The sequence below is a fragment of the Vanacampus margaritifer genome, chromosome 4, assembly GCF_051991255.1.
Source record: "Vanacampus margaritifer isolate UIUO_Vmar chromosome 4, RoL_Vmar_1.0, whole genome shotgun sequence".
Classification (NCBI taxonomy): Eukaryota; Metazoa; Chordata; class Actinopteri; order Syngnathiformes; family Syngnathidae; genus Vanacampus; species Vanacampus margaritifer.
Genome location: NC_135435.1, coordinates 16,933,979 through 17,078,157, shown reverse-complemented (window position 1 = coordinate 17,078,157; position 144,179 = coordinate 16,933,979). Strand labels below are relative to the sequence as shown.

General features: G+C 38.8%; 5 protein-coding genes and 1 long non-coding RNA gene across 13 annotated transcripts in view; 3 read left to right on the top strand and 3 right to left on the bottom strand.

Annotated features, from left to right (window-relative positions):
- Positions 1–6,934, top strand: part of LOC144050807 (fibulin-7-like) — an 11,599-nt gene extending 4,665 nt beyond the window's left edge. For 2 of the 3 annotated variants that reach the window (XM_077564410.1, XM_077564408.1), the window contains exons 2-8: positions 707–866; positions 948–1,118; positions 2,264–2,389; positions 4,423–4,620; positions 4,700–4,837; positions 5,200–5,335; positions 6,047–6,934. In XM_077564410.1, the coding sequence (XP_077420536.1) occupies positions 728–866; positions 948–1,118; positions 2,264–2,389; positions 4,423–4,620; positions 4,700–4,837; positions 5,200–5,335; positions 6,047–6,410 (1,272 nt within the window). In that variant the 5' untranslated portion in view covers positions 707–727 and the 3' untranslated portion in view covers positions 6,411–6,934. The remainder of the gene's footprint in view (positions 1–706; positions 867–947; positions 1,119–2,263; positions 2,390–4,422; positions 4,621–4,699; positions 4,838–5,199; positions 5,336–6,046) is intronic. The other variant, XM_077564409.1, reaches the window with a different exon arrangement.
- Positions 6,935–9,179: 2,245 nt separating this feature from the next.
- kif7 (kinesin family member 7) lies at positions 9,180–21,356 on the top strand. Its single transcript, XM_077564751.1, has 20 exons — positions 9,180–9,319; positions 10,673–11,062; positions 11,175–11,372; positions 12,176–12,575; positions 12,661–13,008; positions 13,144–13,336; positions 14,495–14,650; positions 14,847–14,999; positions 15,336–15,448; positions 15,582–15,703; positions 16,045–16,182; positions 16,272–16,477; positions 16,553–16,750; positions 16,823–16,948; positions 17,045–17,221; positions 17,313–17,528; positions 17,802–18,008; positions 18,171–18,369; positions 19,658–19,819; positions 19,908–21,356. The coding sequence occupies exons 2-20, from the start codon at positions 10,732–10,734 to the stop codon at positions 20,273–20,275; spliced, it is 4,011 nt and encodes a 1,336-aa protein (XP_077420877.1). The 5' UTR covers positions 9,180–9,319; positions 10,673–10,731; the 3' UTR covers positions 20,276–21,356.
- Positions 21,357–22,077: 721 nt separating this feature from the next.
- On the top strand, positions 22,078–31,928 carry LOC144051014 (uncharacterized). The gene is made up of 3 exons (XR_013293982.1): positions 22,078–22,359; positions 23,055–23,252; positions 31,767–31,928. It is a non-coding gene; the product is annotated as an uncharacterized LOC144051014 (long non-coding RNA).
- A 9,708-nt stretch (positions 31,929–41,636) lies between these two features.
- Positions 41,637–47,455, bottom strand: rhcga (Rh family, C glycoprotein a). Its single transcript, XM_077563877.1, has 11 exons — positions 47,195–47,455; positions 46,318–46,510; positions 45,910–46,060; positions 44,607–44,754; positions 44,366–44,532; positions 44,161–44,298; positions 43,233–43,369; positions 42,947–43,071; positions 42,478–42,551; positions 42,279–42,352; positions 41,637–42,192 (listed from the first exon to the last, which is right to left on the bottom strand). Exons 1-11 carry the CDS (start codon positions 47,430–47,432, stop codon positions 42,159–42,161), a joined length of 1,479 nt encoding a protein of 492 aa, XP_077420003.1. The 5' UTR covers positions 47,433–47,455; the 3' UTR covers positions 41,637–42,158.
- Positions 47,456–57,948: 10,493 nt separating this feature from the next.
- fes (FES proto-oncogene, tyrosine kinase) lies at positions 57,949–80,930 on the bottom strand. 4 transcript variants are annotated; one of them, XM_077563772.1, is made up of 19 exons: positions 80,886–80,930; positions 79,889–80,166; positions 78,749–78,922; positions 76,772–76,868; positions 76,134–76,317; positions 74,647–74,784; positions 74,386–74,505; positions 74,116–74,238; positions 71,343–71,538; positions 70,538–70,609; positions 67,897–68,085; positions 67,670–67,792; positions 67,504–67,557; positions 66,210–66,328; positions 66,028–66,122; positions 65,439–65,562; positions 63,845–64,002; positions 60,209–60,331; positions 57,949–60,136 (listed from the first exon to the last, which is right to left on the bottom strand). In XM_077563772.1, the coding sequence occupies exons 2-19, from the start codon at positions 80,111–80,113 to the stop codon at positions 60,042–60,044; spliced, it is 2,409 nt and encodes an 802-aa protein (XP_077419898.1). In that variant the 5' UTR covers positions 80,114–80,166; positions 80,886–80,930; the 3' UTR covers positions 57,949–60,041. The 4 variants fall into 4 exon arrangements, 2 of the variants coding, with proteins under 2 accessions (XP_077419898.1, XP_077419897.1); XM_077563771.1 differs by having other exon boundaries at positions 57,949–60,114; XR_013293855.1 differs by having other exon boundaries at positions 59,977–60,114; positions 63,840–64,002.
- A 974-nt stretch (positions 80,931–81,904) lies between these two features.
- furina (furin (paired basic amino acid cleaving enzyme) a) lies at positions 81,905–142,678 on the bottom strand. Of its 3 annotated transcripts, none has more exons than XM_077562966.1 (16): positions 142,512–142,678; positions 135,645–135,971; positions 111,952–112,050; positions 106,612–106,707; positions 104,448–104,576; positions 104,244–104,320; positions 99,782–99,870; positions 95,548–95,720; positions 94,184–94,396; positions 92,314–92,414; positions 91,911–92,014; positions 91,578–91,695; positions 90,319–90,498; positions 90,112–90,236; positions 88,562–88,669; positions 81,905–85,730 (listed from the first exon to the last, which is right to left on the bottom strand). In XM_077562966.1, the coding sequence occupies exons 2-16, from the start codon at positions 135,936–135,938 to the stop codon at positions 85,123–85,125; spliced, it is 2,514 nt and encodes an 837-aa protein (XP_077419092.1). In that variant the 5' UTR covers positions 135,939–135,971; positions 142,512–142,678; the 3' UTR covers positions 81,905–85,122. The 3 variants fall into 3 exon arrangements, with proteins under 3 accessions (XP_077419092.1, XP_077419094.1, XP_077419093.1); XM_077562968.1 differs by lacking the exon at positions 142,512–142,678 and adding an exon at positions 142,071–142,220; XM_077562967.1 differs by lacking the exon at positions 142,512–142,678 and adding an exon at positions 138,576–138,840.
- Between the last annotated feature and the right edge of the window lie 1,501 nt (positions 142,679–144,179).

Here is a 144,179-nt window from a genome sequence, read left to right as displayed (position 1 = left end):
TTTGTTGGCCTATCAAAAATGTTTACACGACATTGTAGGCACAATCAAGTGCAATCATTCAGTAAATCAGGCTTGTAGTGTCTTGTAAATGATACTTTGTTTTTGTATCTCTTGATTGATGAAGCGTTGAGTGACCACGTAGCATAGCAGCCACGTAGCATAGCCTACTTTTCATAGGTTTTGCTGAGTCCTCTCATTTTCCCTACGACACAGTTACATAAGTTTCTCCTTGCCAACCAAACCCCCGACCACACCACATCTGAGAAGTAAACTGAGAACATTCAGTTTCAGACTTACAGTACATGATTGTGAGCGTAAGATGTTCCATCATGAAAATACTTAGATTGGACAAACATACTTTGATCCAAGTATGTTTACTTCAACATCAAACAGCAAAAGTCTGTATTGCACTTGCACTGACATTCAACAGACTCGAGTGGTTTGAAGGTTTCAGTCCCAACATTGATGCTGCATTTTTGGTCAGACCAATGCCTCTTAAGTCATATTTAAGAAATGTGCAGTAATATTTGTTTTTCCATTACTTGTATTTTGTATACTAGTACATAGCCATGGTTATAGATAAATAGAGATATTGGAATTAAAAATCATATATTTATGCATTATGTGATACGGACGAAATCTTTCTTTTTTCTTTTTTTTAATGAGTAAAAACCAACGAATGAAAGGTTTTACTTTTGGATTCCAGGACTGTTCAAGCAGACTGGAAATGCAAGGATCCCTGAAACAGATCCAGAAACTTCTCTCAGCTCACGAAGCCTCTTACTTGCAGAGCCTGCGCAACCTGAAGAAAAAAATCAACTTACTGCAGAGTAGCCCAGGAAAGCACTCCACGAGAACCATAAACAGTAAGTTCTAAATAGGGGAATTGTGTCAAATGAATGTAATAATAAGCCAAATATTCATGTTTGATTGATTATTTCTCCAAGGTACGTGCCCAAAACTGGATGTGCCAAACAATGGGAGGAAACTGGGCAAATCACACAGCGTGGGCCATGAGGTTCATTTTTTGTGCGACCCTGGCTATGAACTTGTGGGAAGTGAGAGCAGAATTTGTCAGGAAAGTCTGAGCTGGAGCGGCCAACAGTCGACATGCAGAGGTGAAAGTGACCAACATTCCCAATACAGTGTTACTTATGACCGAAGCTGCTTTTTATGTTCTGGTCATTTTTCAAACAGCTTACACGATTGCTCATAAAGTCATTATATGTCCAAATATTTGCCACACCACTACTTAGTAGGCCTATTATTGAAAGAAACGCACAATACACTCTAAAAACAATTGAGTCAAAAGTAACCCAATTGTGGAACAAAAATGGACCGATGCATTTTATGGGTGAATTTGACCCAACTTTCTGGGTTGTTTTATGCAAAATGACCCTTTTTTTTTACCCAAGTAAAGGATCTGACCAATATTTTTTAGTTGTTTTACGCTGAAAGACCCATTTCTTGACTCAAAGTTGGGTCAGATTCACCCAATCAGAGGATCGGTCCATTTTTGACAAAGAGTTGGGTTATTTTTGACCCAACTGTTTTTAGAGTGTATATGGGGAAAACTCAGCCAATCTCACATTGATGTTTTTATGATGTTTATTTTAAAGCAAAATTGCACTATATTTTTGCTTTTAGGAAGCAACAGCTAGTTGTTCCCGAGTCACTTTAGCAGTTAACTCATTCTCTACCAGCCATTTTCATTGAAGCAATCCCCTTCGCTCCCGGCTGTTTTACTGGATTTTGACTCATTTTGCAAAACCCACAGAATATTGTGTTCTATTAATCATGGAACCTACCAAAAGAAAGATTAGAGTCTCTTCTTTCATCGGGGAAAAAAAGGTATATTTCTATCTGTTTCCACATTAGAATATGGCTAAGTTTCATCATTATTCACAAATCAATTTAGAAATGTGGGTAAATCAGCTTGTTTTCAACATTGCCCTGGTTGATTTCTTCTACTCTGCAGCCACCTGCTGGCCGTTTTTGTAATAAATATCATTACTTCAACCATTTGTGCAATTGAGAGGCTACATCAAAGCCTTCTGTATGCTCTAATATCAAAAAAACTTTTTTTTTTTAAACGTATGAATATGTCTTTAGGACACTTAAAACATTTCAAATATAACGTATTTGTACATTTTTGGGAGCAAACAAGTTAAGTTAGATAGATATAAGATATCATACTGTCATGAAGTCAACCTTCCAATGCATTGTCTTCACACAAACCTCTTCTGTCTTTGTCTTCACTCAGAAGTCAACGAATGTGCATCCATCCCATGCCTGAATGGTGGAACGTGTTTTGATGAACTTAACCAGTTTTCCTGCATCTGTCCCAAAGGCTGGGCTGGAGAAACTTGCCAAAGCCCTGTGCCAACATGTATGTATTGTATAATATAGTAATGTGGGACTCCACTGCGTCATATGGAGAGATGGAAATGGAAGGAATATATACTGTATTTTTCTTACATTATTCAGCGATATGAGGATTTTTTTTTTTTTTACAACAATTATTACACTACAACTACAATATTAACTCTGGACTCACACTGGTACTGTTATTACTTCCCTTTATCTTGACTAAGGCTCCAGTTTAAGCAAAAGAAAAACATCCCCAAAGCATGTCACTGCCAGCAAATGTTATTTTTTATTTTTGGAAAAAGTTTTGAAATAATTAATTTTGGTCATTTTTTTGTCTATACAGTATATCACGAACATAAGAATATTGTATTTATTTGCATACTTTTTTATAAGCGCCGTACATACGGTATTGTTGATACAGCTCCTGTGTTGGATCTCATTAGATTGTCTCGGTGAACCTAATGAAGTGTCTGGTTAAAGTCTACGACAGATTTATGTAAATTCAGAGACAACATTTTTTTTAAGCCAGACATTCCCTGGTCTACTAAAGGAGATTACTCTGCTCAGTGGTTTGGTTTGCCAATACAAGCCAATGCTACAACCCACAAAGTAGGATTTATTGAATTTAAGCCTGAAATTCTGGACAGTTTCTGGTTGAGTGACTGTCTGCCCTGTGATGCACAGCTGTGGAATACAAAGAGACTTCATGTGTGAAGCCTAGTTTATTAAGCTTTTTATTTTATTTTATTTCGTTTCGCCTTCAAATTTAAGGTGTCATCAGTCAGTGGGTAGTGCGCACCCTGGACTTCCTGCGTGGGCTTTATCTGCTCCCTGTGGCTAGTTGGCTTACTCATGCTGCATGGTGCAAATAATAAACAATGACACCTTAACGTAAGAAAAAAAAACATTTGTTAGTTGTTTTCCTGTATATTCAAGCTTCTTGTGTTGTGACGTCATTTAATGATTGAGAGAATAGACCAATCACACACAACACCATTAAAAATGCCACACCCGAGTGTACACCTGCACAATCAAGCCAGAGTTTGCTCCCATTCGTTTGAACTTAACCGTCACGCTATGCTAAAATCAGAGCTTTCAAAGATTAAATATAATTTAAAAAATAATGAAATATATAATATTCTTTTCACAGCGGAATATACAAGATTTCCCTTCACGTTGGCATTTGGCATACAGGTTTTAATGTAAACAAACAACTGCCGTTTTCTAACGGTCACACACATGATTTTACAAAGACTATGATGTTTATTTATTAACGCATATGCTCCCAAAAACATACAAACACGTTGTATTTTAAATAGTCATAGTCCCAAAAAACGTATTTTTATGTGTTTTTTTATGCTAGAGTACACAGAAGGCTTTGATGCAGCCTGTGAACTGAAGATAATGATTGAAGCAATGGTAGTTATTACAAAAACGGCCAGCAGGTGGCAGCAGAGTATAAGAGATCAACCAGGGCCATGTTGCAACAAGCTCTTTTCCCCGGTGTTTTCAACAGATTTGTGAATCATGATGAAACTCAGCTGTAATCTAATGCTAATTACTACTAATTAGATACAAATATACTTTTTTTCCTGATGAAAGAAGAGACTCTAATCTTTCTTTTGATTGGTTCCATGTTTTTATAGCAATAGAACACAATATTCTGTGGGCTTTGCAAAATCTGTCCAAATCCAGCAAAACAGCCATAAGTAAAGGGGGTTGCTTCAGTGAAAATGGCTGGGAGTTAATGGGTTAATGGATAAGAATAAGCAGGATATAACTATATGGATAAATAGTTTTCAATGATGTAGTTACACTATGCCGATGTAGCTAAATGAGATGATCAAAATATTCTAAAGACCTCTCAGCATGTCTGCAGTGCACAATTACAATAATGCACACATTGTTAAATACTTTAAATACCTCTCTGACTAATCAGTCACAGGTTGCCATTGTTTTCCCTTGTGTCCCTAAACACTTGGCCATTGAGTTGATCCAGCTTGTCCAAATCTGACTACAACTTCCAATGACCTTGTCTGACTTCCTCCACAGTCTTTGCCACCATTACAAACACCTCCGCCGCCACATCGCCAGCCTCTGCCGCCGCCGCCGCCGCCGCCGCCACACTGGCAGCCGACACAGCTGGGTCCTTTGTGCGTCCATCACGCTGCAGCACCGTGCAGGGGACCACCCACTGCACTTGCGAGCCAGGATATACCATCTCCGGCAGAGATAGCACCACTTGCGCTGGTATGACTAATTGGTGATGTCGAAACTAAACCCTCAAGCGGCGTGGTTTCACACTGATTGTATGTGCTGTGCATTACAGATATAGATGAATGTGAGCTGTTTCATAATGGCCAGGCGGGGAGGCTCTGTTTGCACACATGCGTTAACACCGCTGGAGGTTATCGCTGCACCTGTCCTGCGGGATATAATGTGACCCGCGATGGCCGCAGCTGTAAAGGTGCATCTTTATTGTGAAGTTGTCTTGCAGTAAATAAAAATGAATAATGGCTAGCTTTGTTGTAGAAAGTGCATTTCCATTGTAGGGAATTTACCTTGTCAGTGATTTCCATTTTAGATCAATAAAGTATCAACAGCGTATTATACATGTATCCATCAAAAGCGCATGTCCGCGCCATTGAACTATTAAACCCATTAAACCCCTGGTCTATGGTGTAAGAGCTTCCTCTCCTCTGAGAAAATTGAGTCATGTCGAAGTTACCATCAAAGATTTCTCACAGTGCACCCCCTCAATTTCTTTACACATCTAAATGGATTTCTCAAGCAAAAAATATGATGAATGATCGTGATCATTTCTTACAGACGTTGACGAGTGTGCCAGCAGACAAAACAATTGCACCAGGGAGCAGACCTGCATCAACACATATGGAGGTTTTCAGTGCGTTCGTGTGGACTGTCCGAAAAACCCTCATGCCACTTACGTCAAAACATCACCAATGTAAGACTTATGCATACTCACTGTCCAAAACATTACAAAAGTATACTACGTCTTTAATTTTTAACTCATTCACTGCCATTGACGGCTATAGACGTCAAAAATTCATTTGAACTATTTCTAGTTTAACATTTTTTCCCACTTTTGTTAACAAAAGTAGGAAAACCTCGATTTTTTTTTGGTAGTAGAACAGATATAAAATGTGTGAGTTAACAAGTGAAGTCATGCAATTAGTTACGTTTAAAAATTGTAATTGCCCGCCGCCCCTAATTTTTTATAATTTTTTCTTTTAAAAAAAAAAGCAAAAAATTAAAAAATTAAAATTAAAAAATTAAGAAAAGGTTATTAAATCAGGCGATTAAAATTTGTAATCATAATTAATTGCATGAATTCACTAGTTAACTCATGATTAATCGCAAATTGTATATCTGTTCTAAATCTAGGTTTTCATACTCTTGTTAAAAAAATGGAAAAAAAATGTTAAACTAATAAAAATAGTTCAAATGAATTTTTGACGTCTTTAGCTGTCAATGGCAGTGAATGAGTTAATGAGACTGTCCAAATTGGTGAAGAATGTTGCGCCCCTCAGACCACAACAAATTTAATAATACCTCCCTGATAAAAAATAAATAAATAAATCATACAGCTCATGCATTGTATTGAAATAATTTGGACATTGTTATTCCACTTACTGTTGTTATCCTTTCTTTCAAGGCGCTGCGAGCGTAATCCCTGCCCTGTGGATAACAAGCAGTGTTCTCAGGCTCCAAATTCCTTCTCCTACCATTACCTGGCAGTCGTATCCAACCTGTCAGCTCCCCGTGTCATGTTCCGGGTTTCAGCCTTGCGTCCGATAGGTGACACGCTTCGCTTCTCTCTGCTGGGCGGAAGGCATGCTCGGCGCCACTTCACCGTCCAGCGTTCGGATCGTCTGACAGGTCAGCTGATGCTGAGCAGCCCGGTGCAGGGCCCTGCCACTCTGGAGGCGGAGGTGGAGATGAGCGAACTGGAGAAACGAGTCCAGCTCGGTCGCTACATAACAAAAGTCACTATGTTTGTTTCTCCATATGAGTTCTAAAACAAAAAGATGGGTAGGAGTCGAAGGTCAAAAACTGCAGCTTATTCAAAATAATGATCCAATTTTGTTGACTTTTTTTCTGTCCAAAAATTATTGAAACATTTAGTAATACATGTTTGTTTATCTATCTGTGCAAGCAACTTATAGTGACAGGCAGAACAATTAGATGGCAGAGGGAACAATAAACCTGTGTATCCACCGGTAGCCGGTCATACAAGAGGAAAATAGCTTTGTGTTCAATTTTCACACGTAGAATTTGTGAATACATTGAGACAAGATCGTCATTATTTCAGCGTATGTATACTTTTTGTGACATTTTGTTTGGTGTGCTGAGACATATTTCTAATGTAAAATGGCTGCCCAGACTCAATAAAAGCTGTTAGAGACATTATTGTCAAAGGTGTGAACTGAATAAAGCACTCGTCCTTCACATTCTTGAGTATGTTTGCTGCAGATGTAATATCACAAATCCTTTCCGATTATTAAAATGTGAACATTTGACATCTCCTTCGTAAAAAAATAAAATTTAAAATAAATGATGAGTCTTCTTTTTATTTGTTTATTTTATTTCTTGATATGGAAAAATGTTACCATGGCATGCAGGTCCACTCTTTGGCCTTTATGGAAATGAGAGGTGCATTTGAGTTGCTGCAACACTTTCTGTGTCCAAAGAGCCCACAGAGCAGGGCTGTTCTGCAAACAGAGCACCAAATACAGACTGCTCAAAGAGCTACTATGTTCTTACAGTGCATGAAGAACCTAACTGCTTAAATGTACCTAAATAACCTGCATGAGCACATTTGTGCAATTCAATGCATGTTTGTGTTTCTGACACATCTACTGTATGTATATACTCATAAATGGCTTCTAAATGTGTTCAATATTCCAATGAAAAAACTGCCAAGCATGAATATGTGTGAGTCATGAGGGAATGTTAGCACCAAACAGGATGTGTTCAGGTACAGATGGTGCTTCGCGCTGTGGCTGAAACTGACGCATGACAACACAGTCGGGCCCAGAGACCGAGCCATCAGTTCCCTCAGAGCAGTTGCATGCTGAGTGCAGAAAGGAATGATGCACAAGGAGGCAGGCAGAGAGTGATGGGGGAAAGGAGAAATCTAAATAGAAGGCCATTGGACAGTCATGTCCACATGAAAGATGCTGATTGAATTCAAGTGCTATCTTTATTGACATTGCAAAACAGTTCTTTCAATCTTCTACCCTGGTGTCTGTCTTTCAGGGATTAACAAATACATTACTTTTAATTCGATAAAAGCCAAATTTCTGCTGGCTGCTTCTTGTCAAGATAAGAGCCTCCCTGTAAGAGGTTGTGGTCTCAGGCCTGCTGTTTCCATTTTTTGGGGGGGGGGGGACGAATTCCCCCAATACATTTCAATGGGCCTCAATTACATGTAGATTTTCACTATTCCCGGTCCCTATCCTTGCGAATAGCGGGGATCCACTGTATAGTTGTAATATCACCATTCACCACCAGATGGTAGATATTGCTCAGCTGTACTTGCACTTGGTCTTACACTGCGCTATATTACAACGTAAGGCCTTATTTTAATTCATTTTATTTATTTATTTTGGGATTTAGAATTACATGTAGGACAGATACAGTATCCGAATAATGCTAGAAACACACACACACGCGTACATACGCGCGTGTGCACACGGGTTAGGGTTAGGGTCAAAAATTAGTTTTTGCTTTTAATGTTGGTTTACTGTTGAGCAGTTCTGTGCCGTCCTTGAATGACAAATTTTATGCTTGAGAGCCCTTTGCACTGGTAGGGGGTTGGGGGTATCACTGTGTGTGGTTGTTTTTTGATTGTTCAAAGCCTTTGTAGTTAAAGGCTGCATCTTTTATATTTGCAGTGACCTATGTATTATGAAAAATTAAATATATTAAGATACTGTGATGTACATTGGTTCGATGAAAGACAGACGTGCAAATTATTTTATCCACATTTTGGCATATATCGGGTTAGGAAGTGCATGATAAAAAAAATTTTTTATGGCTCGTATGATTTTGAATATGCCTGTCCTGTAGCTTACCCATATTTTACACCAGGCGAAATAGTGCAGTACTGTATATTTGTTTATCAAACTATTCCTGAAAACTGAACGTTTTTCAGTGCATGTTAAAACACGGACCTACACTGCCCCCTTTTGTTCACTTATAGTAATTGCACACACCCTCGCTGGTGAGTAAATGCAAGTTTTAATACACAAAATGACAAAAATACATATTTTTGTTTATTCAACAACTAGACTTAGTCGCAGCAAAGTGTTAACTCTTGGTATCTTGTATGTTTTAAAAAGGCCTCGAGTAAATGATTGTATTTTATATTAGTCGTGAAATAAACCAAAAAAATTATAGTGTTGTATGCTCTCTGACAAGCTGTTAAAATATTTCTTTAAAATAATATATAAATTATTTTATAAAATATAACATGTTCTACAAATCTAGACTGCCTTGAAGGGTAATTTACCAACAGTAAAACAGATTCTTTGTCGTTTTGTCGTTTGCAACAGTTGCAAATAGATGAAAAGGAAGGTGCATACTCAAGCGCTACTCAGAGAGAGAGAGAGAGAGAGAGAGAGAGAGAGCGAGAGAGAGAGAGAGAGGGAGAGGGAGAGGGAGAGAGAGGGGGAGAGAGAGAGAGAGAGCGGGAGAGAGAGAGGGAGAGAGAGAGAGAGGGAGAGAGGGAGAGAGAGAGGGAGAGAGAGAGAGAGAGGGAGAGAGAGAGAGAGAGAGAGAGAGAGAGAGAGAGAGAGAGAGAGAGGAAAAAAGAACAATCCCAAGCTTTTTTCCGGCTCCTCCCAACGACTTCCCCCACACTTCCATTTTCCCAACAATTTTTTTTTTTAATCCTTTAACCATTATTAACTTCAACAAAATCCAAGTAAGTAACATTAAAGGGGCCATTATAACTTAACCCAAATAGTCGCATGCTTTTTAACACTCCTTATTTTCCCAGTTGGACGTTGTAGAACTTTTAAGAAACTCTCTCGTTTCCCCCCTTGTTTTTGTTCTGACTGCTGCTAACTAGCTTGGAATGTTAGCCTAGCTTTTTAGTAAACACAAGTGCGTGAACTACTACAGACTCAGAGCATCTCGCCACTTAAGGGATAAAATGTCGACTTTTAGTGCTGTAGTCGACAGATGAATGTACTTCTTTATTGGTGTATCCTTAGCTACAGGCGCTTCTGTGGTATGTCAGTAGTTAGCCATGCATGGTCTTCCATGGAGTGCCTCGTGCGACGAAATTATTATATTTTGCAAACAAGTGTGGGTTTGTGTTTGACATGAACGCTCACGTAATAAGATTGCAAGGTCTAGTATTTTAGGGCAGCCGAGAGCCCAATAGTTAGAAAGGGTGGTAAGAAAAAATCTTAATAGTAAATAAGTTGCACGCACTATAATCCAATTTGTGATGTTTATCCCATTTTAATGTAAACTCTCCCAGTACAGTACATATTTTCACGTCTACCATTAGCTGCATTTTTACAGTTCGGAAGTAATATAACATTCCACATTCTTCTTCACAGCAAATGAATTGTATCCATGAATTGTAAAACACCATCAACAGAGAAGTGTAATTTTCATATCAAATTAAATTTATAGATGGACATTATTTCTCTTTTACATAACACAACTCACAAAAATGTAGATGCATTCATAAAATTGTAGGATGAACCTAAAATGCACCTTAACAGGGGAACCTAATCTGACTTCTAATCTTTTGAATTCGTATGTTCAGTGTGTCTACTTTTTGCACAACTTGTTTTCTAACAAGAAGCTAAATGTCAAAGTTCACGACAGGTCTATTTTATTTGTATTTTTCCGGTGACTAATTTTGCCTTTTCTGTGACTCTTACAGTCTCTCTGTCTTTTGCAACCTGCTCTGGCTAGTGTGCACATCCATCTGTAAACATCCCATTTGAATAATATATCACCTCAACAGTCTATAACAGTGGTGTCCAAACTCGGTCCTTAAAGGTCAGAATCCTACAGGTTTTGGATGTTTCCAATGAACAAGATCGTTACAGGCTCATGCAGAGCTTACTGATGAGCTTCAAGCGTGTTGAAGAAAGGAAAAATCTAAAACCTGCAGGACTGCGGCCCTCGAGGGCCGAGTTTTGACACCACTGGTTTATAATGGTAGTTGACTCTATAATTCATCTAATAACATCTTCACTTGCGTTTCAAGATGGGGGGTTTCCACACGTCAACTTCTTCTTCTTGTATCTTCCAGGCTGATGATTTGTGATTACCCCCACGATGACGCAGTCGTAGCTCTGACGTTCTAGCAAAATGTCTCCCAAAGTGCCAAGCGGCCAAGGCAAAGGGGAATATTCGGCAGTTCAAGTCGCAGTTCGAGTGCGTCCGCTGCTGCCTAAAGAGCTTCTCCGCTGTCATGAGAGCTGCATCACTGTGGACCCCGAACTACAGCGGGTCACATTGGGTCACGACAGACACTTTCTTTGCGACTTCCTATTTGAGGAAACCTGCTGCCAAGAGGAGGTTTATTCTTCATCAGTTCAGCCGCTTATTGATGCTTTCTTCCAAGGATTCAATGCAACAGTCTTTGCTTATGGTCAGACAGGCTCGGGCAAGACTTACACCATTGGAGAAGCTAATATATGTAAGTTGTTCCTGCATTTAATTTGTTGTTCAATGCTTGCTTGTTGTTTTGTTTGAACCGTTCTGTTTGCACTAAGCCATGCATTTTTTGTTTGTTTGACATCGATTGTTAGCCTCGTTTCGAGATGAGGAGCAGGGCATCATTCCCAGAGCGGTTGCAGATGTCTTCAAGCTGCTGGATGAAAACGACCTCACAGACTTCTCTGTCCGAGTGTCCTATTTGGAGGTCTACAAAGAGGAATTTAAGGACTTACTGGAGGTGGAAACTGCAAGCAAGGACATCCACATTCGGGAAGATAAGGGCAACATTGGTATGAAATTTCCTGTCTTTGATCTAATTTACGCTCTCCGGCTGTGGTATTAGGTCTACCTGCGATCCATTTTAAGAACTGTATCAAAAATTTCTGTTTTGATTGATACTCATACTTAAACCAATTAGTTTAGTGCAAAATCCTTGTACCGGGTATATACTCTGATTAACATTTGATTTTAATTGAGTAAGGGGTATGATTATGCAATCTGGCTTCAATTCACCACCTCACCAACTGTGTCGCTAAATTTCCATGTCTTCAAAATATGCATGCGCATGTGTTAAAATGTCCATTTATTGTGCACACATTTCCTTGTCAATTTTTTTTTTCATAGGTCACATACAGCTTATTGTGTATGTGAATGCAGTCCTTCCCAAATAGGCAGTCGTGTGTGATCTCAGGATTTATTTATTTTTTGCCAATATTAAGTGTAATTGCACATCCACTACAGTAGTTGGCAGTGGTGCTTTCATTGTCAGAGTGCACAAGGAGTATAAGCTCTTATGTAGAGAGGTTCTTACATATAGTCACTTAATTATTACAGTCAAAGCGCAGAATTTGGGGGTGGGCGCAAAATATTTTCTTCTTCCTTGGGGGGGTAACATAAAACAATTGAGAAAGAGCTGGTTTAATGCAACATTGATTTTTATCGTTACTTGGTTCATCAATGGAATAATTTGTATGATACGCATTCCTCATTGGATATTTTATACATGTATACCTGTGTTGTGGGCATCTTTTGTTGCTGTAATGTATATTAGAAATCTGCCTTGTATGACTTGTTCTCATGTTGATTTGTGCAGTCCTGTGTGGGGTCAAGGAGTGCGTAGTGGAGGGTCTGGATGAGGTCTTGAGTTTACTGGAATCGGGAAACACAGCCAGACACACCGGCGCAACCCAAATGAATCCAAACTCCAGCCGCTCGCACACCATTTTCACCTTGTACATGGATCAGCGGCGGGGAAGTTTGCGTCTCTACGGGAATGCCACAGGTGGAGGACCCCAAATGTTGTCTTCTAAGTTCCATTTTGTGGACTTGGCCGGTTCGGAGCGCATCCTGAGAACGGGAAATACTGGAGAACGACTGAAGGAGAGCATACAGATCAACAGTGGCCTTCTTGCTCTTGGAAATGTTATTGGTGCCCTCGGGGACCCGAAAAGGAAAGGCTCACATATTCCGTACAGAGATTCAAAAATTACAAGGTACATTACTATTAATTGCGCATATACAGTGTATTAAATCTACAGTTTGTGTTAATCTATTTTTTTTCATCACTGTTTGACCCAGGATCCTAAAAGACTCTTTGGGTGGTAATTCCAAAACGTTGATGATAGCCTGCATCAGCCCATCATCGTCAGACTTTGACGAAAGCCTCAATACACTTAACTACGCCACAAGAGCCCGCAAAATTCAGAATCGGGCTACAGTCAACTGCAAGCGGGAGCCGGATCGCGTGGAAGGCCTGGAGCAGCAAATCAAGGCCCTTCGCCGAGCCCTGGAAAACCGCCATCGTTCAGAGACCCGCATCATTTCTCACGCCGATCCCAACAGGAGGCCGCGACTTGGCGAAGGAGAGATCAGCAGACTGCAAGTGCAGGGGGCCCACTATCGAACCTGCACAGACACTGCTTACAGGTTATTACAAGATTCAGATATCATTGATATCGTTTGTAATGTATGTAGCCTCATGTACTCAATGTGAAATTTTCCCATCTTTGCCTATAGTGTACAACGTGTCTTTCTTATACATCATGCATGTAAATATGACAGATTGCTACGTGAGCTGCAAAGTGAAGGAGTGCTGACTGCGGAACAGAGTTTAAGGGTGAAGGAGTGGCTGTGCTCTGTGGAGGAGGAACGCAGTCGTCTGACGACCGCGTCTGGACCGGACAGCGGAATCGAGAACAGCTCTACTGAGGAAAATGTTGCTTTAAGAAGGGAAAGGCCTTCCGTCAACAACCAGGTGTGTCTCACTCAAACTTATGCAGTCGATTTGGAAATAATGCGATTGTTATCGATGGTTGAAGTTGACCAGACATTTTCTCATGCACTCCAATACTGAATGATTCATTTAGACCACATGAGTCACAAACAAAAATAAATAAAAACTCACTAGTGATGATATTGTGAATGTTTTCGAAGTGATAATTTGAGAAATCAAGTGCTGCTTATTGATATGTGTCTGTTTTAATAGTAATTATTATTATTATTATTATTATGACCAACATTTGGACAAATATGAAGCTCAATAATTATTAATAATATGATCAAAGGGCATTTGAGCTAAAAAGTACAGTAGCTCACTGTTTGTGACCCCTGATTGAGACAATAGTGCTTTGTCGCCATCTTGTGGCATCCTTCTGCCAAGGAAGTAGAGTATATTGTAAACAAATGTGTTTTTCTCCCACTTTCTAATTACTCATAGATGAAAATATTAAGTTAAGTTTGTCCAGGTATCTATGGAATAACTTGAAGGGGAAGTCAACCCTTAACATTTCTTGACAATAATATGTTATATTTGACCTCACTAGTCTAAACTTGACATTCTGATTAATATTTGTGGAATATGAGTTATGAAGCAAAATCCAGACGTGTTTATCCATCTCGGGGGCAGCCATTGTGACACTTGCTGTCGACTGAAGATGACATCACAGTTGCTCAGGCAACGACCAATCACAGCTCACCTGTTTTCTGAAGCTGAGCTGTGATTGGTTGTTGCCTGCGACATGAGCAACATTGATGTCATTTTCAGTCGACAGCAAGTGGCAAAATGGCCGCCCCTCGAGATGGATAAAAATGACTAGATTTTGCTGCTTAACTCATATTCCACTAACACAATATTAACCAGAATACCATATTTAGACCAGTGGGGCTGCATAGAATATATTATTGTCAAAAACATTTGTTTGGGTTGACTTCCCCTTTAAGTAATTTTGATTCTAACAATGTACTTGCTTAGTCTAATGTAAAGCTTGGTTTCTTTAACCTTTTAAAAAATGTCTTTAATTGACCAAACAAAATAAAATTTTTTAGCCAATGTTGAAATCCAAGCACTGCTTAAAACACACAAAATGTAAACATGTGCCACATAGTGATTTCTTTATCTGCAATGTGATCACAGGATTCCGATTCTCTGGAGGAGAGGTGGAGCTATGAGCGTGACAGTGTTAAGGATGAGACCGTAGTCAGGCTTCAAGCCCAGGTCCTGCGTCTGGAGAGCGAGAATACAGACTTCCTGGCAGCTCTGGAGGATGCTATGGAGCAGTACAAGCTGCAGGTCTGATGAAACAAAATTGTGGGGGGGGTTTTCCCCTCCATTAGTTGAGTGCTTGGCATAGATAGTTTGCTATTTGTTTTGTTTTTAATCGACCTTGTGACCTAAACAGACCCAGAGAAATTTGGTTAACCAGGATAGAAGCATAATAATGGTGCTGTTTGCTGCTTTTATTGATTGATTGTGTTTTCTCTATCAGAGTGATAAGCTACAGGAGCAGCAGGACCTGATTGCAGAGTTGCAGTGTCTGCTAGCCAGTCCCGACATGCGCGGCTTGGGCCTTAATTTGTGCTCACGGCCTCACACTGCCCCGATTGGCTCCATGCAACAAAACCACAATGGAAGCTCAGAGGTAACCAACCATTGCACTTTTTTAGTTTTCTTTTTTAGCTAATAAAATGAAACTTTTTAAAGCTATTTTGATTAAGCGTGTTGGTTTACTTTGGTTGTTTTTACGAATTTACAGACATATGTGTGATGCTGTGAATTTCTGAACACTACACTAATGTTCAATAAGTCAAGTGGCAATCAAAACTAAACAAATGACTGTATCTTGTTTTAAGTAAAAAATAATAATAATAATAATCAAGCACTTTTTTTAATTTTATTTTATTTTTTACAACATTGAAGGTGTACCTAACCAGATGTTCTGTACATAATCATCAAGTTTGTGTCTTTGCATTTACAGGGTGATGATCAGGATATTTCTCTGTGTGAGGAGCAGATGACCTCAAGGAGAGCAGAAATTTACGGAACCAATGAAGACAGCATGCAGTGTAACCTTCCCAGAGTTAGACAAAGGTGTGTCTTGAAAATCACAGTTTGCAACTCACATAATCAAGATACAAAGACAAACAGTTAATGTCACCACCTGCGTTCTTCATGTTTTTCATAATGTCAGCGTTAATGTCAAATCGAACATATTTAATAACAGGCCGGTGAACCAAACCTGGACCAAGAAGGACATGCTCTCGGGCGGACGAGCAGTTGGTGGTAGAGGGTTAACATCTCATCTACCCGAACCCGACCATCGTCCCAATGGAGGCAGAAAAGCTTGTAAGCTTGCATTGTAACAAAAAAAACGCATATTTTGCGCCTCATCATTGCAAAGTCTGACTGACCTGACACTCCACTCAGGTGGGCCAAAGCATTTAGTAGTCCTAAAACAAAGGTCATGCAGAACCTGTGTTCAGGTCAGATTTGGGTGCATCACTTCATACAGACTTTAATGACATCTTGTAAATAATTCCTAGCTTATTGTTAGTCAATATTTCTTCGTGTAAAACAAAATTCTCCAAGTTTGTGCTCAGTTAACGACTAATTGCTTTAACTCTAACTTTTCATCTCTATGCAAATGTAATTCATTTCTCATACTATTCTCTTCCATTCCTTCTCAGCCAATTCCAGTGTGGGTGAGACGAGGGGTTTTGACGGTGTTTCAGAGACGGGACTTCTACAGGCCCAGCAGAAGATCAGGGAGCTGTCAGTCACTATCCGCATGAAAGAAGAGCTCATCAAGGAGCTGGTCAAAACCGGTGCAGAATCTTCTTTAATAAGTTCAAATGTGCGCTCAAGTTTTGTGTGTCATCATTGACACTTCTACATGCTGGATGTGATTTACCAGGCAAGGATGCGCAGTCCCTCAACAGGCAGTACAGTCACAAGATCACGGCTCTGGAAAGCGAAGCCGTGCAGGCGAGACAGGAGCTGCACGAGGCGCAACGGCAACTTCAGGAGCTGGAGAGGCAGGAGAGAGAGATCAGCGCCACAGACAAGACCCGAGCTCAGGAGTGTCGGCGGAAAATTGCGGCCGCTCAGAGCAAAGTGCAGGTTTGTCTCTCGTTATTGTGAAAAGCATTTAAAGATGTCTCTTGACAATTGACGGCGCAAATGTTTTTGTTGAAGGTTCTCAGTCAACGTCAGAGGGATACGGCCCATCTGGCAAATCTGCCGGCACAAAGCGAGCGCCGGGTGCAGGAGCTGGAGCGCAGTGTTCAGTCGATGAGGCAACAGCAGGAGCTCCTGCAGAAGCGACTGCGGCAGGAAAGTCAGCAGAAACGACGTCTGGAGACGGAGATGCAGCGCCGGACTCACAGAGTCAAAGTAATTTTCGAGATTTTGATTGATCATCATCAGAAATTCCGTATTCAGATCCGCACACTTCTTCTTTATCAGGAGCTTGAGATAAAGAATGAGCAACAGCAAAAGATTCTGAAGATCAAGACTGAAGAGATTGCCGCCTTCCAGAGGCAGAGACGCAGCGGCAGCAACGGCTCCGTCATCTCACTGGAAGAGCAACAGGTTTAGTCACGATAATATTACAGAGGCAGGCTTCAACTCCGTTCTCTTGTGATGAAAGCCGACTGACGATGCCGTTTCCGTGCCCTGTGCGAGCAGAAGATAGAGGAGCAGAAACGCTGGCTGGATGAGGAAATGGAACGTGTACTGGAACAGAGACGAGGACTTGAAGATCTGGAAGGCGAGCTCACGAAACGAGAGGAAATCCTGGCCAAGAAAGAAGCCTTGCTGCTGGAGCGCAGCGATCTGGAGACCAAAAGGCTCCGTTCCAGTCAGGTATGCAAGCAGAAAAGCTACAAAGTTTTAGCAGCGTGGTTGATAAGGAAATTCGGATACGTTTTCACGGGGTTCACCTCTCTGTCTGCAGGCGTTGAGTAAAGATCTGGTGACTTTAACGGGGCGCATCGAGACCCTTGAGCACGAGCTGAGCGAGAGGAACGGTCTGCTTCGCAGCAGCAGTGCTCAGGACTCCCAACAGATTCGACAGGAAATCTCCAACCTGCGACAAGAGAAGGATTCCTTGCTTAAACAGAGAGTGGAGCTGGATGATAAGTTGCGCCAGGGAAACCTGCTCTCACCTGAGGTCAGACTCTGCACGCGAAACATTTTTGCATACGTTCACGGTGCTTTAACAATAAAAGGCCATTTAGTCAGTCAGAAGTCATAAGAAAGTCATTTTCTGGAAACGTCCAGTAGCTACCATTTAAGTTAATTCAGGATACTTTATGGGGAACATGTTTAGGCCCACCATCTCAATGGTTAATTATTCTGTTCTATGTTGTAAAAAAAAAAAATGAAATACTTAGGAGACCCAACGTTTTACAGTATGACCCTCAATTTTCTGTGTTCCAACCAGGAGGAGCGAACCCTCTTCCAGCTGGATGAGGCCATCGAAGCTCTGGATGCCGCCATCGAGTACAAGAACGAGGCCATCACCCAAAGGCAGAGGCAGCTCAGGGCGTCGGCCAGCATGCTGTCCCAGTGGGAGATGAATCTCATGGCCAAACTCAGCTACTTGTCTGCCTCCGAGACCCGAGCTCTGCTGTGCAAGTACTTCGACAAGGTTGGTGGGGCTAACCTGCACTCGGAAAAATTCTTCCCCGGGAGCTCATTTACCTGGCGGTTGAGTAGAAGCACCTGTGGCTAAAGCCAAACTGTGGCGGGGTTTTTTACTTTCTGGACCTGGATTTACCACCGCTGATGCTGACATGATTGTATTTTGCAGGTGGTGTCCCTTCGTGAGGAGGAACGTAAGTTGCAACTCGCGCTGGCTGAGCTGGAAATGCAGCTGGACGAACAGCAGCGGCTGGTGCAGTGGCTGGAAAACGCTCTGGATCGCACGCAGCTCGACACCGACCGTAGGCTCACTCAGCAGCAAAAAGAGCACGAGAGGAGCGTGCAGCTCTTGCTGCAGCAGTGTCGAGGTGTGTCCATTTTAATGCAAATGAAGATTCTGTAAATAGAATTACTTATGGATATAGATTCAGTTTTTTTTATTATTATGATACAGCACCTGCATTTGATATCTTTGAATTGCCCAAGTAGTTTTGTATGAATGCTGAAAGCAGTTTTGCCACAATTTCACATTTTTTCACCCAAAATAATCTCCATTCACTCTCAAATGATTAATTTATATAAATATTCATTATAGGAGAGTTACATCATTCCCTTTCAAAATTTGAATGATTTTTTTAACATTACAAAAAGTCCCACATACCAAATAAATTCCACTTTTTACCAACATATTATACATTTATCACCGATATAAGTCCACATCATTCAATATCAATCCACATCATTCCATATTTCAACCAATTTTATTTATTATTATTTATTTATTTTCACCAATAGCATTCCACATTATTGCATTTCATTCCATATCATGGGTCTGCAACCTGTGGCTCTTTAGTCCCTCTCCTGTGGCTCCCTATTGTATCTCTAAAAATAATAATAATAGAAATTAATATATTTTTACTTATTTATTTATTTTTAGCTAAAATATTAAGCAAATGACTTGATGATTAAATAAAAAAAGGAATAATTAAATATTTTAAAAATGTCACTCAGAAAAAGAGTGATGAAAGGTAGATAAAGTTTTAAAATGAATAAATAAATAAAAATGTCCAAAGAAGAAGAAAAGCATATAATTAGTATAAAATTGCCAAAAATGTCAGAATTGAATAAAAAAGACAGAAAAGAAAATGTTCAAAAAGTAATCATAAAATGTCCAAAAACAAAAGAAATCCCCCAAAGTACCATAAAATGGCCATAAAATTGCCAAAATTTTCAGAAAATTAATAGAAAAAAAGCCAGAAGCAAATGTCAGAAAAAGAGTCTAAAAATGTATGAAAAATGAAGCATGAAGAATTACAACAACAAAAAATCCAAAAGCAGAAGACAAAAGGTATGCCGCATATGTTCTGTTCTAATTAGCTCTTGGGCCACGGTACATTAGACTCACACTAACACACTGTTTCGTTTATCACAATTTTCAAATGATTTGCGGCTCCAGACAGATTTTTGACTATTTATTTGGCCTAAAATGGCTCTTTTGACAGTAAAGGTTGCTGACTCCTGTTCTATATCATTCCACATCATTCCTATTTTACATTCAACATTCCAACACTGACACACGATTGCTTAAAAAATGACCTTTTCTATTTTTTATCTAGCTGGTAGAATTTGTAAACTTGTGTCTGTGTATCCACGCAGAGCAAATGGACGAGGGCCTGGCAGGAAGACAGCGGCAGTATGAGGGATGGATCCACGGCCTCTGCAAGGAGCTTAACCACTACAAGGCGGCAAATCTTGAACTGAGCAACAAACTGAGGGAATTCTGCGGCTCTGCCAACCAGCCAAAAGAGCAGGGCAAAGGTAAGTTTTAAGTGTTATTTTCATCGAAAACAGGATCAGTCACAGTCTGCTTTTATTCTGATTATCCTATTGTTTTGCTATGCTTCAGTGGTGCTGTGTAATGGTAAACCACTAGGTGTCAGCATGGATAACCATGGTGGAAGAGGGACGCCAATAAGTGAAAAACCTCCAAAATCCAGAGAGGAAATGCGGGAGCTGGTTAATGCCCCTCTTCCATCCATATGGAGGCGCTCTTCTCTCCCCACCGAGGAGCCCGTCGTCATGGAGGAGCTGTGGCTTCAAACGGCCTCCGATGGGCCCATCAACCGTGTAGTCCAAACTGGGCTGAACTCATCGAGCCCTCCCACCTCCCTGCCCGCTATGAAATCCCGGAGGGAGTCCCGGCGCAGCAGCCTTAATGTCGGACCACTCATTTCAAACAATGCTTTCATAGACTTGAGGAAAAATCTTGCCTGAGAACACAGTGTTTTGTTTTATTATTATTGTAGAATAACTTTGATATTGTTACCTGAAGTTTCCCAAAAAAATGTCTGCAATTTTGTATTTTTATATATTTGTATTTAATTGTTTAATGGATGGATTTTTATACAAAGCACTTTGACCATGGTAGTTTCTATGTTATTAAGATGTATGAGGTTTGTCCTATAAAGTTCAAAAGTCAGTCATTGTTGTCAGGCATTGTTACAAAATAAGGTTATTTTATGGTCTTATCACTCAAACTATGTACAGGTCAAAAGACTCCAACGTGGATAGACCACTGCTTTTGCGACCTATTAAGTCGAAGTACAGATACTTGTGTCAAAAAAAGCTGATGAAAAGTACCGCATCTACTCAAGTAAAACATCTCAACCACGGTTGACTTCACCTGCTTGAGGATTTTTGATGAACATACTGTTTAAATAATAATAATAATAATAACAAGCCTGTTTTCTCCAAGTACAGGTATCTGTTTTAAAATTTAAATAAAAGTAAAAAATGTATTTAAAAAAAAAAAGTACTAGAAGCCTGAAAATCTACTTAAGTAGGCCGCAGTAACAAAGTTGACTTTACTGTTTTCTTTTTTGGGGGGGGAATGAACCTATTTGGACTGAAGTAAATACGTTTTCAAATGTCGTTACAAAAGTTAATATGCAAGGTACAACTTATATAAAAACTTTTGACCTATAAGTAAGTAATGAAGTATTCAGAGTACTGCACTCTAATACAAGCGTTTTTCATTTTAATATTTACTCTATTACTGCACTAGTTTAGGTTAGTAATGGTCTATGGCGCAATCCGCCTTATACGTTGGGGTTTCCCTTTGTAATGGCAGTACCCTGATCTGAACAGCAGAGGGAGTGTAACCTCGTTGCAACCAAGACGACGTGTGATGTAATGTTGCAACATCATTGAAACGGGGCAGTAAGCGTTTTTTGTTTTTGTTTTTTTTCAGTTGGAATCAAGTCATACCAAGTTGGCTCGCCTTTTAAGCTTACCACACGACTAGAAACAAGGCACCTTACAGAATATTAAACAAATAACATTGTTAAAATGTTAACTGCATTTAATTGTGTCTATGTGTGCAAACTTTGCAATGAAGTATGAGAGATTAGTAGGTGGGTGGCTAAACATCTTGAGGACTGAAATGGCCAAACAAGTAAGTCATGTGACTTGTATTTGCACCAAAGCGGGTTTAGTACTGGACCCTAAAATACCATAACTGATCATATGCATGCTGAAATACTATGGTTACAAAACCATAATTTGTCAATATGTTGCAAAACTACACATCCACAGGCCACGTTTGCTCCGAATTGCAAAAGTATTTCTGCATACTAACACTAGAGGGCAGCAAACGAATTTCCCCTTTCGAATCATCACCTTTAAAGACTCAAATGCTCATTCTATATAAAGTAAGATTTTACAGGTAAACTACTGCACTTTGCAGGCTTTCTGTTTTAATATGCCCATGTGCATATATTTAAACTATAATCATCTTCAAGTTGTGATGTCTAAATCTAATGTCACAACTCTCCAGTTATTTCTTCGGACAAGATCTTCAATGCTCAGATGAAGTTACTTATTTATTTATTTTTAAGTCCTCCACTGGGTGTCAAATAAAATAGTGTATAAAATAGAAGCGAATCATGTTTCTGATTGGCTAGTCTGTAACCTCCTAGGGTTACGTCATAGGGTCCAGGGGGAGGAGTTCGGAGGGGAAAGGAGAACAAGAGGAGGCGAGAGGCGGCATTGGAGGCTCCTTCATTAGGGAGGGAGAACGTACGCAGCCTCCGCACCCGGGAATGAGGGCGCCTTCTCGGCCACTGAACACACCCTCGTCGGTCCCCCCCTAGATGGATACAAAGATCGAGCGGGAGCAACGTGGAGCTTCTGTCCACCGTCGGGCCAGCAAGGGCATGTGGCCCCATGTATCGATCCGATCACCTGTTTGTCACACCTGGAACCGGAAGGATGCTGTATGTCCACGAGCACATGTGGTGGATGTGGGAGGAGGGGGGAGCTCCACGCATGCGGCAGATGGACATCTTGTACTGATGCGTGTAAGTTAAACCTCCTGTGGTCTTGTTTGTGTATCTAATCTGTTGTAGTTTTTCCATCGAAGCTGTCATCACATATCGCCATGACAGGCAGAAAAAACATATTTTTTAATATTTCATTTTAAGGCTTACCTGCGGTCTTGAAAATATACAGGATATTTTATTTTTTTATTTTTTACGTGTTGATAATATCCTTGATGCATGATGCGTTATTGGTTGAATGTGATTAATTGCATTTTAAAAATGTATTATTAACCCTTTATTAAGATAAATATATTGACATATAATCATATAATCAACGCAAATCCTTGTACACTTTTTAAGTGTGTTAAATATTTTTAAGACACTCAGTAATTCCTAATTAAAAATTAAGCATGCCTCAATTTGCTGAGATGATCAAAATGCATTTTTCCCCTTTGGGGCCTGTGAATGAGACCAAAACAAGTGTGCATAGTAGAACATAAACTCTCCTTTTGTCAGCCACCAATACACTGTAAATCAATGTTTGTACTAAATGTTCCAAAGAGGTCGCACTTCACTATTTTAAGATAATGAGTACATTTAGAACAACTTTGCAAAGTGCAATGCTGCAATATTACTATGGGAGTTTTTGGCTTGACAAATTTGCTAACAAACAAACTCATGCCTGTAATAAAATTCAGCTTAATACTTTTTTTTTGTGCCCTGTCCCCATGCAGGAAGCAGCACACACACACATGCACACACACACACACATGGCAAAGACCAGAGCCTGTTCCTGTCTTTGGTTATCTAGCTGTATGAGTGTTAAACATCCATCATAAAGCTAGATAACCGAAAGTAGGAATGACCTTCAAACCTTCATGAAACAAGAAAGCAGAAGAACACACAAGAGGATGTGCTGGCGGGCTCTTCAGGTAGGTTTGCTTTGTGTCTTACATTTTGCTCTTTGAAATGTGAAGATATTTCGAATCATTTGACAAAGGCTTCATGAAGACTCAATGCCTGATCATAACTTCATTCAACATCCAGCGTTCTTGTTGAATCATTTATATGATTCTTCTCAAAATTAGAAATGAAGACTTTTTGGTGTGAAAATTTAAAAGTAATATTCATATTCTTCCATATTTATACTTCAGTTAAGTTTCTGTCAACTGAAATTACTTGTTTAACTGACTATATGTGAAGTAAGACAAAAATACTACAAAAAATGTGTTGTTTATTTTACTAAAAGATTTCCCATCCGTCCATTCATTTAGTACAGTACGGGTATAAGTTATTAGTACAGTACTAAACACACACACACACACACAACAATTATTTTTTTTTAAATAAAATAAAATAAACACATTACAATAGACATTTAAACCTTTAAAACTGCTAGGTTAAAAAATAACACAAAATGGATTGTTTTTTTCAACCTGTATTGGATTTTTTTTCAACAGCTTTTTGAAGCTTGTAATATAAAGGCAGCTTTTAGCCTAACTACTAAACAAAGGACACTTCAACTAATATATTTTTTCCTCCTATAATGGGTGAAAAGTAGGCAATTTCTTTACAAATCCATCAACAAACGATCATGTCCTTACATATGAAAATGAATTCGTAAAGTGACCAGTCATCTGGAAAAGAAGACATAAGACAACAAGAAATAAGAACAATGATAACAAATCCCCATTAGTCTGCTTTAACAATGTTTTCATCATGACTTCAGTGATACAAAAAAATGACATAGTTATTTTTCACAGATCCTGCAGAATAAAACAAGTTTAGAGACGAGCTTATTTAAGGTGCAGACAAAGCAAGGCGGCACACAAGTAGGCCTCGTGGCCTGGTTGAGGCGATGCATGCATCCTCACTGCTAGCATGATGTTGTCAGCCATCTTGACATTCTCCCTGCATGCTTGTAGACATGCAAAAGCAGCAGCCTTAATTGCCACTATTCAGTTTTTGCGAGCCTAGTGTGTGTGTGTGTGTGATCTCGCTAAGTGGAGATTCATGACGAGGTCACCTTACTGAGGCCTCTCACAGGTCACACGCTCTCATTTCGCCCTTTATGAGGCAATGAAAGAGATTTGGTCACCTAAAGTTGGTTATGCACCTCATTAGAATGCAATTAGAAGAATTTAGGTTGCAAGAGTGAAGAAAATGATAATGCTGCACCTTGGCTAATAATGAAAAACTAGTATAGCATACTAACAAATGATAAATGATAAATACATGCTCAGGACAAAAATACTGAAAATATTTTCGATGATTAGAATGGTGATTTTCTGGAGTCCAAAGTCTTTTCTGAAGAGTTAACTTGTTAAGTCACATCAAAATCAAAATCTCATCAAACTCATGCATATTAGTACACATTACACAATAGTACAACCATGCATCCCATAATACTGTCACCATGACAGACAGCTGACTGTATAATGTGGTTGAAACTGACAACTTTATAAAATAATAAAAACTATAAAATAAATAAAACTGTACTGGTAGCACAAGTGCTTAATAATATTTCACAATTATCACTCGAATGATCCCTAAATAACTTTCATAAGCCAAATACTATTAATTTAATGTATGTTTATGTTCGGAATAAACTTCTCCAACTAGGCTATATCTTATTTTTCAATAATAATGTACAATAAGTCATATTTTTCTTTTCTTTTCTTTTTACCTTCAAACATAAACTTTTTTCGGTTATTGTCACAACTTTTTGTTCATGTTTCGTTTCACATAAAGGTAATTCCTCTTACTGTAAATGCCACTTGTCATATTACAGAAATAATGTGGCATTAATTATTATTATTATCATTGTTATTATTATTATTATATTGTCTTATTTTTAATGGGGAACTTAATGCATTTCAAATAATGTATTTCTCATTATCTGAACAAAGGTTTTGATGTAGCTTTTCATTTTTATGATTGCATAAATAATACATTTAAACGGAAAAGTGTGCCAAATAATGGGGCTGATATAAAAAAAAAAACGTGATCTGCAAATAAACGTCAAAGGCCTATCTGGTGTGTTTTAAAGGAAAACTAAATGTGAAGAGAAATGTGGAACGGAATTATATTGTATCTTACGGCGATATACTCCAAATTTGGACACACTTTAACAAAAAATAATGTTTAGTCTTACTGTCTGTTTTTTCACATTTGTAAATTACAGTGGACTGAAATTATTATTTATTATTATGATTATTATTGCAATGGAATGTTGATAGAACGCCAAACAACTCGACAAAAAGCACACGCTGTACACCCTTCAATGTGGGCGGGCGCCTCTGCGTTCATCTGTCAACATGGATTCTATTTTCAAAAAGCGCCTTTTACATCCTGATTCCTCATCGGTCTTTTGTGCGTCAAGCTAAATTAAATCGCAGGAATCATCTTTTGACTTTGCCCCCAACACACACACAAAAGAGAGAGAGAGAGAGAGAGAGAGACGTTGGAAGATGCAGCGCAAACAAGCCACGTGAAGCTCATTAACATAATTGCATAGAAACGAGGGAAGCTGACATCTTAAAGGCACAGCAACACTTATTTTCAACAACACCCACATACTGTACAAACAATAATAATGATCACTTGTGCAAATTCTGTTTATAGTTTGAACCGTACTGTTGCATGCGTATTGATTATTTTGATGACGTCATGAGCTGGCGCAGTGCAGTCCTACACTAGCAAAGGCACCATTTATTTTCTTATTTTCTTATTATTTTTTGGTGCACTACTTATCTAATTGAAACGAAGCTGTTTTTAAATAATGATGAAGCCCAAATGTCTCCTCAAATTCCACCAGTCATTTGGTGTATTGCCAATTAGTGCTGTCAAAATTTTGTTCATACTTCACCTGTTTTTTTTAAATATATATAAATTATATTTCAAATATCATATTTTTCCCCAAAATATCCCATCCTTTTCGCATTTTCTTTTGTGGTAGATAGATACAGACTGTTGCTCTAATTAATCTCATAGCATATGTGACCTTCATCAGGTCATAAAATGCCTTTCTAGCAGAGCTCACCAACAGGTAACCCCCAAGGACCACATGAGTAGCCTGCAGGCCTGTTTTAAAATTGCTCACCAGTGCTGGGACATTGTAAATTCCTAGGATTGTTGTAGCTGCAAACACTTACAGAGATTTATAGAACTAGTTACAGTGTATATATATTTTTAATCTGTTTCCAACCTTGTTAAATCATTATTAATTATTGTGAGAAATCATTAATCTGGTCAGTCTTCACAAGCAGTAGAATACATCAGTAGTAGTAAATGCAGTAAATGTGAATTTTTATTAATACTAACATAATGGATATTTCAGAATTCTCTATGAAACTGGTAAACCTTCGAATTAATCACTTTAAAAAGGTTGCTGAATTAGATAGCATATGTCACCCTCTTAAAATAGTTGCCTGTCATTTTTTTTGCAAAAGAAAAAAGCCTAAATCATCTCCTCGGGATGCAAATTGTTAATTTTGTCTGAAAAATCTGGTCAAAATGACTTAGGCGATTGTTTTAAGAAGGCGTTGATATGTGACCTTTACCTTGTCATAAACTACCGTAATCGTTGACCACCATAGAAGTCATCTCAAACCGGCCCTGGCCTCATTGAGGAGTCCTATTGGTAAACACGCGCCTCATCGTCCACATTATCATTCTGAGTGAGGCCTTGCTCCACAATGGCGGCTTTGTGGATGGGACGCTTGACAAAGGCCGGCCTGCATCGTGCATGTGTATGTGTAAGAGAACGAGAGAGAGAGAGAGAGAGAGAGAGAGAGAGGGCTGCAGGGAAGCCTGGGTAAAGAGGTGGGAACCGCCATCTAGACAGCAGCAGACGTATTCTGAAGTCGTCTTTTGTCTTTCTGCCTCTTTCTGTCTGCGGGACTCATTCTGATTGTGTGCATGTGTGTATGTGTGAGCGTCGTTGTGCACTGCATGCATCCTACATCATTTAAGCCAGTGATTATTAAAGTGTTGCATGTCGGCTTTCTACATTGAATTAAATACAACTAACAATGACAACATTTGAATAAGCTATTCAGCCTGTTTAAACTTTTTTTTTTAAATTCCAGTGTGGTCCCTTTTTTCACTTGTATTTGAAAGTACATGACCCTATGAGAAATTTGCATTGAATCACATAAGTACTTTATTCAACTTTATGTGCAACCACTGTCATTGATGAACATTGATGAAGTCCTCTATAGCACTGTATTTCAATGATGGGCATTATTGTGATACTTAGAGCGTAAAAAACGTTTTAGGTCGTAGGCCAACTTAGAGTAAAAAGTTCGACAACCACTGATTTAGTTAAATAACCTCTGCAGTTATGTTACCCCTAAACGTATCGAATACTACCTATATTTACATGTAAGAATTAAGAATTTATGGAAAATTACTATTTAGTCTCCAAAAGAAGACAACAATTTGTCATTTTAGCATATTTTGGTGAACAGTAACTTGTTTTAACCTTTGAAACCTTTGACCGCCAACATCAAATTAACCACTTGTAAAGTTCCACAATGTTTCCCAATAGACACCATTTTGATAGCTGGGCTTAGATAACAACCAATCACGGCTCAAATTCAGAAAACAGGTGAGACCGTGATTGGTCCTTACCTGAACACTGATGTCATTTTCAGTGACAAAATGGCCGCCCCCTGATATGGTTAAAAATGGGTGGATTTTGCTGCTTATCTCATATTCCTCAAATGTAATAGTAATCAGAAAGCTGCGTTTACATTAGTGGGGTGCATATAGAGCATTATATTGTCAAGAAATTTTGGGCGTTGAGTTCCCCTTTACGGCTTTTCCTCTCCATAGACACAAAAAGCTCAAATGTTGCTTCAAGCGACTGAATGCAGGAAATTCAATTTCAAATCGCCAGTGCCCCCCGTTGACAAAAAATGAAACTGCACCTACCCTTCTTCACGTACACAATGCACACATGACTTCACATCCGTGCAGAAATTATTATATTATATTATACTATTATACTATTGGCCAAAGGCTTGCAGGAGCACCCATTGTGAACAGCTAAGGTATTTTTCATAAACTGACAAATAAAGAAGACTATTGCGAAGATATTTTGGGCTGAATTATTACAGAGAGCAGCTTTAAGCTTTTATACAATATTTATTTTAGACTGCCAGAAAATACTTTTTACGACTGGTGGAGTTTTTGTTTCAAGCCTTTGACCAAAGTGAACAAGGAAATGTAATTTTTTATCCTATCATGAAAACTTAAACACAAAATATGAACATGTTGTGAACAAACTTTGACCTGTGATTTGTCACTCAAAATGGTTGCAAATGGTGGGAAAATGACTATGAAGTAACAAACAGTAATTTTATAAAAGAGACTAATTATATATAATAATAATATGGTAAACAAGCATTTTTAGGGCCTGAGTGAACACAATTAAGGTTTAGTTAAGTTTTTTTTTAAAGTTTTTTATCATGTGTAATAAGCATCACGGCTGCCTGGTAATAAATTTGAGGTACCTGAACAGCAACTGCTGGTCTCCACCCACCAGGACACGGCATCCGTCCTAATCCGAGGATAAACCTGATTATCCCACTTCGGCTTGTTCTTGTCTTTGTAACACTGACGGGGGACCTTTCACACCTCTTTTTCCCCCCATGGTCGAGTGGGTCGGAGTTGTTAAGACCCCCAATTGGGACGTGTGGTCGCCATTCATTGCTTTTAACTGCAGCATGTTGAATGTGGTCAATATTTTAATGAGAGGGCATATCATTTCTAATACATTTTTATTGATATTTGTCCGTTAGTGTTTTAATTAAAAGTCTGTTTTGACCACTAAGCATTTAAGAAAGTCTGATTTCATAATCACACGTATTCATTTAAAACTACAGTGGACCCCTACTCATTCGGAATCTGCATACTCACCTATTCGTGGATTTTTTCCCCACATATATTAGCCAACCTCCATTTTGGAAGATAATGCTTAATAGAGCTTTACCCTTTTTTTTCAAGATTTTTTTTATTAATTTTTTTCCAATGCATTATAATAGGCGTCATGTGTATGCAGATTTTCGCTATTCCCAGTCCCCTATCGAGGGTCCACTCTACAATAAGCAAATAAGCATCCGGGCATGCATTTCCATTCCTTCCCGCCAGTGACTCAGACTGCCAGTCAAGTTCAAGTTCACAGGATAGAAATGTCTGCACTCTTCATTCACTGTTTGTCCTCCCCCTTTTGAACCCCGCCCCCTCCCGGGCGTTAAGATGACAGAGGGGTCGTGGCGTTGTTATGGCAGCAGGCTGGACGTCCCGGCGATGTGTCGGTGAAAAGGACAGCCTGTCACAAACACGCATAGAGGGAGAGAGAGGGGAGACGTAGGGTCCCCCAACAGCTGTGCATAAATTCCCCCCCGTCGGCCCTCTCGCACCCTAAAAGCCTTCCAACAACCCGCCCAATCACTTGCCCCCTCCCACCTGTCAGGCCTTTCAAATAGCAGCGACCCTGGGAACACGCATCATCATCCTTGCATGGCTCTTTTCTTACCGCCCCTTTGGATCCTTCGTCACTATACGCACACACTCCACAAATTATGTCATGGTGACTAGCTTGGGTTCAAATGATTTTAAATTCAAAATCAAAAACAGAAATGACACAAGTCGGTGTGTGGGCTAGAGAGAGTTTTTTTGTTAAGGTTATATTCAAGTGGCACATGAAAAGTAGCTCATTTGCATAAACTGCATGCTGTCTGAGCGGTGGGGTGGGGTGGGGTGGGGTGGGGACGCTGCCCCTCTGAGAAGAAGGAGCATGATGCTGCATTGAGAAGTGGCGGCAAGAAAGCTGAATTGTCAATATCAAACATTAAAAAATTGGGAAAAAAGAGATAATATTGTTATCTGTATTATCTTCCAAATGCCCCCAAGCCTCATATTATACAATATTCATGAGTTAGAATTTTAATTAGACGTTGACTTAGTTTATTACAATATATTTTCCAATTCTGACCTTTTTTAACTGTCAAAAATTATATACATAAATAAATAAATAACTACATCAGTTGGTCCAAAAAATCAACATGCCAAATTCAGATTCAAAGTCAGATGACATACTGTTTTTTTTTAACAACAATTAATATCTAAAAAAAAAAAAAAAAAAAACTTATAAAAAAAATAAAATTTAGGATGCTGAATTGTTTTAGACTCATTTTTATGGTTAAAAAAAAAAACAACAACAACCACAATGTTAGAATGTAAACGATAAAATAAAAATCTAAATTTGTCAAAATTTTAACTCAGATGGCACAAAAATACCACAAAATCTAACAGTGATTTTTTTTTTTACCATAAGAAATTCATTGTAACAATATCACATTCTGGTGGCACAGATTTTATGCCAAGTTTAACTTAAATTCAAGATATTAATATCTGCCCACCCTATAATTTCTAACCATTACTTATTTTATTTTACTTACAATTAGTGTAAAAAAAAAAAGACCCAATAATTGCTCTGGATTGGCTGGCAATCAGTCCATCTGAAATAGACTTCAGCACCCCCGCTACCTTTGTGATTCCTCAGAAGCGGTTAAGAAAATGGATGGATGGATGGAGTGGCCCAATAATATCACAAGATTTTACACTGATTTTTTTGATGGTTTAAAAAAAAATGAGGATGTTTATTTTTCTTCTGATATTTATGTTTACCTTCATGGTCAAAATAAATCAGTGTTCGAAATTATACTGGGGGAAAAAATCTGAGTAAAAAGGGAAGGCTTTAAACTTAAATTCCATTTCAGATGGTTCCAAAATTCCACAATATCTCACACTGTTTGTTTTTTTAACCATAAACAAAATCAATGCAGAATTATTTTTTATAATTCTGAATTCACGTGGCACAGATACAGTATATATTTTGGTATTGTTGTGCCATCTGAGTTTAACATGGAATCTAAGACATTTTTACAACAACAACAAAAATAGCATCGGAAAATTTTAAATAAAACAAAAACAAATTCAACATCTTAAATTTTTATTCAAAGTCAGATGACACAAAATGATCACAAGATGTAGCACTGAAATGTATTGTTCACAATCAAAATTCAAATTTGAATTGATGAGGTCAAATGTAGAATTTAGTTTGATATTTAATTTTAAAAAAAATGAAACCTGGGTTAGAACTTCAAATTCTAACTTTTGTATGTTTTGATGCGGAGCTGTTGATTTGGCTTTCATGAACTTTGATTGATATTTGATAGTAAAACAAAAACAGAATCTGTGTTAAAAATTCAAATTTAGTCTTTCATTTAACTTTCATGAACTTTGTCCAGTTTCACACTTGACCTGCAAAAAAAAAAAATGGTGTCACTCTCAAATCACTTCTCTCGACTCTAAAAGTGTTATTGTTGAGTTGTGTGCAAAAGTCAGTCCTAACATTGCCTATTTTGTCTTTTCAGGAAAAGGAGCAACGGATGCCACCATGTGGCGGACCGTCATCTAAGCATCTATCACGAAAATGTAACTGTAACACGTTTCAACTGTCATGACTCGAAGCACACGTGACTGCAATGCTCATATTTTGCCTATAAAATAAATAAAACACCAATTTGGACCATGAATCATGTTTGAATGTTCATATTAATTTCATGTCAATGTATGAGAATATAATTCAATTAAAAACTCTTATATTTTGAATTATTGTATGGTTTTCATTCCTTATATCAGCTTTTATTGATAATAAAATGAATTGATATAAGAACACAAATAATTTCTGCAGTTTTATTGAAATGTATCCACACAATGTTCTTTCTGTTATGAATAAAGAAGTGTAACAATTTATAACAGAAGAAAGTTGTATTCCTTTTTTAATGGTGAATTCATACGTTGATGCAATAGATGTGATCTGTGTCTAAGTAGAGGTTCTAATTGAGTGACATTTTCATTCATATGTTCTCAAGTGGTCTTTTCAAAACATAAGCGTGACAATGCAAGACAACAGATGGACAAACGTCCACATGATGTCCGAAGTGAGTCGGACAGAAAAGTCGTGACCTTTGGCTCTTCCGGGACGCAGCTTGACCCCACAAGTCGCCACACACGTGCTGCTTCCTTACAGGGGTCCTCTTTTAGTTGGACCTCACCAAATTGATTCACCGAGGGAATTGAATGATCACTGGGTTATTAACTTTGCAAGTTCATCTGCTTTAAGCAGAAAATTGTTGCAATTTTTTCCCCATCAAACTAATATAATTACCTGCAGATCTATCAGACAGAATAATCACATCTTGTGTTATATGGACGATCAAATAAATGTTGCGTTCAATTCTTCTGTGAAAGAATGAATAGAATTCCCTCTAAATGTGACATGGTGTTCAGAAAGTGCATTTAAAAACTCACCAAAGAGACAGCCATTGCCTTCACATGGTTTAATTAGCGGGATTATGAGCGCTTTATTGGAAATTTTGAAAATTTTGTCTCCCTTTGATACATAAAAAGGATGAATAAATGATTGATAATTGCATGAAATTGCATTTGCATTACAGAATACTAGAAAACATCATTTCATTTATTACCCATAATAATAAATAATAGGTGTGAAGTTTCACCTATAGCAGCTTTCAAGGGAACCGAGGATGCTTAACATTAACACATAAGAGTAATTCAAATGTCTAGCTGGTTTTATTACATGAGGAGGCTCCATGTTAGTGGAAAAAGTAGCTAGCATTAGCCACCAGCTGATTGTCAGCAAACAAGAGCATGATTGAAGTTTCCCGTTGATGTTTCCTTTGGGTTTAACAGCAGAAAAAAACAGCAGGGTGTTAAACTTCTTAATATAAAGCAGAGAAAGGTCTAGATTGCTCGTAGCAGTGGTAAAATGTAATAGCTGATCAGCTAGGAACGGCTAGCTTCTCAAAATTATTTACTCAACTAAGGATACAACTTTGCCATAAAGTAGACCAAATATTATTCACGCTTCAGCATTCACCAGTTTATCAATTTGTCATTGATTTCTAGTGTCTCTTTAAGTGAGACAACAAACGGTTACTTTTGGCCGTAACGGCTACCACAAAAACTTCAAGCTAGCTTCCCGGACATTCACAGAAGATCCACCGACACACATTAGCTCATCCATTCACAAATCTAATAGTGGCCATGTTATGTCTTTTTGACTATCATCAGGAGCGAAATAGCTAACACGGGGGCACCCGTGTCTTCCCTGGCTCACGAAAGCTTCGCCAAACTAGGACTAAACAGGAACACAGCATCAAAACCACTGGAAAAGCGTAAGAACAACAGCTCAGCGGAAAATCACTGGACCAGCAGTTTTGTGTCAGTAAACACACTTGGTCGTAGTCGTTCCGATGTGGCCCCCTCCATCATTTAAGTTGTGCTACATTATTAATTATAGGTTCTTAGCACGACATCCTATTAGTCGGACTATGATACGATTATGCAAAGCAAGTATGTCATTTTCCATGTGGCAAACAATATTTTATGTTGTGTATCCAGATCCACCAGTATGTAACCAATATTGTACAGTTTGGGAAGTGACTGCGGTGGCAGTGTGTGCGTAAGGCTGCAGATCATTTATATCTTCCAACTCACTGAGCTTTTGCTCTTGTATTCTTCATTTGCATAAGAATGCCATCAGGTCCTGTGAACTTCCCCAACCTATTGACCCAGCTCCCCAGACATGAATAGCCGCGCTTTGACGCTCCCCAGCCTTTAAGTCCCAATCATGGTAATTTAATACATCTTAAGCCCCCGGCTGCTTGGCTAGATCCCCTCCACAGTTTGTTTTAGGCGTTCACTGATTCCCACCTCGGAGCTATTCCTTATTTGCCGAATTTAAGGGGCTACTTGGTAGGACAAAAAAAAAAAAAAACAACACCTTTCAGCAGCGTAATAAGCAACAATTGCATATAGTTGGGGGGGGGGGGGGGGGGTTACTTAATATTGTGCAGCTTTTTGATTGTGTGAGGAAAAAAAAATATTGCAAAACATCCCGTTGGAAAGGGTTTGTTTTGTTCACCAGAAAAATATCCTCTGTTCAGAGAATATATCTAAATGATGTTTTTTTTTTTTTTTCCTAAATCATGTTTATGATGCTTTTAGATATCAATAAAGTGTTTTTGGAAATCAATTCAACTCCCATGTTGCTCAACCTCTGTCCTCTGCTCTCCATGCAGACGTTCCAAGGGGCCGCTTCTCATGGGTGCTACAGCGCCCCCTGCAGGAGTTCGGACACATTGAACTCATTCATGCTTTCATATTTCAAACCTGCTTCACTGCTTCCTTTACTTTTCCTATCAAAGGCATCATTTCAACTTTGGCACCATCTGCTGGAAACAAAAGTCATATTTAACAATACTGTATGTGGCACTCATTGAAGTCATCCTAAATGAGTCTTTATCCCTCAAGTGGGAGGATGTAACCTTGCTAAAATCTCGCCACAAGCGAATACTGATATTTTCCCAAACAAAGTCCTATATTGAACGGAGTGCCTGATGACGAGCTGGCAAGATGAAGCATTCATGAATACTTCCCGAAGACAAACGTTTGAGAAACAAAAACCTTCCCTGCTGATGGGATAGAGAATCCCTGAAAGCAGATATTTGTTCAAGGAAACAAAGCACATGTTTGTTTCTCTGGGCTTCGCTTCCTAATCAAAGCTTCTAATTAACACAGTTTCTTTCCACTTAGTGGAGATCAAATACTCACAATTATCAGTGCAAACTTTGATGAGGTGGCATCCCATGCATTCATACATGGAACAATAATCTTCTTCTTGGGCCTGGTTCAGTGCACAAGCAGAGTTTAGTGAAGTCCGCGCTGTTGAATTGTCCCATTCGCTCTCAATTTAACAAGCAAGACACGTCCTTGATGGACTCTCAATCCAAACAAGAGACAAAGCTGAGCTCAATCGATCAATTCTTTGACTATTCTGTGACTCGTATAAATATAAAATCATTGCGGTTTTATTTACACTAGAAAGCATCTTTAATTGACTAATATAATCAAAATTGTCGCTCTAGTATAGGGAGGTCTAAACTTTTTCCACTGAATGCAACAAACAAAAAAGCAAATAAGAGGAGGCCATGTCCGTTTCAGTTCATGAAACATGCTAAAGCGGACTCAATATGCTGTTAGGGTTTTGGTAGTGAATGAGAGCTTTTCTGTAGTGTATGAGGATGTTTCAGTAGTAGAGCATTTTAATAGTGTGTATGAGAGCATGTTAGTGTTTCAGTAGTGAGTGAGAGCATTTCAGTCTTGTGTATGTGTTTCAGTTGTGCGTGAAAGCTTTTCAGTAGGCTGTGAGATTTCAATTTGCGTATGCAAGTGTGTGTGAGAGCATTTCAGTAATGTGGGAGTTTTTCAAGTAGTGTGTTTTAGATTATTTTTTTTTTGCTAGTATTTATGAGAGTGTTCCAATAGTGTTTATAAGAGCCTTTCGGTAGCATGTAAGATTTCAATCTTGTGTGTGCAAGTGTGTCAGTAGTGGGTGTGAGAGCATTTCAGTATTGCGTGAGAGCTTTTTAAAAGTGTGTGAGAGCGTTTTAGTAGTGTTTATGTGAGCATTTTTGTACTGTGGATGAGAGTGTCCCCAGTTGTGTGAATGTGAGCTTTTCAGTATAGTGTGGCAAATATTTAATTTGTGTATGAGAGCATTTCAAAATGTGTGAGAGTGTTTTAGTAGTGTTTATGTGAGCATTTTTGTACTGTGGATGAGAATGTCCCCAGTTGTGTGAATGTGAGCTTTTCAGTAGTGTGAGAATATTTAATTTGTGTCTGAGAGTGTTTCAGTAGTGTTTATGAGAGTGTTCCAATACTGTGTGAGAGTGTTTCATTAGTGTTTATGAGAGCATTTCATTTACTACTGTGTATGACAGCCTTCCCAGGTGAGGAGATGAGAGTTTTTCAGTCGTTTGAATGAGAGCATCGCCAGGCGTGTGTTTCAGTAGTGTTTGTGGGAGTGTTTCCATAGTGTGTGAGAGGTAACCCTGACGGCCTCTCACTCAACCAGGCAACGTGCACACATCATGATTTGTGAGGCTCTGACGAGACGTGACAGGCCAGCTCGCTCTCAGAGATGCACGAATTTGCTCCATTTTTGCTTCACTGGAGATTTCTTTATTTCATAAAGGACAATGGTGTCTTTCTTTTTCATTCCCTACGTTGCACCCTTCTCTCTCTCTCTCTCTCTCCCTCTCTCTCTCTCTCTCTGTCTTTCACACTCACATTCGCACACTCACATACACACGCACACAAAGCCTCGCTGGCAGACACACGCACACTTGCTTGCTGTCATGCTCATTTTGATGGTAATTAATGACATCACCCTGCGTGCGGTGCATGGTGGTGGTGTGTGCATGTGTGTGTGTGTGTATTGGGGATGGGGGGGGGACGGGGGGCTTGGGGTACATTTGTTTGTTGAGCAAACCGTGGGAACAGGGAGCTCTCCAGGGTGGCGAGTCAGGGCCTCCAACAATACATATGCTGTTGCTTTTCACCCAAACACCCCCAAGAGAATCATCAGGCCTTTTTTTTTTCTTTTTTTTTTTAACATTTCTTCCCTCCACATCTTGACAACGTTCGTTGGCCGTTGTGGCAATGCTGAATGAGAATTTAATGTCATCTCTCTGTCGCTGCGACTCATGTGCACTAGTTATGTTATGTTCATTATATGGAATGGACGACCAGACACACGGCTGTGACACCCTTGAGCAAGACACCAATACCCTGAACTGGGCACTTAAGCAACCCCATAGGCTACTCCAGTGTGTGTTTGCTCAAATGCAAAAGTCAAGTTTCTTGTAGATCAGAATCAGAATCAGAATTGGGTTTTATTGCCATGTAAGTGAATAAATTTCACATTACTAGGGATTTGTCTTGCATGGCAGTAAAAACGATTCTGATTCTGATATACAAAAAAACTTGACCTAGATGGATGTACATAACCTCCCAAAAAATTGTCAAGCAAAAAAACCCAAAAAGAAGCAGAAATTGCCCCCAAAAATGTTAAGAACAATTCTACAATTTCATAATTAATGTTTGGCTACCAATTAGTTCACCCATTCAATTTGTATTGCACATATTTAAGGCTGCTTGACATTTTTTGAAAGCATGCAGAGAACTGATGACCCGTACCAACCCATCAAAACCCTCTCCTGCTATTAATATTTATTTTTATGGTGCTCGGTCTGACAGAGGTCTTGACCCCTGAAACTTTCTACCCCACCCAATGGACGCTTGTCAGATGAATAAAAAATAATGTGTTGGAACTTGGTGATGTCTGTGGAGTGGAGGAGAAAAAATCTATCTATCTATCTATCTATCTATCTATCTATCTATCTATCTATCTATCTATCTATCTATCTATCTATCTATCTATCTATCTATCTATCTATCTATCTATCTATCTATCTATCTATCTATGTATCTATCTATCTATCTATCTATCTATCTATCTATCTATCTATCTATCTATCTATTGTTCGAGCTTGCTATGCTATGCTATGCTATGCTATGCTATGCTACGCTATGCTATGCTTTCATTTAATTTCATTTATTTGTTTATCTTTAAAAATGGCACAGAACATATTAATGAACATTTACAAAGGTAAATATGTATGGGATTATAGCCGTTTGACTAATTTGCGTCCCATCGGCAGGAAGGTGTCCAAAGTGAGGAGAGGAGAGAGTAAAAGCTAATTAAAAAGAGAGTAAAAAAGTAGTAGACAAAAAAATACATTAAAACTAGTGTTATTACCATAAACTGCTTAATTGTATTACATTTCTATAACAAAAGAGAGGATGACATTAGAGACAGCTGGAAAACTGCTTTCAGCCCATATTATGTTGACGAATCTGATTTGCAAGTAGCCGTGCTCTAAGATGCCTGGAAAATGATGCTACATTTAGCGTTTCCTGTATTTTGCTCTGTACGCGGTTCAATGTTTGTGATGAACGATAAGAGAAGGTAGATTGACTTCACTGTCAATGTGGCGTATTTTGCATATGAGTAGTTTTGTGCCAAACATACCTTTTGGCCCCAAAAAGTACAACCTTGTTTTCTATATAGGTGCGCCTATCTGTGCAACCACATTTCTTCTATTATTCATCATTTTTACTTTCCATCTCAAATTTTTTTAAATAATTTTTTAAAATTGAATTGTGGAGGTTAAATAACCTGGAATTTAGTTAGGGCTGTGAAGACTTTTTTTTTTATCCACTCACGGTACTATAGGCTGCCCTAAGTAAAAATGAGTTTTATGAGGTCCATGTTTTTTACAGAGAAAATCCGGGTGGAGCCCAGATGGAGGGCGCAGACCGCTCCAATCAGCTCACAAAGGTGATATAATTGCCGGGGCAGGGTGGGATGAAGCCACAGCTTTTGGAGTTCTCCACTCTCCTCCTTTCCCCTTCGCACCAATTCTCTCCAAGTCTATACGCGCTGATTATCCTCCCCTCCTTCATTGTTCCATTATCCCCTTGCAACAACAGGCCAATTTGTCCCTCCAGCTTGGCTCCCGCCTCCTCCCCCCTGCTGCGTTATTTAGCCCCTCTCCTGCACTTCAATGGCAGGTACCGGTCAGAGGACTTCCACGGCATCTCGGCTATTCCTCAACGTCCCTCCTCCCCTCGCCAGCAGCCTTTAATCTGATTACAGGGCTTCTGCAGTCTTTCAGAGGCCGCCGGTCCCAGGGGGACAATAGCGGAGCAAGTGGTTTCACAAACACTCTCGGCAGGCTAATATTATTCTCAAAAGGTCCTCTATGGGTAAAATCACTGAGGAGAAACATCTTTCACTTTTTTGCCTTGAAAACATGATGAAAAGGTTTGGTTCTATTATTTATTTATTTTTGTATTTTCTTTTAGATATACCTGTAAAATTGTATGACTTTAAAAGACCAGATCATCATTCATATCACGAAATATGGGTGAGATTCAGTTCATTCAATTAATTCAGTTGTGCATTGATGGTGGAATGTATTATGCTGGCTGTATTCTGTAAAAATTTTTAAAAAAGTAATTTTTTTGGGATGACTGAAAACAAAGTATCATCATCCGAGAGGGACTCAGCGTCGAGTCGCTGCTCCTCCACGTTGAGAGGAACCAGTTGAGGTGGCTCGGGCATCTGGTTCGGATGCCTCCTGGACGCCTCCCTGGGGAGGTGTCCTACCGGCAGGAGGCCCCGGGGACGACCCAGGACACGCTGGAGAGACTGTCTCTCGGCTGTCCTGGGAACGCCTTGGGGTCCCGTCGGATGAGCTGGCTGAAGTGGCTGGGGAGAGGGAAGTCTGGGCTTCCCTGCTAAAGCTGCTGCCCCCGCGACCCAACCCCGGATAAGCGGAAGAAGACGGACGGACGGACGGACGGATGAAAATAAAGTGTGTCATATATCAATAAAGAAACAAACCATCAGGAGAGTTATAAACCTCTCTGGTTGAGCGTTGTTATTGCTATAGGTGTGTATTTATTATTATTATTATTATTATTATTATTATTATTATTATTATTATTATTATTTTAATAAAACTAATATTTAAAAAAAATATTTTTTTTTATATGATACAATTAAATTTAATAAAAACACATTAAAATGATGCAAAATAATGTCTATTTTTAACCACCAAATACAAACAAGAAGTAAATACAGGTGGGTCAATAAAATGTTTGACCTCTGACCTTGAACAACAACATGATAGTTAACGTGTATGACCCCATCAGGACGTTTAGTGCGACATGCAGCATATGTCCTCGCTGTGCATTAGGAGTTCATTAAGTCACATTCCATTGGTCAGGAAATGACCCCACTGACTGACCCACGCGCACCTCGTTACCATCACAATCAGCAACAGACCACAAGCAATGACCTCAATGAGAGGTTCAAATAGGACTCCATGATAGTGCGCCTCCTAAAACATACAGTAATTATTAGTGCTGTCAAAGTTAAAGCGTTAACTAATTAATTAATCACAAAAATGTATTGCATTAATCATGTATTAACTCAGATTAATCGCAAAATTAATTTTGACCACAGATTATCCTTTATCTTGACAGTTACGTTAAAGGTAGCGCAGGTTGTGTTTGAGCAATACACATCACTACATGCATTAAAGTATTTAATAAATGTTTGCGTATGACATTCAAAATATTTGTTCATGTCAAACTATTTTTTTTCCATTTTAAATGATGCAAGTTAATAACTGATTAGAAAAAGAGGAGGATGGGCGTGTGGAAGGAATAAATAATTTTGAAGACGTCCTGATAACAATAAATGTAAAAATAAAAAAAAAACATAACAGGTACTCTTTAAATTTGGTGGACAAAAAATGTTGATTAAAAAAAGCCTTTTAAATTAAGCGATTAATCAAAATTGTAAAATGTGATTAATCTGATTTGAAAATGTAATCGTTTGACAGCTCTAGTAATTATACAATTCAATAGAAATTAAAGAATTAATTCATTTTTTGCCATCAATTTTTGTTTCAGTTTAATGGACATTGTGCTGCCTGGACATATGTTTTAGCCCATCGTTGGCGGTTTGAATTGCTTGTTAGCATTAAGCTAAATGGACTTTCCGAAGGTGAAGGTATGTGGTTGATCCGTAGTGGCTGGTATCAAAAACAATTGAAAGAAAATGCGTTGGTACTGTGTCGAATCCCAAAAGTGTGGTATCAGACAACCCTTGAGGTCATCGTAATTCTGGATTGTTAGAAAAGAGAGAGAGAGAAAAAAAAGAAGTAATTCTGGATTGTTACACTTAAGCAACACTTCGGTAATTTATTCAAAAATTGTTGTCTTGCTTGTTCTTCAACTTTTGCCACCTTACGTTGATTGTTCATCCTTACCCGTGACTCTTACATAATACTTTTGGAGTTTTGAGTTGAACTCTTGAGATTTTATCCACTTGCTAGTGTTGGTGACGCCAGTTTGACCATACTGATAAGATGGTGCTTATCTGTGTCCTTTTTGGAATGCTTTGTGTGACAGGAGAATTGACACACGCCAAGATGAGTGGATATTTTATTTCAGTTGACTTCATCATCGTGATGTACGTCTTCTGTCGTCAGATTTATCAACATGACTCATGTCCACCATTAACATGGAATTCATCTCTTCATGTATACAAGTTTTAGTATGGCCAAGTAACTGTCTGCATGTACTTTTGACAAGCTATTATTTTTTACGTCTTTTACATTATTTTCCCATTAAAGCATATTCATTTTAATGCCTGTTATGGTTTTGTATCAAAACAATTATTTACCACTTTAATCCCCGAAGATAAACACAATATCAATAAAGCAATAAAGTGCAATAAATAAAATAATAGGACATCTTTAATTTGCATTTACAAGTGATTGGACAATTTGGAACAGAAGAATAATGCATCAACGATACGGCAATTGAACACACACTGCGTCAAACATAATCACAAAAACTCGAGTTACCTAAACAAGTACGCGTGCTTTACAAGGAACAATTTGACTGTTATGTACACACTTCTTACAAACACCTTCATCTCAATTGAAAGAAACAAGAGTTACAATTTTCAAGTGCATGTATCGCAATGATCTCAACAAATACCTTTTGAAAGATGGATACACACGATGCAAAGATTTCAGACCTCTTCTCGTGTTCATAAAGGATAAGAGATGTGTTTGCGACACTTGGAAGTAAGTCATTCATTCACACTCGCACACACAAACTATTTCACACATCCAAATATCAAATATCACATTTCACAAGTTAAGCTTTCCATTGCCAGGTTTTCCTTAGTCTGAGGCCATTTTAAGTGTCTATCTTTTTAAACTATTTGTCAAGTTCTTTGTGATCATCCATGACTAGCTCTGCTCCACAGAGAAGTTGGACTCAGATCTGCAAAATAAAATATAATAAAATAATAAGACACATAATATAAGCAGGCTTCCTGTGAGGAAAGATATTACAAAGAGTGACTTTACAGCTCTTGGTGCTTGTTGATCATGTGGTTGTTGTACTCCAACACCGGAGGGATGCTCTCCTCTTCCTCCGGGACCTGCAAGCCCCCCAAGACACAATCAAGCTTGTCATCATCATCATGAGCTTTTACTCCAGAGCAGCGTCAACCCAGGCCCGCTCACGGAGCTAGAACGCCATCTGGCGGTTAGGAAGCGCACTCACCTCCCAGTACACTTCATCGTCGAAGCAGTTGTCGTCAGCAGGGTCGCCCCAGATTGGGATCCTGAGGATGATACCTGGAGAACCACAATGAAGCGTTTGATTTTTCAGCTTTCAAGAGATTCCAACTTTTACATGCTCCATGCCCCGATAAAACTTTTAAATCAGTGCTTTTCAACATTTCTTGAGCCCATATATTTTCAATGAGAAAAAAAGAATACACAAGTAAACTATGTACCAATATAAATACCTAGTACACAGGTGTCAAACTCAAGGCCTAGGGGCCAGATCTGGCCCACAACATCATGTTATGAGGACTATGTTTCTTGCTAATTGTTTTTGTGGATAACAACTCTAAGAAATTAGATATTTAAAAAAAAAATTGTATCAATTTCCCCTTTAAAATACATTAAAAAGTAGTTAAACAACCATTTTTTTTTAGTGCATTCTGATTCCAGACAGTGTGACTCACCAACAAGTGCTCCTCCCACGAGCCCAAAAGCGATAGCCACACACGTGCCAGCAGCCTGGAAGCCCCCCTGCGTGCCCACAGACCTGCCCGCAAACTTGCCTTCAAAGTCAAACGTGTCGATCAGTCTGGAGGAACACAAAGTGATGCTTAGCCTCGCAAAGCTTCCAATGGCTTCCATCACTCTTGGCTATTTTTGCCACATCGATACATAGTCTAGACAATATACTGTATGATGTGACTCACACATTAAATGGGTGACAGATGTGTGAGTGTGCAAGCTGCCTACCCCTGCTGACTGTAGACACTTTCAGTGGCGGCAGCAGCAACAATTGCGCCAGTAAAGCCACCAAGCATGCCCGGTACAGCGTGCAGGTTGTGGACACCACATGTGTCCTGCAATTTCAGGTATTTTTCCAAAAAGGGCTGAGAAGGGAGAAACATTATACAGAAAGTTTTATTATTACATGTAGACTGTAAACAATTGGACGTGGCCATTAATAACTCTTTAACTACCTGCTTCAGTAATCATTATATGATGTTACCCTCAACATAGTTCATTCTGCAATATTTCTAAGCATTAAAAAAAAAAATTAATCCGTAATCTCAATTAGCCATTTTTATGATTTTATGATTTTTTTTTTTTTTTATAATTATCAAGTGCCGGTTCGGTAGATATGGAAGCCTTTTTTTGTCAGAAAGAAAAATAAACACTAGAAAATATGAGCACTTTCCTCCCTTAGTTTTCTACAGAAAATAGTACAATTAATATTTTTTGGGGGGGTTAGTTTGCTAACAACTTAGAGACTTAGCAAGCCTAGCAAATGAAACGAAAGGACTCGGCCTTCAGTAGCAACAAGGAATTTTCATTCCACAGCTACGTTTATCACTTGTTTTTGATTTTCGAATGATTGTACATTCCAAAAAGCACAACTCTAATCTGATAAACCTCGTGTTATAGTAATACTTACATGGAAAAGGCACGCTACCATTGTAGCACACGTGGCTAAGCCTGGCTTGTTTACAGTGCTAATGCTAGCTTTGTATTGTTAGCGCTGACATTTTTTTGAAGCTGGATAACATTGTTTGTGATTAATTTGTGACTACACACTTTCATTATTAAATGGCATTATATAGCCATGATAATTGCTAGCCGTTTTAAAACTGAAAACTCCCTTTTTGAGCTAATGAATGTGGAGCGGAGGTGACGAGCTCACCGAGATAAAAAGATATCCGAAAGTTGAGATGATGCCAGTGAGGAAGCCCACAATGAGCGCTCCGTACGGCATGATCATGAACTCAGCCGCAGTTCCCATAGCGACGCCACCAGCCAAGGTGGCATTCTGGATATGTACCTGTCAGGTGAAAGGTCACGTTAGTCATGGCTTCCTCATGTGTTGTTTTGCAACTCCTGAAGCTTACCATGTCCAGTTTTCCTCTCTTCTGTGACAAGCTGGATATGGCGACAGTGGTGAGGACGGACGACGCCAGGGCGATGTAAGTGTTGATGGCTGTTCTGTGCTGACCGGCGCCGTGGTCTGTGATGGCCGAGTTGAAACTGGGCCAGAACATCCACAGGAACAATGTACCTGCGAGACGACACAAGTTGGACGTAAGCAGCTGAGACTTAGAAAAAGCGTCCGTGTGAGGAAAAGACTTGTACCGATCATGGCGAACACGTCCGAGTGGTACTCTGATCCATTCATCCGTTTGCTTAGGTTAAGTTTTGGTCGATACAGAACCCAGGAGATGGCCAGACCATAATATCCCCCGAAGGCGTGAATGACCATGGAGCCCCCAGCATCTCTGCACTGTTGAAAATATTCACATCAGCATTATAAATGGAATTTCTGTGGTGCCTTGACATACAATTTTATTCATTTCGAGACACAAAAACATTCTTCAAATCATCTTTTCCCATTGAAATGAATGGAAATTCCACTTATGTCTTCCAGCATACCCCCCCAAAAAAACAACAAAAATGTTGTACTCCGTGTCTCTATAAAAACATACAATAATGACATAATTAAGTGAAATGTGAAGAATTACACTGTTTTTGTTAGCGATGTTTGCTTCTATTCAATTGACATTGTGCTGTTCCGTCTGGTGTGTGCATCTTGGCCACTTGGGGGCAGTATAATACAGACATAGAGGCACACACAAAGAAGAGTTTCACAACTAGTAAAGCTGCAATAATATTAGTCTTTTTCACACGTTTGTTTTTTGTTTCTTGAAAAGTGAGGATTTTGGAGGTGCAAGTTTCGGCCGGCACGGTAGATTGTGTTCACCCACAATGTTTTCTGGATTTATTGCTGAGCCCTTTCTGTGATTTCCCTTACACTAAGCATTCCTTTTTGCGCTGCAGTGCCGTTTAAGGGCCCGAAGATCACGAGCATCCAGTATGATTTTTTGGCCTTGACCCTTACACACAGAGATTGTTCCAGATTTTCTGAATCTTTGGAGGATGTTATGCACTGTTGGTGATGATTACTTTTTTGCAATTTTTCGCTGGTAAACACCTTTCTGATATTTCTCCACTATCTTTCTGCGCAACATTGGAGGAATTGGTGATTGTCTACCCATCTTCGCTTTTGAGGGACACTGACACTCCGAGAAGCTCTTTTTATACTCCAATCAAGTTGCCAATGGACCTCATTAGTGGTAACTGGTCTTCCAGCTGTTTTTTTTTTTTTATACTGTAAGTGCAATTGACTTTTCCAGCCTCTAATCTGTCCCAACTTTTTTTAGATTTGCTGGCACCATGAAATTTACAATCAACATATTTTGCCCTTAAAATGAAACATTTTCTCAGTTTAAACTTTTGAGCTGTCATCTATTTTCTATTCTGAACAAAATATTGAAATTTGGCACTTCCACATAATTGCTTTCAGTTTTTATTCACAATTTGTATAGTTTCCCAACTTTTTGGGAATTGGCTTTGTACAATGATTGTCCACGAGACTCACGTGTAGCAGGTCGAGGATGATGTACTCCTCCACAGCGAAGAGCGTGACACCAAACAAAGTGAAAACCAATGTCTGGACTGGGCTGACTTTACCCAACAGGGCACCGTAAGCAATCAGAGAGCCGGCACAGCAGAAGTCAGCATTTATCAAGCTGGAAAAAACATTGTGAAAGCACGTTCAATGTTCTTTTTCCTTTCTTTTGTCTTTTTTTTGTTTTGTTTTTTTAACAATGCACCCAGTTGCCAAACTTGAAGGCCCAGATCTTAAAATGAGTCTTAACTAAAGATTCCTCCTTGGGCTATGAGCAGAAAGAGGCAGCAGGACATCACATGACAGAAGCACTTTAAAACAATTACCTTTAACAGAAACAACTAAAAGCCCCACCTCGGCTTACAACATTCCTCTTACCTCTCAACGCCGATGGTGATTTTTCCAGTGTTTGGGTCAAGTGCGTGGAACCAGCCCTGCATGAGAAGAGCCCACTGCAGGCCGAAGGCAGCGATCAGGAAGTTGAAGCCTACTCCCCCAAAGCTGTAACGCTTCAGAAACGTCATCAGGAAACCGAATCCAACAAAGATCATGACGTGGACATCCTGGAAACCTGAAAATGCAAAGTCCTTGTTGAGTTTTGGGACAGTGTGTTACATTTATTGTTTTTTTTCCTTCTTTTTTATTTTATTTTAATTTTGTATTGATATTTTGTTCCTTCTTTTTCTATTTAGTTTTTTTTGTTTTGGCAGAATAATAATAATAACAATAATAATAATACTAATAATATATTTTTTACTTCATTTTTTTTTTCAAAAACAGGCTTCCATAGATAGAGGTTCATAGGTTAGAGGTTCTTATTTGAAAAAAGTATATATATTTTTTTACATAACCACTTAAAAGGGGCGTTTGCAGTTTTTTATTTTATTTTATTTTTGCATAATCGTAATAATTTTAACTGTTAACTGTGGAAACTCATTATCATAATGATGTGCAAGAATTGTTTTTTTTCGAATACTGTAATGAATTACAGTATTGCCAATCATTTATAATAGATTTGATTGCAATTCATTCATTTGAATATATATTTTTTTATGATACATAAATATAAAATTTGTATTAGTATGTATTTATTATATTCTATAACTTAGAGTGAAGCAGGTGGAATCCATTTTTTTCCTTAATAATAAATAAAACAATTATTTTTTTAAACATTTAAAAAAATTTGTCAAGAGTCCAAACAAAACAAAAATTGACATTACAGCTGCAATAATAACTTTTTAAAACTTATACTCACTAGGATATCTAAAGTAGAAGTCGTTCTCGATATCGCTGGTGATGTTGTTGGCCTCTTTGTATTCCTCCCAGTGAGCGTCCGACTCGTCATCGTAGCGGATGAACACTCCAAAGAGGACGACCATAGCGATCTGCCACAGGAAGCAGACGACGGGCAGACTGACCCGCACGTTGGTGTTCTTGCGGACATTGCAGATGGCCTCGCAGCAGTTGCCCATGGTCTCGCAGCAGTTGCCCATGGTGACCCGAGCTGATGATACTCAGCTGGCACCGCAGGTGAATTTATATGGAGAGGCGAGGAGGGGGCGGGTCCCGCTTCTTGTCCTGCTTGGCTTGCGAGCACATGGATAGTTGCACACCTCACCTGAGATGCACGTACACCACTCCTTTACCTGCAAGTTCTGCGTTTGGATCAAGGTTGGCAACATTCCTAACAAAGAAAGAAGCTCAGCAGAAAGGGCCCAAACACAATTCACAGTCCATTCTTTTAATTTTGGACCATGTTGTTATGATATTGCGTCAGAGCCCGGATTTGAACCCACAACCTCTCAAGCTTTCCACCACTTATTACTCATACACACTTGTGATGATGTTTAAGCATAGAAATGCGTTCATCCTACAAATGTGCAATTACTGATGACCAATTCCATGTTAGATTGCTGTAAATGAAGCAAGCCAACATAAATTTTTGAGTGTAATTTAATGCTATGTTTGACATGATTCAGCATCTTGTTTTGATCATTTCATCAACTCGAATCAACTTCTTGTAGACATGATTTTGTATAAAACCCTCCTCCTCACATGTGTGGGAGTCCATTCACGTGTTTGCGTCGTACTACTACCAAAAAAAAAAAAAGGCACCGCGACAACACGATCATGAGATTACAGATGAAGCATTCGTCACATGGTCTTGTTTGTGACTTTAGGAACATTCCAGATCATATCAGTTTCCTATATGTGCTCATTATTCAATTTATTACCTAACACGTGTCGCTGAGAAGACTGCCCTCATATCAGGCGAGGGGCAGAACACCAGTTTAGTTACATTCGTTCAACTGTTGTGGCAGATGGAGGGAATGGATGGGCAGTAACATATTATCACCGTAAGGTGCCTTCAGTACTTTTCTATGTCCGAAAAGTAGTCAGCACAAACCTCATTTCCAATTTAGCTGGAACAATAATTTGCAAACCATTTTCAACCTACATTCAAATGAATGCCCTACAAAGACACGACATTTAATGTAAAAAGTGACGAACGTTATAGATTTTTTTATTTTTATTTTTGCATCATTTTTAATTTGATGCCTGCAACATGTTCAAAGAAATATGGGCAACAAAAGACTGGGAAAGCTGAGGCATGCAAAAAAAAAAAAATGGGTAGGTATAAAAGGCAGGGATGGGGTAAAATTCAATACTTTGTCAACAACTGCGTGAGGAGATAGTCCAACATTTGGAAAACAATGTTTCTCAATTTACAATTGCAAGGAATTTAGGGATTTCATCATCATTTACGCTCAATATCTAATATAAAATCTCTGCAAGGCCGAGTACCAACATTGAATGCCCATGATGACCTTTGATCCCTCAAGTAGCACTGTATTAAAAACCATCATCATTGTGTAAAGGATATTGTCACATGGGCTCGGGAACACTTTGTCAGTAAATATAATATCAACAATGCGCAATGCGCTTCGCTGGGCCTGACACAAAGTCTAAAAGTGTGGTCTGACGAGTCCACATTGTCTGAATGACACCAAAGAACGCTTATAGTGCACTCTAAAAACAGTTGGGTTGAAAATAACTCAACTATGGGTCAAAAATGGACCGATCCTCTACTTGGGTCGATTTGATCCAACTTTGAGTCAAGAAATGTGTTTTTTCAGCGTAAAACAACTCATAAATATTGGTCAGATCCTTTACTTGGCAAACAAAAAAAAAAGGGTCATTTTGTATAAAACAACCCAGAAAGTTGGGTCAAATTGACCCATAAAGTGGATCGGTCCATTTTGTATCCATAATTGGGTTACTTTTGACCCAACTCTTTTTAGAGCGTGATATTGACCTGGCTACAGATCCATCAAATTCTTAGCATGTATATACAAATCCCTCAGTTCAGTTTCAACCCTCTTGCAGTGACTTTCAAAGTGTCAACAAGTCCAGTCCAAATGACTGCAATATGTCACATGCTGAAAGGGGGAACAGCCACAAGGGAATACCATCACCAGCATACTCGGCTGTAAAATGTTTGTATGATTGCTCAATGTCGTTAAACACAACTTGAAGAATGAGCCTCCAATGTATTGCACACGTGGCAGACCGGGTTAAACATACACACAGTCGAGTTTCACCGGGTTCAAGTCAAGGCTCTCGAGTTCCTATGGAACAAGATCTTTCAAGCACACCTTGGCGGACTTTGCTTTGTGACCACTATTCAGTCTCTACTTCGGAGGTTCGCTCGGTCACACAAAACATTGCATTAAAAAAACATTTTATTAACAGTAACTATGATACGTTCACAATCTTTAACCACTGTGAACAGATTAGTGCTGGTAAAAATATGTCCTGCGTTATAAAATCACGTTTTACTTTGCAAACAGTTTGTAAAAGCATGACACAACTCTCAACAGTTATTTTTGAAGGACAAAAGGGAGGGACTCAGCAGGCATGAAAACTATTCAATAGATGTGGAAATGATAGAAAGTCACCTTCAAATATATCATCCGGGCTGGCGTCTTCGCGCATGTGACAGTGGGGCTGTATGGAGGTTTCAGATGTTATCTTAAGTTTGACATTCCTGCCTTGTTCTCCATCACATGGTGTGCTACGTTTTTTGCAGTGGTCGGGCTATGATGCCTCAAGAGATATTAGCAGGGTCTGTCAGTCAGCGAGGACGAAAGACACACATGAGTGAAATTGAGCAATTACCAAAACAAAGCAGGTCCGTTCCTTTCTTTCTCCCCGTGAGTGTTGGGTGTTGTCATGATAGAGAATGATGATCATCATCATGGGGCTGTCTGTAAGAAAGTGGCAAGTCGGCTGCGTTGGAAAAACTGGTCAACACTTTCTTCATGCATGTCTCACTGGTGTATATCATGTGACCTCACACAAATCTCTGAGACTTCCGATCTTTTTTTTTTTTTACCTTTATAGAGCAATGGCAAATATAAAACCCAAATATTGCCAATATTCGGGTTTTGAAAGGCCATGTAAACACGCGAAATAACCCTGATAAGCCGTTATTCGGGGTTTTAAAAAAAACTTTATTTCACAGCTAATCTGTCACCTGAAACATGACTGATGGTTCTGATGCACCGAAATGCAAAATGATCTTATAGGCGTAGTTAATGAGATGATTGCGTCGATTGAAATTAAAGCGGCACTCAAGTTATTATGAGAAGAGTGACTAAGCACGCTGAAATATGAAAAGGAAGATAGCAGCCAGATGCCAGAGAGACACGAGAGCGTCAGGCAGACGTCTGTGAGCTCACCCGGGGCGATGTGACATGGCGATAACCTCAGTCAGGATCGAAACAGGAGAGCACCGTTGTGTCACATGGTCTACCACTCAAACAAACACACACACACACACGCATGCCCTCATGTTTGTCAGGAACAAATACAAGTGACCCTCCCTCCTTTATTCTTATTCTTTTTCGCTTCTAAACTATTAGGAAAATGCCATTGTGGCACAGTTTTTTTTTTTTTTTTTTTTTTACATGTCTTGCATGTGAATGTAGGTTTTATACATGTGGAAATGGATGATAAAGGGTCAGTATCAGGAAAAATCTACTTTTTGGAGCTATGCTAATTCCTCACCAGAAACACCCCCAAAGTGGTGTTTTCCACCGTTCACCCATCTTTGAGCATCGTAGGTCATTCCTGCTCTCCAAGCACAAGCCCCTTCCAAACAGTCCTCACTTGGCTACGTTCACACTGAAGGCTAATGCGATCCAGATCGGATTTTTTGCCCAAATGCGACCTGTATGGGACTTTTTTATGTCAGTCTGAACGGCTCAATTCTGATTTTTTCATATCCGACCTGGGTCACTTTCATATGTGGTCCTTGATCGGATACGTATCCGAATTTTTGCCATGCGACCGCAATCTGAACGGCTAGGTCGCATATATCCGAACTCGACGTCTTCAAATTATTGACATGTGTGATAGAGAGGCCCCGCCTCCGCACCACCTCTGCGGACTAAACACACGCCCACTTGCTCTGAAACCTCCATAACATTTAACAATAATATTGTCTGAGTCAATAGTTAGTGACACTGATATTTATTTAACTATTTAACTAGTGGAAGGCATTTTCTCCCAAAAGTCACACCAAGAAATAAACTTGTACAAGATTTGACAGAACATGTTTGACATTTTTCCAACATGTTGGGCTTGTCTTTTAACTAGTGGACCATTGTATAGCACTAGTAAGTGACTGTACACAAGTAGTATTGTTATACTAGTTGTGCGCAGTCGTAGTTGTGCAGTTAGCTATTTGTTAATAGCTAACGTAGAGTGATCTTTGTTGCACTAGTTAATGTTTTTGGCATACTAGCTGGCATTTACATCATACTAGTTTAACAAAAATGCTTACTTAGTTGACGTGCACACAACTAGTGAACTTGTGAAGTGTTGTAACTGTCAAACATGTCTACTAGTGATAGTTTTTTTTTCACTACTTTTATGCACATACCACCCACTGTGCAATTTTGTGAAACATGCTCAGTCAAAGTCTGTACAAGTTTGGTCTTGTGGCCGACAGCTGAGACAAACTACCTTCCACTAGTTAACTAGTGATAAGAAAATTAGTGTCACTAGTTTACTAGTCACTCACTCTGTACCCAAGTAGTTTACTTGTAAGGGGGGAAAAAAACATGTTTCACTAGTTAACAAGTGGTGTCATAATGAGCCCAACTAGTGTAACTAGTGGATATCTCTACATTTACTAGTTAACTAGTGAACATTTTTGAGCCTCACTAACTAGCTTGTAAGGTCCAAATAGATGGTAAGTATTGCAGTCTGGCTTTCTGCATTCACTAGTTAACATGTAACCATAATAGGCAGCATCTTGTTAAGTAGCTGCAATTCCTCAGGACAATTTGTCAACTAGAGTAAAACATACAATTAAAGTGGGTGGAATAATGACAAAATCTGAATCCTGATTGGTTTATTTTAACCGCAGAGCAAATAGGAATCCTGGATGCATGTCTGGCCCACCTCCTCATAAAGTATTTTTGCATAACTAGTTGACTAGTGAGCATGTTGGCATCCACTAGTTCTACTAGTGAACATTTTGGACATCACTGGTTGAAGTAGTTGGGTCAAAATATCTCACTAGTGTAACTAGTGGATATTTGGGGCATCACTAGTTAACTAGTAATACCTTTGAGTGTCACTAGTTCGACATGAAGACTTCAAGAGGCTTTCACTACAGAACTTGTCAGTGTTTTGTCTTTCCCTAGTTAACTAGTGGGTGTTTCAGCTCTCACAACCTAACTAGTGCAAGGAAATCATAGGACACAAGTCACTAGTGAGGAGAATCCATGTTTGTCTAGTGTTGCTGAAAATGAGTGGCTAGTCAGAGCTTCTGTACAACTAGTATGACAAAGTGCATAACTAGTATGGCTGACAAAGACCCAACTAGTGAGAAACACTCATGTCTGATATCAAGGATGGAATAAATGCTCAAAGGGCCTGCCATAAATCACAGCGACCTAAGCCACCTTGCTGAGAAAACAGTCCCGCACACTCTGATGTGTGACACCACCTCCACCCTCTAAAACTCTGTCTGACATGTTCTGAAGGAACGTTGTGGCTTGCTACTGAAATAACATGAATGTTCTGCATTTTGTCCACTTGCACAGGTGTCGCACCCGAGGTTAATCCCTTTTGTATTTCAGTGATGAAGAGATTTAAATCATTGAATCATTTTTAATCCCAGAAAGAATGAAAACAATGAGAAACGTGAAAATAACTTTCTCTTATTAACTTTGACATGGTAATTCGTACCTACATAAACACCCGAGTAACTAAAATCACACTCGGTTGCTTTGTCAAGGTTGAAGTAATGACAAAAACAAATACAGTACATTCAATGAAAATAAATCATCAATGGCCACATAACTCCTGTTCCTAACATTTCATTTTGAATTGGAAGTTAGTTGACTTCATTTCACTGCTACTATACAGTGTTCATATTTAAAATGTGAAAAAATGGGATGATTGACAGCTGTTATCTTGAAAACCTCTTAAGTCTGGATGCTTGCATCTCGCGACACCCGTGTACACTCCAAAAATATATTCCTCTAAATATTACAATAAAGTAATAGTACTGTGTTCTTGCTTACAACGCCACAAAGTTCCAAGGATCTCAGCTGTGTCATTTTTGAGCACTCACACAAACAAACGGCATAGAAACAATTAAAACAAACTTCCCCAAGAGCTCATGGACATTGATTTATTTAATATTCATTCATGTTTGTATACTCCTGCCGAAGAACTGTAATGGAAGCATGACTAACCGGCTTGGCGAAGACGCCTCCTTCATGTAAACACTTAATGTAAAAATTTGGCGGTTTGTGGAGGGTGTTAACGCTTGTCACTGGTCCATCAACATGACTATCTGTCATGTTAATTATATTATTTTTTTTCAGCCTCCTGTCAAGTGGTTACACACGCCCTTTTTTTTTTTTGTAATTGACACCAGCTGCATCTGCTCACCTGTGGATTCTACGAACTCGGGTTCTGTTTATTTACCTCAACTGACTGTAAGTGTGCGCCTTAAGAGTGTATTAAGAAGTCACTGTAAATCGCTACTTATATGGATAAAATAAGCCATTTCATTAACAAAAAATATAGAGCCTCATGATGTGACTTGAACACAACTCATCTTTAATGTACAGTGCGTTTATGCTTGTTAGATCGATAAGAATGTTACAAAGTTTTCGGATGGCTAAATTTTGACTGATGATCTGAATTTGAATTCAACCTCACGTTAAAAGTGAGTTTGAAATTTGGGCAAATCTATACTGTATATGAGGGTTCAATCGCAGTTAGGAATTTACTATAAAGTGCATCATACAGCCTTGCAGATCAGTGTACTAGGACCAACTGTTGTATATGTTTGAAAAGTTGTGTCCGTATCTCTTGCATCAACACGCAAGCCTTTGAATCGCAACACGAGACCGTACGACTCACAGGACAGAATGAACTGAAGGAAACAAAAGCACTGTCATAACATCCATACTGAAAAGATGTTGATAACCGTGTTTATGAACAGCCTAGCGTGACATGTTCATCTTATAGGCACGCAGATGCACAGGTTGTCCCTTAACCAAAAAGAAGTTGATTTAAGTATGCTTGAAGTGTACTCAAAATGAGGAGAATATGCATCCAGTTTGCTTTTCTTGTACTTATTGGAAGTGAAGAGGGTCTTCTGCCCAGATTTAGTCATAACTGTTTTAATTTCCTTATTTCCTCAGTAGAACTTTTATCTGTGGATGTGTCTTTGTGAGTGTTGTCGCGATTTCTGCCAGCATGTCTGGGGGGCCTCCTCTATTTCCACAACAATAGACCATTTGTCTGTGGTTGAAGTCAATGTGTTAGTATGATGTCTTTAGAGTATCTCATGTCCGGTGAACTCCGGGTGGGCTGTTTGCTGGGGACTTTGTGGTACCGCCCTCCAAGATAGTATAACAATGTTGTAAGTAACTGTAATCTGGGCATTTGTGAGAGGCTGCAGCCATTGTCCGGAACTCACTTGTGCCCGGAATATTCTGTAGAAATAAAAGCTTCGAAGTGACTGTTCATCGATCTCCAGCCTGCATTCGGATAACAAACATTCTCACTGCCCGAAAGGAAACAAACACGCGGAGGAAAAGATCATTTTCTCCAACACAGTGTTCACTGGTTCGAATCTCTGTCAATTTATCACTGGGCTTTTTGCTGTAAACTAAACAGTGGACATAAGTGCACCACAAAGTATACTTTCAAGGATACTTAATAGTATGCTTGAGTATACTCATTAACTCTTTCACTGCCATGGACGTTAAAAGACGTCAAGTAAAAACCTACGGAGAGCCACCAATGACGTAAAAAGACATCATCCAATTTTTTTTTTTTGAAACGGGTGGAGGAAAGCCTTGGCCAGCTGTGGTGAAAGTTTCAAGCAGATCTAGTTAGCCTAATGACTATTTTTGGCCCCTAGATGGCAGCAGTGACTCTCTTTTGACAAGATTGGGTAGGCGTCAGTAGAAGACGTGAGGCGGAGCTAGAGGGGACAATGGCTGGGGAAGGGAAGAGAACATGGCGACCGGTTGCAGGCAGCTCACGCTCGAGCAGTTTTTTTCAAAGACGAAAAGCATCGACCAACGCTAAAGAGCACATTGATGACAACGATGATCATCATCGATGATGATGATGGTGACTCCGAGGTTGACGCCGAAGTTGGAAGCGCTGACGCGGCGGCTATGACGACGTCATAAAGGTTCATTGGCTAGCGATGCTAACACCGGAAAACATGGAGCACAACCGAGCACGCTCAGGCGGACGTTCAATCGGACGACGAAGAGTGCCCCGAGTCCAATGCATATTCATCGGAGGAGTGGGTACAGTCTGCTACTTACTATTCCCGGGAAAAAAAGGCCGTCAAGAAAGTGTAACGTCTGCACGCGAAACGGACAATCGAAGTGAAACGTATCTGTTGTGCAAATCCTGCTCCGTCTCCTTGCACGCAGGGCAGTGTTACAAAAAGAAAAAATGTATTTGAAACATCCACATAATTGTAAATAGTACCACAGTTGCACACATTTGTAAATAGTTTGCGAAATTGTTTTGTCAAATTGTTACACTGTTGAATGGAAATAAACGTATTTTGCAAACTAAAAACACTTTTTCATTGTTGGTGGTAGCGTTTTACAGAAGTAAAGCACTATTTAGGTGTTTGTGGCATCATTCATGGACAAAAAGAACGGTACAATTCACTGGAGTGCATGAAATAACATCGTTTCACAAAAAAACTCTTTTTCTCCGCTTTTTGTTTCAAAACAGAGCATTTCGGTGAAACTAACCATTTTCTATTGTTGATTACTGAAGAACGGAATAAGGTAGAAACAAACTTTTGTTTTCTGATGAAAGATGAGAGTTCAATCTTTGATTTGGTAGTATGTGTGTTTCCATAGTCCAAACACAACATTTTCTGTGGACCTTGAAAGATCAGTCAAAATGCTTAAATCGGCTGGCACTGGCGACAACCCGTTTCTGAAAACGTCTGGCAGTCAAAGAGTTAATATACTTAAGTATACTTTTAAGTGTACTAAAATGTTCCAATTTAGTCCCAAGGAGTTTACTTAAAGCTTACTTTTAGTATAAGGATAAGTACACTCGAAAAATAAACTTACGGTAGGTTTACTTAAGTACACTTAATATTATGTACTCAAGGTATATTACTTTTTGGTAAGGGGTACCAAAACAATCCTGTTTTGTTTGAGGTATCGTTTGGACAGACTGACTGTCGCTTCCGTCGGCCCCAGGGCAGCCGTGGCTACTTAAGTAGCTTACCGCCGCCACCACAGTGTGAATGTGTGAGTGAATGAATAATGTATCCATTCCATTGTAAAGTGTCTTTGAGTGTCTAGAAAAGCGCTATATAAATCCAATTCATTATTAATTATTATTATTATTGAAGCAGCGTTGCAAAACTGCCACCTGGCAAGACGTTTTTCTGTCCCCAACTGCAGTTCGGCACCATTTTGAGAAGTTTTCTGGCCGTCACTTTGCTTCATCACAGTACCAGTACAATTCACGCTATCCATGTCAAGTCAGAGTGGTTAAGTTTTTACCTGTCAGATGTCAGGTTGTTCAAAGGCCTCAAGCAGAAGATTATGTTGTTCTACAACTTGAAGTCAAAGGATTCAAGACTCCATTGTTATGGTGGTTGCTATAGATTAGGGGGTTGAAAAAAACGACAAGCAGATGAGTTTGCTTTGATGTCTGGAGTTTTAAGTTGACTGACTGCTAATGGCGTTTTTAGTCTTTATATATATATATATATATAGGGGCCGGACTGGGACTCATATTTAGCCCTGGAGTTTCATGGCTCAGACCGGCCCACTTTAGTTTACAGTGTATTAATGAAGATGTATATTTCACATGTATTAATGTATCAATCTAAAATAGATAAAACATTCGAGAGAGAGAGAGAGAGAGAGAGAGAGAAAGGTGCTTCAAAAATGCATATGATCGAGTAAGTCGAGTAAATACGGGACACTCCAAGTTAGTTATTCTGGGTCAAGCTCGGCCTCTACCAAAAGCACTTTACAGTTTTTTGTCAAATGCTTACAGACAATTTTGAAAACTTTGTAAAAAATAAAATAAAAATGTTTTTAAAAAAAACTATTTTAGGAATAGCATATGCTAGACTTTTTTTTGGACAGATATAGGGGTAATTTAGATGACAACAAATATTGACAAACCCACAAACTGTTTTGTTTTCTTCAGTAATAAATTTAGTTTTTCTTGTAAAGTAAAAAAAAGACTTGTTTTTCAGCTTCTCTGACATTGCACACTTTCACTCGTGCTGACTGCACATCAGCTTTCGAAGGCAAAGGAACGGTGAGACCAAAAAAGATTCTGAATCAGCACACAAAGTTTATTCAGATCTTTGTGTGGGGAGCTCTTCTCAGTGGTCTTGAAGAGTTCACCTGTCGCCTTTGTGGTTTCAGTCGTCCAGTCAAGAAAAGTGGATGAAAAGAGAGATTAAAGCCAAGAAGATGTGTGGCTCAAGTCTTGAGTTTTTCTTCTGCAGGGACAGAGAAGAAGAAGTGCGAGTAGAAGGGAAAATGGTTGGTGCCAAATACAGGTCAATCTGGGAAGAGGACCTGTTGGGGTATGCACTAGACTAGGTGGAGAAAAAAAGAAAGAAAAAAGGAATCAATGTGCTTGAGTGGCCAAGTCAAAGTCCTGATCTAAACGCCATAGCAAATCTGTGGATAAATCTTAAGATTGCGGTAAAAAAAAAACTCTACATCTAACCTAGCTGAGCTGTTTTGCAAGGAATGCAAATTATATTTTATCATAGTTCAATTTAATGGTTACGATTTGCTCATTTGACCCAATAATCAACATGCACACACACAATAAGCAACTGGAGCCACACTCGTCCAATGGGAAAAAACATATATTGTAAATATTTGAAAAATATTTACAATTCCTGTCGATCTTAAGGTGGCTTACTAGCACACTGACATGCATACTTGTTTATCATTTAATTTTGGTTTAATGCACTCGGTGGTTCTCTGAGGTAAAACCCGTCTGTCGATAAAAGTCTCGATACTCTCTGCAGGGTGTTGTCTCATTAGTCAAGGTTGATTTCCCCCAACACGAGGCTGCATAAGAGGGTAAGTCTCATTTCTTCAAAAGTTCACTTCTAGTGACTTGAATGGCTTTTCATGTCTGTGAGAATCACAGGGCATGTTAATTCCCATTTATCAGATTGAATGTGATTGGTTCATTCTGAACAGCCACATCCCTAGATATATGAGGGTGTGCAATGGTGGAGGCACGTGGTGAACCCCCCACACACACACACACCTGGATCCTGGATATTCAACAAAATTGTCAATGCCTACTAAATAATTGATATATCAGCTCCTGAAGCAGATATAAACATAATTCCCAAAACATTTCAGAGCTTACAAGTGGCGTTCACACAAACCTATGTTTATTATTATAAACCTTCCTTTTTAATTTATTTTTTATTTTTTAAACAAACAACTGTGCATCTACGGATGTGTTTTTGGACTGTGTTCTTGAATGTCAGCCTATGTTGCTATGTTAGCCCATGAAAAGGCATAATTTACTTGTTTTTGTTATTTATTTATTTGTATGTTTAATGTTCAGTGTTTTGAACAAATATATGTGTGCAAAATCAACATTTTTTTTTTTTTTTTAATTTAGTCATGAATTCCGCTGTTCGGTTTCCTTGCTGACATTTCCCTTATTGCCGCCAAGTGTCAGAAAGCTCTATTGTAACTCATTGACAATTGTAACAGCTCCAATGCATTGAATTCATAACATATGCTCTAAAATTATTTTATGAAGCCCACTAGTCGGTGCTCGCAGCCCAGGGTCGGCATGCGAACGGTATGGCTGCATTGTTAAGAACCACTTATTTACACATTTCAGGTATGAACTTATGGCCACCTCTATGAGTCATGGCCACCCCAATGAAACATTTCTGGCTATGTCCCTAAGGGTGTGCACACCAGATTATCTTATTGGTATATTTTTAAATTCTCAGTTTTTTCCCCCATTAGAGTTGTACAGGTTATAGGTCACATAATGGTTGAAAAAGTGATTTAGCTCGTTTTCTATTAAACCTGGCATATTAATATGAGCTGTTGTAATTGTAGATTTTTTTTTATCTATCTGCTGTACTTCACAGCTACTTTAGGTACACCTGCACGAGCTCATGAGATCCAATAATGTCCACTAGCATAAATCGTTCGTATTTTCGGACGTAATCATTTATGTAAACATGAACTTCTGTTTATGTGTTAATCTTCTTCCTTTGTTTTCATGTTTTTATTGTCTTTCCAATAAACATCATTTCTTGGTTTCCTCTTTTGAAGGTCTGATCTGATCATTGTAAATGTATAAAAATGTTCATGTCATGTACCATTTGCTTTTGTTTCAGTATTATTTGGCCATCTGGCAGGGCTGAAGCTGTCTGGGTTTTGTTGTTGTTGTTGTTCAGAACACAAGTAACAAAGAGTTTGTATTATGTCTTGTTCTTCCAGATGTCAATTAGATCCGTGCTCAGTTTTTGAAAAGATGGCCTATTTTTGGGTTCATGCTGCCAGCAGCAGTTCATAAGCGTGGACACTTCTGGCGGGCAGCCGCGTGGAGCTGGCATACGATAGCCTGAAACACATTTGTACACAAACTTTTTATTTTATTTTATTTTAGTCACTGAAAGTCATTTTCAGGGATTTGACTAGAGCGCTTGTGTCTTTACCTTTCTCCACTTCATCTCGGACCTGCTGGTTGCTCATGCTGGTGTAAGGGATCATTCCCATGGAGAAGACCTCCCACAGCAGCACACCGAAGCTCCATACGTCACTCTCTGTGGTATAGCGACCTGCAAACAACCAGCAGGGGGCAGTGTTGGTATAGGCAAGATTCTCAGCAAAACAATTCCAGAAACCCAGAGGCTTTTTATTTTTTCTATCTTTTATTTGATTTTAGAGTAAAATAAAATATAAATAATAAGTTTCTGCAGATATTGTTGTTTAACAATATACAATATATATTAATAACCCACTTATTATTCTTTTGCCATTTAAATGAATGGAAATAAAAAAAATCTGTTCTAGTCTCCACCTCCAAAAACAACAAAAAACGTAATGTGCATTCTAATGAGGGAAAAATAGCACTCTATAATAATAATAATACATTTTATTTATAATGCACTACGCAGAAGATAAAGAATGTATGACCATGACTACTTTTATATGGTTTGTCTGCAAGCGTTGCTGTAAAGTGAGTTGCGTAGCTGCCACCATGCATATTTCACTCCAGAATTCCTTGCTAGTCTCAAGACTTCATTATTCCTTGACCATAACTGAGCTTCCTCCATGTTTCACAACAAGTTCATGCTGCATTTTTGCATCTGTAAGCAACAGAAGTGTTGTGGATTGCCCAAAAAGTGCCAGTTTTGCCTCATCTCTCCAAATGTTATTCTCCCAGAAGATTTTTGTCTTCTCAAATAAAATTCCAATTCCAATCTCATCAATGTCACGATATTTCAGTGATAGAAAGGCTACCAATAATGTTGCCTGTGCTGTGTACTACGAAAATAACGCACAGTGGAAAATGGAGGAGGCTCAGTAATCTTCTAATGTTGCTTTAAAAACAAATATCCAGGAAGGGCTAAGAACCAAACATTGGACCATTTTAAGCAGCCCTGATCAAAATCCATGTTCAAATCTGTGAAATGAGCTGAAAGAAGGCACCCTTCAACCACGAAACAGCTGGCAGAGTGTTTGCGTCAAACGTTTGTACAACACAATCTGAAATGCTGCTAGCTTGAATGCTACATAGGCCTACTGTATCTTGTCTTAAGCTAATGAACATGGCTTTTATTAATGTCATTCATTTGTAAATCACTATCATGCGGGCAAGTAGCAGTTGAACGGTAACATTCTTAAATTTTACATAGGTAGGAAAAGTATGTGACATCAAGTCGTTTCCAAGATTGCCACATGTGTACGCATTGACACGAAACGATGTGCGGTGTGCTATAGAAGTCTGACTGTCGCACTATAGAAGTACGACGAAAGGCAAATAATTACGAGTCAACCATAAATCATGAAGGTAGGTCACGGCTGGGACGCTGCTGACAAGCGAGGAAAAGGTGGAGTGAAATACAAAATGTAAACAGTTAAAGGCTCATTTATGGGAGTCCTCCATCTTGTCAACTAATTAATTGACATTGTTTTTTGGCATCTTGTCTTCCAACCAGCCATTCTATAAAAAAAAAACTTTTGGCTCGCGCTCTGAATATGCAGGGCTGCCACCTATTACACTGAGCGTGATGATGACTATTTGTTTCTATGCCTTGACATTGAAATGTGACCGCTCGGTGGCACAAAAAGTTACGTCATAATGAATTCAATGAAAGAGGGATCACTGAACTGTGTTGAGAAAAAAACTAATGACATTGACGATTAAGTGACTTTGACAACAACAACAAAAATCCTGGATCTGACTTTTTTTTTCCAAAATATCACCAAGACAAGTAGTGAGGGGAAAAAAATCCTTCCTTGCGTTTGCCGGTTAGCACTCACTCAAACACGCAAGTAAAAATCTCGTTCATGCTGTGTGTTAGATACACACACAGGCCAAGAGTATATTTCTGTCCAAGGCAAGATTGGAAAAGCGGCGGTGTGAGCTGGCATCCACATGCCTTGAGGTGATGAAGTGCCTTCAACATCACTACCGCCGCATTGCCTACAATTTCGCTTAAGAACATTATATTGATACCTCCGTCATCTCAAGTCTTGCATCTTCCAGGTACTAGTATGCATAGTAATATGCATACTAGTAACTGTACCTTAAGCTTTGTATGCTCTCTCCTCTCGAGTAAGACAATTTAGCTGACTTGTTAAGTGAACAGGGTAAACTTGTAGAACAACTCCGTCTTACTGGTAATGTTTTCTTCCACTACTAGTACCACTTTTGACCTAAAAAAATGCCCACTAGTAGTTTTGCCTCACTATCATGTCCTACTAGTCTGCAAAAGTTGTCCTACTAGTGTCGGAAAATTTCATACACTAGTGGAAGACAGTATAGGGGAAAAACATTCAGTCATTTTATTAGTGCACCCTTTTCATTCTACTAGTGTGCTGAATTGTCTTACTAGTGAGGAAAAAGTTCCCTAGTACATGAACCTCACGATGGGTAGTGACTAATTGCTCAAATGGCTTTCCATAAATAAATGGTTGTCTTTATAGGATATACTAAGACAATTCAGTGCACTAGTAGAACGACTAAGGCACACGAGTAGAAAAACTAGGGTGCAAGTACAAAGTAGAACAACTGTGTCTTACTTGGAATGTTTGCAGCTACAATACATGTTATTAGTAAGGCAAAACTGCTAGTTTGCCCTTTGTTTCTACTAGTAAAATCCAGGAGGCTACTAGTACATGACACATTATAGTTCACCTTAGTGCCTGTAATCTTACTAGTGCAGAAGCATACAGTAGTGGGGGGAAAACTAAACTAGTAAGACACAGTCATTTTACTAGTGCGTCCAAGAATTCAATTAGTGTGCTCAACTAACTGGCTTAGTAGTGAGGAAAATGGACCTCAAGATAGATATTGAATAAATGCTCAAACGGCTTTCCATTAATATATGGCTGTGTTTATTCAATATACTGTATGCCAATTAGTGTGCCAGTAGAACGACTAAGGCATACTAGTAGAAAAACTAGGGTGCACAAGTACAAAGTAGAACAACTGTGTCTTACTTGGAACGTTAACAACTATTGTACATGTTACTAGTTAGACAAAACTACTAGTTTGCATTTTGTTGCCACCAGTATAATACAAGAGGCTACTAGTGCATGACACATACTAGTTGGCCTTAGTAGTCTTACTAGTGCAGCAGGAAATAAACATTACTAATAAGACAGTCATTTTACTAGTGCGCCCCAGTCATGTCATGTCATTCTTGGAATGTTTTCCCACTACTGCCTTCTCTTTCTGTGTGACATTTCTACCCACTAGTAAGACAACTACTGTACATGTTACTAGTTAGGCAAAACTACTAGTTTGCATTTTGTTGCTACTAGCATGTTCCAAGAGGATACTAGTGCATGGCACATACTAGTTGGGCTTAGTAGTCTTAATAGGGCAGCACAGTAGTTTGCAAGAAAGGTTTAATTGCATACTAGTACATCAAAAGTGCCACTAGTAGTGGAATAAAACATTACTGGTAAGACAGTCGTTTTAGTGCAGTGAATTGTCTTACTAGAAAAGACAGCGAGTTCACTAGTATATAAACTTTAGGCTGGATATGAAGTATATTGAATGCTCGACTTGAAGATGGACGCGGCCATCGTTATTGTGCGTGCGTGCAGACGTACGATACCGTAGTTGAGCGCTTCGGGAGCCGTCCATTTGATGGGAATCTGTCTGAGGCCGCCCTCCGCCGAGTAGACGCCGTCATCCTGCTGCCGCGACATCCCAAAATCACTGATCTTGACGACGTGCCGCTCCGCCACCAGACAGTTTCGGGCTGCCAGATCTCTGGAAACACACAAAACAAATGCGAGCCGGCGTAGACGCACAACATGAAGGCCAAAAACAAAACAGGGCAAGGATTTAGAAGGGGAGCAGATGCTTGTGTTTGTCATCGCATATCAGGCACTTTCACAGCTATGTGACACACAGTCCATCTCACACTCCACTTATTAGCATTTTTTTTTTTTTTTGCAACACACAACATTTTTGATATTTATATCTATTTTTATATCATCATCTGACACAGATGCCTTGTGACTGGTGAGAAACGTATAAATTGCCGCTGTGGAGGTTTCAACCAATTACATTTGATTTAACATACTTGCTGTGGCACTTTCCAAGCCACTCAACTCAATTCTATTCGATCTCAAACAAGATTGGATTATTCCGATTTTTTTTCAAATGGAGTAACGCTCGTTCTACTGTTGTGATGCGTGACTCACTTAAGTCCGTGTCCTTGAGTAGTAACCATGCATTTGTACAATGAAACACAAACGGTTGTATGAGTCATATCCACACATGAAAAACACACAGCGGTCACAGAAATAACTTGAATCTGACAGACATTGCTTTTGATTTGAATTGTGATTCAACAGAAATATTTTTTCGAAAACAAACTCATGAAACAGGCGGGACAAAAAACGACGGTAAGAAAGATTGAAAATATATAGGTGTGTCCTCTAATTACCCTCCACAGGTATCTTCAAACTTGTAATTAGTCAATAGGTCCATTTAAAGGGTAACTAGTAAATCCCTGTGCTTTTGGTGACATTGTGTGTGTGTACTAACACATAGACCAGAGGAAGGAGTGTTGTCTCAGGGGTTAAGAAACCAAATTATACATAAGTACATTCAAGGTTTTTTTTGCACTCTATTTCTAGCATTTAGTGTGATTTATTATGGCTTCTTTGCAATTTATTTAATTTGTTTTACTTTGAAGGAACTAGTCATATGCTAAACCAGTGAAAATAGATGGATGGCCATATTAAGTTATTATTATTATGATTAATGTTATTATTATTATTATTATTATTATTATTATTAACAGATATCAAATTTGTGATTAATCGTGAGTTAGCTAGTGAAGTCACACGAATAATTATGATTAAAAAATGTAATCGCCTGTTGCCCCTAATTTTTAATAATCTTTTCTCTTTTTCTTAAAAAAAAAATATTCACTGCCATTGACGGCTATAAACGTCAAAAAATATTTTTGACTATTTCTATTAGTTTAAGATTTTTATAATAAAAGTATAAAAACCTAGAAATATTAGAACAGATATTAAATTTGTGATTAATCATGAGTTAACTAGTGAAGTCATGCAATTAATTACGATAAAAATTTTAATCGCCTGTAGCCTTATTTTTAATAATCTTTTTTTAAATGAATTTATGGCAGTGTGAGTTAATGTGTTGCTCAAACAATACAATACAAGTATTACCTGTGAATGCACTTCTTTGTCTCCAGGTACTCCATGCCAGCTGCAACATTTTCTGTCATTCTGACCAGCATCTTCGGGGTTTGACTCGGACCCTCCTGACGCAGGAAGGACAGGAAATCTCCACCTTGTCAAATTTGCAAACATACGTACTGTCTCAGTTCAGTTGAGGAAGATTAGAAGAAAACAAAGTGGAGAAACCATAAAGGTGAAACAAACAGGTGAAGCAAAACATTATCGTTTACATTTATCATCTGCGACCCTGCTACATTCATTTTATGACCTTCAGTGGAGTACCAAGTTGTGCCACAACATGCCCGGCAACATTGAGCTCAATGTGATGTAGATGCTAAAAGAAGAAGAGGCAGAGAAGGTCCCCAACTACAGTAACCGCCAAAAACAGTTGTTGTTCCCAGGAGCAGATATAATAAATATGTGTGCTGCTGCACCTTGTGTGCTCAAGTAGCATCTGTTAAAAAAAAATGTTGAAAATATGTATTGTAATAAACATGTAATAATGCCACAAATTTTCAATCCCTTTTTTGCACAATTTCCAACTAAATCAAGTCCAAATAAATCTCATAGTGCATACCTTTAACAAGCTCCATTACGATATAGATGGGCTGTTTCTGAGTGCACACACCGATCAATTTCACAATGTTGGGATGATCATACTGCTTCAGGATCCTGCATGACACAGCAATAAGATGATGTGAGGTGGGTGCGGGGTGCTGAGCACATGTGTTGTGCACGTGAGCATGCAGTCCAACTAACCTAGCCTCCATCAGGAATTTATTCTTGTGTTCCGGTGCCAGGTTCTCCTTGCAAGTCTTGACCGCCACAGGGGTGTTATCACAGCGTAGTGTGCCACTGTACACCTCTCCAAAGTTACCCTGTGGTATCCAAAAAACACCATCACCATCATCTTCAAGTTTACAAGTTTACATCATCCACAGGGACGGAGAGGAGGGAACATTTTGCTCAGGCAGAGGAAGCCGAAAGATATGTACTGAATGTATGGTATGACCACAAGAAGCCCGCTCAACAGTTGGAAAGAGATTCAGGTTCTAAATGGAAGTCTAATGAGTGTGAATTATTTTGTGACAAGCAAACTTGCACCACGCCGTTTGCATTTGATGAGGCGATGAATCAGTGTTGTTTGTAGATGAGAGAAGAGTGAAGCACTCAGCCGTCAACTACACAGCTGCTTTGACTCATTATCCATTTAATTAAGACATGCTTTGGAAAAATAAATGTGTTTTTAACAATGGAAGAAATTAAATGCATTCAAATATAGGAAGACCGAATGCTATGTTGACATATTATTTTTGTTAAAATATATTTATAAGCTGCCCTGCTGTGTCTAGGGGGAGATATAATCATTTTCTTTCATATCCTGCACTGCCTAATATTTTGAATTCATAAAAATGCATATGATGTGAAGTCAAAGACATTTCAGCTATGATTCCGTTTAGGGTTTTGTTGTGGTATCGTTTCAGTATCAAGTCAAAGTCAACATATTGATAGAAAGAAAGAGCTGCTTACTGTTAATTATTGTGAGAAATCATGAATATGATCAGGGTCATCATGCAGATTAATATCATTAATTATTAATAACAAAATTAACGGTAGTTTGAGCAATTAAGTTATTTTAGAAGTGTATATAAAACCGGCAGTCCATTGCATTCAGTAACCAAGAAGTAGCACTTGTTTTTTTTTTTAACGGTTGGTAAATATTTTTTAATTTATTGATTGACATTTAATTCTATTTATAGATTTATTTTTGTATTTATTTCCACATTTATTTGTATTTTGGTATTTATTTTTACTTGTTTTACTGCTTTACATATTATGTATGTATATATATATATATATAATTATTATTACTATTAGATATTGTATAAAAAAAATTAATTTGATTTTTTTATAGACCAGGGTGTACCTTACATCATGGTACCAAAAAAAATAATAAAAAATGAATGGATATATTTTAAACTCCAAAATGAATGGATATATTTTAAACTCCCTATATGGAAGTGAACGTGGAAATATAGTCAATCTTACCCACCCGCCCGATGAGATTTCCTAATATAACACCATCATGTTCCAGGACCCATTTGTCCTATAAAATGAGAAAAAAGCAAGACAGTCGTTTAGCAGTTATCGGCTCCTACACTATTTTATCCTAATGGACGAGCTAAGTGAGTGATCACACGGAGCAAATGACGCGGTACCTTGAGCACAGGTTTCCTCAGCTGTATATCACACTTTCGGGTGATATGCTGTCGGGTGGAGAGCATATGATGGATCAGGTGCGGGACGCTGCAGAAGCCCTCCCCGTCCAGGCGGTACTCATTCTTCATCACATCCAAAAGCATTCGTAGAGGTGATAAAAGAGACAAAATATACTTGGGAGTGAAATTGCAAACATGTTGCAGGGTGTGAAGGCAGCTTCTCTTACGTTTGTGTTCTGAATGAGGAAATGCTTGCAGCAGTCATCCCAGTGGACAGAAAGCACGTAACCCTGTTTTTCTTGACTCTTCCTCACCAGGAAGTCTCCATCACATTGCAGCAGCTGCTGGACCTCCTGCCTGGGAACTGCTCCGTGGTACCAGTCCTGCTGCTCCAGAGGACGATCCACCTCCTGTAGCTGGAGCAGAGATAAAGAGACAAATGGGAGAAAGCTGGCTTAGATGCTGGGATTTTGAAGAACGTGAATGGAGATGCTTGGCAAGGGAGTGTTGATTTCTGCCAAGCAGGTTTTTAGTAGTGTTTGTTACCTCTGCCAAATGAGAACGTGTCAGAGGTATTGTTTTTTGGATTGTGGAAGGGGATTTATGATTATGATGAGGATCCAACAATGTGCATATACAGTAATTAGTATTACTTGGCCCAATTCTACCACTGCAATGTAGGGTTGGGCGATTACGGAAAAATACTAATCACAATTATTTTTGATTGATATCAAAATAATGAATGTGATTATTGTTTGCCTTACTCAACTATCAAAATTCTCCTTTAAATATAACTTTAAAGAACAACCAGAAAATAGATTATCATAAAAAGAATACCGGTAATAATAATATATTAGAATTCATAGCAATTTTAAAAATAAAATACATACCAGCTGTTCCTGCTATGCGTGACTTGGCCTCTTAGGGGCAGTGCATGCATTGCTTACACATGTACATGAGTAGAAGAAGAACATTTTGAGCTTTATTATTATATCTAGTTTTTCCACTGATTAGGAAGAATATTTGCTTTTGAGTATTGATCTATGATCTGTCTATAGGTGTTCCTACAACATTAGTGTGTGTGTGAATATTCGTTATTTGAAGGAACATCACTCCCAGAACTCAATGTTAATTTTCTATTAGTATATAAATAGAATTTTTACATCGGTTGCTAGCATTAGCACCTGTGATGTTACTAAAGTAAAAATATATTTTATTTAAATAAACAATGTTTTTAATTCTTTACATTGTCTGTTTAGTTTTACAGTTAACTCCAACTGGGATGTCATTAAACATCTTAAAGGACGCTCAGATAGGGCAGAATAACATTTATCACACGCTTGCTGCGCAAGCTACACGGTGCAATCAGGGTACTTTCACATTGCAGGAACTTTCAAACATGCAGCACGTTGTTTGGCACATTCATCGTTTTTTTTTTCAATTGTAATGTTTTTATAATCGTGAGAAGCCAAAATCGAAATCACGATTACATTTCAAATAATTAGCCGGGCCTACTAGAGTGTGCAGGTAACTAGTAGCTAGTTAGCTATGCCTACTTCATGAAAGTGCATTTTCCTAGATGCTACAGTTTACAGAACAGATGGTGTCGTTATTTAAATTCCCAAGCAAGGAGTTGAGACCACGGCTGTGTCAGGCATTGTCCGCTACTCAAGAGGGGCTGAGTAAGCCAGTTAGCTTTCACGCTAACTGGTTGATAATGCCTCTCATTGTGACATGGAAAGCCAAACATGTATCGATGTGAAGGTTTGCCGAGTGTGCGGCTTGACTTTTCACAGTTTTGAAGCCTCCTTTTATATACCTGACGATGTTTTTAATCATTCAACTTTGGCAGGATTGTTAACAACACCTTACTTTGTGGTGTGTCAGTTGTACAAGTCACTTATCTTAAATGTAGAGAGAGTTTTTTTTATTGACTACTGCGTGAACGTAAATGACAATAGTCAAGCGTATGCAGAAGGAGTCTATCAATTAAGATGTACAATTTGGTGCTGATCCAAACTGTGATTGTTTGGCCTTGGCATTGCTGAGTGTCATTCTTGGTTTAAATAACCAGTGTCATTCTTGGTTTAAATAAAACACCCTTAAAAGGTACCAGAGGGAGCAGTTATGCACTGTGCTATAGAAAATCAAATCAGCACAAATTTAAGATCCAAGGTTAGCACAAACTAGAGTGGTTTTCAAACTTTTCGAGGTCAGGCAACAATTCAAAAGAGTTATGGCCGAACACCCATATAATAGCAAAAATTCATTTGAAGATCAAGGTATCATTTATAATGAAACATTTTCTATACTAAATTGTCAAATACACAATTTTAGGCCTGCTTGGCGCTTGTTTTATTACGTATATGCTGCCATTTTGTTCGTTTTGAGTAGAAAAAAAAGAATACATCAAATCTAACCACACCTCAGTGAATGTCAGTGCTTCTTTGGGAACTGCAGAGACTGACAAGTGGGTTCTGTTTGTGTCTCTGGCACTTTTACTACCGAAATGTGATGAATTGTTTACTATGGAAGTAGAAAGAAGCTTTTACTGTATCTGCCTCAGGTTATGCAGCTCTGCTTCATATGCAGTACAGCTGGGTCAATATCACCATAAAGTGCCTTTGGTGTTCTCATCAGAATCACTCAGTCATCATGAAAGTGTAGAGGAACAATGAATCTCAGAAGTTATATATGTAGATGACATTTTCACACGTTATAAGTAAAATGTGTTTCATGTATAGTACATTGTATCACTGTTTGTACAATCTTAACTATTGTGCTTGGCCTCTCTCAATATTAAACGTGTTTGTATTATTTTAAAACTATACTATAGAATCGCTTTCTAGTTCTTAGAGTTTAACCTACATGACTTTTGGCTCGAAACAAACTCCTCATGATCCCGTTCCCGAATAGGTTGAGTGGTGACTGGTTGTAGTCCTGAAAAAGAGAAAAAAGACACAAAGCAAAACACGCAGGTTAGTGAAATTCTGATTAATGTATTATTCATACATTAAGTTGATTATTTATTGGGGTAGTGAGTCAGCACAGAATGGCTTATCAATTAGAGCTAGCAGTTAGATTTTTATAGCTTGAAACATTTATGGTCCAATAAAATATCTTCTTTAGAAGAAGAAAGTTGTTGGATATTGTAAATTAAGAACACTATAAAAAAAAATCACAGTAAAAGCAAAGTCGCACATCATTATCATGACCTGTTATGATGTGTACTTTAAGCTAAACTCTAGATAAGTTGAGCCACACAGAAGTAATAAAACACATAAAAACATAAGTAGTATTGAACTATTAAAAAAAAAGAGAGGTCCAAGAATGATGGCTTTTGGGAGACTTTTTTGATGGATTTAACATTTCTCATAATGCCGCCATTAAAGAGTCACAGACTTATAAAATAACCAAATATTATTTATAGTCACCTTGAAAGTGTCTGGATATTTTTTAAGCGATGGATAAAACTCCATAAAAGGTGACCTTAATTTGTAAAACTTCCCTCAAGTGCTTTCATTGCCATCCGAGAGATCAGACTAATAAAACACATCAGCATCTGGAAGCAGCCCAATGTAATCCCAATCGAATCTATTTGGATGATAGATCCTGACATTCTAGACTTTGGACATTAACATCCTGAATACAGAACGTTTGCTGAAGGACATACGTTGCTCGTATTGGATGAAAGGGAAAGCGTGTCCTTGTCCAGCTGCAGAGCAGGAGGAGGTTCTTGGGAGCCCAGCTGCTCCAACGCTGTCTTCAGAATCAACCTCTGCACCTCCAGCTTGGCCCTCCTACCTTGAGACAGAGCTACCTGCTGCCGACACTCCTCCAGAGCTTGTTTCTTGCTCAGCTGGAATACCCTGCATGTGATATTGCAACGGATTTATCCATGGTTAGCTCAAAAATCAAAAAAAATATTTTCCTGGCACTTTTGGAAACCTAGAATGAGTGTAAAAGTAAAAGCATCCCGTTGATCATGTCAGTCGGCATACACTTTTACACACATTTATTTTAATCTGTGGCCATTAAAAAAAGAAAATTAGTGACTGCACTTACTCAGCTCAACTCACTAGTACTTACATGGAGTAATTTGGCAGTTAGTTAACATATCTTCAAAAAAGAGGCTAAGAGCTGTTTATTGCCACTATCGGTTGAAATTTACTGTCAAAATAAAACAGAGAGAATAAACTTTGTGTATATTAAACAAGCACATACATTTCCCTTAAAGTCTGTTAGCTTAATGCTAACACAGTGGGGAAACACCATAGATGGGCTAGCCTAGTGTACAGCATCAGTGTCCTGGTGTTATAAGCCTTTAAGAAAGTTTCCTTGTAATGGTCTAACCTCCTCATAAATCACATTTTAATGGAAAAAATATCTGCCTCAAATAAAAACCAAATATCAAAATTTATAGAAACATGGTCTACGTATATAGAATTTTTTAACCTAATTCCGGTTACTTAATTCTGTCTGTTAGCGAGAGCCACTACATCGTGATAACTTACATTGATGTTTCTGCATTTGGCAATTTATTATTATATTATATTATTAGTATGGGATTTTTTTTAATGGGCTTTAGGTGAACTGATGAATACACACACGCTCGCACGCACGCACGCACACACACACACACGCACATACACATACTCACCCACATACAAAAAAAAAAGTATATATATATATATATATATATATATATGTGTGTATATGTATATATATATGTATATGTATTTAAAAAAAAAAAAAAAACATTTATTAAAATTTTTTTAATTGATTTGTTGTTTTTAAAAAAAAAAATAAAAAAAAAGGAGAGCAATGATGATGTCAAATCGAATGAACAATACTGAGCTCTTCTGTAAAAAAAAAAAAAAAAAAAAAAAGAAAGTTTCCTTGTACTATATCCATACGTCTGTATTACAGCGCCCCCAGGAGGCCAAGGCACCAAAAGCACAAACTCCATTGATTTCAAGCAAAACGCTGTTTATCTCTTTACAATCTATTTAATAATGTAATGACTGTATGATTTTATTAAGTACCATATTATATAGATGTTTATTAAAATGGGCTAACAGAGAAAATGCGGTGAAAACAGAACTAATGTGAGACCAGACTGGATTGCGAAATGCAGGAAAACATAGCGTCTCCTGCACTGCTTGATGGGTTTCTCGCCCACAAAGTTTTGCAGTAATCATTTATGCAGCGTCTGTGACCTCCTCCTCCAAATATAAACTCTTGCCGCTGTCCAGGAGGTAATTCATCGTCTATTGGAAACAAGTTACAGGACGAATGAGCCACACAACAGCACAAGACTATGCAGATGTCAATATGTTTTATTGACAAGTGGGATCAATAAAAGAGGCTTAATTCTGCTCTGGCTGCAGGTTCACCAGCTCAACATCCCCGCAGACCCAAGAGAGATGACTACATGAAGCTCTGCTACTGTTGGGGAAAGTTCTACTATCATTAGTGTTCCTTTGTTAGTTAGTTTGTTAGCATTAAACTAAATAGACAACGCAACGCAAGGCTACACTGTGTCTCACGCTTTTGCTCACAAGTCAAAACAAAAAAATCGGTCACTCATATCTCAAGGCAAGGCAGCTTTACTTATTTAGCGCATTTCATACACAAGTTAACTCAATGCGCTCCACATAATTAAAAGAACATTTAAAAGCATTTACAGTTGTGCTCATAAGTTTAGACACACCGAGGCTATCTATACACACATGTACACGTACAAAAGCTAAATGTCTCTTAATAACACAAAACACTATGAATTGTCACTAAAATTCACTTGCCCATCTCTACTCATGTCCACTTCAACCTCTCAAAATATCAAAAATAATTGACACAGTATTGTGGATGTTATGGGCATCAAACCTTTTTTCACACTATGCAGTTGTGCTCATAGGGTCGCATACCCATTTAAGCACAACTGTACAAACAAAAGAGTTAAAGACATTTAAAAGCAAAGTGAAAAAATAAATGGTATCTTACAAAAGTTACTGAAACAAATGGGAATTTAAGGGATTCGCATTAGGGAATCTTATTTCATTTGCGTGCAGCATAGCTACTGAATGCTGCATCACCGTGTTTGTTTTGAACTCTGGGTTCCACTAATTGACCCGGGTCTGATGATCTCAGAACACTACAGGGTTCATATTTCATTAGCATTTCTTTAATGAATTCAGGACCTAAACCATTCAGTGATTGATAGACCAGCACCAACATTTTTAAGTCTATTCTCCAGCTGACTGAGAGCAGTTAATTAGGTTAACTACATTGCTGTATTCTAATCCATAAAGCACTGACAGCCTCCTAGGATCACAGTTAATGTTTCCATGAGCTCATCAGACTCTGTTAGTGGGCGGAGCAATGTGCATGTATTTGTCTTTGCGGATAGTAAAAGATGCGAAAGCTCAAACCTGCGGTCCGCTCACCTCTGGCCCTTTGTGACCACTCCTCTCTCCGCCTCTAACTCCAGCTCCAGTTGTTCTACTGAAACCTGCTGGGAGCTCAGAGAGCGGCTCAGGTCCAGAAGCTCCTCCTCCACTGCCGTCTGCCTGGGACCAAGGAGACGGACGATGGAGCGAGACGGAAAGAAAATGTGATTGATTGATTGTTGTCACCTGGGTATTCAGATATTTACATTTTTTATGTATGTTAACGGTTAGTCATAAATATCCAATCTGCATGTGCGTAATCTTTACTTGTGCTGGATTGTCTCCAGTGTCAAGTCATTCAACTGGATGTGTTGAGGATTTAAGTTCTCTGTGTTCTCTAAAAGACTGCAGTCAAATTCCGCACAAACAAGAACCTCCCCCGCAGACCTGTAAAAGAAAAACATACATACACACACAAATGGGTTTTCGTGATTATCGCTCTTGCGGGGCTTGTTTCTGCGCCCGCTGAATGGGAGGTGGAGGGGGGCGTAGTTAAAAAAATAAAAATAAAAAATCCCCGGACAGCACCTGTTCTGTTGGATGAAACTCTCGTACACTGTGAGAGGATCGATGGATGTGATGGCGCTTGACATTTCCTGGTGGATTTGCACCACTTCTTGATGAAGCAAGGAGGAAATGTCAAAATACTCCTGCAGGGTCTCCTTTCTGTTACAAAACGAGAATTTTGATACATGCCACAAAACCTCTCACACACACAACAACAAACCTCTCACCCCCCCCCCCAAAAAAAGTCTCAAATTAGACCTTCTCATCTTAACAAAGAAAAAAACTCTCACACCCAACATAAAACCTCTCATACAAGACACACACACACAAAGAAACCTCTCACACTCAACTAAATATTTCTCACATACACCAACCTCACACAAAATCTCTCACTCACCCAAAAAACTCACACACAAAACTCTCATTCACACCCAAAAAAACAGGCGCCCCCAAAAAAATCACAAGCACAAAAAAAATTATCCCACAAGAACATCTCATGTTAACAGAAAACTCTCACATGGGTATAGAACCTCTCACACAAAACTCCCTCACGTACACAAAGAAACTTCTCACACTCAACAAAATATTTCATGAATGCATAAAAAAACTCACCCAAAAACTCTCACTCAACAAAATAACTCTCACACAAAACTAATCACTCAAAAAACACTCACACTTACTTTATACCATCAACACAAAAAACTCTCACTTCACTATAAATTCTCACACACCCCAAAAAATCACTCACATAAAAACTTCTCACGTTAACAAAATACTTTTACACTCAACATAAAACCTCTCACACAAAAAAACTGTCACAATCACAAGAATCCTCTCCCATTCACCAAAAATACTTCTCTCACCCACACCAAAAAAAACTGTCACAACATCCCAAACAAGTTTCACACATGCTACAAAAACCTCAGTCTCATCAAAATAATTCATGTAAACCCCAAAAATCTCACACTCAACATATAATTTCTCATAGCCACGCCAAAGTAACTATCAAAATACAAAACTATCCCACTCATAAAAAAAAAACTCCAAAACAAAATCATTTCTCAATCACAAAAATCCACCACACACTAAAATTGTTCTCACACACAGAAAAAAAAGTCATACCCCCCCCCCCCCCACACACACACACACACACACACATTCAATAATAAACTTCCCACATTCACCATAAACTTACAAAAATCTCTCACATGCATCCAAAAATTTCTTACACCCATCGCAAAATACTTCTTATTCACCAAAAATACTCTTACTTATGCAATCAAAAAAGGCTCACACAGGAGAAAAAAGATGGCAATTTGGTCTAAGTGAGCAAATTCCGAGTGAGAGTAAAAAGTAGCATGTGTGAAAAGAAGCTGAAAACCGTTAACCTTCTCAAATCTCAAATGCTGATTGGCTATGGAAGTTCCTCCCTGTGTTTGTTGAGATTTTTGAATGTGTGGGTGGACATTCTTCATAAACAAGGCAGGAGAGGATGATAAATATCTCACATGATGAGCACCATCTCCTCCTGCAAAGCCTGCAGTGCATTCAGCATGGCCGGCTGGATGTGAGCGTTGTGTTGCTCCTGGTAGACTTGAGCGGCACGAACTGACAGCACATACTCATTGTGCACCTCGTGGAGTTTCATCGTAGCCTTGACGAAACGCTCCTTTGCTTTGTCACGCTCCTTATCTGAAAGGAAATAGAGAGCCTGCAGATTCATTTAATGGTTGCTATTTGTTAGCCTCTCTATGGCATTTCCTATTATGTAGTAGCATTAAGCTAACTGACTTTACGTTACTTCTCTCTGTTTTTTGTTTACTTTGGAAGTCATCTTCAACTGCGAGAAGCTTTGAACAAAAGTCGGGTCACATTGCTGGTTGCTATTTGTTAGCATTTCTAAGGCTTTGCCATCATGTGGTAGCATTAAGCTAACTGATTACGTTACTTCTCTGTTTTGTTTTTTTTCACTTTGGAAGTAATCTTCAACTGCGAGAAGCATTAAACAGATCAAACTCCTTTTATGAGGTGTATCAAAAAAATTAAATAAAGTTGGGTTACACTGCATCATGTTAGAGGAGACTGAATAAAACAGACTTTGTGAATGTTATGAGAAGCAAAGGCAAAGTACAGTAGAATTGTTGACCTTTACTGGCTTCCTGGAACTTCCTCTTTGCCTGAGCAGCATCTCTCGCCGCTTGTCTGTAGCTGCTCTTCAGCCTCTCCAGTTCTGTTTGGGTCACCTGGAACACCAAACAGCAACTTTTAAACACTCAACCACAACCGGAAAATATATTTAATGGCTATAGTATTAAGCACAGGCCAATGAGATCCAACACGACGGCTGTGTCAAAACTTGTGCGTGTATGAGAACTACCCCAAAGAACTCTCCTCGTGCATATTCACAATATAGCATTCAAGAGTTGGCCTTTTTTTTGTTTTGTTTTCTATTGTAGTCGTTTTTCCTAGACAACAAAGAATGTATGCCAGTAAGTATTGGGATATTGTGTGTCTACGTGTGTTTGTGTTTAAATGTCTGACGCCTTGATTGCAACTATCAAAGCTATTCGTTAGCATGTCTATGGCGTTTTCTATTATGGGTTAGCATTTAGCTAGCAGGGGCATTTGTAGGGCAAAGTTTTTGTTTGGATTGGAATACACCACTTTGATTCTCTTTGTTTTCTGTTCAGTCTGATTAGTAGTACTGTGACTAATTAAAAATATTTACGTTAGTGCACGTCTGTTTGATGTTTATAAATTATTGTTTTGTTGTCACATCCCCATGTCCTTATTGTGTGCTGACTTGGTGTGTGCAGGTCAACAGAGCCCTTTACCCCGACTTACCAAAGGCACACCAGGGTGAGTACGTATCTCTCTCTCTCTCTCTCTCTCTCTCTCTCTCTCTCTCTCTCTCTCTCTCTCTCTTATCGTGCCAAAATTGCGCCTATCAAAAAATGGTCTCACAAATGTGTGGTGTGATCAAGAAAAATAACTGTGTTGATCTATATCGCTCCAGCCGCCAGCTGGGCAAAATTGGATTAAAGGATATAAAGGATATCTTCAGTCTGCGTGCTTCAGATCATTGCTGTTAGAGTGAAGAGTGAAATAGGGAGTACATAAATAAATAAATAAATAAATAAATAAATAAAAGACAGCAAAAATGAGTGGGACACTCAAATGTATATTCTTTGTAAAAACTATGCTGCCTTCATGTGGTATCAAAATTATGGTAAATACCACGTTGAGTAGAAAATTGCATGTCAACACCCCCTCATGTCATATGTTCCACTGGACAACTGGGAATTTATTTTGATACCCGAGTTTCCGAGCTGATAGAACTTTTCAAGTTTCAACATGGCGGAGAGCACTGAAGGATTTGTGAATGGCAAGAAATATTAACGCTTATAAGGGCGTTAACGTCCGCTAGCAGGTTGTTTTAGAATCTACACATTTACGTAGCATGCACAATTCAATGTCCTTGTCCTTTACAATTCATTATTTGCCATAATTGTTCGGTTTTACTAGCAAAGAGTACATCAGTTGCTATGTGTATTTTTTTTTTGCTATAACAAAAAAACACATGAACAGAATTCGGTCTTAATTGGAAGGTTCCGAGTGGTAAGGTCCAGCAGGGTTACTTACAGCCAGAATGGTTGGCTACTGCACAGAAGCCAATTTTCAGATATTTCCACTTAACTTTACTCAAGCAATTAAATTATCCCTTTAGCGTCATCTAGTGGCAATGTTATTAGGTTTAATTCATCGATAGTGTTTTTTCTTCTTCTGTGTTTCAGATGTCCTAGGGTGGCAAACCAAACATGAAAGTATGTTTATGACACAGGAAGTGGACATGAAATGCAAGCGAGATGAGGAAATGCTCAGACCATCTGATAACAACAGACAGCTACTCAGTTGCAATCGTTTTGAATCTCATGTGCAGTCATTCTGATGCAACAAGCAATAGCTAATGCTAACAACGCAGTTGTGTGTTATCACCCATGTATTAGAGTGAATCCAACTACTGAAGCCAAATTCCTCGTGTGTTTTGAAAATACTTGACCAATAAAGCTGATTCAGATTCTGATTGTGATGCACGTGTTGGACTTGAGTGTCAGTCATCCACCTTGCTGAGCTCCTGCCTCAGGAGGCTCCACTGCTCTGCGTAGTTTTTGCGGAGCTGCTGTTTGTCTTGGATGAGCAGCGCCAGTTTGCTGACGGGTCCGTTCTGCAGCTCTTCAGAACACCTCCTCATCAGCTGGCTCAGAAGGTCTGTCTGAGACACCAGAGCCCCCCAGGACTGAGGGCGGAGAAGCAACAGAAGGATTAGGACTTTGCTTCGACAATAGTTTTCTAACAGAATAGTAGCGTAGTGATTTTACTGCATTTTGTGCAGGTGATAGGTCACAAACATTGAAAGTTGAATATTCATTGCATTGTCGTTTAAATTTGGATACTGAATAACTGGTCAATGAATATTCAACACATATCTGAGGGAATGGTTACTTTAACTCCATATTTCAGCTAAACAAAAACATTTTTTACCTCACTGAAATTTTTGTTTTAGAGAACATGTGATATTACATTTAATGAACATTTTTGTTGAAATCACATAATCTACAAGGTCAAATTTCAAGGTCAACTAAAACTAAAGGTCAAAAGGTTACTAAAATATTCACTGATCTTCTAAATGATTGCAGATGTGGAATCAGGTTAAAAATACCTGTTTTGTGAAGATTGACCCAGTAGTTCTTGACATACAGTATAAGGGTTCAAAGGAAGGCCGCCGTGCCCGTTAATGCTGAAAATATTCAAATTTGGCAGGCCGTAACTGCCATAAATAATAAAATAATAAATATATAATAATAATAATAAAAGTTAAGTTGCCAGAAAAGTACTCAAGTACAGCTATCACAACAGTCCAACTTGCAATTTTTGAGATACAAGCTGTCAGTCGCTTTGACTTGTGAGCAGAGATAGCAAATACGAATGCTGAATGGTGGCAACAAACTCAACTCACTTCACAACAAGCAGCCTTTTAACAGATGGTGATAATAAAAAAAGAGCCTTCAAGGTGTTTAATGCCAGTAAAGTAAAAACAAAAAATTGCTAGCTTAATGCTAACACATATTGGACAAAACAGTATCAGTTTGTCTACGATACATGACTGTATCAGATCTGATGAATTAAAATTTATATAACTCTGCAATATTACAGAGTTTCATTATCCTAATGAAAAGATATTACAAAACGTGTGTGGCCTGACCTTGTTGAGCTGGCTGATGTGGTCCATTCCAGCTGTGGGCTGAGGCCGCTCCTGCTTGTCCACCATGACGGCCATGTGGTGCAACTGTACCGCAAACTCCCGCTCACTCTTCGCCCTCTGTCCCATCCACTTCTTCATGACCTCCATCATGTGAAGCTCAGAGTCCAGCAGCCTCAGCACAGCCGCGTGAGCCTGAGGACAGCGCAAGTCCTCCCCAAAGCCCATCTCGGGATTTTAAGGAGCAAATTTTTAACCGGGAGTGAGGTTTTGTGTTCTGCCTGCAAGTGAGACAGAAACAAAGTGGTGTGTTGTGGCAGCAGCTGCATCAGTCAAAGATAAGTTACTTCCCTGCTTCATGTTCATGTCAAGCAGCACTTCCTCATTCTGCAGAGGTTTTGTTTGCAAGTCTCATTTCACTTTTAATTCAGCGACGTACTATGTGGAGGCCAAATAAATACTACTAAGGACATCACTATTTCAGACCGATACCAGCACAGGTACTCAACTCTTGTAGTCGCCAATACCAATACCAAGTACCTGTTTTAATACATAAAATTTCCATAAAAAACAAGAAATCATTTTGAAGAAAGAACTATTTCCCAATGTTAATTATTTCTGCCTATTTTCTACTCTCCTAATTTCTAGTTCCTGATCAGCTTCGGCTACAAGCTCGTTTAGCTAAATGCTAACACATAATGGTAAATGCCATTAGATGGGCTATTAAATTCTGCGTCACAGTAGTATTTGGAAAAAAAGGAACTTGTTCCCCAAAAATATCTTTACAGTAGCCTTTTTATTTGACCATTTATGACTGAAATGTCTTCTAATTAGTAGATTAACACCTTAGCTGTTCACAATGAGTACTCCTGCAAACCTCTGGTCAATAGTTTTCAGACTGGATTCGGGTTCGAACTTCCCGCGCGCTGTCAGCGGATGTGACGCCATGTACGTGGTAGTTATGTGTAGGTGGCGGACTGGTACCGTGACCGTCACTTACCTACGATGCAGGTTGGCGTGGGTTCGCTTCTCCGCCTGGGAGACCGTGTTTGTGTGTGCAGTTAAAAATAAAAAAGCTATGGGCAGTTTCATTTTTCGTCTGGAGGTGGCAGTAGCTATTCGAAATCGAATATTCTACGTTCAGTAGCTTTTAAGTAACATTTTGAACAGAGTGGACGAACACATTTAGACAGATTATATAAATTTTCACAGGCATGTATTTTTTTCCTAATCATGTACTAATATTACTGTGGCTTACTGAGCTTACATCTCCATGTTAGGTTTCACCGTATGTCTATTATACTGCCCTCAGGTGGCTAAAACGCGCACACCAGACTGTGCAGCATATTAGCCATTAAATTAAAGCAAACATTTGGCAAAAACTGTGTGGTTCTTTACGCTACATTTAATTGTTATCTTTACTTAAAGTTAGAAACATATTCCAAAAATATTTGTTTATTTTTGTGAGGCTTCAACGGATTAATGGCATTTCCATTCATTTCACAGGGACAGCTTATTTGAGATGCAAGTATCTCAAGGTGCCACTAATTATTCGTAGAATATTATAGCACCCTGGCCCTGACTCTAAAAAGTTGATTGACAACATGGCCAACAGCAGTTACAAACGAGTTAAACATCACTTTTTATAGTTTTATTAACAGCATGAAATGCTCAAGTCTTTTATTGAGAGCTATTGTTGCATAAAAACAATGGTTTGCTTTATTGCCAAGCGTAGAGCCACTCTCACTTCATTATTTGGATTTATGACACGGTCGGTGTAAAGTCATTGTCTTAATTACACCAGCAATACATCAAATAGTCTCCCTGGAGTGAATGTGGTAAATAATGCATGTCGCAAACTGCAGGGAACAGATTTGCCGTTTAGCTCATTTTCCACAAAATATAAGCAGAGCCAATATTTGTGTAGTTGTTTTATAACAAATGTGTTTTTAATTAATAGAACTGCACTTATTCGACACTGACATCATGCAGTTGGGAGGTGAAATCAAGTAAAACACATTCAAATTTGCATAGATTTTTATTTTAGTAGAATCTATAGTTGACATCAATTAAATAAAAAGAAGAAACCAAGAGCAAACAATCTTTAAATTACAAGAAAATTACACTGCACCATTCATATAGTACAAAAATAGGCCTTATTTAGAGTTTTGTCCCAGGTACGCCAAGTCATTCGTGTACAGTATTCATAGATCACACACGTTTAAGGTACTGTGTACTGCCAAGGGGCCAGGGACCTCACGGGGAGGTCGACGGGGGTCATGTGAGGCCGTCCCCCAACGCATTTAATATTTACTGACCAAGCATAGCGCACACGGATGGATGTGCGCAGAACTGATTTCAGCCCTTAAGTTTAAGAAGATGGGATACATTCTAGCGCCTTCCTTCACAGCAGCTCAACAATACAGGGTGTCGCGACACGGATGACGCAACCACACACACACACACACACAAACACTTAAGTGAAAAGGACTTGATGAGGGATTGACAAGTAATGAGTTAAACATTTTAAAGGGAATGTCAACCCCCCCACAAAAATTCTTGACAATAATATGTTCTATGCAGCCCCACTCGTCTAAATATGATATTATTAATATTGCATTAGTGGAATAGGTCTTAAGCAGCAAAATCCAGCAGTTTTTATCACTATCATAAGGTGGCCATTTTGCCACTTGCTGTCGAGTGAAGATGACATCACAGTTGATCAGGTCCCAGGTAACAACCAATCACAGCTCAGCTTCAGAAAACAGGTGAGCTGTGATTGGTCGTTGCCTGAGCCCTGAGCAACTGTGATGTCATCAGTCAACTGCAAGTGGCAAAATGTCTGCCACCTGAGACGGATAAAAACGGCTGGATTTTGCTTCATAACTCATATTACACAAATGTAATATCAATCACAATGTCATGTTTAGACTAGTGAGGTCACATATAACATTATTGTCAATTAATGTTTTAAGCTTGACTTTCCCCTTAAGATGAGATGGACAAAATGATTGTCTTTGGTTCTGCCAACATATTGCTTCTTTTAATTCAAACCCAACACGGCAGACGCTTCAAGCTCCATTTGATTGCAATTAGAGAAAAGACTCTTAAGGTAATTAACCATTTTTGAATGCTCAGAAGACAATATAGCACTACATTAAGCCAAATGTTGCAAGTCGCTGGCATGACGTTCTTTGAGAGTTGGCAGCGAGCGTTTGAAACGGCTCCTAGTGTGTTTGAGGCGCTCGCTCACTTCAGAAAGTTCTAAAGCACTCGAACGCGCACACTCGAGCAGGCAGACAACTACTCAAAACAAACTCAACCAACACACATCTTGCCATTTGCACACGCTCGACTATTACCTCTAATGACAAAATCATCCTACATTGTTATTCTAAAAGAGTTCTGGGAAGCAATTTTGTTGCCGTATTAGCTCATTATGCTTTTTAGACGCTTCACATAAATGGCGTTTTGAAATTAGTATCCTACTTAAAGCCTAAATGTCAGTAGGCACTAATGTAGATCCACAATCAGTCCTGTGCAGCCACACGAGGGACAAACACCTCTGTAATCACATCTGCATCTGCACATTGCCCAAAAAGACTTTCCGGGAGGGCTTCTCGACACAAGTGGTTAGGTTTAAAATGGATTTATTTTCTGTGCCTGCCTCTTGCTCTCTAAATAGGGAAATTGATTGTCAGCGTCAGAACAAAAAGTCTTAACCTCAAGAAGAACCATCGAGGGAGGATGGGAGTACAAGGAGCGCAAACAACTTCAAGTTGGCAATTTCGATTTAACACGTCTGTAAATGCCGGCCAACGGGGGCAAAAAGTCAATCCCGTGACCCGTCCCCAATTCCAAAAGCAGGATTTAAAGCCCTGCCTGTGAATGCCGATTGTAAAGGTGATAAATTGACACAGCATCGTAAAAAATGCAATGAAATGCCAATCCTGCTTAATATTTCCAGCCTACTTCCTGCTTTCGCACGCGTCGGTGTGTGAAACCATGCTGAGTGATGAGAGGTAGATATATAAAGGGTGAGCAGCTGTGGTTTTGTATGCATGTCATCACCATCATGACAACCTCTCTCAGCAGTGTTTGAGTGCCAGATGGGGGTGGGGGGGATCAATTCAGTGACGCTAGTGAAAGGCGATCAATGGATTTAGATTTGCTACGTATTCAATCATGAGATGCGTATTTGAAATGCAGCACAGAAGAAACTAAGACTTAAAAACAACCTTCCCCCAAGGTATGACCAAAAAAAAAAAGGCAGTTTCCGCAGCATCAGTCATTGTTGGGGCTCGCAGAAGTGATCCACTTAAATTTAGATTTGATGATGTGCAGCTTCAACTCGGCTTGAAAGAAGAAAGCAGCAATGTGAGATGGAGGAGAAAAATGTCCCCCTAGAAAGAAGATGGATATTTCTCGTTCACAATAAATGACACAGACAAGTACATTAGTGTCATTGCTAATTTGACGCATGTGCAATTTGTCTTTGTAGTGCTAATATGCCCGGACCGAGGGAACATATTGATGTATTGGTAATGAGTCCAATTCTTCAGGAGATGAATAACAAGTAATAGCCTCTCCGCTGCCGCGGGCTTGATCAGGTACATTTTTACTTGGATGCTTTCATGTGCGATAGCTGCAAGGTTAGAAACATTTGAGGCTCGTAACTTGATTCCCGACAGCTGTGTGAAACCAAGTGTGGCTCGCGTTGCGGTAGCGACATCTGTGAGGATGCTGTCGCACAACACAGGTGACACAATCGTAGAAAGGTGACCAGAAAAAGGAAAAGAAACTAGCGAGGCATATGGGATGTTGATACTTGCGAGACAAAAAAATGCACCAGATTGAATGTAAAAGACTTCAGCAACTGGTGTAGGACAGACGTGAAGACTCACGTGCAGGACATGGACACTGGCACGTTTGTGTTCCACACGTGAAAACAATCTCATCCGGCGACTGCACAGAGACTGATAGAAAAGGGAAGGAGGGAGAAAAGCAAACCAGCAACTGTCTTTTTAGACAAGGAGCTGGCCTGAGCTCCAAGTGGCCAGCGACTTCCTCTAAGCGGAGGATGATGGCAACCCACTGAAATGGAGGCCAAAATCGGGATGAGAGATAAAACCAGACAAGAACGTGAAAGCAAAGACACCCCAGCCCTGAATTATCCAACAATTGGTGGTGAGGATTAATTGTTTTTTTTTTATATAGCAGGGCGGAAAAGGAATGTATTAAAGAGCACTTTGTGTTTTAATAAAGGCAGTCCTCTCATTTTGGACGTCAAACTCTTCGTTTTCCGAGTCCGTGTTGGCGCCGTCGTCCCCCCACACTGTCGGGATGCCGCGGTACGACACCACCCTGTTCCCGCCCAGGCTGAAGCTGCCCGCCAGGCCGCCGCCGGTTTCCAGGGACGGGAGCTTGATGACGGCGCCCGAGCGCAGCTGCAGCAAGAGGAAGACGCCGGCGAAGACGGCCACGATGGCCATGCAGCTGAGAATGGCCACAGTCGTAGGCAACTTGGAGGTGAGCTGGGGCGGCAAACCCGCGTCCCCCTGGCCCTCCATAAAGTCGCTGGGGGTCTCGCGCATGTACTGGGTGATGCGATCGCAGGTGCCGGGGATGGTATTGAGCGATCTGTGAGGAGGGCAGGACAGGCAGGCCTGAGTGCTGAGCCGGCTGCACGTCAGGCAGGGCGGCAGGCACGGCATGCAGGCGGAGACGTAGGCCGGGGAAATATTGTTCCCCACGGTGTAGTTGAGGGGCAGCGAACCCACAGCGTAGCCTGTTGGACATTCTTTCACACAGCTTTGCATGGAGAGGTAGTAGCCGGCGTTACACTCTGCAAGGGAAAATCACAAAAACAAATAAGCGGAAAACTCCAGAAACATTTGACTTGACATGGATCCATGTCATGTGAGATGACAAAATAAACTACGAGTAGAGTACTGTACACTGAATTTGACACACATTTAAACATTCCAATCAAAGTATTGTGTCAAAATATCTAAAGATAATTACACTTACTATTGACAGAAAGGTGTCAAGAATATATCAAGAATCACTTTTCAGTCAGATCAACATTTGGGGTGAGCTATTTAATGGTGGTCATGTGACCCTTTAGCGTAACCAAAGAATACCAACAACAACAGTACCAAGCTGAAAACACATGATCATTGTGGTCCGGCATTGTGCACAAGGTCAAACCAATAACCTCAAACTGTAGAGGAGAGTTGAGGAGCTTCATTTAGACAAAATAAGTGCTTTGTCACCATTTTGTGGTATCTTGGTGCTAAGTTGATGCAAGTTGAGCTGTTTCATTTAGACAAAAGAAGTGCTTTGCCACCATTTTGTGGTATCTTGGGAGTCATGATGTGAGTTGAGGAGTCATGATGTGAGTTGAGGAGCTCAATTTAGACAAAATTAGTTCTTTGCCACAATTTTTTGGTATCTTGGTAACAGGTTAACATGAGTTGAAGATATTCATTTAGATAAAAGTAGCGCTTTGTCACCATTTTGTGGTATCTAGGTGCCATGTTAACATGAGTTTGGACGCTCAATTTAGACAAAAGCAGTGCTTTGCTACCATTTTGTGGTATCTTGGTCTCATGTTGATGTGAGTTGAGGAGCTTCATTTAGACAAAAGTAGTACTTTGCCACCATTTTGTGGTAGCTTCGTACTAAGATGATGCAAGTTGAGACGTTTCATTTAGACAAAAGTAATGCTTTGCCACTATTTTCTTGTATCTTGGTGACATGTTGACACGAGTTGAAGAGCTTCATTTAGACAAATGTAGCATTTTGCCACCATTTTGTGTTATCTTGGTGTCGTGAGTTGGGATGCTCAATTTAGACAAAAGTAGTGCTTTGCTACCATTTTGTGGTATCTTGGTGCCATGTTGATGTGAGTTGAGGAGCTTCATTTAGACAAAAGTAGTGTTTTGCCACCATTTTGTAGTATCTCGGTGTCAAGTTGATATGAGTTGAGGAGCTTCATTTAGACAAAAGTAGTGCTTTGCAACCCTTTTGTGTTATCTCGGTGTAGTGTTGACGTGAGTTGTGACGCTCAATTTAGACAAAAGTAGTGCTTTGTTACCATTTTGTGGTATCTTGGTGCCATGTTGACGTGAGTTGAGGAGGGTCATTGAGACAAAATAGTGCTTTGCCTCTCATCTTTTGGTGCCAAGGTGAAATGTGGAGTCTGCCAGTACAGTATCCCAAATTTTTTAAATTAAAATGTAAAGAAATATGGCTCAAAAATCTTTGCTTGTGCACCAGTGTGCTGAATTTTCCACCCCTAGTCCCATTCTCTTTCATTGGTCGTATCTACCTTGCTCGACATGGCCACTCTTAATGAAATGTCGCCTGAATGAAGGATGTGCCATTTGCGGTCCACGTGCACACCAGGAGCTGTCTGCAGACGTGTAATGCCGAAGCTATGGACACACCTTCAAACAACGCAAGCGCCACCAAAGCTCACTAAAGTGCCTTCCTGACTACTCTGTTGGCAGTATCACTTCTAGCGTTCATCATGAATCACGCTGAAGTGGTAATTGCACAGCGCTAGAATGCAGATCTACAATACACAGTCGCATCTTTAAGCTGCCGCCATCAAAAGCTTTTAACTCACGCAGGCATCGCTAGCATTCCGCTGGTATAAAAGAAAAAGGAAAAAAAAACTGGCAAATAAATTCAACACCGTAGCAACTCCTGATGGGAGGAGTTGGAAGTCAACTCCAATATCTTAAAAGGCGTATTTCTTTTATACCGCTCTTGATCATTAGATTGTGTGTGAACACTTCTGTGCGACCAGCGTAGGCTCAATTCCTACGTGTGTGAAAGGATGTCTGTCTCTATACGTGCCCTGTGATTGATTGGCGACCAGTCCAGGGTGTAGCCTGCCATTTGCCTGAGGTTAGCTCAACCTAAGACCCTGAATAGATAAGCATTGATTGGAAATGCAGACAGAAGTACAATAATCCTTAAAATAAAATAAATGAAATTTACAACAGGTAAAAATATGGCTGAGACAACTACAATCAGACCTGAACACAAATACAACAATGAAAATCGGTTGACCTGATTGGGCCACCTGTCATTATGTCATTACCAATGTCTGCCTGTAGGGGCCAGACTGTCACTGTGTCAGAAGTAGCTGGTTTTCTGTTAGACCTCTCTACGGTGATTTTCCGATTGGCTATGAGACAGCAATATGGACTTGATTAGAATAATCAGACCAATTGCTTGAAGCTATCAGCAATAGTTTGTGGCTGTAGTCCTGACTTCTCTGTCTGCCTGGGGCGGGGAGGCCCCATGTGACTCTGTCGGTTCTCAGTCATGTCATGCATTTGAATCATCTTTTTACACTCTAACTACTTGCACACATGGGACAGTGGGTGTGGGGTGGCTGAAGGAATGTGAATCGGCGATTACAGTCAGGTGGGAGGGATTTGTGTCTTGTATTATGAGATCTGTTAAACACTGTTTTGATTTTTTTAAGCATAAAAGGTGCTACTGTATATAAATAAGTGTTAATCGAAGACAAGTGGGTGAAAATGATGTACTGTGCTGACAAGATGAAAAAGATGCGCAAACATCACCAGACATGCTTCATCACTTGTCACATTCTTCTCTCAGTCTTTATACCAGCACTGGGAAGAGACTCCATCTTACCAAGGCATGACTGTTTGAGGTCCAACGTCTTACAGTTGCCACTTCCAGGCTGAGAATCATCAGGGGAGCCGGTGCCATATAGCACCAGGATGAACTGGGTTAGAGTGCCTGAGAAGAGAGATGAGCCAGGAGATATTTATATATATATATTTATATAAGAGGGAAAAAAAGTGTTCATAGAAAAAGTAGGCCTGTCAGTCAAAGAGGCTCAAGCTCCCGAGGGTAGATTTTGTTCAAGCATATTCTTTAGAAGACTCTCACATTTTTGCCATGAAGTGACAGGAAATGACACTTTGAAAAGAGCAGCAATTTTAAGACAACTGGATGTCCCTTTGTGTCTAATAAGAGTATTTTGTGAGCGTAAGAGAAGTGTGGGGGCTCTTGAGAGGTTCATCTTGACTGAAAGTCTCCTGACTGAGGATAAAGCTGAGTGATTTCAAATTTGTTCTCTGTTCTGTTTAGTTTAGTTGTTTTTTTTGCGTCTGAATACAATGTTGGAGAAGGACTGAATCAGCTTCATGTGATAAATTGATTGTTACACATAACAAGCAATGCTTATTTCACTAACTCAATGCATCTAAAAAATATTGAGGTTGAGTTTAGGAGTTAAATTACAAGTTGTAATTGACATATTTATACAGTGTAATTGTTTGTTTCATGTTGGGACTTCAAGTAGGGATACACCGATTATCAGCCGGGCCGATTATTCGTAAAAAGGCAGATACAGATATTTGTCAAAATGACAAATATTGGCATCTGCCTTTTTACGAATCTGAAAGACGATAAAAATAATAATAATAAAAAAAAAGAATCTGAAAGCCGGTAAAGCTGGTATCTCACTGAGTGGTGAATGCTTGTGAACGTAGTGAATTTAGGGTTTCCAGCAGGATTTGTAAGATGTTCACAGACAGTTTTTATTTGTCGCAAAGACATTTTGAACATATTCAGACAATTCTTCACTTTCTGCAAAGATCTTTTGAAACCTTTTACGAACCCTGACAAAATACCCAATTAGCTAAATTCGCATGTATTTGTCACTCAGTGAGATTCAGGGAATTATTTATTTAAATTTCCACTTTATAAAACAAATTATGCTGAATGACACTGAGAACGCCCTACAATTTTTATTTTTAAAAATAAAAAAATCAATTAAGAAAAAAGATGACATTTCGGAAAACTTTATTTACAGTAGAAAACTTTAGGGAACTATTTACTTGCTTAGTTTTTAATTTAGCTTAACACATGCTGATGAGCCTGTAAGTTCCCTAAAATTTTTGTCTTAATTTTTTTAAACAAATTTGTCAATTCTTTATATTCCTAAAAGAAAAAGAAAAAGTATTTTTTTATTTTGACACTCACATTTTCTTTTACTGCAAATGGATATCTGCTTGAAATATCGGTTATCAGTCTACTTGACTACTAGTAATCGGTATCGGCCTTGAAAAAAAAACATCGATCTTTCACTAATTTCAAGTACTGTTTTGAACAATACCAACATCAAGTTGTATGAAAACACAAACAAGCCATCACATCTTGCAAAGAGGTGTTACCATAGTCACTGGCCCCTGCTACATTCTCAATCTCCAGCATCCACTTCCCAGAGGGGTTCTCATCCCAGGAGTGGGTGGTCATGAACGCCCAGTCATTAAAACCCTCTGATGAGTAGTCATGAGGCCTGCAGGAAATCATCACGGGCGTGTAAACAGACTGAAGTGACCAGTTTGTCTTGGTGCGTACGTGCAGCTGTGTGTTTGTACCTGGGGTGGAGCAGTGTGGAGCGCGTGCCGGCAGGACTAATGAGGTGGATAGCCAGGTTGCCCCTCCGGTTGTAGGACAGGGTGAGTCGAGCTTGGACGTGCTCCAGTGAGGTCACGTGACTGTCGCTCCCCAAGCAGGCATCCACGCTCTTGTTAACTGATAAATGGCCGCCAATGTTTCTGTCAAAAGGTGAAGTCAGAGGTGTGCCATTTGATGTAGCTTACCAGTTCAGCATGCAAACAGAACCATTACAGGCTTCCCCCTGAGCCTGGGATAAGAAGGCTACTTAACTCCTCACCAGTGTGATAGTCTGCAAGGGGCAACGGGTTTGTAACATTGGAGAGGATTAGCGTTTCACCACCTGTAGCGACCGTGTGTTCTGTATAAAGTCATGCACCTTTTTTTTTTTCATCCTCCTTCCAATTGACACTTATAAGTTTTTTTTTGTGTCAAATCAAATTTATTGAAGAGAAGACAGATTTAAAAAAGTGTTGCTGTAGAACAACTGTGTTTCAATTTCAGGAGCATTTGATTTGGTCACTAAATGATGTTACCGTACATTAATTACTCTTCCACATAGCTTCTACATGTCCAAGGAAGTGAAATTATCAGAAGATGCAAAGGAGACATTGAATACATGTAGTGCATGTGCGATACTGTAGATTATTATACAGGGTCAAATGTTAAGAATACTGCCAGCTATAAACTGTCTGATGTGCATTCTGTTGCTCTAATTTTGACAGATTGAGAGCGACTGAATCCCTAACAGCTCCCTTGGTTTAAATCAGTCAGGATTACGCTAACGTCAAATCACCTGCCCTGACCGCTCGCACCCACACAGCCAAACCGCAACAAGTGCATGATGGCTGGGTGATATGTCAGACTGTTTACAGTACTGCATATGAAATAGCCAAGGGGGAAAAAATGTATACCAGTTTTGTTTTCTTCCTCGCAGTGGGACTTCTCCAAAACTTGCTTTGGAAACTTAAGTTTGACAGACATTGCTGATGTGGACAAAAACAAGCAATTGATGCAAAAGATCGTACCTTCTGTAGTTCATCTGCCTCTGAATTCAAACTAACATTGCTCAAAAGATGTAGAGAGGCAAAATATATCAACAATTCTTCAGTATAGTTTCTGCCGCTGTGATATGTAGCTTGACAACATTAACCTAGGGCGTAAACTGCTCTAAATAATTGAATATGGAGAGGATTATCGTTTGCTTTGAAATACAATGAGCAGTGTGTGTTGCACAAACTTTGGCTCCAAGAGCATGGTGATCACACATTTTCGTTGTGGTCCCATGTTGGTCCATGTCCTTGCCAGTGCTACGATTGCACTGGCATCAAGCAGGCCATATCCGTATGAATGGCTAACTGCAGGAAATGAGAGAGAAAAAGAGACAGACAAGATATGACAGCTGGCCTTCTGAAAGAAACATTTTCAACTCAGGCTTTGGAATGCATGCCACTTCAAGAAATGGAGTTGTTTGATCTCTAATTTTAATTTAGCTTCAGCAGTGGATGCAGAATATAATATTGTGCGCGAAGGACATGACGCCACACAGAAGGCGTGAACTTGAGTTGTGTACCTTTGCGTCCAACCCCGTTGGTATTCCAGTCATTGGTGGCCAGGTGGGCAGGGTGAGAAGTTCGCACAACCAGATGTTGCATGTCTCTCCAGGTCAAATTTTTACTGGAAAAAAATGCAAACACAAGCACATGTGCAGACACACAGTGAGGTTGACATTCTCAACAGTTTCCAGCCAGATGACTGAAGACGCTACATCGTGGGCAACGACTGTCCGCAATCATCCTGCAAAGTTGCACCTTTGAATTATTGTGACTCCTCAATCTGCTTAGAATGTCATGTTCAGCAGAAAAAAGTGCCAAGTATACAGTGTATATTTAGATCAGCGGACATTTTTAGAAGATGAATCTTAGGACAAAGCTGCGGGCGAAGTGGGATTTTGGAAATGACTGATTAGCACTTACTTTGCCTCAAGAGCCAGAGCGATGATTCCAGCAGCCAATGGGGCGGATGCAGAGGTCCCCGTGTGGGAGTCTGTGCATTTAGCCTTAAGATCTGTCGTGATCTGAAAAGGAAAAAATAATTCCGTTAGCTTACATGAGCCTGCTAGGGCCAATCTTTCTGACGCTCCAATTGCCACTTATTATCTTATTATCATGTAAATGTATCTGCTGGAAGTGAACAGTTGAAATGTTAAAGATGTGGGAAATTGTGAAAATGGATCCCTTGTCCAGGAGGGGAGTCAGATGGTGAAATCATTCCTTTTCCTTCTACCTCGGCCCAGGAGGTGTCTTTTCAGATTCAACAGTTGCAGCATACCTACTTTATGTCCAACAGCAAAGGGCCTTGGTTGGTTGCACAGGGCAGCTGCTGGTGTGATTTACAAAATATGCAGTAATATGAGGCAAGAAGCAAGCAATCTCCGAAAGGATGCAGGTCAGGAAGCTAAAATGAGAGAAGCTCCGCGGAAATCACGCATACCAAGCGACGCGGCCCAATGCGACCCAGCTGAATAATAGTGGGGGGGAAATACAGTCAGCTCGGCAACAAGTACAACATAAAATCAAAGCCACATGTGTAAGGGATGCGACTGGCCCACCCAGCGAATATGACTGCTCGAATGTAGACCTAAATGATTCCATGTTTGTGACATGAATGTTAAGCAGCAAGCTTACCAGGAGGACTTCCAGCAGCTTACAATATTCATAATCATTTTAATGGACCAAAAGTGAATTAATGGATGAAAAAAGAAGAGGGCAGATCAGGTAGAGGATCAGGAAGTCATAAAGCTACAGACCACAATGCTGCCTTTCAAGTTAATCAACAAGCAATTATTGCGCAAAACCGGGTTCTTCTTGCTTGTCTTCGAACATGACTCTGCAAGTCATGCTATAATCATGTGTTTAAAACACAACAGCCAACAGTTTCCCCATCATGCATTTACTGATATTTAGAGCTAATCATAAGACACAAAGAAGACATTCTCAATAGCGGTTTAACCCTGGAAAACCCAAGAACCCTTTTCTTCTTTGGAAAATTATGAATTATACATTAAATGACTGCTATAGGTTCACTGAACACCAAAATATATGTTTTTTCAATTTTAACCCTTGTTTTTTGAACTAGCTCAGAGTTGCTAATTTATCAAAAAATATATATTATAAAACATACTCTTAGGCATTCTGCAACATGATATGAAATAGATTAACAAAAAAAAACACAATTTTACCATCTGATGGTTTGCTGAGAAGATGGTTTTGTTTGGATTGATTTCCAGCTCAACAAAACAGCATGTTGCCAGCCATCTTGTCACCACCACTCTGGCTCATGTAAGTGCAATATTCATCCACTAGATGGCCCCATGCAGGGGTCAGAAGTGGCCCTCTGGACTTTTGAAGTTAAATTTGCAAAAAAAAAAAAAAAAAAGGTCTTTGTTATTTGAGTAGCAGAATTTATAGGGGCCAAATTTGACCTTGAGGGTTCTCCAGGGTTAAATGTGGAATCACGCACTGTACGTACACTTAATGGGGGGGCACCATAGTCACACATGCCACCATCAATAATGATTGTGTATTAATAATGAAACCCATCACTATTTAAAATTAAGCACATAGCCATACAGTCTACCTTAAAGGTTGGGGGGGGGGGGGGGGTGGCCTACATTTAGAGATTTACAAATTGTTGTCGTAAAAAAAAAATTGTGATATTGCCTGGATGAATGGGCCAAAATGACTACGAAATTAACAAGGGATGGCAACATCTGTGATAGGATTTATCGGACGTAGAGTTTGGAAGCCAAGAGTTTCTGATTGCAGTTTGGTAACCAAAACTTACTATTTGCTTCTCGTTGAGGTTGCCCGAGCTGTAGGTGGTCGCGAGGGTTGAGGAGCAAGCCTCGCTGTACCAGGGGACAAAGCCATTCTGTGTGGAGCTGCTGATGGATAGAGTGTAGATGCTGTTGGTGTAGCCATCACAGTTACAGCTGTCCTTATCTCTCCCACCGTTGCCAGATGCCCACACAAAGATTGAGCCCAAACCTCCACGACCCTGAAGGATGGAAAAGACATTCAAGAAAAAGACAGAAATTAAAATTTAAAGATCAAGGAGGAAATTAAAAGCATCTAATATCAAGCGACACGCAAGATAGACCGGTTACTGCAGTATACCATCCAAACTCTCAGTCAAGTGCAATAATTCAGCTTTATGGTATTGAGTGGCACCATTTCAGTGCATTGATCCAACCTGTACATGTGCCACCCCACTGCCAACTGACAGCGCAGTCACTGCAGCAATCATCAAAGTAGTCTGTGTCAGCAGTCCCAAATCAGTTTTATGCCTCGAATCCTGCAGTTCATAACGAGCCTGTGTGTAGTTGCTTGGATGCATTTATGCATGGCGTGCATATGTGAGCGCCTGGGGAAGGATCTGTTGGCTTATCAATCTCTTTTTACATGACACAATCCAATGCAATAAAACAAGAGGGGCTACCAAGTGCAGGCCTGTTTACAAGAAGACATACACCAACTGCAAATCACAAGTCTTCTTGATTTGTTGCTTTATCTGGAAAGACTCAAATTAAGTCTTTTATCCCAAGATCTAACACGGTATCCATTTGTTTAAAATACATGTTTGGCAGCATTTTAACATATAGTGTTTTATGTCCTTAGTTTGGGTTTGCAGGATAATTTCGGTTGGAAATGAGCAGCATGCCTTTTTTCCTAGCTATTTTCATTGGTCATGCATAGGCATCGCACTTAAAATAGGTCACAGACTAATTTTGACAATATTATGCATAAATCAGTGGGGAAAATCAAATGATGATGCAAAGGCACCTTAAAAATCAATATGCACTTGCTATGAGAGTTCCGAGGTAAAAAGAGGTTAAATTTGGTTAAGTTTAATCAATGACTTTAAAATAAACTTTCATGCAACATTTCCTCATCAGTTCAAATAGAATTTCCTTCCGTTCACATTTAATTTTCATCATTTTCCTGACTGGTGGCTTTCAGAGCACATTCCCTTCCGTTCATAATTGTCAGGGTCAAACACCGCTTTGTTCCTTCCACTTTTGTCCTCTCATGCTTGAACAGTTCAATTACACACTGTTGAAAGGAAGCCACACACAAGCAGTAAATAATTTCTCTCATACAAATGACAACCCCCGCACCGACTCACCCACCCACATATACAGTACGCACCTCAGTAACTCCACGCAGAAAGGCCTCTTTAGCAAGTTTGGCAGGCCCATCCACAGTTTTGCCATCATCCTCTGGGCCCCAGCTGGCGCTGTAGATGTCAATGTGTTGGGGGTTCAGGCTGAGAGACTGGGCCTCCACCATATCTGTCACCTCGCCATCCAGCATGCGCACGCCTGCATTAGTGTTAAAACACACAAGTACAATAAGCTTACTTTGAAACTTTGTTATGCTCGGTTTATAATCATCATTTTATGTAATGGGTTGTCACATCACAAGAGCATTTTAATGAGCTATCACATCTACTTTTTTAATTTCATCATTTGAATTGCTACAAGATTGTTATAGTGAAACTTACATCAAAGTCAATCATTTCAAAACTTTGTCCACTGTTAATGTGACCTATTAAGCTATAGAACTCTGGGGGGACTTTCAGGCTTAGTAAAAATAAACGACTGACATAATGCTTCAAAAGTGTGCACACCCTCTTATAAATATGCGCCTGTGGTCAGAACTAACCAATCACACTCCAACTCGTATTAAATGGGAATCAGTCAAGGCATTAAACATAACATGGATCACTGAAGATTGTTATCACTGGATGTCTCTCCAATTTTGACGAAAAGACAAGATTAAAACTGGTAAAGGAGGCTACCAAGAGGAGTTTATGGAAAGGACTGGCTGTTCAGTACATGTCACAACAATCACTCATCTTCTTCATGTCTAGTTTATGGGTAAGATGGTGAGACGGAAGCCTCATCTTACAAAGAAAAACATCCAAGCTACATTTTGCAAAAACACACTTGAAATCTCCCAAAAGCAGGTGGGAAAATGTTGGCCCAAACATTGCTCATCACCAAACAAACACCTACAGTGAAGCATGGTGTGTCAGGTTCATTATTTGGGGCTGCTTTTGTTTAGCTGGTACTGCAGCTTTTTAGTCAAAGTGGAGGGAATTATGAACAGTTCCAAATAACAGTCGGTGTTAGGACATAACCGTCACGCTTCTGCTAGAAAGCAAGAAAATGTCATGAAAAGCCCGCTCAAACTTTTACTTTATTCAGAGGGACTTTGAAATGGTAGCAGGGCTGGCTTACTACTTCCATTTAATGAGTTTGAATATTATTTGTTGACTCTGAGCACAGCCACGTCCTTAGTTATAAGAATGTGTGCACCCTTGTGCAGCCACATTCTTAGTTTATGCTTGTTTATCCTTGCAAGGGGAAAAAAACAAATAAATTGTACAGGGAAAAACTTTATAGATTAATCGTCTTGATTTAATTTTTCTATCACAAAAAACTGACATTTGAATGGGGTGCATAAAGTTTATATTGACTGTATATAGCAGGTCAAGTCAATGGTGTTTTAATTTTGTTGTGCGTTTACTTCCAATATGCGGCCCAAGCACTCCATTGTACTTCCTATTTTAGGGGAGGTGTAACTCAAAGGCAGTAAGGCACACAGCAGCATTACTGTGGAGTTGCTTATTTGCATAATTCTAGTGCAGTTCATTGTGTGCCTTTTGGGTATATGTACCATCTGAGCAATCCGTCTTGTGAGATTGAAACTGATGTTTCATCTTTTTTTTTTTTTTTTTAAACATAGATGACCTCACCACCAACATAAAAAAACAAATAAATTGCTGCTGTGCTCGAAATGGTTCAGAAAGAACAAGTTCAGCTGCATTGGAGCTTCAACTCAATTTCTAAAACAGAATATTCTAACAGAAAGATGAAAGGAATCTTCATGAGTGCGCATATATCAAAGTGTATCAAATGACACATGAATAAATGAGATACAAAAATATTTTGATTGAAACAGGAGAAAAATAAGCATAGATCAAACAAATGACTACAGAAAAGGCATGCAGACAATGACTTCTGTGTCCTAAGTGCTAATGTTTACATTCTTCTCTTGCGCCTTACTTTTTGTTTCAGTGACATTCCTACGAGACTCTGTTAGTAGTAACAAATGAAATACAATTCCAGAACACATGTTCCAAAACACATTTGGTGCATTGCATAATTTCCCCTCGACAATATGCTGCTCTATTCCAAGAAAGCAAACACTATCACTAAGCCGTCCTGCAAAAGCATCAAATAGGACTTTGTAGCAGCATTTCTGTGGTAGCGTCAACTTCTGTGCAAGGGTTTTTATAATTCACAGAGGAGCTTCAAAGTATCCCCAAACCTCCACAAGGTCATAAATAAGCAAGATAGCCAGGAATATACCCTAGACACACACATTATGGTTCAATGTGTGCATGTCGACAAACACTTTGTTGATTAGGGCTTTACAGGGTATGTCTCATCATCTGGAAAATTAGAAACAGGTAAATGTGCCCTCCTGTTATAAATTACGTCAAATTGCTATCCCAGCTTTTCTTTCTTTTTTCCCTAATAACATTATTTGTCTATAATTGGACTTTCAAGATTTTAGAACAGTGTATGCATTCAGCACTTAAATGTTCAGTGAATGTGTGGCATGCCACTGTAGCCCGTGCCAGGACAAATTTCATACTTGGACCCCAAACCTCGCAATAATATGTTAGATTCTAAAAAGGTTTATTTTGAAACATTTTTATAGCGCTAGGAATGCATTCTTTAGTGCCAAGAACAACTTTGAAAGTTAAGACAGAATTCCAGACCACTGAGACTGTATTTCTCTCAGTTGACTTAAGAGTCTGCAAGGTATAATGGCTGGCAAAAGTGAACTTGTACCTGTATGTGTTTTGTTTCAACTAGTTCTAAATTGGTTGTTTGAAACAAGACTTCACAGCTGATACGCTTGTGAAGGCTGCTCCACCTATGAGCCCACACACAGCACACCTTTTATCTTAATGAGAGTGTATGCGATATTCCCACAAGGCACCTAGAATGATCATAAAAGATGAGCGGGACGGCGTTTTTTAGTGAGGGGGTCCAAATTTGACACGACAGCTGGAAGTGGCTTGTAGGAGAGATCAGCAAAGATGAAAAGAGAGAACCGGCACTGGGATAAAAGCTGCTGCAGCCTGCTGCTTAAAGAATAAACTTTACATCTGGAGAAGCCAAATTAGAGGCAATTGAAAACATCCTGTAAACACATGCATTAGAGTCTACTGACTAATTTATCACAAGTAAACCATCTTAACATTGCTCCATTTTTATTTAATTAAAAGGGGGGAAAATATGAAAATCAAGTTCCAGGAAAATATCACTGAGGAAGGCCGCAAAAACCTATCTAGAACCAATTCATCACTGCTGCTTCAACAGTTTTAACAGTGTTAAACTAATTTCAATCAGATCTGAGAAAACACTTAACTGCTAAGGGTACCTTTAAAAAAAAGGGGGGGGGGGGTGATCTTACTTTATGCCACATAGAAATTTTCTCATGATCTACTCTTCAATCACCTAACTAATTGGCTTTGAATATGAAGAAAGTGTTTCAAACTACCTACAGAATAGGACTGTCAGAGCGAATGTAAAAACTAAATTACGGTTAAATCAACATAAAAATTGTAATCATTTATAAAAACAATTGTTAAATGTTGGGGGAAACGGAAAAACTCAGCACACACATCTATTAACTTTCAACACTGTGTCTGTCATTCCAGAGCATACATCAATTATAAAAAGTGTTTCAAGCAGCCAGGCCTTGTTCTAATTGTGGTTGTGTTGTAAACATCAAAGCAGGGTATTAGCAACATTGTGCAAATGTGTTTTCTGTTGACTAGACGTCGACCCAAGTCTGTGATGTGGCATCAAAAATCTCCAAAGCCCCTCTGTTGTTAGTTAGAGACAACAGCACTGCCATGTCTGTTCACTTCAAATCAAATGACACTTTTCTTTTTAGGTAGGACATCTTTACAATATTTCCATTATTTGATGACCCAGTTTCATTAAATTGGATACAAACTAGCTGTGGGAATCACAGAATAACTCATGACAATATAATTGTTGACATTTTACCAACAACGATAATCAATACACTGGGAGTGGAAAACACAATGCATCACAATGAACGCCATGAAATTAACAAAGCAAGGCCTTGATAATTTTATATTGATATCCCCATAAAGCAGTTATTTTGCGAATTTAATCATCTGACTGATTTGGATTCATCAATCAGGTCAAAAATTACACAAAATTACAGTTATCATCACTCTGTTGAAACCATTATGTTGATAATGCAAGGCTGTCATTACTTGCTTGGGTTGATCAAAAGCAAGTAACGTAACGTTTTCCAGATAACATACCTCCAATCTTGGCATTGTAAGCCACACCAACTCCGCAGATGCCATTGTTGGCTACTGCCGCCACCTCTCCTGCACAACGCGTTCCATGCCTAGAAAAAGAAGGGGGAGTTGAGAATTTATCATTCACCGAAAAATATAGCATTTTATTGTACACTTACAGGGCCAAGTAATGCACTTGGCTAATAATGTTGTGTGTGAGATATTGTGCTGTAAATGTGTTAAAAACGGCACATAGAGACAAACAAATGTATGAAGAAATGTTTCTGGCTTTGATTTCTTCAAACAAACCTAAATTCATATTTGTCAAAAGAAAAAGAAAAAAACATAAATGCCACTGTGTGAATGCACTATACATTATTTACAACCCGCAGGAATTGTTAACCTTGGAGAGGTGTGCACAAAATCCATCAAATGAAAGGCAAAAAAACATATCCTCTACATGTGAGATGGATTTTTGTGAAGCCATTTCCCATTTTAACACAGTGTCTTTCATTATTCCAAAGCCTCTGTTGTAATGTATCTAGCTTGAGGTCCGAAAAACTGGCTGATCAGCACATTCCAGCCAGGTGCATTCCCCTTGTTGGCCAGATGGATACATACTCCTTATGCCCTTCAACATATTGCAGACCCTGTTTGCGGTTTAACCAGCTCCGAACAGGAAGCCCGAGTCGATGTGCCAAATCAGGCAGGGCAGAAGAGAAACTACTATACAAGCAAAATTTCATCCAGCCAAAATTAGGCATACTTGCTGACCTGGCACACAAATCAGAAAAAGTGCAGCATTCAGGTTAAAATGATCACAAATCATAACATTTTCCCAGACTATAATTAAATGTATTTATTTGCATTATGCGAGCTAAGGGAGTGGACATTAGTCATTTAACATAGCCAATGTGCTAACGTTTGAGTGTCACGGGCAATTACTTTTGTATGCGTTACATGGAGGGAGGGAGGCAGGATGGTAAAACACACAAAGCAAAAAAAAAAAAGATAGAAGAGTAAACCCACACACATCATCTTGGCAATTTTCCAAAACATTTTATCTTAGCACTTCCTGAAATCCATTCTGCTGGGGTACTGCTGCGGTCGTGCAGAATACATGCTTGGGATGTTGCTGATGAGAAGGAGATAAATGATAAGCATTCAAGCAAACCTTTTCGAGCTCTGCCTTTGACACATTCATTACAGACACGAGCCTGATAGATGGTTTCATGGAATACAAATGTGATCAGAGAGAGGGATTCATTTCTTGGTTTAGGAATCTGATTGAGAAAAGAGGATATTTACTTTCTCCAGATGAGAATACTATGCACACAGTACCAGTATCCCAAACTGGACATTATCACACTACTGATCTGTCAGAGGAACAGAGCACAACGCCACATGATAAGTAACAAGCATCCATCAAATATAAATCTTTTACAGTGTGTAATAAATCAGGATGCACCTGACAAAGTGGCATTAATAAAGGGACACGATTAACAAAGACACACTTCACAGAAGTCATGTTTTGATTACCGTACAACAAGTAGCCCACGGCAAGGTCTAAATAGTGAGGCAAACTTGCGTTACATCAAAGTTATATGTGGTCCCAAGGCCTAGAACAAGATCAGTATTCATATCCGCAACTGGCACCACCATTATCACTGCGCAAAACCATAACTGAGATTTAGTTCCACAGATCTGCTTTGGAATGGCTACTGTCATACAAATGTATTCCAAATTGCGTTTGCAGCTAGATTACAGTGAAAAGATATTTGGAGTGGACAAATGTGCAGTTATAAGAGAACATGTCAGAAATGCTGCTTGATGCTTTGGTCATTCCTTGAGCTCCACAACATTCATTTAAGTTTTCTGTGAAGAGCCACATGGGAAGTCATGAATAAAAAATAAAAATGACGTCTGTCAAGTTGCATTGTGACACAAATGTACATATTGGTTTAACAGGGGGAAAAAAATAATAATAATTTGTAGAATTCATAAGTGTTGGCAGATGTTCCTCGCCACTTTGCCAATGTCTTTTAAAAAAAATCTTATTTTTGGTTTCCAGGTTAATGCTAGCTAGTAATGTACCATTTCATTTTCTTTTAAATTCTAAAAATGGCAAACTTTTTATTGAAAAACTAGAACTAGTCTTGAACTAATCCTTAAATTGTTCATCCTAAACCGTACACTGATTTGTGCAGTCTTTGTTGTTGCTATCCTCAAAATCTGTTGAGCTACTTGATCGGGACCAACATCAGCAAAGGCTTCCCCGTAGAATCAATGAACTGAACACAGTCATCAACAGCAATCTTACTGTGAGTTTTATGACATCATCTCTCTCTGTGTTACACATTTATCATATTTTATGCTCACATTCCAGCACAATCTAATTAGCTGCAAGTCAATGAGAAATCATGGGAGCATACTTGTTTGAGGATGTACAGTATGTGATGAGTGATGGATATGTAACAAAGTAAATACGTATGGGCTAGTGATTGGCTTAAACGCAGGCGGTGCTGTAAAATGAAATAGCACTCGTCGGTTTCTGACATAAAACCGTTACTTTCAATGGGTTTTGCATAGGAGTTGGTTTTGCAGGGTTAGCAATTGCAACATTGAACGATGTGATAGTCGTTGGTGTGGCTCTATTTTAGTCAAAATGACGCCTGTCAGCTTTTGTGGTTAAACTTGTCATGTCTTATCTCTACTATCCCCTGAAAGCTCATCATACACATTCTAAATCCAACACTTATTATAAAAATACTTGACTATTTAGGCTATGGTCTATGTTGTTTGCCAACCATTAATAATGCAGTTTACCAATGTAAAAATGAACTTGTCTACCAATTGGGCTTGATGTTTATAGAGCTGTGAGAAAATGAAGTGTTGAGCCAGTTTACTGTCAACTAAAAATAAGTATGACATGCACTTCTGATTTTGTAGAATCATATTTTTTTTCCCCTTAGGTTCATCAAGAAAAACTCTGCATGGTAATAAAACATGAATAATGAATATACTTATTTTAAATCATGTTGGCATCCTCTGCACTCAACCCGGTCGATATGAGCCAAGTCGTTGGGGAATAAATAAATGCATTGAGAAAATGCACATTTGTAAACCATCCTGATGGGACTCGAAGGAAACTTTGGAAAAAGAAACATCTCGACAGCATGCTTTCTTAGATAAACAAGATGGTGAATGGTCACATTGCTACCGAGCCATCCTCACTGCAGCCCATATGTTGGGAAAGAAAGACAGCTTTATGGAGGTGAACAGAGTTGGGCTTTCTGCAGGAGAACAGACACTTTCAGTCTAACACAACCTTACACAGTTTTCCTGCCCACTGGTTGTTTACACATGCGTCTGCACCGACCCACTGTAAGGCGGGAAATCCGAATGCAGCACAAACATGATGCCTCTCATTCGGTCTTGCCACGGGGAAGGCAAAGGGAGCTGGGTGGCAAGAGATAAGGGCTGAGATGAGCCAGGGTTAGCGAGAGGTGCAGCAAGAGAGAAACATCAATAGCAAGTATCTTAGCTGGGCTCTGGGCCACTACGAGCCACAAGAGGTAATTAAGACTGCCTTGGCAGGGCTGTCAAAGTATGCAGCTCCTCCAGCGCGTGGCTCAACCACATTTTCATAGTTCCAATATTTCTGATTTTGACAGTGAGTTCAAGTCTACTCTTCCTTTTGGTAGGCTTTGAGCTTATATTGTCACAGAAAACAATATTCTGTTAGTCTTGAGAAATGAGTCAAAAATGCTTAAAAATGGCTGGCAATATGAGGACCTCTGCTTTAAAAACAGCTGACAGTCAGTGTAAAAAGGGAATAAAATTGTGTCATTCAAAACGGGATTATGATGATTAAGATTATGTTTTTTCAGGTTACAGACTTATGTTTGCAAATGTGCCATTTTTGAGCATTATCTTGCCTATTGCCAATAATCCTGTTGAGTTTCAAATAAAAGAAAAATAACCTCAGGCAAGGGCAAGTCACAAGTTGTACAGATGATGGACTGTAGGCGGGTTCATTCGGAGCCAAGGTATTGACTCGCTTTCATCAATTCTGATGACTTAATTCAATCAATTCTCTGCAAGACGCGATGTCTGTGTGGTGGTAAACAACCTCTAATGCCACCTGCAGAGGCCACTTCAATAAATCTGTTTTCTTCACACACTTCCTTTATCCGAGGGCAGATTTACTTTATACTTTAGATTTAGCTATACGGTATTAGCGTCCTAGTGGCACAGAGAGAAATAAAAGGTCACTGCAATTATGGAAATAAGGGATGGGTGCGTAATAGAGAGAAACTGTGCATTTTTTAAATGTGAGAGGCTTAAAAAGTTAAAATATCTTGATACGTTCAGTTGGACATGCTTTGAGAAATGGCTAGCCATGGCAAAGTATGAAAGACTATCAGGCCTGTTTAGCTCGGCTGAAGAAGACAAAGAAAAGGGCATTTTGCTCTGCATATACCTGTTATCATTAAGTTGTGTATATCTTGGCTGAGGGTCTGGGTCGCCATCATTCACATCATAGCTGGCATCAGGATCCTATGACAAAACATGCCAATAGTGCAAATTATTCACATATATTTACATAAAGGATGAAAATGATTAAACATGTTTCAACAAGGGCAACAGTAGGTTCTTCATTAAAACACTGAGGTTTTCTACTTACGTAGTTCTCACTGAGGTCCGGGTGGTTCTTTTCTATTCCATCATCCAGAATTGACACCACCACTCCTTTACCTGTGTAGCCCAACTGCCAAGCAGCTTTGGCATTCAAGTCATGGTGGTTGGTGTTGTACTGAGGACGGAAAAATGAATAATTTCCCTTATACTGATTTTATTTCATGGAGACTCAGCAAAGAGCTACAAAATGGCAATTTTTACAGTTTTATTCACACAAAATATGCTTAAGTACTTTTTAGTGAAAGGGAAATAACAGGGAAGCCATAAGGCGGGCTATAAAAAAACATGTTATTCAGTCGTAAAATATCAGCGCAACAAATTTGCTTTGTCATTAATGCAGACCAAAACACTGGAGACTTTGACGATGGCTCATTTTGTATGCCGTTTGATTTGCTGTTGACATTCAATGTGACCTTTTCAAAGCTGTGGCTTTCATCTGCTTCAAAGCTATCCTTAAGTTGTCAGTAGTTACAAATATAGTGCCTGATGTACTATCCAATGAGCCCTCCTTGCAGATGGCAGGCATTGTAAATGCTAACAGACACAATGATGTTTGCTCCTCAACCCTGTCATGCCACAGGCACAAAAACCATCAAGAGTATTTAGAGGCAAGCTGTGACAATGCTGACGAAGACTGATAAAAACTTGTGACGCTGAAAATCAACAGATTAAAGAATGTCATGGCCATTGACAATGAGTTTAGGAAAATGTCAAGCAAAATACGGTAGATTTAATAACATGGTGGCTGTTCATTTTATCAGTTCATCATCTATACTCTTGATTTCACACCTCATGATTTAGCAATTACAAAATTTAAAAAAAATCTGAATTAGGAGTGTCTTAATCAATATTTCTAAAGGGGCATGATATAAGTTTGCGTGTTATAATAACCATACTTTTCACCCGCGTTTTAAAAATTGTATAATAGACAGGAAGCACTATTGTGGCACAAATTATGGTTGTTGCCCCCATTTTCCTGTAGTCAGATAATGATGAAAGTTTCAGGTAGGAAACTTAAAGGTTTCTTCCTGCACGCGTGCACTCACGCCCTCTCTCTCCCCCTCTCTCCCCCTCTCTCCCCCTCTCTCCCCCTCTCTCCCCCTCTCTCTCCCTCTCTCTCCCTCTCTCTCCCTCTGGAGAACAAAGGGAGAAAGAAGAAACAAAATGATGACAATCTAGCAGTCTGACGCCAGCAAACCTCAGTTAGGCTATTATCCCATAGACATTAAACTGGTGATTATAGTCTTGAGAAGCAATACAGTAGTTCTAGAGTTCAATAGTGAAGGTGCAATGCATCGTTGCTCAGCTTTGCCTCTTTGCTTCTCTCTATTCAGTCAAGTAAACAAAAAAAAGGCTGGCCTCCCAACACATGAATAAAGGAAATGGAACACACAGCATTGGAAGAGGCGCAGAGCTCTTTTGTAGCCATGTTGAAAGTGTATGTATACATTTTGATCAAAGCACCGCTGATCCCAGCAGTGAAAGGGATTTGAGAAATGCGAAGATGTTGCTCCAGTTTCTATTGACATTTTTAATAAGCTTTTAAACCTTGTGCTGTCATATTTAAAAATTAAAATGTTTTCCCACACAAATTGCATCCACGTCTAATAAATCATTTGTATCATTATTGAAGATTTAAATACCATCTATTTACTGTAGTGAATTTACTAGTTTGTTGCAGTGAAAATGAAATATTTTCATCCATTTATTTTTTGAACCAACGTGTTGCATATCAGAGTGTGCCTTGATTTAAATACAATGTAGATTCTACATGTAGTTAGCGATGCTTTTAGCAGCCTGACGTTCACTGAAATTCAGCAAAACATATAAAATAAGTCGTGAGATTCAGGATTAATTGTGTAGTTCTTACTTGGGATACTAAATGTGGATTTAAAGACTCACTTTTAAAAAGCACAAAGATTATTATACTGTACAGAAGCTGCTTTGCTTTAACTGCAAAATTGCATCTTGATAGATTCACACTGGATTATATTTTCGATCATGGGAGCAATCACAGTTCGACATTGGATTGTCAGTATTGACTTCGGATAAAAAGATCAACCGGTGTGCAGTGACAAAACTCAAGAACACAGAAACGCACACGCACATGCAGCTTTACTGGATCTCAGCTTCGTACAACTCCAACTCACCAAGTACCACTGGTCCTTGAATTTCGGATCAAATGGGTCCACGTAGATATCCCTTTTTTTCCTATGTTTGACCAGTTGTTGCTCTGCCCAGGTCACCTATACACACACAAGTGATCAAACAAAAACAACAGTGAGATGCCGGTCAACATTAATATCCAGGAAAAAGACGGAAATAATGATGTACTCGTCATGTTTGTGGGTCATTGTGTCAAGTTATTTAATAGATATCATAATTCTCAGTGTGATGAAAGTTTACAGTGGGATTAGTGGCAAGGGGGATTGTGGCTGCCTTGCTAATTAATTGCAAAGTAGCAAGAGACTAATTAAACTTTATGAATCATTGTAGAGGAAGAGGAAATTAAAGATTAGACATCTTATTTGTACAGTTACAACATAATGATAGATAAATGTGTATGCACAGATACCACTATTTTCCAGACCGAGTACAAGTACTTATATATATTATGTATATTTGTGCTCTTGCCAAATACCAAGTACCGATAATGAACACCTTTAGATCTTGCAGTTGTGATGTTTTTTATTTTCATAAAATCACAATTATTTTTTGAGCATATAATAAGTTTGACAACTCCAACGACAGATGCTCACTAGACATGAGTGTTACATTAGCTGCTACACAGATGTGCTGTTAATTCAATGATAGATACCACCAGCTATATAATAATTTGTCTTAAAAGCGCAAAGGTTTATGTTAGTATCAAAGTCTGAGTGTGGGACTATGTTTCCACTGAGATGATGATTTTCTCCTTTCTAAGATGTGAATGGCAAGGCACAGTTCAACTGTGGCAACTTGCAGACATTTTTTTTTTTTTTACAATATGAATGGAATTGTCAGTAATATACATGTGAAGACAAAATAGTGAAGTTAAATTCACGCTGCACTTTGATGTCATTTTAACTTTGCGAGATTTAAAATGGGGCAACGGTGGACGAAGTGAGCAATTTCTCTCAGCAAGGTTTTATTGGATTTCTGTTTAAGGAAAATAGCAGTATCAACTTAAAAGCTTATAAAAGCAGAGTGAGACAGCCATGCGAAGCCACCACATTCGACTTCCCTCAAAAGCCCATGTGTTTCTCCCAAATTCCAGCCACAGAACTGGAAATACTTTCTCCTCATTTAAAGTTATCTACAGGCTCTACAAGCAGTACAGATAAATTCACTTTGGCATGGAATGCATTCGGCATGAAACGATTAATCAAATAATTCGCTGAAAAAAACAAGTTGGCGAGACGGCGGCGAGCAAGGAATTTGGGATTCTTTTACAGTACACCTGAAAATGATGTATACTCTTCTAAAAAAAAAAAATATATATATATATATATATATATATATATATTCACTGGTTGGGTTGCCCCACCTACTGCCCAAAGCCAGCTGGGATAGGCTCCAACGCCCCCCGCCACCCTTGTGAGGACAAGCGGTTAAATAAATGGATGGATGGATGGATAATCTCATAATATCTGACCCTTATCATTCAATTTTACAGCAACCATTCATTAGTGTACCAGTTGCAGTAAGTAGTGTGGTAAAGTTCTGCAGGGTAGTGCTAAATACACTGCTGTCCATTGATTGGTCAACAGTGATTTGCACTAGAGTCAGTAACGCCTTCACTGCTGTGGACATTTACATTCATCAACTGGAATCCAACCGTTTACTGCCAATACCAAGTACAATTATCAAAAGGTTTAGGTCATGTTTGTAAATCATTGTAAGGTAACAGATTCGTGTTGATCACACCTGGGCAAAGTACAGCCTAAGGGCCACATGTCTTCGATTGGCCAAGTCAAAATAACACATAAAATATGCACTACTTTTATTTTGAAAGTTGTGTCTTTAATTTATCTGTATGTTGGTACAAGTGAGGTAGTGAGCAGTAGCTACAGGACGGCATGGCTCAGTGGTAGAGTGATTGTCTCGCAACCCATGAGGTTGTGGGTTCAATCCCATGCCATTGTGACCACATCGAAGTATCCTTGAGAAAGATACTGAACCCCCAGTTGCTTCTGATGCTGCGTCATCAGTAGGTGAATGAGTAGTCGAATGTAAAGCGCTTTTGATGGCCTTGTAAGGTGGAAAAGCGCTATATAAATGAAGTAACATTTACAATTTGCATCTGTGGTGTTGGCAATTTAGCAAGGTTTTTGCTGAGCAGTATTTTGTGACTTTTTAGACGCCTCTAGCAACTATTTTTCCAAAAATAACAACAGTAGTCCTAATGTTGGCAACATTATTTACCGCACAGTGGAGGGAAATGGGCCAAGAGGATTAGGCCTGATAATACTGTACGCAAAATTTAAGACTGTATATATTGAGTACATTATAAATCATAATTGTATCATTAAACATCACTGTCAATGATATTATACTTCCACTTATCTGTATATTTGAGAGTGCTGACTAGAAACAGCTTATGAGTTAACGGTTGGTGCACAAAATTGTGCATATATGTATTTTCAATGACCCCTTATACTTTTGCATTTCATAATTATAACTCTATATACCATCTACACATGTATCATTTTATTGAAAGGAGACAATATGCATTTTCTAAATATACTATAGAACAAAGCTGAGGTTATCATGACGGCTTGGCCTTCTAGTTTCTCAAAGATGACTTGACTTTGCAGTCGCTTTGGATTTGAAATCAGCACAGCTTTCGAGTAGAAGCTAAAAAATTAGGGGTTATTTGAGGGACAAAACAAAGTGTCGCGTAGCTAGTAGATGCGTGTCATGATTGTCAGAAAAGGCTGATGCAGTTCACGGAGTGAATGATGAACTCCATGTGAACAAAAAAAAGCCACTGACATTCAACTTGAGTCATGCGGTGAGTCAGGTCCACTACATTTCTTAGTTTTATGTCAGGAAAAAATAATTTTGCCATCAAAAGCTTGTTTTTCTTGTTTGCAGTTTGAGATGTCACAGAAGAAGAAAAAAATGCTTCAAAGTTACTGATTATAAAAGAACAGAAAAGGTTTTGAAACTTTTTTTCTTGTGAAAGAAGAGTGTGTTTCTTTTGGTAGGTTCAGGACATAAAACATCACATAACACAATATTTTGTGGGTCTTGAAAGATCAGTCAAAATGATCAAAAACAGCTGGCAATATGGAGAGCTGCTTTGAAAACAGCTGGTAATAAATGAGTTGAGAGTTACATAAATTGTTTGATGCCTCAGAAAGGTTGTGCAATAAAATATTAAGTTAAGGGTGTCGTCATATATATATATATATATATATATATATATAATTTTTATTAGTGGACTTTTTTTGAAGTACATTTTAATGTATTTAGTTTTGTATGTTTTCAGTTACAGTGTAGCTATTTTGTCCACGTGCTTAATTAATCCAAAGGGTGCAAGCTCTGCCAATGAAACATTACAATAAAAATACAGTTGACAGACCACGGCATCTGTAGGACTGCAAAACAATAATTCACAACAAACAAAACATTTACATTCCATCTCATCCAAAATAATACAAGATGGACTTCATAATCGATAGTAATGAAGGTGGCAAATATAGCCAAGCTTTGGTTCCTCATTAGGCCCTGTTAGAAGGCTTCTCTGTTAGCCAGTAAGTGAGATCTGGCTGAGGTCCAGATCTTGTTGGTCGTAATTAAACACACAACAAGCTGGAAACACCTTTTATTCAAACTTCATCTTGGCCAGTTAACAAGCTGGCTGTAGACTAAGAAAAATGTAGTTGCTCAAAGCAAAAACAACTGTGGAATTTGTTAATCAAAACAACTTTGATTAGATTATTAATAGTTCAAACACACAAAAACATAAGAGGCATCTTTGCGACCCATGGTGAACTTTAAAAAGGGATATGTGAAAGGGTAATGCTTCACATTCTCTGAAGTGCTGTGGAGAACAGAAGAATTCAACAACAGGAAATGGAGGCCCAGTGGTAAAGGAAATCCCAAATAGAGAGGGAGGTGGCCTTAGCTCTTACAAGAGCGGCAGACGATTGCTCTTTTTTCCCCAGCCTGCACCTGTGCTGCCCAGCTGGCGTTCCCCATTTTAAGGTATTGATGGGTAAACGGAGCAATATTGTGAAGTTTGATAAATAAATGATGTTCCCATTTTTGTGTTTCCTTGGTTAATTTTAATGAGCATTGCCAGGTTGGGATGGATTTGACGTCCCTGCGCTGACAGGCTGTCATTTGCATCAATTAATTACTATTGCGTGATACACTGGATCACTTGCTTATGGATGTTTGTTTATTGAACATATAAAAAGGTAGCAGAAAAATTTAAAATTATTACACTATAATTATTTAAAAGAGAAACCTTAGACAGTAGATGGTGACAGTCACGGTTTGCATGTTCAAAAGGGAGCAAAAAGAAGCATCATCTGTCATTAGATCTACACTGTGAAAGAGCCAAAACCTCTTTCCAAGTTGAGTTATTTTGTTGTTGTCATAAATTAAATGTCTTGCAGTCTTTCCCACTTTCTTTGCATCATTTCCAGATAAAAACATGGCCAATTACAGAATAGAAATTCACTCATAAATAGTTTTGGACAGAAAATAGAAAATCTTTATTTATCTCAAGCATCTGCTGAATCATAATTTTATCCAACCTAGGTAAAAAAAAAGTGTGATTGTTTAAATATTCACAGGTAACTATTACGGGCTCAGACATCAAGAAACACTATGTACTAATTATGGATGTTCTGGTTTTGTTCCATTAAGTTATTTAGGTAATTCAATTTATGATTAAAAAAAAGTTTTAGGTTATTTCCCAGCGTTTAATATGAACTAACTCTAGCTTCAAAATGCCTCATATTCCCATTGCTATGAATATTAATTTCACACAGATTTTCACTTTGTCCTTTTCAATGGTGTAGGGCACAGGCTAATTTCCAAGCTAACCTCAAACTGACTTGCAAGACTACTGGAAAATATAGAAACGTGAAATTTCCATTAGGATCAGTCTCGAAGACTGAAATGAATTTCGGAGGGAGTGCTTATGACTTGCAGGCCTCCTGAAGCCTGTTTAACTTCCATCACTCTTATGACAACAGTCCGTATACCGGTAGATGCTGTCTGTGTTTCACTTCTATTACTCACTTATATGACTCAAAATGGGGATTGTGAACTAACCCTCGGGTTATCACTCTTGATGAGAGATGTGCTTAATACAATTGGATGTGTAATAAATAATATGATAGCAATTATCTTCCATTAATAAGTAAAAATAATAGCCATTCCCTCTGAACTATTTCAAATGACCCCCATTTCTACTTCTTATACATCATCGTGCTCCTTCTCCAAAGTACAATTAAAAAAAAAAATAGTCAGCAATTTTAACCTCTTACCTTGGGATCTTTTAGTAGACGAACATGTGTGTTCCTATGATCAGACAGCGATCGCTTTGCCACTGTACGATGCTTGAAGTGGTAATAGTCACCAAAAACCTGGAATACAATTACAGAGTAGTCAAGTTCAGGCTAAAAACAAACCAAAGCATGCAGACACAAGAGGAATGTATTAAATTGCCACTTGGGTTGAGCATGAAGATCCATTCATTTTCCATCCCAATAGTAATAAATCATTGCATTGGACAAATACAGTGCATTAATTGGCTGCATCCAGCAGAGGCGCGGTTGATTCAGAGGCACGATTTAAGAACATTCAGAGACTCTTCTAGGGCTGTCACTATCTAATTTGTGTCTAATGTTAGAATTGATTATTCCATGAATGGAATAAAAAGTTATTTTTGCATGAATGTGTATTGCAAAATAGTTTTTTCTGATTATTTTTTTAAAAAGGGGAAGTCAAGTCATGTTTAGACTAGTGAGGTCACATATAACATATTATTGTCAAGAAAAGTTTAAAGTTGACTTCCACTTTAATCTATTGTTGTTTATTTGATATAACAATCAAACAAAACCAAAAAAACAAATATTTACTGGTTTGGTCCATAACATGTCATATAATAGGGACAAGTGTCATTGTTTTCCAAAAGTAAAAGCAGATGGTTGCAAATGTGCTATTTTGATTATCATTACAACAACAAAAAATAGATGGCTACCAGCAGAGCACATTGCACACGACCATTTAATTATGCATGAGCTACTTTTATTAATAACAATTCATCATAATTCCTATAGTGAAAAGTTATTCACTTTGTGATTCAGCAACCATATACACAGTCAAGACATGTTTTGTTGACAGGTTCACGTGCCTGACGTGCAAGCAGTTAGAACTTCACGCATTTTACCACGAACCAGAGTGATTAGAACCAGTCTGTGCCAGCCAGTGCATTTATCTCTCACGGTCAGTGGCGCGTGAAGCTCGCTCGATGCCTGGGAGGGTTGCGGATGGAACTTTATGGAGCTTCATGCCCTCTCTATCAAAAGGAGATGCCCCTTCTACATATAGTAACACAAACACCTAATATTTGTGCCAATGGACAAGCAAACCATATAATATCAGTCAACCTGGGTGGTAGTTAGTGGGGTAGGTGAGGTCGGAACATTTTTTATCTTTATGCCAAGCCAACTCTCAATCAAAAGTGGATGCCGGTTCGACAAGACAAAGCTGTCAGCGCTAGCGGACTAACATTTTCCATTTAAGCAAACTGGGGCGAGGGGCTGGGGGCAATTGTGGTCTCCTCCCACAAGCTGTTCACTTAGTTGTTTTAAATGTCTGAAAGTGTTCACATTTTTAAACAATCAATACAACAAAAGTCCTAGGAAATCAAAATGTCCCATCAGTGGTCAACTATTTTCGTAAAAGCTTGCGGGCACCATATTTGTGACCTCTGATGTGTCCGCAATGGGGCTTGTACACTGATTTGCATTGTGGGTTGTGGCAGTCATGTTGGAGGCCAGGGTTAATGTAAACAAAGACTTACTGTGATGGCTGTGCATTTGTCAAATTGCTTTGCCAGTCAAAACATGTTAAACTCCAATAAACTGCTGGGATTGTATAAAGAAAAGTTAAACCACAAAGCCAGAGACTAATACCAGGCAATAATACACCTTCTAAATGGTTTGGAGTGGAGCAGGGAACATTACCTACCACCTCATTTGTGTGCGCCGTATAAAGGTATGTGGTGTGTGTTGTGCTGCTTTGTAACCGTCGGTTTTATAAGTGCAAATGCAGCCTGAGTGATGCATAAGGTCTCTTCACAAAGCCAATGGACGGGAAAGATGCAACACCGAAGAGGGATGGGTACACTTCACAACAGCAATATTCAACTCTGGTATGTCTGTAAGACTGAACATGTATACAAACCTATTAAAGAACAAACCCCGAAGAAGGAAGGCAGAGGTATGAAAATGCTCACTATTAGCTAAGCCAATGAAAGGCCTTGTGAAGAGAATACGAGCAGAGAGTCTATTGTGTTAGCCGAGATAAGATCTTGGGATCTGAGACTGATCAAAGATATGCAAGGAGGGTGGGTGAGGTCCATTAAGTGTTATCAAGAAACAATGAAGTAATCAATTTATCCATTGAGCCGGTGACTTCAAAGACAATGAGAATATGTCAAACAAAAGCAGCTGCAGCTTGAGTGTTCTAAATTTCTGGCCATATTCATTGTCTGGCTGTGAAGTATTTTGTTTGGAAATAATGCAATCCCATTGAGGAGTACTTTAGACACATCTAAAATGTAGTTTGATGGCAGTTAAAAAAAAAAAAGAAGAAGACTTGTCGAGTAGTCAAGAACCAAAGAGATTTTCCAATTTGGACAAATTGTGCTGTAATGTGTGTCCAACAATTTACATTAAACAAAGCTTATCATCCAATTATGTGCATTCTTTGTTTCAAGTTTGTTGGCAAATTAGCACCACTTGTGCATACACAAGCACAAAAACAACATTCTCAGCAGCAATACATTTCTAGGGAAACACATAAACATACATTATTGTGACTACTTATGCATGTGTTCCAGCGGTCGCCTCTCATTAAGAACAACTCAGCTGTTACCAAAATATTCACACATGCACACTTGCCACATTACACTCAAGAATGTCCATTTCAGCACTGCAGCTCAACCATCATCTGGCAATCAGTACAGACGTTTAAGGGGTAATGATTTCGGCCATTTAATTCAGACCACATTGTTTCTGAGGTTTTAACTACTTTCCACTTGGCAAGAAAGGCCATTTAAGGCAGTTGGAAAATGCGGATTGTGAATTTAAGAGTGACCATTACTGATGCAGTAAGCTGGTCACAGATAAGAGCAGAAAAGGCTTATCGGGATCTCACCAAGTTGAGCATTATTGAACGAAGGCATTATTCGGTTGAGTTCATTAAAATTCCCATTTTCGTTTATTTTTGTGCAGTCTCTGCTAAACAAATGAACCCTATGAGAATCCATGCTGCCAAAAGGTCTTACGTCTCAGCTGCTGTCAATGTTTACACAATTATGTTTTACAAAAACCAAAACAATGTTTGAAGATAAATAGAGGAAAGGGGTTTTAGGCTGCTGCATTATAGCGATATGAAAATGGAGTTAAGGGTTGCACTTGTAGATTTTGGTTAATTCCATGAAAGGGAGGCCATTAGTGCAGTTAAACTAGAGCAACGACCCATGACATATTTTTACTACTTTGCATTGGACACATTAAGCATTTATTCAAGCATACAGAATGTAGCGCATTACCATATTTTGTTTGTGCTTCAGCGACTTGTGATTAATTGAGAAAATGAGACTTTGAAATTGCCCTCCAAGAATAGTTGTGTATTAAAATGAAGCTAGAACAAGCCAACAGCTAAAAATTGCAGGCTTAAAATTTGTAGGCTTTGTATCAAACTATAGTTATAGTTTGCGCTCCGTGTTTCCATCAGAAAATATTTGGTCTCACCAAGTCAATGGTCTATGCTACTAACCTTCATTCTTTTTTTAGTATGCGTAAATTGCATGTTATTTTTGTGCTTTAGTGGCTTCTCCCTAACTACCTCACACAAAATAAATAGGTTAAATAAGGACTTTGAATATTGTCAATGGGGGTGAACAGGAGCATCAGAAATACCCGTAGACAGACATTATATGTGAGTGCATTACTCACTCTCTGCCAAATTACAGTTCATATGGGCTGCAACACAGAATAAGCTGTAAATGGTAGATGGTTAAAGTCACCATTTTGGTTATTGATAAATATTATAACATTTTTAATTCTTCATTTCATATATTAACCATTGTTACACATTATTAACATTTTAATTCTTTATATTAACCTTGTCGAAATGTTTTGTGTCCTGTGCAGAGCAGATGGTGTTGATTTCGGTATAATCTGACCTTAAACTGGGACATGCTATTTAGTCTAAAAAAGTTCCTTCTCAGCGCTTTGTGCGAGAACACATTTGGTCCTTGAGAACAGAATCTGTTTCGAACACGCACTCCTGACTCTGTTTTCGCCATCGCTCATGGAAAAGTACCCAGAGATATGTTTTTTCTACAAATAAAAGAGAGGAGGTCTTAACTATAAGAAGCCATTGTACACGCGGAAGAGACACATTTCGACGCTCTGAATCCCACCTGTTTAAGTGATGAATTAGAGGCTGTTTAAGTGTCCAGAGATCTCTGTTAGATTAAAAAATCATTTTTGCAAAGGTGTTTTTTCTTACATTAAATCTGTCTTCAAATTTTGGAACACGCAAAGAGGACAAATATTTTTATTCCTCTTTCATTATACAGTATGTCCAGAAAAGAAATGCTGAAGTGAGCGTGAAATACACATTAGAACAAACTAATTTAAAAGCACCATTAAAAGTTTAAATCAGGGTCCCTTTTTCATGGACAATGTTTCCTTTTTTCACAAACTACTGTTAACAGGCCTCTAGTGTGTTTCAATCTTAAATTCTTGGCACAGAAAACAGCATAGCATCAAGCATTCTGAAGAGATCATGATTTAGATATAAACTTTTGTTGTCAGAATCAAGTGAATTTAAACAGGATTGAAAATGTTACTTCAAATAACAGACAATAGTGGTACTTAAAAGTAGAATTGCATCAAAACTACGGGTGTCAAAATTAGTGCATTAATTTTAAATAAAAAGTTTAACGCCACAATTTATTTTTTATTTTTTTACACGCCATTAATGACCGCCCCTTACTTAGAAAGCATGTACTGGGGGAATTCCAGTCGCAACGCAGCAGACACGTTCACATCAAAATTTAGCAGTAATATATTTAATAATAATGCATATATTTGTGGAGACTGGGGTCAAGTTGTATTTTACAATTTTAAAAATGTGCACAATTTCACAAGTTACTTCATGTTAAAGATTAGATAGCTCTTAATGTGAAAAGGAAAATGCACCGAACTGCCACCGTCTTACAAATGCAATTATGCCATCTTGTGGCAGAAAAATGACCAACACAAATCAATATCACACTCGTTTTTTTATAGTACAGTACATCTTTTCAATTTTAACTAAATTTTATGAATTATTATGAAATTACTGTACCAATGACTATAAGATGCAGCCATATTTCTATTAGTTTAACATTTTTTTCCACTTTTATGTTAACAAGAGTATGAAAACCTACTATAAAATATTTTATTGTACATTTAGAACAGATAAAATTTGTGATTAATCATGAGTTAACTATTGAAGTCATGTAATTAATTACGATTAAAAAAAAATGTAATCGCTTGACACCCCTAATCAAAACATTTTAATTCATTAGAAGCTTTTAAATGAATCTTAACTGAATAAAAATATTTGACACACTGTTCATGCTTGAGGCTCCAGACTGAGTTATGTGTACCACTGGAGGAAGTCAGGCAACTTGGATTTCATGGATAATCCCCCGTTTTCAATAGATTGCAGAAATGTGTGAACAGACAGGTCGTGGTTACTTCAGAGACCCACCATTATTATGTCTCAATGATGCACTAGAATGAGGCAGCAGTGGACAAGCAATAATAATTTGTATTTTTCACGTGAACGAGGTGAACATCCCATAAAGACTACATTTGGGAGGGACTCTTCAAAATGTCTCCAATAAAAATAGCAAATCAAATTACTTTTTGAAAGGGTCCCAAGACGAGTCTGAATACTTCTAAATACAGTGTGACAAAGTCACTAAAATGGCAACACTGGCTCAGTCTCAACAGAAGAACAATACACTAAATAAGATAGTAACTTTAAAATGTAAAACTGTATTAACCTTTTGAATTGTTATCTATTTACTGGTAAACTGATTCACTCTTAGTCCACAGCTAGATACTGTCAGACATGATTAACAACATGAACCGCAGCATTTTCTAAGTCACAATGTGAAACAAACGAAATGAAAATCCAAAATAAGCAAAGATTAAATCACCATATCATATATCAATTTTGTGTGCATCAACAAATTGGATTCTTGTCCACTACGACAGACCTTAACTTTGTGGAGTTGATGTTTACAGAGTTATGGCAGAACTGCTGCAGTACCGTCACCTCACGGGTCGATGAGAACCCTCCTCACAGCAAGGTATTTATGAGGGAGAAGTTGGATGATGCATGCAGTTAAAGACAACATGCACACACAAACTGCACAAAAGACTTTCATATGAACACAAAAGCCGACTTCTTTCAAATATTCTTCACAGATCTGTCTAAAGTGTGTTAGTGAGCGCTTCTCCTTTGCCGAGATAATCCATCTACCTAACTGGTGTAGGATATCAAGTTGCTGATTAGACGGACAGCATGATTATTGCACAGGTGTGCCTTAGGCTGCCCGCAACAAAGGGCCACTCTAAATTGTGCACTTTTTTTTATATTGTGCAATAATCATACTACTTATGCTACGCCTGAGGTGGATGGATTCTCCCACATACAGAAGTGCTCACTAACACAGATTGCATCAGACCTGTGAGCAATATTTGAGAGAAATAGGCTTTTTGTAGAAAATCCTTGGATCGTTGCGCTCAGCTGACGAAAAAGGGCATCATTTTATTCAGTGTAGATAGCAAACTAAAACGCAGGGTTATAAAAATAATAAATTCTAAAAAGTTTTTTTTTTCTTATTTGCGAAGGGTACATTCTATCGCTCTCATGCGGTTCATTTTTCTCTCTTATATAACACCATGAGTATTACTAACATGGCTGTTCAAGTGTCCACTCCTCGAGCCCCCGCCTTCACATACATATAAAAGGAAGACCCTGTGCTCTGCGAATGTTTACAAAGCGTCCAACAGAATGATGACCATTTCATTTAACCCATTAAGGCCTAAAGCGCCTGGCAAAACATGCCTCTGAAACCTAAGGGTGACTTTTGAGTCACCCCCCGAAAACCTGACGTTTTCCTGGGAAGTCAACAATATAAAAAATATTTGATATCTGAGCTCCTGAAGCAGATAGAAACATAATTCCCAAAAGATTTCAGAGCTTACACCTGTGTCGTTCACACAAACCTAAAAAACTTTATTATTGAAAACCTTCTATATATATATATATATATATATATATTTATTTATTTATTTTTTTTTAATCAACAAACAAATGTCGCATCTGCGGGTATACAACTTAAACCTTCAACACTGGAGCGCAGTTGTAATAACCTCGGGTATCGAGTTGTAATCATCTGTCGTACATTCCGTTACAAAGCCGTCAAAATTTTCAACATCCTCATTGTCTACAAACATATTTCTTAAAAATATGTCACTGTCGACACACTGATTCAAATTCCTCCCGCGCCATCGTCAATCGCGTTGTTTATTTCAAAACTCCCGCAAATCTGCATCAACCATAAACACTCGAATAAAATTCCAGGACATGCTACGAGGTCCACGTCACCCTCTCGTATATATTCGGACTTATTTAAATCGGCGAAGAAACCAAGAATCGGTCAAAACAAAACAAAATGACATATCCGCTCTCCCGGGTTTAAAGGGAGAAGTGCGGTCACTCGCTCCCGGCCTTAATGGGTTAAAAAAAACAAAAAAAAACTTAAATGCAGTTAATTTTAGTCAGGCAATTCAGGCAAATTATTTGGCTCAAGATGTAATAAAACAAGGTCAGTCAGAGGGTGATAATGTCCCGTTTTCAGCAAATTACTATACTGTAAACTAAGTGGGGAAAAAATAAAAAAAAATCTAAATATTACATAATTATGATGTGAGTGATAAATATTTACAGATTAAATGTATTTATTACAAAGAAGGCTGGTTATGCTGACTGCACTTTCTCTGACCTCCTTAAATTAAACATTCACGGCCATATTGTACAGAAAGCAAGTTCAGGTTTTACAAGGCATTTCCTTTGATTTAACAAAAAACACATTATTAATGGGATGAGCCATCGTTGCCTGCCAAACGAAGTCGGAAACAAGGTTTTATGATCAGTTCGCTGGAGATCAAAGGTTGCCCCATTAGAGTCATATTAACAGTAGAGGGATTATCTCATTCAAACGTGTTGTAGACTCTCATGCAGATGCCTTAATGAGCTCATCCTCATTAGTGAAGGAATTCAACTGCATTCATTGCTATTTAGCCTGTCAGAGAAAGTGTGTGTGCTGTGTTTTGTGTGTCCAGGGCATTGCAGTGGGGAGGAAGGGGCATCTAAGAAGGAGGGCAAGCTAAACGGAGATGGAGGAAGTTGAAGAGGGTCAGGCAGGAAGCTGGGTTCATCCCAAGCGAGGCAGCCCTGTCACAGGGGCACAAAGTGTATCATTGCGTTTGACATGACAAGGGATAATGAAAGATTTCTATCTTTAAAAGCCCAGTAAAATATTTCCAAACCGGGACAGGGGCATAATTTGTGATTCTGGAGCATTAGATGAATTTGATTTTGATAACCAAGGACAACTGTGCGAGTCATCACTGTTAAGTCTTCTGATATTAATCTGCTCCGGGGAAATTATTAACATGCAGTATCTTTTTAATAAAATACTGCTCATAACACAACACAGGAAAAGATTCATGCATATTTTAAATGAATTAATGTTTAAAACAGGGGTTAACAATGATATAACTGTGATTTTTGCAGCTCGTTCTGAAACGAATTCCCTGCAATAAAACAGGAGTCCATGGTAATGCTTTTTTTTTTTTTCTCTCAATAGAGTGGCCTTAAAATTCCCCAATGGAAGGAAAGGCAGAGAATATTTAAAATGTATTCACTGACATTTTAGTGAGGATAAATTGCTTTGTGGGCCCCCGAGTGAGCGCCTGTTGGATTCCAAGTGCTGGTATTGCATCTGTGCTGGACAGAATTATAGTGCTCCGACGAATAAGCATGGTGGATCTATTACGGCGCTAGATGATATTCATTAGGCTCGAAATTTAAAACAAGCCAACTTTCACCCCACAACTGATTTTAAAAATGTCTTCAAATTCAAGATTGGTTCTCAGGCAAACACAAAATACCGCGCAAAAGAGGACTGCCAGTGGGACAACAGCTAATAAGATTTAAGTCCGGCGCCTAATTTTATCTCTCCTTAGAGCAATGATGGAGCACTGCGACTGGACAGGAATAGCAAACAGGTTCTCCTGACCCTGATGGAGGAGCACTCGGGCTATTTGAGGAAGCTAAATGCACTTCATTTCCCTATAAGTTTCTGTCTTGAACATTTTCATCATCTCCTCTCTCCACAGAGAAATGTTCTCTTTTGTCTTGGTATCCGCAGCAGGGAGGCCAAAGCCTCTGCACCTGAGTTTAATGGACTGTTATGAAGCTCTCCCCGAGGTGCATAGTAGCAACATTTGGAGAGTGACTTTGAGAAAAATGTCACATGGGCCATAATGCCTGCATTAAGATAAGACTTATTGATGATGGAAAGTACATTTCAAGGAAATAGAGCTCTCTTCCGGTTGCATCGTCAATGTTTGACAGTCAAAAGAACCAATAGTTCGCAGTCAGTGATTATGATACGCTTGTGTATTTTTGGCGTACAGACTGATCTTAAGTGTACTGTAAATGTGCTGACCCAACCAAATAATATTGTGAAGGAATAAAGGCCCTTATACGCAACTTAGTTTTCATGGAGCTTATGCGCGGTACCGACCTTGCGAGCACCCAGACTCGGCCGCACTGCACTGCGTTATGCACAATGAATGGGTTTCGTAGACAGCCTACTGCGCAATGCTAAGTGCAGTATGAAATGGCCTCAGCAGTTCAACAAATTGGACCACAACTGAGGATCACTGGTGGTTATCGCGAAAACAACAAAATCAAGCCCGACTAAATAGGACAAAAGAATCATGTAAACAAATATGCCCCTGCTTTACATTGAAGGAACCCGTGATCCTGAAGGGCATTGAGAACAACCTAGCAAATGACTGCTACTGAACAGCTTGATGGGCTGTCTAAGACACAGGACATGCCTCAAGTCAAGTCAAGAGCACACAGATAGCGAGCCCTCGTCTTCTGTCACGGTTTCCTCAATCTCACTTGAAGCAAGTGAAAGTGAAACTTGTACAAAATGAGTGTGAGTGAAAAAACTTTTTTGTAAATAGAATAATAAAAAATTCATTGATGAATTTGGCACGAATTGTTTACTCGTAAATTGTTGCAATGAACTGGCACTAACACGAATGAATCACCAGCATAAACAGAACATTTTTGATGTGCCTAACTTACAGTACCAAGAACAACCCAGACCAACAGTCACTTGAAAATCCTTGACAGCAACAAAAAAGCTGCATCCCATTTTTTGTGTGCCCCCTGTTTGGTAAGAGCGTATGTCCTGCGGCGGCCTTTCGGGTCACACAACCTCGCAGAGGGGGACATCTGCCTGCAGTCCAGTCTAAACCTCTAACACAGCTGCTGGATTCAGCTCACTGAATGCATAAACCACAAGGCTGCATGGTGGCTGGGACAATTTCAAGAAAGCTGACCACAGCTATTTCCTTGAGTCTGACAACACAATCAACATCGTTCTCTATCCCGCAGAGACTCAAGCTTTATTACCTTCATGTGAGAAAAAGGATTCAACTGCACTTAATATTCCGAAGGATTCATTGTATCTTTTTCTGATAAAATGGTAAGCTTGATATTGGCTTGGTTGAAAGACGAAAGGTACTTTAACATTAGGCAAATATACTTTTTAATATCGTTAACGTCTCAAAATAAAGGTCATAGTCATATTTGGACACAATTATTATTATTATTATTATTATTGATTATGCTGGCTACTTCTAATAAAAATCAACAACATTCTTACTTATAAAATACAAATAATTCAAATATATCCAGACATGAATCTATTAATGAATATAATCAGCATTTGATTCTGGTATTCAAGTTTTATGAAATAAATAAATAAATAAATAAAATTTGAGCTATTATTTTATTCCATTATTTTTATTCAGTGTAAATGGTGGCAAAAAAAAAAAAAAACGTCACCTGTGACTTTTAAGAAACAAGTAGTACCAGTCATACTTCTTGTAAATTGAACGAGGAAGACAGAACAGTCTTATAACAGACAAACAAGCTGACCTGGTGCCAAAACCCGGGATTAAAAATGTTTCAACCAAGATGGGATGTGTGCGTGTGCGTGTGTGTGTGTCAGAGAGAGAGAGAGATTTAGGGAAAGCGGGATAAAAGTACACAGATATGAGCTATTTCCAGGATACTGTAATTGCATATTTCCTGGAGGTGCATTGGAATTAAGTCAGGCATGTTGGCTCTGGATTCTCAGGGAACCCTTCGAGCTAGAGTCTCTCACAATGCCATATAAGACGATGAGATAGTATATATGTGATGAAATCCACTGGAGCACTGGACATTTGCCCTAGGAAGACAAGCGTGTCAGGCTTACAAACCAATGCTACCACAGTATACTGCCCAAAATATTAGAAAAATAATTGGATTTCCTTATGTAACTCTCTCTTATATGGTGTACCAAATCTTAAGTCAAGCATTAAACAAGTAATTTTTCCTAGTTTTGTACAAACTCTCATATCTATTAGTTTTCTATGTAAAAAACATTTTTAGTGTTAAATCTTCACAGAAAAAGCTGAGACCCATAATGAGTAAAAGTTTACCCTGAAAAGTGGAAGATTGATAAAAAGTTAGCATTATCGTCCACGTATAAACATAAAAAGGGCTTTTCTCTGACGGAGGCATTAACGCAATTATGTTGCAAGTAGGGGTGTTTTTATAAAAAAAAATTGATTCGGCAATATATCGCGATATTACAGCGCACAATTCTCGTATCGATTCAATATGCAGCCTAATCAATTTTTAAAGATCAATTTTTGATGGAAATATTCAACAAAATGTCTTAATTAGGGTTAGGGTTCACACTTTAAGCATGGAAGAATGTTATATTCATGGAACATTAAGCCTTAAAATTGGATTTCAATGCTGTTCAAACATGAAACAGATTGCAACCTAACCCTAACCCTAACCCATTTTCACACAAATCTTACAGTGTACATGTAGAAGTTTAATGATTAGTATTTTCTAAATTTGAGTTAAAAAAAAAAATCACAATAATTGACTTATAGATTCGCATCGGGATTAATCGGTATCGAACGATTCGTGACATATGAATCGTGATACAAATCGAATCGCAAGCTACTAGGCAACTCACCCCCCAGATCACAGGACAGGACCACATAAAGCGAGCTGTCTCCGGAAAGAAAATTATAGACATGCATGCTAACCTAATAGCCCGCGAGGGCTAATAGCCATTTCTTTGTGGCTATTTGGGAGTTATCCTGGGGTTAGCATGTGGGTGAACGGTCAGCCCGCGAGCTAACAGCTCGCGAATTAGCAGCTATTTGGGAGTTAGCGTGCGGGTGAATGGTTAGCCTGCGAGCTAACCGGCTAGCTCGCAAATTAACGGCTATTAGTCAGCGAGCTAACCGCCTAGCTCGCAAATTAACAGCTATTAGGTTAGCTCGTGGGATAACCTAATAGCCGTTTTTAGCGGCTATTTGGGAGTTATCCCGGGGTTAGCGTGTGGGTAAATGGCTAGCCAGCGAGCTAACAGTTAGCCTGCACATTAGCGGCTATTTGGGAGTTAGTGCGCGGAAGCCACATTCTAGTAGGTGCAAAAGCTGATGGCAAACAAAAAACCTTTAACACGTATCAAATCACAAAAGATGTTTAATAAACATGTCATTTAAGCAGTCAAGTGCTGGAGTTTTTATTATTATTTTATTATTACAAATTTTGACACCAACTTTTTTTTCAGCAAACGTATATTGGCTTCAAATATCGGTTATCGGGCTCCCTGACTACCGATATTTAGTATCGGTATCGGCACTGAAAAAAGCATATCGGTCTATCTCAAATTTTTGGCAAGGCACATCCCCTCTATGATTACAAACACCAAGAAAAGAACACTGACATGAGTTAAATCCCAATGTAAACTCGCCAGAGTATACTATAGTGAACTTAAACGTATGTAGAAAATACGATTTACGAACCAGACCTTCTACCATGTGAGAAAGGTGCACAAAATGTTTATTATTCATAACACAAAATTATGATCCCAACGGCAACGCTCGCAACTTCCCCATCCGACCACTCTGTGGCAACAAACTGCCGCTGTTAGAAATTGACTAAATAAGGCATCCAATTCCATCAGCGGCACTTCACTATCAGCAACCTCATTATTCACAATATAGATGATAGGCTCTCTTCTAAAACAGGCATCCAGGGATTCAATATTGCAGCCACGCTGGGGGTGGGGTGCTATGAAAGTATTTACTCATTCTTTCCTACATCAGCACAACACTAACACACATCCTGAAACTCAATTTCCTTTGTTGTATACTGTGCTGCCTTAAGATACAAGGGATTTGACTTGGAGCACACATTTGAGATATGAGTTTTGTATGCTGAAATGAACTTAAGTCAACTCATCTCAAAACACAGTTTAGCAATTAAGTGAACAGCTCAACAAACACTTATAATTACGCTCGCGTTTGAAGTTGGCTTTCAAACTAAACATGAAACTAAGTCAATTGCACATTGTGTAATTAACAACTACATACATTATCTGTGCCTTACGAGTCAGTTTATCTTAGTGCTAACATAATGGGAAATGCTATTCACATGCAAACGGTCAGCATTGATAATTGCCGTTTTAAAACCCTTTGAAGCAACAGATATTTGAACACAAATGGTGGAGGCATGGTATGATGCCCCAATTGGACTGAACCTTTGATGTAGTCATTCACATAATAATAATAATAATAATAATAATATTTTTTTAAAAAACACTTTTAAAGTGTATGGAATGCATCTAAACATCAAAAAATGTCACGTGGGGCAGTGTGCTTAAAGAAATAAATATGGCCACTCAAGTTGTAGCAGTGGGAAGACACTTAAATCACCTGAAGGAGTTGTCACGTTAATTAAACTGGTAAGACAACCCGGAGGTACAAATAATATCAATAGAAACATTTCTGCCAACTTGGTTTACGAAAGCCATTACTGGAAATATGCACAAGCAAATAAGCACCCTGTGCTATTCCAGGAGGTGAGAGCAACCTTGAGCATGGTTTGAAATGAAAAATAGGAAAATATGAGAGAGAAAATCCATTCAAGGTGAAAAGTCTAGCTTGATTAGAGAAACAAGATTGTCGTAAAAAAAACATTCAATGAATAACATTTGATCAACTTTCACAGATGCATGTGCTGCTTCTGTTTCTCTGTCCATTATATATCGCTGTCTGTCTGTTATTTTCACTTTTCACCGCAGCTTTTGGAACGCAATCCCTGCATAAGACAGGGATCTAATGCATCAAGATGATTGCTGTTCTTTTACCACGTAGTGACACCAAAAAAAAACTATTAACCATTATTTACCATAAACAACTATTAATAAAAAACCTGTTTCCCTCACAATCAGCAAAACGCTTAAGTTGAGTCATGTTAGATATTATTAACATTTAAATTCTTTATATTAACCTTGTCGAAATGTTTTGTAGATGTGAGGTAGTGTTGAACTCAGTATAATTTGACCTTAAGGTGGAACATATTGTTTGGTCTAAAAAATTATTTCTCAGTGTTCTGTGCGAAAACACACATGTGGTCCTTGAGAACAGAATCTGTCTCGAACACACACACCCCTGACCCTGACTATGTTTGCGCAATCGCTCACGGAAAAGTACCCAGAGAGTATGTTTTGTCTACAAATGAAAGAGAGGCGGTCTGTTTAACTATAAGAAGCCATTTTACACGCGGAAGAGACACATTCGGACTCTGAAATTCCACCTGTTACGTGATGTTTGGAGTCTGTCACGATGTCCAGAGATCTCTGTTTTTTTTTTTTATTAAATCATTTTTGCAAAGGTGTTTTTTCTTACATTAAATCTGTCTTCAAATTTTTGGAACACCCAAAGAGGACAAATATATTTATTCCTCTTCAGTCACTAGTACTACACCTCACCTGAAATTAAAAAAATATATAAAATACAATTAAGGACTCCTGTTATTTCAGAAAGAAAAAAATCTGGTCATTATAAAATGTTCCACCCAAATAGCACATTCCTCCTGAAGTGCTGCTTCACACGGGCTTTTAAACATTCACTTCATTGTTTTCGTTGAAAACGGCTTATCAGATCGAGGCCCTGTTCAAATTGCACCTCAAATGAGTGACCCGCCTCCCCAAGGAGACTGTTGATGTATGTGCTTACATGCAAGAGAGAAGCTAGGTCATTACAAGCCGTGTTCAACACTCCACATTCTCCATATCAGGTAGTACAAGATTTTCTGAATTTAAATTAATGTTTGCTGTATTTCTTTTTTATTTTTTTTCTCTCTCTCTCTCATGTCAGTCCAGCCAGTGAGGGCCAAAATCCTCAACAGCAGTAAGTCATTAGAATTAAGAAGCTGCCTAACAACAGTCTTATCTCACAGCCAGTGCGGCACATGTGTCAGTTCAGTTCAGCCCAGTGAATTTGCTTCCTTCCTCGAAGCGATGAGTTTACCTCCACCCAGATTTATGCTTTTAGTCAGGGTTCACATTCAGGACCTTCTGAAGGTTGAATAGAAACAGCCAACAGGACAAATACTAAAGGAAATTATCATTCAGTTTGAGTAGTCAAATTCCATCCATGAGTCCTGTTTTTTCACTGTTTTTGTTTGGATTCATTCACTTAAGGTGCTCATGAGTAAAGGCTACTAGGTACTGATAAAGAATTGATGGGGATTTTAGTATATTCTGCTGATTTTTGAGTAAATACATTTACATTATTCACTATGTTTCTGAAAAGTAAAAAGATGCACTGTATATGTAATACTATTCAGAGCTTAGCTTTACATTCCGACAAAAATTCCGCAAATACCTTAACCGACTGCGTGTGTGCGTACATTCTTGAAAACTGAAGAGGTACCTGTCCATATATTTCCGTGTCACCCCCAGCACATCTGCCTCTTATTATAACCCCATGACCTATGTGTGTGCCTGCTCGCTCCCAGCCCCCCCATTATTTCGCGGCGGGAGAGCTGAGTAATGAGTGAGTGCCAATGCGCTTCTCGAGACCCCTGGCAATTTTATTGTACACTTCTTTGCTGTCGACGGGAGACAGCATCCTGCAGATGAGCTTGAGATTTTTTTCATCCGTTCTTCAGTTGTTGTTTTTCCAAGGAGCATGAGTAAAGGTTTTGGTCATTCTAAAGCAGGTGTGTCAAACATACGGCCCGCGGGCCGGATCAGGCCCGCAAAGGGGTTTAATCCGGCCCGCGAGACGATTTTGTGAAGTAAAAAAAAAAATTTGTAATGTCGGACCAATTAATCAGCCACAATCAAAACATAAATTCGTAATTTCACAAGCAGTCCTCTGATGAGCAATGCAACTTGTACATGGAATCATCCTGGATGTCATTATTTTACACACAACCTAAAGTTACGGGGGGGGGGGGGGGGGTTTATTTAAAAAAAAATCATAGACCAACATAAACGTGTTAAATACAACACAAATTCAATTACTGATAACACAAATGCATAATAAGGATTAACGTCTTACCTTCATTAAGTGCACCACACAATGCATTCCGAGAACAATAGATATGCAAAACAGGTAGATTTAACACGTCCGGAACGTATACAGTCAAAGTGCTGCCGCGTTCCATTTGCATTCGTGTTATTTTTTGGGGAACAATACGATAACAGTTGAGCTCCGTAATTTAGGGCTGAGTCGCTGACCCACAAATAGCGAAAGTCTGCGTATAATTGACAGCAATTGTTTTTAAGTTATATATGCCATTATTTTACCGACCTGGCCCACTTGGTAACATATTTTCCTCCATGCGGCCCCTGAGCTAAAATGAGTTTGACACCCCTGTTCTAAGGGTTGTTTGTACATGAGCGTAATTAATGATGGGAATTTGACAAATCTGTGGGGGATTTTTAAAAATTATTATTAGGATGCATTAGCTGTCCTGTGAGCACGTCAACATCAGTCAACGATTACATTCGGGTTTGGGAATCTTTTGTGTTTCTATGCCAACATCATACTGAGCAGAAGAACGCCACTCAGAGGCCACAAACTAGCCGAGAAAGAATCAACAGAAACTCTATTGGTTGCAGGTATTCCATTCACTCATCCTGATTCCTTAGTATGAAATACATTTTTCTTTGGGGGTGCTTGGGACTACTATTAGTACTACACTGGTGGTGGCATTTACCCGAAGACAAATATTGCTTGATCTAGAAGTCATTTACTAGGGGTAATTAATTTACAATAACACTGCCAACGATGAAAAGAACCATGGTTCAGGTATTAATATGATAGAGAAATGCAGTACGTTAAACACTATCGGTATTTTAAGGCCACTTCTGCATCAAATTAGTGGAATGAAGAAGCATGCAGCATCTTAGCGTCACATGTTAAGACCTAGCTTAGACACTATGTTTAGAAACAACAGTGCTAAGATGGATCAAATTAAAGGTAATCCTTTAGATGTCTTATTTGGATCTGCTAGTCCAGTTTGATTTTATTTTTGTTCCACTTGATTCCAGATTATTATAGCATTTTTCAGCGTCAAAACTGTCAGTTTGAGCAAAACCCCTTCTGTCTTGAAGTTCTTAATATGGTGCGACAGTGAAATCAGCCCAACATTGCAAGATGTTACCATTCATGTTGTAAAGTTATACTATATTTGGTATGCAATGACAGCATTCACTTTTACAAGGCTTGCTTCGATGGACTCTTATCACTTCTTCATGGTGTAATAAAAACTCCACAACTCAATATCTTTGTCTTTCTGTCTTGAATTTGTTGCTTGAATTTATTGCAACTATAATACTTTCGAGTTGTACAAAATAAATACAATACATTTGCATTTCTATAGTTTAGCTTATTAAAATGAATCAACTGTACTATCCATTCAATTGTTTTATGGCCAATGTGGTTTAGGTACATTAATTCAGGTGTATTATCTCCATGTTCTCTTCACTGACGTCTCCACTGGAGTAAACCGAATCAGTCAATCTCTGCAGTTCATTAACTTTCAAAGAAGAGCAGCTGCACTGCAATGAAGTGAAATCTAGGGCTGAGTCAAGAGAGGCCAAAGTACGGAATAAAAGCAGGCGCTCTCACAGTGACCCTTGGACCAAAGACAATGTAGACATTGCTGCTGATCAATGATTGTGTGGCGTAAGCGAAACATACAACACGAAAGGCCTGGACGCAACACTTTGACTTTGAAACCAGTTCGCAGTCACACCAGCACCAAAGCACAGGCTATGCTGATTAAACAAGGCTGTGCAGTCCGGAGCGGCGCATCATAAATTTATGATGATCCTGACCGAGGCAATACATTTACAAAACACGTTATATACAATCAATTATTAAATGTTGCAAGTCCATAGCTGTTGATATTGCGTTACATGGTTGACTTAAGGAATCTGGAAGCCCTCAATGTAACACAGCAAAATTGAGGTCTAACTAGATGGATAGTCGGCACTCATAAAAGCAGCATTAGTTCTAAATTTCCGCATAGTCTATCAGAGAAATTTTGATAAATGCCCATGTCCACCCTTGAGCAACTTTACCACCCTTGAGCAACTTTATTGATTTTAATTTCCAAAGAGGGCATTCTCAACAAGTTAATTTCATATATATGTGATGTACCCTAATGTGATCTCAAAAAGCCATTCTGAAAGTTATGCTTCTTTTCAGTCGGATGAAATGCATATGGTAGCAATGCAGTAAAGCAGAGGAAACACCTTTGTGGATCGTGCAGAGTGGCTCCTTGCAGAGCTCAGCAGGCACATTCTTCAGCCATCATCTTTGGTCCAATCATGTTAGATGTTTTTCCAGCATTTTTTTTTTCAAGCACCTTATTCTGCACCCCCGAGTTCATAGCTTCAGTTCTCCCGAGTCCAATTATGTGTTTCTTTCTGTCAGTCTCTTTTGAAACATGCTGCGTGTGGCCAATATAAAACTTTTACACTATCGTTGGCAATCGACCAAATTCTCATATCCCTCAAATCATCACTTTTGCGGAGACCCCAAAAATGTTTGTTCAGACATTAACATTGCATTGCCAAAGAGAGCAAGCCATTTTCAACACCAGATTGGTCAAATACGTAAGACTTAACCCACATATGTGGAATGACCAACAGTATAGATTTGTAAGAAAATATTACATTTACCAAATTCTGACAGAGGAAGTTTCAGCTCCGTTTTAGTGAATAGACCACCAGTAGTTGTTTTGTGATGACTAAGTAGAAAGCCGTTTGGCCAACTCACTAGCAGCAGTAGGGCGGATGTGGACACTAACACATGTTATAACTTATTTCCCATATTCAAAACAGGGTTTTGTGATTTGTAAGAGGAGGCAAACAAACATATTACAGAGGTTAAGAAACGAATTGCTTACGTCACTAACTTAGGGGAATCCACGTTTTTGTTTTAATTCGCACCAAGGGCGGAGAGACAGAATGTCCGCAAATCGCATTTGTTTGCGAAATCACCAGTTTCTACATTTAATGAAAACAACATGAAACGAATGCTGTATCAGTATCAGTTGCTATGAGTCTCAAAGAATATGCGTCGGAACTCACTCAGAAAAGTCCCTTTTTTTTCCTTTTTGTGTGTGTGTGGGGGGGGGGGGGCAAAAACTGACAAAAACGAACTAAACATGTCAGACAGAAAACCAAATTCCTGACAAAAAGCAACCACATTACCAGTTTGTTCGGTCCTCAGTGAGAATGTGTGGGTCCATCCTCTCATACATCCAGAAAAGGTTACTGAAGCAGAGCAGTCTGCGGCAATGAAGATTTTTTTTTAACACAATATAACTCTTTTTACAGTCTTTTTATCATTCATCAGCACCACAGGGGTATTTCCACTCTAAAAATTAATGCAGTATTTTTGTCTAAGGTCTCTTAATAAACAATTAAAAATAGGATACAAGCAGAATACAGGAAAAAAATTCAAATGTTATAATTTTGTCAGGAAGGGTTGTTAAGTTATTCTTAGCACCGTACAATTGCAGTCATGTGGCACAAGCTTAACCAATAAGTATAGACTCTATCACTTAACATTATAATATCCTCAAATTGTTTCTTCAGGCGTAGCCTTTTTGGTATTTTGCTGGGAAAATGCATTAGCTGTCAAATGTACTGCATAGTTATTAAAGTTATTAAATTGCCATGATATGAGGTAGAACCAGAGGTTAATGCTGCTATACAGCATGTTAAACAGTGACACTCCCTTGATCACAAAAGATTCATGAGCTGCATGCAAGGCTTGAATAGTTGGTTTAAAAAAAAAAGGCCCCAGGCCAGCATCAGGAAGACGAGTGGCCTTAAATATGCAAGAAATGAGAAGTCTTTAACGAGGAGTCAATCTCAACTGATAACAGGAAAAAGCACTCTTGTACATTTGCGCATAGCTGATGCATTTTCCCCAGTGTTAAGTGTTTGATCCCCACATCTACTTTGATCCTATTCTCAGACAACTCAATAGATTTTTTTTGCCTTCACTGATTAAATGTGTCATTCTCTTGCTGATGTTAACGTATACTCTAATGCCACATTATGACGTGAATACCAGTAGAATGGAAGAGCGACTCAACCAGATCTTATTTTCATTTGAGAAGCAGAGCAAGTTTGATGATGCGGGCAAGAAAAAGTCTTTAAAATGTAAAAACAACCAGTCGTAGAAGCAAGCTGGCACTTAATCCAAATATCAAGCCGTGTGAGTCAGCCGATTTCTTAATTGAATTACTTTAACTTTGTTTTAATTAGTCTACTGTTCCGAAATGGACCTAGAAGTTGACGGCGCAAGCAATAACATAAGGTCTCTTTGAAAGATCTCTTCATTTGAAGAACATTAATATTGATGTTCAGTGTCACGCAATTACAGATCGAGTCTGGCCAGTAAATTCTGTGGATCTTGACTTGTTTCGCTACAGTTTTCTCACTGACATTAAGGAGTTTTACATTGACTATATAACTTGATTGATTAGTACTGACAATCCTTTGATCATAAAATTCCATGGCAATCTTATAGAAGTAAAGTGACACTCAGGGTTCACTGTTGGAGCCACTATAAGGCCGTGCTTAAGGGCCATCTAATCGGGACCATTTCCACAAGACTTTTTTCAAAACGGGTTCATTTTGACTGTCCTTTTGTAACAATATTTTTCAGCCTAAACGCAAAGTCAAAAAATATCTTAATCCTTTGGGTGTGCATCATTGCCCTCACTTGTTCATCCTGAATGGCATGATGGCTGGACATTCCCTGATGTTTAGACTTGCAGATTGTTTGAACAGATGAACATGGCACCTTAAGGCATCTGAAAATTTCATCCAAAGATGAACCCGACTTGTGTAAATCCACATTTTTCCTCCTGATATCTTGGATGATTTCTGTTGACTTTCCAATGACGTTACACAAAGAAGCAGTGTGCCTACAAACACGCCCAAAGGTTTGTCTCTAACTCAATTGTCATAAATAAATCAGAAGCTTCCAAAGACAAGACATCATAAACTGGGGTTTCCCAAGTGTTAAAGGCATTGTAATCTTACTGTGATGCACTTGTACTGTAATGCAGTAAAAGTACTGTATTGACAGACCTTTTGATTTTCTTTTTCTGACTTTAAAGATAATAAATGAAAATGTGTCTAAAAAATCCTCATTATTCTGGCATTTGGTAATCTGCAAGTGAGAAGAAAAGTGTATGTGACTATAAACATATGTAAACTTCTGGTTTCAACTGTATGTTATGATGGGTTGGGAGGATTACTTTTAAATGTATTCCGTTACAGTTACAAGTTACCTGCTAAAAAATGTAGTTAGTAACATAATCCAGGTTTCATGATATTAAAGTAATGTAACTTGATTACTTTTGGATTACTCCAATACCAAGTACACTCATGAACACAAAACAAAAATAAATATCACCACAATATATATTTCTATACAGTGCGCTCCTGCTATTTGCGGGTGATAGGGACCCAAGCAGCCTACTAATGGAAAAAATCATTGTATAATTGACACACATTAAAATGTATTAATAGATGGGTTAGTTGGTTGGTTGATTGATTGATTGAAGGCCATATGCTGTTTCGACTGTCACTGAAAGCAACCACACTTCACGGACGGACGGACGGGCGGACACCAACAGACGGACACCAACGGACCGACAGACAGAGTTTTCAAGTTTTCAAACAGTGAATACCGGTCGTCACTTCCTCCTTTCATCCGTGAAGCTTTTTAAAGGGTGTGTAAGACCTGACATCAACACAACAGCGGTGTCTCTCTCTCGCTCGCTCTGACTCTCTCTCTGTCTCTCATTATAGAAAATTGTAATCCCTTAAAATAATCCCCATTTTTTATAAATGTACCTGTAATCTGATTGATTATGTTGTTGTTTTTCCTGTACTGTAATGGAATAGTTATTTCTTTTGTATTCTGATTACGTAACGCCGTACATGTATTCCTTTACTCCCCAAATCTGGTTATGACAGTAAATGATCATAGGTGTGAACGCTTGTTTGTCTGTGCGATTGACTGGTAACCAGCTCAGGGTGTACTACTACTACTACTCTAGCCTAAAGTGAATTTAGCAGAGAAAAGCACTAAATTGCTGGATTGAGTTATCCAAATCTGTAAACTAAATTAATGAAGTCAACACTACAAAATCACCTGAAACTGATAAAAACTATCCAGCTGCAGACTTTGATCTCTCCTAAATTCTCTATCCTTCCTTCCTAATTCCAACACATGCACACAACAGCAGCGTCCGACACATACAAGGCTATGTCTGAACACACATACCACACTCACAAACCACAGTCACCATAAGCAAAGGTTTCAAATGTTTGTTCTGAGCTAAAATAAAAAATTAAATTAAAATTAAAAAAAAGTCCCGAGTTGAGTCAAAGAGCAGTAGCATTCTAGACTGTAATAAAGATGCTGTAGAACACATTCCTAAAAGTATAAATGGTGAAAAAATGGTAGAACTTGCTCATTGGTGGCAATAATCAAAAAATAAGATCAAATCCTAACATATCTGATGAAACTCAGTCGAATTCTAACAACCTCTTATAAACTGTGGCAAAACATGAACTGATTATTGTAGATGATGTCATATCTTTTCATTGTCCTGTCTTCCCAAACCACTAGGGTCTCCCATGCTGTGATTTTGTAATGGTTATTTTGGAGGTCTGACATTTTTTGTGCTGCTGAAAAGCACAGAATATACTTAAAAGTGATCAGCGTTCTCAGTTGGAATCAAGCCCAAATTTTGCAAATAATACAGACATTACTGAAGCACAAAAAAAGTGTAATTCCTTAGCCACATGTCGAGATTTACAGTATGTGGCTTTGTAAATCAAGTGAAGCTTTCTGAACAGGCAGACGCATCATAAAACGGCATGTTAAACTGATTAAACCGGACCCACACACAAATATATCACTATTACTAAGCAATGTGCCGATTAGTGCTTACAGCTGATACTTACCCAGACAGAAACTAAATTATCTTTGGTTTGACTTAATAGTATAGGCTACTTTAACTTAATAGTATATAACTTGCAACACTGTAATAATTCAGCAGAGTTCTAAACACAGCCTCATCTCACTTTTTGTTTTTTACTCTACTCTTGTACAACTACACATGCAAACCAGAAAACTCCAAATGTTGAACTTACATGTCCGTAGTTGACGAACCCGTGTTTATTGGCAATTTGGTCTGCTTCCTCCCGACCTCCAGGTATGTGGACAGCCCATGTGTTGGTGTAGACCTTCTGACCCAATACTGGTTGCAGCCCAGAAACCAGCAAAATCGTCAGGGACCATAATATCAACTCCACCAGAGTGAGCCTTCGGCTTCTCACAGATGGAGTTGCTGGACCAGCAGCCATGGGGTCTCCAGAAGCAGCACAGTCTATGAACATTGCACCGTTCCACCCGGCCAGGGCTGCCCACGGTACTTGCTGGGGCATGGAGAGACTAAGAAAGGGAAGGTCACGGCTTACCTGATGGAAAACACAATAAAAACGTATTCATCAGCCAAGTAGAGGTGCAAAAATGTTTTCAATCAAAAACAAAACAACTATACACAAAAACTGACATTACAAAAAACCCACATACACAAAAACACAAAGTCAGCGCAGCAACAAAAGACATTTACAAACATATCAGGGTCTTAATCCAGTCCTAAATATTTATTTAAAAACTCCCATCTTCCTATACATTTTTTTTTATTTCATTGTTTGTGTCAGCTAAAGTATGTACCCCGCCAATATTTTATATTGCCTCATAGGACTTAAAATCTGTTAAGTAAAAATATATTTATAATTTTAAAATTAAACAACTTTCCTATTAGTTATTAATTATCAAACATTTTGGGAATCAGTTAATCATTCAGAGCCACTGCTTAAAATTTAATTGGGCCAAATCCTGATTTCAGCCTCTCAAAAGGAAATATTCTGATTTCTGTAGTCATCCACAAAAGCAGTTTTGATGTTATGTTATGGTCCAGTAACTGAATCATTAACAATTTAGGGAGGAAAAAAAGATAATAGCTGGTTAAATCTATTGCGAAAATATGATAATCATTAATTGAAGCCATGGTATGTTAGTAGTGGTAGTAATGTAGTAGTCCTTTGCATTAATCAGCACTGAAGAAAGCTATTGCTTTGTTGTATCGTTGGGTTTGTTTAATCGTTAAACAAGACTAAAAAAAAACAATAGTTATCTGTTTATAAGCAGCAATCAGAGAAAAAATATGTACAATAAACTTAAAAGGAAATTACTTACTACAGATTATTCAATGGAATAATCGATAGAATAATGGGTTCTGAAAACATTCCATAGCCGCAGCCCTATTTGCAAGTGCAGATGGGAAAATGCAGGTGGGAAAATGAAAAACAGGTGGTTAATTTCTTCTGCTGTTGTTCTAATGTGGTTTCAGTTGGCTTTAGCGGATGAACTATTCAATTTCGAAATATCCGTCTGTATTGCCACAAGGCAGAGCAGTAACAACGGCTTAGAGCAGGCATTCTAAGAGCCAGCAAGATTTTGCAGATGTTATATGAAAATGTGAACAGTCGAGACCAGACCAAATATTGTTCTGATACCCAGTAGACAGACACACCCTTGGAACTACAACAAGCAAGAGCTGGCATCAAGAAAGACAAATACTGCACTTAACACTAGGGTGATTCCCAAGCTTTGAATAGAACTGCTCAAATTCACTCCCTCCTGCTTGCTATAAGTGGCCGAACGTGTTTACCTTGTTCCAGTCTTCTCATCTGTTGTAACATATCACAGCCCTCAGAGAATGGCTCGTTCTCAAGGGATGGCTCGCCCTATAGATTAAATGATGGCTTTTCTTTATGCTATCACGGCACATTCAATGTGTGTCACATTGCTTTGTTGGTGTCGCGACGTGTTGAAAACTGTCTGGCCAACTTGCATAATTATTTCTGGATATGTGGAAGTACTTGGATTTGCTAGCTAGACAGTATATTCTGACATGAGTTTCTTGGCTTATGCTGTTTCATCTTTTTAGTATTATTATTATTATTATTATTATGAGCCAGCTGGAATAGGCTCCAGCCCCCCGCGGCGACCCTTGTGAGGAATAAGCGGTTAAGAAAATGGATGGATATTATTTTATTCATTATTAGAAAACAAAAAAAATGCAATGATTGAATTGTTCATTAGCAAAAACTTGATAAACTAACGAGCAATGCCTTGATCAAACAATTCAACTGTAAAAACGTCATTTTATTGAAAACAGAGCCCTGAAATAACTTTTTAGCTCTTTTAATACAAATCATTATTTTAGGTCAGTTCAATGACAAAATCAAAACTGTCGGTGAATTGATGGAAACGACTTTGTTGTTCTGCTGAGGGGAATGTTTTTTCCGCTTTTTCATGTCCTTCACGCAATCTAAAATTTCTCCATTCATCTTTTTTTTTTCACTAGCTGGGTTGAATAAGTTTAAAAACATCTCACCCACATACGTTGCTGATCTGAGACCATTTTACAGTCCATGCTCAGTGCATTTCAAGACAGCCTGGGCCATTTGAATGACACAGCGAAAATTAACACCAATATCAAAAGATCTATGGACTTAAAGTGTTAAAAAAAAACGGCTTGCACTGGTAAGAACATTGTGTATTACTGGGAAATGCAATGTGAAATTCAAGACACATAGCCAACAAGGCAAGAGCCATTTTTCAAATAATCAAAATACAGATGATGAGAATAAGGTTTATTTACAAAACTCTTTTTTGGTTGTTTTGGTTTGTTTTTAAACATGCTTTACAAAACAATACCAAACATTTAAATTTGTCTGCCATTTTTAAAAATGTATCTAAGACGTCTATGAAAATCAGAAACCAGTGGAAGAATAGCCACATTAGATTATTTATTTATTTTTTAAGCTATATAGTTTACTATTACCTGAGGTATTGCTGATAATAAAGACATTCATCAATTAGTCAAAACAATTTCTGGACAAAAAAAAAGCATTAAGTCAAACTGAAACAAAACAAAGAATGCCCAACTTTAAAAAATAAAATAAAATAAATTTAAAAAAAACACAATGCAAATCTGTAGCATAACTTACTTAACTTTGTCCTCTATCCTTTGGTGAAGCGAGTAAACGAGTTTCCAAACCTATTTGCGGTTAGTATGTTCTGACTTTAAATACAGATGTCTGTGACCTCACCTACAAGCTCAGCCACTCAGTTGCCTAACAGCAGGGTTAAAACGCACACACGCACGCCAAGTACTGGTGTGTGCGGGAACTCTCTTACTATTCACTAGAGACATGAAGCAAAAGCCCACCGTCTCATTGTGAGTGGTCTCTTGTAGGAGCACAGTAAATGATACCACATGTCAGACAGTCAACTTGTAGTAGAGGAAATACAGGAAATCATAATTAGCCTCACTAAAGTAGAAAGAACTTGGAACATTTCATATTATCTCATTGATTAAATATTTACATTTCAAAGAAGTACAAAAACACCATTACTTTCTGTTTATCTAACCTGCACTTACCAAAGACACACAAACAAATTATCAGCGCAAATCTATTAGCGTCGGGTAGGATTTCAGCACGTTCAATCAAACTAGCAATTTTACTGGTGGGCTATACAAAATTAGTTAATACTTGATCCTTTTTTGTTAACTTTGGACATTTTCTGTATTTCCTCATGGCTTGCCGCCAACATGGCAACTTATTTGACACAAAGTGCTGAATGCTACTGCAGAAACATTAGTCCGTGTGGAAACATTATCCATACCAAGCTTGAAAGCAGATATTTTTCCTTTGACCTCTTTTGTGTGCTCGATTTTTTTTATTTATCCATTGCAGCCCATATTGTACCACTCCACCACACCAACTTCAGCTATCAAACACAATGCAATGCCAGGTGTGTTGAAAAGTAAAAAGCAAGCACCAACTAAACCGAAGGACCAAAACTGTACATGCAACTAAGCAAAATCTGAGTGCCACTTCTTTCCTGGATTCTGTCTGACCTGGAATGACTCACACACCATCCATTTTCCTTCATAGTCATAGTTCCTGTTGAACAAGTTTATTTTAGGAGGATACGGCAAAATGACATTGTTAGGCTCTCCATAGGCCAGCCGAGTTTGGCTACAGGACACCTCCAAACCATCCAAATATATCAACAGAATAAACTTCTGTTGTAGAATGTAGATCATGTTTATTATGGCCGATTTAAATAATCATTCAAGGGTCTGTTTTAATCTCACAGTCAAGCCCCTGTGTCTAAAATCATAAAAACAAATCCAGCCATTTACTCTATTATTTACCCATCCTGAATTGATCACTAGTCAATTGCAGGACACATCTATTACCAATCACCTCAATGCAATCAGCACAGATATCAGTAGTTACACAAATCCATTACTTTTGAAGCAACACTTTTCATAATTTGCAAGGTGTAGCAAGAAGAATACTTTGCTGGCGTAATAGCATAATTGCCTAACTCATACTTGAATGTTGTCGGAAAACGAGAGGAAAAAAAACACAAACAAAAAAAAATCAATTACTTTTGAATCAACAAACACTTTCTATAAATTGGGGAGGAGCATACAAGAATACTTTGTTAGTGTAGTAGCATCATTGCCTAACTCAAATTGGAATGTTTTCTGAAAACAAGGGACAAATAAACACATTCAACAAACAAAGAGAGTCCAATTGCCTTGATTCAACTTGTGTGGATTCCCATCACCGGGATGATCCGATAAATGAGAATGTACACAGACAAAAGTTAGAAACACAATTTCAATTTTAAAAAGCACATTGGCATTTTTATTGATATTTTGTCACAGAGTTATAATTCACTTAGGCAAATGTGCTATTCGACGAACAATGTAAAGATGGCAATCTTGGAAAAAAAGGAACCCTCAAGTTTACATTTCTCCATCGTTATTTTTTTTGGATAGTGACAATTTACTACAGTACAGAAGTTATCTCTAGACCCCTTAGATATAATTTAGCCTAACAGCGCAATATATTCTCAATCATTTAGGTCACAGCAATCCACAAATGTTGAACTGAGGCGAATAGAATCTTCTTGCTTGCTAAATTATGTGTACTTTTTGTTGTTTTATGAAAACATTCAAACAAGACTTAGGAATTTATATTCTGCGTCAGGTATAGAACCACGCTGCACATCAACAGACCAACCAAACACTGCATGAGCAAACAAAATGTGACAAAGCTAAGAAAAAACTCCCCCTCTAAGGAAGAAACCTCCAACAGACTCCAGGTCTGGTTGTCTGCCTTGACTGAATGGGTGGAGATAGTTATGGTTGGCCTCAGGGGGGCTGGTTATAACGACAAAATCAGATAAATGGATTGTCATTCGAGGTGTAGGTGTCTGTGACCCCAGGGGGGCGATGTTCCCCAGGGCATGAGAGTTGCTTGAGAGTTGCTTGAGAGTTTGACCACAAAATAGAAAATTTACGTTAACATCATCGTAAAGTCAGTATACCCTCCTATAAATACTTTTCACTTTAGTCCGAACTCTTGCAGCATTCCATTTGAGAATATTTGTGCCCAGATGGTGAGGGGATGCCAGAAGGGCAAATTCTCCTCAAAGTGCAGTTTGCAGACATAGTAAAACATAAAACATGACAACTAGCACGGGAAAAGGAGTTAAGAGTCAAAAAATTAAGCACCAACTCCATCCAAATCTCCGGATTAAATTAGGTTTCACTAAAAAACAATCAATATGACCTGAGCATCTCCTGTATAAATGCTTATACAATGCTTGCTGAACACATGAAAATCAAACAACTCAAAAAGCAAAACACCATTGAAACGACAAGTATGCTTTTAAATGCACCATACCATTCCATATAAAAATAGCCCGTGCCGTGGGAGCATTTATTGCTTAAGATTGGCGGCCCTTTGACCCACGTTGTGTTATGCCCTGAATACCATTTAAATTCCCAACCTCTGTGAATACTCACAAGCGCAGTTTGGGTAGTGTGGGTTGACTGATCATGCCTGTAGAGTAGGGTGCAGGCAAGACCAATCAACCCACGCTTAATCCAAACATTAGATAGGTAATGTCTTCACTTACATTTGTCAATTTTTTTTTTTTTTTACACATTTTATAATATTGTTCTATCACTACTGTCGAGGACTAAAAGGTAGTTTAATATTCAAAGGACTAAACGGTTAGCTTTGAACCAATTATATTATTCAGTACTGTAGAAATAAATAGATTTTGAGCCATTCAAGTTGTTCTTGTTATTTAGAAAATACGAAGCAAAAATGTGCCAAAACGAAATCCGAAGGGTTACTTGTCACATCGACCCTTCGTTCTCGTTGGATACAAACAGTAAATAACATGTTTTGTTATTGGTTTTTTTTTATGTTTTAGAGCAGGATCCAATTTCATGACATTTAAAATTAGAGGAAAGCAGTTCAATTCAAATTCTTCAAATTAATCTTATTTTAGGATGCACACAGTCAATAAAAATCCATTAACATTCGACTTCTCTTGCCTGTAGACTCAAAAATACCTCCACAGTCGCGTTTGCTATAGATCCGCCGATAGGATCGTGTTGTTGATCTCACCTCACGCGTCAAGCCTGTGACCACCACCACGTAGTCATCTATCTGGCAGCGATCTACGTCTGCTTGACAAAATTCACCAGAAAGTGGGACGCAAACTTGACTTCCACTGTAGCTTGACGAGCTTGACTTTACAGACGCCTCCACCCCCTTTTTGCTTTTACATTCCCTTGCTAAATCGTATCACTTTTTTTTTTTTACAAATCCAGGAAAGCCGCGGGTCGTACACCCAATCAAACCCGACACGGTCGACGTCACCTCGGTGTGTGTAAGCTCGCAGTCCAAAGCCCCTGACAGTCACCTGGCTCGACAAGACCCCAATTGTTCCACTCGGGCTCGCCGTCCCCTTGGTACCGGGCAAGCCAAAAGCCGAACATTTACCCAAAAACAAGTCCGAATGTGTGTGTCGGAGCTAACGACAAACTTACGAAGGGCTCAACTTACCAGCTTCCGTTTACATGCTGCTCGACCCGGCGTGTTGTCTCGCACCCAGCGGTGCTAGAAACGACGACGGCGCGGAAAAACCACGGAACATTTGATAAGAGAGAATTGCTGGTTATAAATAGTCATGATATCCCTCTGTGGTGTGCCGCCGGAGAGGTCCACACAAGCCCCAGGAAATACGTCACGAGCCGTGGACGTTTCAGAGACACCCACTCGTATAACGCGGCGACAGCACCACCTCTCGGTCGCGAGTGGCGTCGCGACCTCAATCCTTTGTGGTTCAGAGGCTACGCACACGCCCAGTTTATTCTTAGGTCACACAGGGCTTTTAAATATAGCCATCGGGTTTAATATGTGGCGAGCAAAATGATGAATTGATGTCATGGGACGTACTACTTCACATAGATGTTATGGCAATTTAAGATTTTTATTGCTTTTTGGAGAACTGCTCCCACTAGACCAAGTACCACCTAAAAAATACACTAAACCCATCAAGTAACGTCATCATGACCAACATAAAATGTCATTTTTATCCCTAAGAAGCATAATTCATATTTTTGTCCTTCCATTCATTTTTCTATACCGCGTATTCTGTTCAGGGTAGGAAGATAAAAAGAAATAAAATAGGAGAAATAGAAATATAGCACAGAAAAAAAATATTTTCTTGAGTCATACTTGATCATAAACTGTCCCGGAAAGCTCACATAGCCTACATTAAAACAAAGATAGCCAAATATATCAATTGTCTCAATGTTATTCATTGAGCAGTGAGCACTTAAGCAACAACCGCAGAAGTAACAAAATACTGAACGTAAAACAAACCACAATAAATAAGATAGTGAAATGAATAGATAAAATATTTTCTAGTTCAAATATACAAAGTTCCAACATTTTGGCATACAGGAGATTCAAAATTTACCTCTTGCTGCACAGTCCACATCAGGGGTGTCCAAACTTTTTCTCTCTGAGTCACGTAGAGAAAAACCCAAGAATAAAAGGGCCAATTTGTTTGACTTTAATTTATATATGGCACACAGAAAAAAATCAGTCAATGAAGCATTTGCATACTGTTATATACTGTAGTACAGTGTTTTGGGGTTGTTGTTTTTTTCGGGGGGAAGGGGGGGTGCTACTTTCTATAAGGAAAATAGTTTAGGATTTTACAAGATTTGAAGTAGTTAAGACCCTGTAACCCACCAGAAAACGTCAGCCCCTGTGCTGATTAGCAGCCGAATCCTATCTCTACCATCAGAAACAAAACAGGAACAATCTGTCATGACATTTTTTTTTAAAAGCAGAACATGAAGGAAACATTTTTTGCCAATAAGAAATTAATTATCTCTTATTCACCAGAATGTTATGAAGAGAAATGTTACTTGTTTAAATTGTAAATAGTTCATTTCATTTGCATCTTTGGATGTTTAGAAAATCTCTAGAGTATATAAAACAGATTTATTAGTAGCAGGGCCACTTAAAAATGGTAGGTGGGACACAATGTGCTTTTAAATGTTTCTTACGAAGTTCAATTTGTTAGTCAAACAATACAGTGCAGGACTAAAATAACCATGTGCTACATTAAATGGATCACATGTTCAATCACATCTATGCTCATTGCTTAGGGAGGAAATAACAGTTACTGATGTGACTCACAAACTCAACAAAATAGTG

What these genes read in the sequence shown, in the direction of transcription:
- kif7 (XM_077564751.1), top strand. Translation starts at nt 10,732, where the DNA reads ATGTCTCCCAAAGTGCCAAGCGGCCAAGGCAAAGGGGAATATTCGGCA. An exon ending in GGAAGATAAGGGCAACATTG is followed by an intron (nt 11,373 to 12,175) that starts GTATGAAATTTC and finishes TGATTTGTGCAG; the next exon opens with TCCTGTGTGGGGTCAAGGAG. An exon ending in TGCACAGACACTGCTTACAG is followed by an intron (nt 13,009 to 13,143) that starts GTTATTACAAGA and finishes TAAATATGACAG; the next exon opens with ATTGCTACGTGAGCTGCAAA.
- rhcga (XM_077563877.1), bottom strand. Translation starts at nt 47,432, where the DNA reads ATGGGCAACTGCTGCGAGACCATGGGCAACTGCTGCGAGGCCATCTGC. An exon ending in CGTGGGAGGAGCACTTGTTG is followed by an intron (nt 42,552 to 42,946) that starts GTGAGTCACACT and finishes GTGGTTCTCCAG; the next exon opens with GTATCATCCTCAGGATCCCA. An exon ending in ACGATGAAGTGTACTGGGAG is followed by an intron (nt 42,353 to 42,477) that starts GTGAGTGCGCTT and finishes GGGGGCTTGCAG; the next exon opens with GTCCCGGAGGAAGAGGAGAG.
- fes (XM_077563771.1), bottom strand. Translation starts at nt 80,113, where the DNA reads ATGGGCTTTGGGGAGGACTTGCGCTGTCCTCAGGCTCACGCGGCTGTG. An exon ending in TGAGGCAGGAGCTCAGCAAG is followed by an intron (nt 76,869 to 78,748) that starts GTGGATGACTGA and finishes TTGGTGTTCCAG; the next exon opens with GTGACCCAAACAGAACTGGA. An exon ending in CGTAATGGAGCTTGTTAAAG is followed by an intron (nt 65,563 to 66,027) that starts GTATGCACTATG and finishes AAATTTGACAAG; the next exon opens with GTGGAGATTTCCTGTCCTTC.
- furina (XM_077562966.1), bottom strand. Translation starts at nt 135,938, where the DNA reads ATGCCCCAGCAAGTACCGTGGGCAGCCCTGGCCGGGTGGAACGGTGCA. An exon ending in TTACAATGCCAAGATTGGAG is followed by an intron (nt 95,721 to 99,781) that starts GTATGTTATCTG and finishes ACACTAATGCAG; the next exon opens with GCGTGCGCATGCTGGATGGC. An exon ending in TTCTGCGTGGAGTTACTGAG is followed by an intron (nt 94,397 to 95,547) that starts GTGCGTACTGTA and finishes TCCATCCTTCAG; the next exon opens with GGTCGTGGAGGTTTGGGCTC.